The 142,496-nt window shown below is 45.8% G+C and overlaps 4 protein-coding genes and 2 pseudogenes across 10 annotated transcripts in view; 3 read left to right on the top strand and 3 right to left on the bottom strand.

The window, feature by feature from the left end:
* RAB11FIP1 (RAB11 family interacting protein 1) overlaps positions 1 to 11,978 on the bottom strand; it is a 32,996-nt gene extending 21,018 nt beyond the window's left edge. Inside the window, exon 1 of one of the 3 annotated variants that reach the window (XM_025921900.2) lies at positions 11,522 to 11,978. In XM_025921900.2, coding sequence (XP_025777685.1) covers positions 11,522 to 11,898 — 377 coding nt within the window. In that variant the 5' untranslated portion in view covers positions 11,899 to 11,978. Of the gene's footprint in view, positions 1 to 1,424; positions 2,588 to 11,521 lie in introns of those variants that run through there. The other 2 variants (XM_025921901.2, XM_086703716.1) reach the window with 2 other exon arrangements.
* A 38,418-nt stretch (positions 11,979 to 50,396) lies between these two features.
* Positions 50,397 to 56,867, bottom strand: GOT1L1 (glutamic-oxaloacetic transaminase 1 like 1). 3 transcript variants are annotated; one of them, XM_086703713.1, is made up of 9 exons: positions 56,754 to 56,867; positions 53,915 to 54,096; positions 53,070 to 53,181; positions 52,713 to 52,822; positions 52,405 to 52,497; positions 52,161 to 52,311; positions 51,488 to 51,653; positions 50,845 to 50,987; positions 50,397 to 50,597 (listed from the first exon to the last, which is right to left on the bottom strand). In XM_086703713.1, exons 2-9 carry the CDS (start codon positions 54,089 to 54,091, stop codon positions 50,449 to 50,451), a joined length of 1,101 nt encoding a protein of 366 aa, XP_086559839.1. In that variant the 5' UTR covers positions 54,092 to 54,096; positions 56,754 to 56,867; the 3' UTR covers positions 50,397 to 50,448. The 3 variants fall into 3 exon arrangements, with proteins under 3 accessions (XP_086559839.1, XP_025777858.1, XP_086559838.1); XM_025922073.2 differs by lacking the exon at positions 56,754 to 56,867 and adding an exon at positions 54,858 to 55,091; XM_086703712.1 differs by lacking the exon at positions 56,754 to 56,867 and adding an exon at positions 54,858 to 55,091 and having other exon boundaries at positions 52,405 to 52,494.
* ADRB3 (adrenoceptor beta 3) lies at positions 56,770 to 77,890 on the bottom strand. Of its 3 annotated transcripts, none has more exons than XM_086703714.1 (3): positions 76,589 to 77,888; positions 75,734 to 75,873; positions 56,774 to 56,877 (listed from the first exon to the last, which is right to left on the bottom strand). In XM_086703714.1, the coding sequence occupies exons 1-2, from the start codon at positions 77,760 to 77,762 to the stop codon at positions 75,851 to 75,853; spliced, it is 1,197 nt and encodes a 398-aa protein (XP_086559840.1). In that variant the 5' UTR covers positions 77,763 to 77,888; the 3' UTR covers positions 56,774 to 56,877; positions 75,734 to 75,850. The 3 variants fall into 3 exon arrangements, with proteins under 3 accessions (XP_086559841.1, XP_086559840.1, XP_025777725.1); XM_025921940.2 differs by lacking the exon at positions 56,774 to 56,877 and adding an exon at positions 75,152 to 75,635; XM_086703715.1 differs by lacking the exon at positions 75,734 to 75,873 and having other exon boundaries at positions 56,770 to 56,877; positions 76,589 to 77,890.
* Positions 77,891 to 102,253: 24,363 nt separating this feature from the next.
* Positions 102,254 to 102,687, top strand: LOC147581610 (large ribosomal subunit protein eL43 pseudogene; annotated as a pseudogene).
* A 14,737-nt stretch (positions 102,688 to 117,424) lies between these two features.
* On the top strand, positions 117,425 to 141,436 carry EIF4EBP1 (eukaryotic translation initiation factor 4E binding protein 1). The gene is made up of 3 exons (XM_086703711.1): positions 117,425 to 117,629; positions 137,913 to 138,092; positions 140,982 to 141,436. The coding sequence occupies exons 1-3, from the start codon at positions 117,485 to 117,487 to the stop codon at positions 141,011 to 141,013; spliced, it is 357 nt and encodes a 118-aa protein (XP_086559837.1). The 5' UTR covers positions 117,425 to 117,484; the 3' UTR covers positions 141,014 to 141,436.
* LOC147581609 (small ribosomal subunit protein uS5 pseudogene) lies at positions 133,623 to 136,173 on the top strand (annotated as a pseudogene).
* Positions 141,437 to 142,496: the final 1,060 nt, after the last annotated feature.

Raw genomic sequence — 142,496 nt, 5'->3', positions numbered from 1 at the left:
TGAAAGCCATGATTCATAAATGTCTCTCACCCTAAGAAATCCCAAACCAGATACGTTTGTGGGTTTCCGCATTCAAGCATCAATTTTATTTTAAGTGCCTTTTTATGCATTTGTTTTTTAGCTCACTTAATTCCAGCACCTCACGGAAGCAATTCTTGAATAACAAAGTCCCAGCAAAGCCACCCAGTGTAGGTAAGGTGGCAGCGTGGGTGTGTTCCAGCATTACCTTTCAGGTAGGCCCAGAAAGCTTGAATTATCTCAAAAATCAGGGCTGGGTTGATTTTCCTAGTCCAAAGGGCAGGGTACAGAAAGAAAGCCATAATCCCAAGGTAGTTTGTTTTTAAGCCCGTATTTCTGAAAAATTCCTGCAACCTATCAAGAAAATCAAATGATCCCTTCTGTAATCAAGTAATTATTTTAACTTATAATTAAAAATTCAATTCTTTGGAAATTAAAAGGATGTCTGAATATATAAAAAGTGATAGGAAACATAAAAAAAAACTATATTCAAAAGTAATAACAGGCATAGGGTAAAAATTCAAATCATACAAAATGGTACAAAATGAAAACTTCAATCTTCCCACCCTCCATGCCCCTCAGTCAAGGGATGATGGTCCTGGGCACACAAAAACAAAAATGCCCATTATCCAAACAGGCTACCCTGCTATTTTAGAGTTTTGGGGGGTTTGGGGTTTTAGGTGTTTTTAATCGAACACAAGACAAGGCGAGAGCTAAAAATACAGAAAAATTCATTTATGTCTTCTATTGCCTGGGCCCGCATCGTCAAATCTTCTGGGCCTTTCAATAGTCATTTTGAGAAGAGCTAGAATTATCCAACCATGCCCAATTCTCAGGGCCAGTCTGCTTTCAGAATGCACCGTGTCTCACTCCGCGGCTCAAATACGTGGAAAGCTGATCACAGGGGGCCTTCCATCGGAATGCGGCAGGGTGAGGGGAGTATGGTTCCTACTCTTGGGAAATGAGAAGTCTCACAGCAATGCAGGCTTTCGGGATTATCCTTGTAAAGGACTGGCCGGTATGTCTCAAAAATAACCTTTCTGCAGCTGAAACAAACATGTTTTTCCTTTGAAACATTCCGCAGGGCAGACACGTACAGAGAAATGATGACTTCAAAGATTCGCTTCCAATTTTTTTTTTACATAGCAGCCACTGGAAATACAAAATGAAAAGGCCAGATTCTGCCCTAAAAGGCATACCCTCCAGTGGGACAGAGAGAGAGCTGGCTCACCAAACATCACAAAGTGCTCCTTTAGAACCACTGTTGCCTTTTCTTTCTGACTTTGAAGCATGAGAAAATAATTAGACACGGAAAGAAATGCCTGCTAACGCATACAATTTCATCCCAAATAAGGGCTCTCACACACAAATAAGGTCCTCAGCAAAATTAAATACGAACCACCTACCTAGGGGCTCCAGCAAAACGAATTAATACTGCATACTTGTATTAGACACAGGAGGCTCCAGGGAAGGCAGGGAAAGAAAGACCACTATGGCTCTATGAGTCACTTCAACATTTTCATGTGTGTTAATTTCCAGGGCTCTCTGTCTGTGGGTCTGGTCTGGACTCAGGGTCAGTGGTAGACTGGCCCCCGCCCCAACCTGTTCCCTGCAAAATCTCAACCGTGACTTATAGCATGAGTCATCTCCATGGTAACCAAGCATCATGACACAGGGGATTATGGCCTCAGGTGAGGGAAGAAGCAGGAAGAACAGAAAGGCACCTGATGTAGTGTTTGACACAGAGGACACTCTCAATCTTTCACGGATGAAGAATTTTTAAAAAGCAACTCATTCGTTGTCTTCCCCAGGGAATAAAAAGAAGGCTGAACATGTGGGGTTAGCAGTTGAGAACATCTGAATGGGGTTCTGAAAAGGAGGGATTCCATATGGGTGAAATGTCCAGACTCTTCTCCCGGTAGCCTAGAAGCAATGGAGAGCAAACAGGGACAGAAATGTTTATGGCCTATAAAACGTCTGTGGTGTTCCCTACACGGGCGAGGCAGTTTCACATGTTTTGTTACTGCCCTTTGTACCTGGTCTTGATTACCTTACTCTGACTACAGAATGACCAATCGGCCAGCCTTGCCTCCCTCGGTGACGCTTCCTCTCTGCCCGTTGTTAACAACTTAGAAGAATTCCTGAGAGCGGCAAATGGCTCATTTTTTACCCCAACCCCTAAAACAGCCATTCTAGCGGCACTGAAAGGCCACCTGTAGCCACCAAACTCCATCCTGAAAACTGGTAAGTGGTGTGCTAAAGGAGGCAGAACAGAAAAAGCAGGTTGAAAATGCCCTGGGTCCCTTCCCTATTATTTGCTCTACAGAAATTCTCTTAGAAAGTGAGCACAACACGTTACAGAGAATTTTTTGTTAATTTTTTTAATGGACTTACTTTCATGCTAATGTGACCATTATTCCTTTTTACATATCTTCTTGAAGTGTTTTTCCTGTACGTTTTAACAACCACTAGCTGAGACACTTCAGGCAAGTTACTTAACCTCTCTGTGGCTCAGGTTCCTCTGAAACAGGGCTGAAAGCACCTAATTCATAAGGATGCTAATGAAGATTAAGGGACTTAATATATGTAGTGTCTGGCACTTAATAAGCATTCAATAAGTATTAGCTATAATCCTTACTTGGTTGTAACCAGAGTTTACATGTGATTTTACTTTTATAGCGTGTGGTGCGTTCTTGCCCTACAGTCTTCATACCCACCATTTCTAGTGGCTGTATGATATCCCGCCAAATGCTTCTATACCGTGGTTTACCCCCGCAGAGAGTTCTCAGAAGGGAATTTAAGATCTCAACATTTCTGACTGGCCCTGCCCCTAGATAACCAAACCTATCCAACAAACACAAACAATAAAGATCTGCATTTGAAGGGAGGAGGAAATGGCTCAGTTACAAAGTAAGTCTGTATTCCGCAATCTCCAAAATTAAAAAGTATACGAGTCTTTTAAAACACCACAGTCAGTGTGTATTTTCTGTAACTTACTGAGAGATGTGACGATCCTCAGATCAAACCCTTCAGGGTTTCTACACAGCAGACAAGACACAGGGCTTCCAAACTACTGCAGGGATATGCCGAGATGGCGTGACTGAAGTATAAGGATCAAGACATGTTTTCTAAGTTGAAATCACTCAATGCTAGACTCCTTATAGGTGAAGACTATAAGAAATAGCAAGTATCGGTATTTTAAGATTCTCTACAAATTAGAAAAACATCAACTTTTTTTTTTTTTTTTCAACTTTTTGTTTGTTTGTTTGTTTGTTTTTATTTTTTTGGGGGGGGACAGAGAGAGACAGAGCATGAACGGGGGAGGGGCAGAGAGAGAGGGAGACACAGAATCGGAAACAGGCTCCAGGCTCCGAGCCATCAGCCCAGAGCCTGACGCGGGGCTCGAACTCACGGACCGCGAGATCGTGACCCGGCTGAAGTCGGACGCTTAACCGACTGCGCCACCCAGGCGCCCCTGGAAAAACATCAACTCGTTTTTAAACATGGAAGTGCACCCCTCCTGTATTCATTTACTTGCCTTTTTGTTTTTTTACTTGATCATATCTCAAAAAGCCACAAATGTTAATATTCTACCATCAGATCAGGTATCTCGCCTCTTGCCCAATTGGTCCGTCAAAGAACAATGTCTCGGCAACCACAGGGTCCTTTATTATTCATGCAAAGAGACGGGACAAACATGCAATGGCTTTTGTTCACCTTCTCAGGACCAGGACAAAAGGAAACAAATACACTCTAGCATAAGGGATCCAACAGTCCACTCCCCGCCCCACAAACAGGTTCACACTCTTTCTATGAGAGTTCCTGGCAAGAAAGCAGAGTGTCTATGATTTATCGTGTAATCAGCTAAGTCCCAAGAAAGAGGAGGAGGGGAACCCACATTTTAAAATCCTGTTTTAACAACAAATGACTAGCAAAAATGCAAAGTTCCATTAGCATAAAAGGAAAACCCCAGTTTTGGTGCTAGAAGAGGCAACACACTTGAAGAAATATCCCGGGACCCAGCGTGCTGCCTGGTGCCCTCCACACAGGACATCCATTCTTCATGATCACAAGAGGCCTTTTCAGACCAGGCTTTCTGGAAGCCTGAATTGTTCCACCTAGGTTAGCCAAGTCCCTTCTCATAAAAGAGTGTTTAAAAGGTGAAGCGTACAGCAGCCACACCTCTAGAAACATTTTTCTGGGATTTCTTATAAATGCCTCCCCTCTACTCCATTCAAAGCCCAGCATTCAGGAAAGGACACTTAATTAGCGCTGCCTTTTTTCTCTCCGCAGGCACATTCCTAAATGTGTCCCTCAGGGACACCCTGGAGACTAAAATCCTTGCTTTTTCTCTAACAGAAGATCTACAGCCTTCTCTCTGCAGGAAAGGAATTTCTCATCTCATTAGTGGCTAACTGCAGCTCCCTCGCCAAAGGCATCATTAGCAGAAGGGAACCTGCTTCCTTGGTGTTAAGAAAAGGCAACTGACAAGCCCCAGCCCAAACTAAGAAACTGAAAGAGCAGAGCTTTGACTTCATACCTCCAGCACCCCTGGTCTTTGATCCACTGGGCTAATTCTAAGATTAAACAGTTTTCCATGTCCACACAGGCAAACGACCACCCGCTCTGTGCCTACAGGGACCTCAACCATTCACTCACTCACACAGATGTTACGAGCTCCTGCGTTGAGTCACACAACAAAGAACAAGACCAAAGTGGTCCGGGGCCAAGGGAAAGGCAGGCAGAGTCAGACTTGGTCTCCTAAGCCACAGCTCGGGCGCAAGATCGGACCCAGGACACCTTAAGAGGAGAAGCTCTCACTGCCAAGTCTTTTCCCAAACAAATATCTTGGCAGTGGACCGATTTTCTTCAAAAGCCAATACAAGGGTCCCGGTGTTGATTTTGTTGGAATTCAAAGGCCCAGAGATTTAGAGATCTGCACAAGACCCAGAACCAAAGGTCACACAAGGAACTGCTCTGAGATGAAAATAAAGCCCAAAACGACCTCCTATCACTTTCTCCATTAGCCTAGGGCTTCATCCTTCGCGTCTCCAAAGTGTAGAGTGAGGAGCACAGTTTTCTAGGATGTATGGCAACTAAAATTGTACTATTTTTAATAGATACCTAAGATTACTGTTAAGGGCGAAAAGGGTAAGGTCAGCAAGCCTATGTCAGAGTGGGTGACATTTTAATAAGCACATGTATTGCTTTCCATGTAATTATAACATTTTTTGGTTAATCGCTACAATTAAAATGACATATCAAATACTATTTATAAAAACCTCCCTCCGATGGTAGTTACAGAACTACAATAGAAGTCTTTGTAACCAAAAGGAAGTTTAAGCACAACAAAAAAGGCACAAGACTCTCCTGAACGATCACCTTCCCTAATGTGAAAAACATGTAAATGGTTAACTTATTAGAGTTTTATTTTTCACTTACAGGTTTCTTTTTCCTAATGTTATGTATTATTTTCCCTTTTCTTAGTCCTATATTCCTTGAAGCAGTGACCTCATCAGCTGTGTTAGAGCGCACCGGTGAGATTTTACTAGCTACGTACACTATTACAAAACAAAGACTCGGCCTGTTTTAAAACTGTAAATACTTGGAGACACACATATACACACCCTGGTTTCCACCCTGGTTTCAATGGTGTTTCCTACTAATTCCTTCCAACAGAAGACTCTACTCACAGGTGTCACTGCCCAAAGCTGTCTTTGTAATGGTGACCTCACTCTGCTGGGGAAAGAAGGCACCATCACTTCCTGGTTCATTTTCAACAGCAAGCTCTCTTTATTTTATTAGTTCATTCTTATCACTTCCTCTTCTCTCCCCCCACCCACATCCAATCTATCACAAATCAGGCCAACTAAACTTCCAAAATATCTCTGAAATCCACCACCTCTGTCTACCTCCATGGCCATCACCCAAGTGCAAGCCACCACCACTGGTGGCCTAGATTACTGTAACAGCCTCCCATTTTGTCTATCTGATTCCAGGGGAGGCCTGCTTTGAATCCATTCTCCACCCAACAGCCACAGTGGTTTTTGACAACGTGGATCACAACACCCTTTGCTTTTAATACTCGGTGACTTCTCACTGCTCTTAAATAAAACCCTGCCTTCCTCTTCAGCCTCAATCTATACAATCCCCCCAGCGTCCCAGGTGTTCCAGCCTCAGGGCCTTTGTGCAGGCTGTTCCCTCTGCCTCAGGCCCTTTTCCTCTACTTGTCACCAGAAAAGTCTCTTTGTACTTCAGGTTTCTGCCTCAGAGAAGCATCCCCTTCTTTAAGCCATGTCCTTCCTGTTCTTTCCTCTTATGATACCCTGTTCTCTTCCTCCACAGTACTTATCATAATCCATGATTATTTATTCATGTGTTCATTTGCCTAACGTCTGTCTCCCCCACAAGGCTCTGAACTTCCTGAAAGCAAGGATCGTGTCTGTTTTGGTCACTATTGTTTACACCCCAGTGCTTGGCACCTAGAAGGTATTAAAATACATTTACTAAAAATACAAGCATGAGATCTTGCCATCTGCCACAACATGGGTGGACCTAGAGGGTATTATGCTAAGTAAGTCAGACTGAGAAAGACAAATACATATGGGTTCACTTCTATGTGGAATCTAAAAACCGGAACAAATGGCAGAAACAGGCCCATAAATACAGTGAGAACAAAGTGGTGGCTGCTAGAAGGGAGGGGGTGGCAATGGGCAAAAGGGGTAAAGGGGAGTGGGAGACACAGGCTTCCAGGTGTGAAAGGCATCGGTCACAGCCATGAACGTGCAGCATAGGGAACAGTCGGTGGTACTGTAACAACACTGCATTGACGGATGGCGGTGAGTATAGCACAGCATATAGCACTGTCGAATGACTATGGTATACACCTGAAACTAACGTAGTATTGTGGGTCAACTATACTTCAGTAAAAAAAAAAAAAAAAAGTACTAAAAATATGGACTTTAAAGACCAAAAAAAGGGGGGGGGGGTGGTTGGAACTTTCCCCAAGCTAACTAAATATCTTATAAATGAAATCGTAACCAAACAATACCATGAGCTCCCAGGTGGCTCAGTCAAGTAAGGGTCCGGCTCCTGGTTTCGGCTCAGGTCATGATCTCGCAGTTCTTGAGTTCGAGCCCTGAGTCTGGCTCTGCACTGACAGCCCAGAGCCTGGTTGGGATTTCTCTCTCCCTCTCTCTCTGCCCTTCCCGGGCTTTCTCTCTCTTTCTCTCTCTCTCTCTCTCTCTCTCTCTCCCTCCCCCCTTCTCCCTCTCTCTCTCTCCCCTGCCCTTCAAAAAATAATAATAAACAAATAATACCATGAAGAACATGAGGGAGCATCTTGCCCATCACCGGAACAATGACTCTCCCCTTCTTAGTCATTTCATTCCATGGCTACAACCAGGTTGGGGTTACTTGTCCCAGAGCTGACAGAGAACTCTGTCTCAAGCACTGAGCTGTCAGTTTCCTACACTGGAGTAGGAGGGGACTGTGAGAGGCAGGAGGGTTTCCAGAAAGGCCCAATGTTACCTTTAAGGGGAATCCCAAGAAAGGAAAAATTTAATCAGTAACACTGCTCCAATTTTCCAATCGGTTACAAAAAAAACCTAACTGCACTTAGGAAACTTAACAGTATAAGCACAAACACTGACTGCTTTTTTTTTCTTAACGTTTATTTATTTACAAGAGAGAGTAGCAGAGGGGCAGAGAGAGAGGGAGACAGAGGATCTGAAGCAGGCTCTGTGCTGATAGTTCGGGGCTTGAACCCATGAACCGTGAGAGCGTGACCTGAGCCAAAGTCGGACGTTTAACCAACTGAGCCAACCAGGTACCCCTGACAGCTTATTATTTATCTCTCTGGTCAATTAAATCATTTCTCCACATCCAACTCTGCCAGGAAAACAACCATTGAGCCTTTATTTCTTTTTAATAACCCGGATTTCCTCTGGCAACTTATTATAGCAGCTTACTACACTTATAGTTCTTCAAAATCTCAAATCTTTCATGTGCAACCAAACTCCCTCTTGCATCTTCAAGAGACATAAGAAAATGACTCTCCATCACTCACTCTCCCTTCACAGCTGGAAGACTATTACAGTATTAAGTGTCATGATATTTAGTTACACAATGGCCTTTCAGTCACTAGCCTGAATGGATGTTTATTTTAATCTGTTTTGAACAGATTATTTCCCCCAAATTTTGTTGCTCTTAGTATCCTAAAAAGGTTCCCCCCACCCTTCTGGCCTCTCAGCTTCAGGTCTGTTTTATGAGCGTGAGACTTAACTGGTTCCCATTTCACCAAGGCCCAACTGTGACCCCAGGTCTTTAATAAAGTGCAAAATAAACACATTTCAATTTCTTCTTTTTTTAAATATTTTTTAATGTTTATTCATTTTTGAGAGAGAGAGAGAGCATGAGTGGGGTAGGAGCAGAGAGAGAGGGAGACACAGAATCCGAAGCAGGCTCCAGGCTCTGAGCTGTCAGCACAGAACCTGACGCGGGGCTCAAACCCACAAAACGTGAGATCATGACCTGAGCCAAAGTCAGATGCCCAACTGACTGAGCCACCCAGGTGCCCCCATTTCAGTTTCTTCTTAACAAAAGGGGCCACACACTATTCCCTATTAGAAGTATCCTACCTCTATGTCAGTCTCCACTTGGTATTTTAAAGATGTGTGTCATCACACTAAATTTGAGGTCCCCCAAATTTGAGTCATGAAAAGCATATTTTCTGAACTCCAAACATATGATGGATGAGGGCTTATCAAGAGAACAAAGGGAAGTATGAGCACAGTTAACTCTTAACGTCTTGAGTTTCTGGACCCGTGACAAAAGTCATACTCTAAATAACAGCAACTCTTCTTTGCTAGAGGTTAACACACATGCATGCACGCGCGTGCGCACGCGCGCGCACACACACACACACACACACACACACCTGGAAACCAAAATTGAACTTATGTTTTGTTTCTGGTTTTTATTTTATTTTTTTTTAAATTCTGTTTTAATGTATATTTATTTTTGAGAGCGAGACAGAGACAGAGCATGAGCAGGCGAGGGGCAGAGAGAAAGGGAGACACAGAACCGAAACAGGCTCTAGGCTCTGAGCTGTCAGCCCAGAGCTCGACGCAGGGCTTGAACTCACGCACCGTGACATCATGACCCAGCCGAAGTCGGACGCTTAACAAACCGAGCCACCCAGGCGCCCCTGTTTTTGGTTTTTAATGTCTAAGGTGGAGTCAAACCATTAATAACTAGTTCAAATGATTTTCCTAGCCCAACCAGTTTCCTTCTGGTAAACTTCCACCTCTCTCGGTATGCATCACTCTCCACATGTCAGCCATCTTGAGCACCCAAGTGATGTACCAAGGCATCAGAGAAGCTCGGTTTCACTAGGTTCCCTAGCGCCCTGGAAAGTCCCAGGAAGTGGCAGATGGAAAGCTTGCAATTTCACCTACTGCTGATGGGGCAAAGAAGACTTCCTTTGCAGTTACGAAAAAAAAAAAAAAAACACATCAACTAAGCATCATTTTCCTACAAAGTTGATACTGCGACTAAGTGGTAATCAGCTCCTACAATAGACAGGAGGAACCATCTAGGTTTAGGATTACACTGGAGAGAATGACAGAAAGGAAGATGTAGACCTCTGAACCCTTTCTGAAATAGGGAATTTAAGGAGGTTTTCATTCCTCACAAAGCAGTTAACAGAACCTTCCGAGCCTATACACAGGACCCATTAATCCAGGAACCTGGAAACATCTTATAAACATCAATTAAGCTGGTAACAAGCTCCACATATAAATAGGGAAACTTGGGTGTTTAGAGATCGAGTCGCTTGAAGCCTAACAATGAGTCAGGACCAGAGTGGGCACCCGACCCAGGAATCTGGAACCCTCATCTCTGGCAGGGACATGTGATCTATCCTTCAAGGGAATAAGATGTTCCAACAGAAACAGACGGCAGAAACAGATGATAATATCCACACATCTTGGGATGGGACAAGACAAAGGACAGCCAATGACGCCCAGCTGAAGCCGGAAAGGAAGCCAGCCCAAGGCCCCAAATGTCATTTAATCAAATGGAAAATTAGCATTGCTTCAGCACCTCCTTAGCAAAGACACTGCTCACCTTCTGGCTTGTAAGTTGATGCCAAGAGATATCCTATCCATCCTCACCTCAAGGCTCTCTATTTTTATCTGATTTGAATTCAGAAAATGCCTATTCATCTTTGGCCAGATAAGTGAATCAGGTAATACGTTCACAAGCATGCAAGCTGAAATTGGACCCACCCTGCAGAAAAGGGAATCTGGTAACTTCAAACCCTCTGGCTTTTACTGTCCTGTTCACAAGGGAAAGTGAAAATGCCGTGTAGATCTAAAACACCCAATGTGAATCAGTATGCTTCACCAACTGGAGGACCTGTGGTAATATGACTGACGTGCCTATTTACCGTCCAGCACAAAGCAACCGATTAAGCTAAGGAGCCCAGCTTTTGGTATAGGATATGAGCATAATCAAATGCTCCATGGCAAACACCTGTGAAAGAGAACAAACAAATGGGTGACACCTTGAAGTGAACTGGGTGTTGTCCAGCTTTCCCTGTGGGAGCGAGATACCCGAGCACAGAACTCCACACCTAGAAGCCACCGAGAAGCCACAGGCGAGCAGTCATCCATTCTGAGTAGGACCAGAGAGAACCTGACAAACTCCAAAGAGAAACAGTGCCTACCACCCACTTTAGCTTGGCCAAGGGCAGACCCTGGCTCCAACCAGCACACCTTACTAATTTGGGGCCCAGGACAAACAGGGTTAATAATTTTCAGTCTGAAAAGTTAAATTGTTTTAGCATGCTTTGGGGAGGCAGGGGAGGAGGGGGTTGAAAAGGGGAGGAGAGAGAGGCAAATTCTCTGCACCAACCCCTTAAGCGGCGCGGCCACACTGCAATGCCTCTGCTCTGCCCCTCGGTGAGCCTCTGGGGCCCGAGAGTGTCAGTGGGTTTCACTCCTCCACTTAATCCTCCCTGCGTTCTGGCCCCGCCATTCCCAGCTCAGTGGCTAGGACAGTGAAATACCCAGGAGGCTTTCCACAGAAGCTAATGTGTGTATCACACATACACACTACCCACAGTAATAAGAAGAATTCGTCAGCCCACATGTATTTTCAATTCATCAAAAATTCATTAAGCGCTTACTAAGTTCCGGGCGCTGAGCGTCTCCCTGCAGATTCAAAACTACCCCAGGTACTCCCCGCCCCCACCCCGCACGCCCGCCGCAAAGAGCCCACAAGCTGGGAGAGCTGGGGCGGGACAGCCGAAGGAGAAGTTGAAGTTAGGTGAGAATACGGTGACCGGCCGGGGAGATCCCTCTCGAAAGGCCTCTCTCCGTCCGTCCCTTTGGGACGCAGCGGCGCGGTGTCTGCCGCGCGCTAAGTGGATCTCAGCGCCAAGCCACACGTTCGCCCCGCACCTCCCCGCTCCGCGTCCCCTCCCCCGGCCCGCACTCACTGGGTCTTCCTGCGGCCCTGGTCCCGGTGCAGCTCCCGCAGGTCCACCTCGGCCCGGCCCAGGAACTTGTCGAGGCCGAGGAGCGCGCGGTGCAGCACGGTGAGCTGCAGGGTGGCGGCGGCCGCGGGCGCGGCCCCGGCGGACAGCAGCGGCGGCAGCTCGAAGGTGGCCTCCTCCCGCCACACCGGCGCGCCCAAGCTGCGCTCCGACACCGAGGTGGCGTACTTCTCTTTGCCCACCTGGATCACCGCGTACGCATCGCTCGTGCCCCCGGGGCCCTTGGCCCGCAGGCCCCGCGCCTGCAGCACCGTCACCTGCACGTGCGTTGGGGACCACACGGCCCCCGGGCCCCGGCCAGCCGAGGCCGCCAGGGACATGGTGACCGCGCCGCGGCCGGCTCTGAAGCGAAGAGAAGATCACCGGGATGTGCGGCCCCTGCGGCCCATCCCGTCGCCCCAGCCGCTTTAAGGCTTCCGGCCACGCCCCCCCTAGGGCCCGCCTCCCCCGCCCGGGCCGCCCCGCCCGCCCCGCCAGCCCCACCTGCCGCGCCGGGTCGGGCCTCCGCCGCACTGGCTGGAGAATACCGGGGTGCGGGAGGCCGGCGCGGCCGGGCGGGGGCGGGGACTTGGAGAATTCCGGCGTGAGAGGTGTGGTTAGTTAAGGGACGAGGTCCCCAACTGCCAAAGGTCGCAAGGCCCAACCGGAACTGGTCGGGGCACTGCCTTGGGAGTCAGACCTCTTTTCCAATCTGGCACCGCCAACTGGCAGGTGTGTGAGCTGGCACAGGTTACTTAACATCTTTTGGTCTCAGTTTCTTCATCCATAAAATGAGATAACAATCACCTCAAACAAGTGCTGTAAAAAATAATAATAATAATAACGTAGCCTGGCACGCGGTGAGTTCTCAATCAAGAGTAGCTATGAGGGTGATAATGAACGCGATTTCAAATTCACCGCTTTTTCTGTTTGGGACAGTCGGCGGCTTACTCTGGAGAACGGTGGGTTCTGGGATGGCGCCAGGTGGGCGGGGGAGGAGGAGGATCGTTCGAGGGCCAGAAAAGGGGAAGGTAAGGCGGGGGAGACGACCTGGAGGTGGTGTGGGAGTGTCTTATTTTGCCCTGCCTTCACCAAAAAAGGTGAGGCTAAGAGGCTAAATTAGGGAAGGAGAATGAAAGAGGAACTGAAATTAGGATTGCTAAACCAGACCTCAGGAACAGAGTGCCATTCCCCCGCCCCCCCCTCCCCCCCAGTTCCCCAATTCTCCCTGGCTGGATCCTTTTCAGTCTCTCCCTTCTTTTTATCTCTCGGCTCCCAATCATTTACTTCCTTGTTCCAGATATCCATTGGATTGGCAGATTCCCTTCGTTCCCAGTATGCTACCTCAAAGGCTCAACCATGGGTGGGTCATCAGATTGGAAAGAGCATTTTGAACGTTTTAGGTTATACAGCTAAGGAAAGGCCCAGAGGAGAGAAGTAACTCGTTCAGGGTCCCACAACAGAGCCAGGACTAGAACCTAGGTGTCCTGACTCCTGTCCAATGTTTTTGCTACAGAACTCCAATCTTGAATTGCTGCTAGTTTCTCACCTGATCACTAGGCTATCCTCCCTTCAATTCACACTACACATTGCTTCACTGACCTGCATAAACCTGCGATTTTGCCTCACCACCAACTGCATATACTTCAGACTTCAGATTTCAAGGCACTCCTATTTTGTCCCCACCCTAACTCATCCTCTATCTCCCAAACAAACCTCCAGGCCTGTACTCACTTGGTTGTCCTGTAGCTGCCCTGCCAACCCCTCTGCCTACCCTCATCCTGCGAGACTTCGCTCAGATTTCCCCCACGGTTTAGCTTCCAGTAGTCCCTGTCAGAGCGGGGACCAGGTGGTGACTTACTTGTGTCTTCCATAGCCCCTGGCAGAAACCTGGGTGCACAGTAGGTACTCACAAAGTGCCTTGGAATTGAAGAGTTTGCCGGTTGTTCCAGCCTATGTCAGTACATAGCATTTCCTGTTACCATGGAGGAGATTAGAAGATACATTATGCCTCAGGTTTGCAACGGAGGGTAGCTACCCTGTGGGTAAGACCTATTCAGTGCATTGTAAATATTTAATGGTGATAGAAAGGGAAAAGGAAGGAGGCACCAGACAGGTAAGTGATGGGAAAGCCTAACAGAACTCTGTTGTTTTGGTGCCATTCCCCCCCCCTTTTTTTTTTTAAGTTTATTTATTTTGAGAGAGAGAGAGAGACAGCCTGTGGGAGGGGCAGAGAGAGGGAGAGAGAGAGAATCCCAAGCAGGCTCCACACTGTCAGCGTGGAGCTCCATGCCAGGTTCAAACTCACAAATGGTGAGATCGTGACCTGAACCAAAATCAAGAATCAGACACTTGGGGCACCTGGGTGGCTCAGTTGTTTAAGCCCCAGGCTTTGGCTCAGGTCACGATCTTGCGGTTCGTGGGTTCGAGCCCCGCATTGGGCTCTGTGGTGACAGCTCAAAGCCTGGAACCTGCTTTGGATTCTATGTCTCCCTCTCTATCTGCCCCTCCCCTGCTCGTGCTCTGGCTTTCTCTTTCTCAAAAGTAGATAAACATTAAAAAAAAATTAAAAAAAGTAAAAAAGAATCAGACACTTAACCTACTGAGCCACCCAGACACCCCAACCATTTCCCTTTCTTGACAATATATTAGTGTCATTCAACCTCATGACTCCATTCACTATCATAAAGATTTATTGAGAGCTTACTTGGTTCCCGGCATGTGCTAGGAACTACGGAGGGCACAAAGCCTTCTGAACAAGATCCAGTTCCAAGGCACACACTGACAACTGCTGTAAAGGAAGTTCTGTACTAATAAAATGCTTTGGGGGTTTTGAGGTTGGAGTGATTTTTCTTGGCGGGTGGATTTTTATGAAGGAAGTGCGGTTGAGCTGAGCCCTAAGGCATATACCGCATTTGACAGGCAGAGAGGGGGGCACGGGTGAAGAATATTTCAGAAAGAACAGAACAGCCTATGCAAAGGTATGAGGGCCAGAGAGTTCATGGCATGTGCAGGGGTTATGAACACCCCATTGGGGCTGGAATGTGGGATATTTTAGGAGGACACTGGGGGTGGGTCGTAGAGATACCTTGGTAAGACAGCTGAGGTAGGTGAGCCCAGATCATGTAGATCATGAACACCAGGCTAAGGAGTTTATACCACCGTGTTAGGCCAGGGTGAGCCACCTTCAGGGGATTTTGAGCACTGGCATGATGAGGCTGTGCTTCAAGTTGTAAGGCAGGTATGAGCTGAAGTAGCCTGGCAGCCAATATCATGGCAGGTCACAGCCAGATGGCTTCATTTTCACCTGGGGACTGCCGCCTCTGGTGCCATTCCACCCTGCCACTTACTAATCCTCGGGGTCTATTTCAAGTTGGTACCGTATTAAATAAGGCATATGCTTCCCTCCCGGTTTTCCTACCTGTGCACTGCTCAACTACATCCCAGCTGAACAAAGTCAGAGATTTGGGGTCAAAACTGACCCTGGGAGGGGCACCTGGGTGGCTCAGTCGGTTGAGCGTTTGACTTCAGCTCAGGTCATGATCTCACCGCTCCGTGAGTTCGAGCCCCACGTGGGGTTCTGAGCTGACTGCTCAGAGCCTGGAGCCTGCTTCGGATTCTGTGTATGTGTGTCCCTCTCTCTCTCTGCCCTCCCCTGCTCGCGCTCTGTCTCTGTCTCTCAAAAATAAACATTAAAAAAAATTTTTAATCAAAAAAAAAAAAGCTGACCCTGGGAATAAAGTTTTTCAGCTCTCATCTCCTATTCTCCCCCACACTCACATTGTTAGTGCAGCCCCACAATAAAGATAGCAAGGAATTAAACCTAGCTGGAGAGCTTCATTGGCTGAGCATGACACAAAGCATCCCTTCCATTCATGGAAAGGATTAGAAGACAAAGTGGGGGGGGGGGAAGGAGGGAGGAAAAATTACGAGCACCTTGCGACGTCATGTGTTTGGGTTTCTGTCAGACACATGGGCTCTGTGGTTAGAGCGGAGGTGGTAGGTAGACTGGGGAGGACATGGCTGCCCCACCACCTCAAGAAATCAAGATGAAGATCCTTCCAGACACAGGACACCGGCAGGGGCTCACTCAGAGGAGTGTGGGCACACCAGAGCCAGGCACTGGAGATTTGTCGGAGAAGAGAGAAGCCAGGAGCCAGAGCACATTGTCCCTCAAGACTCACTTGCTGACCACCCGGGGGTGAGCCTGTCTTCTCCCAATATTACAGCCCCCCAGTCCAGACCGGGGGGTGTGCAGGTGCAATGACAAGGACCAGGAGCCCTGTTCCCCACTTGCACTCGGAGGAATCCACCTGGGCGTCCCTCCCACCCTCTCCAGCAGCCTGGGCGGTCCTGGGGCGGCTGACCCCTCGCAGGTTCACTGCATTCCGGGAGTGTTTATAAACACCTCCCACGGCCGGGGTGGGGCAAGATGACTTCTCCTTCCTCTGGCCGGCTGGCCTCTAGCCCTGATGGAAAGAGGAAAAGAGTTTCTGTGAGCCCTGAGCACGTGGACAAGGTGCCTGGCAGGTTGGACTGGACAGGTTAGCCCTCCTGCCCTCCTCCCACAGAGGAGCACACCAGGACTTCAGACACCAGCTGTGCGGTTGGGTGACCAGGGGGGCATTTGATTTTAGGAGGAGCCGGGAACAATCCCCCAGGATGAGGTCTCCGGTAGAGCCATGCTGGGGGTGGGAAGAGCGAGCAGAGGGAGAGCCGTTCACTACTCTGCCACTGCCAACCAATCGCTCCTGCCCACAGCTCCTCAGTCCACCCCCAACTGCAAGAGATCCAACTCAAAACCCACCTCTGGAGGCGCTGAACGAGCTAATGTGCTAGCCAGCCCCAGGGAGGAGCAGAGAGAGGCCGGTAATGGCTGCTTGTCTTTCTCCTTTGCCTCGGACTCTGGGGTGTGGTGACAGATGTCCACACATGACTCATTCACTGCCGTGCTTGGTAAACAGCCTTCTGGCTTCAAGTCCAGCTGCCCGACTAACCAAGGAGACGATCAAGGTGCGTAGGCTCTGTGAGCAAGGGGCTTCCCTCTCAGGGGTCACCGAGCCAGGGAAACAAGTCCCCAACATCAGGCTCTCTTTCCACTGTCCCAGTGGGTGTGGCAATGCGGAGGTTAAAACTGTGGCCACACTGGACAGAGGATGGTCCCAAGAGGCAAATGGCTAACATTTCCCCCTGCGGTCTTGCTGGCAATGTTACTTTGTTTAACAAAGCTTGTGTCATGAAAGACACAAAGGCATTCTCTTTCTAATTTGCCAAGTCTCTTCAGAGAAGGCCCTGGAATCTTCCAAGTCTAGAGAATGTGGACCCCTTACCTTTCCCTGCACCTCTCCCTTTGAGAAATTACTTCTGGTTTCCTAGCTTATTTCTTGTGCTCTGATTGGGCACTTGTTTCGTTCACCTGTAAGCGTCTGGAAGCAGGAAATGTGGGCTTCACCATTTCCAGATCTCCCGATGCCCTGCTAGCAGAAGGCAGGTCAGGTTAGGCAGGAGAGGCATAGAGGACTTGGAAGCCTCCAGCATTTGTCCAGTCAAGGCCACTGGTAGCACAACCCAATAGAACCGTCTTTTGAAAACATAGGTTGATTCTTTCTGATTATAAAAGAAATATGTGTTCATTGTAGATACAAGCCATGCTTCGTCTTTCCATAATCAGTGTCACGGCATAGGGAGAAGGAAGGCAGAAGTTCCGAGCATTTACCCCTCCGCAAACTGTCCCATTGGAAGCTACCCCTCAGGGCCTTGTTCTCCTGGCCTGGTCCATGACCCTCTGCTTTCTCAACCTCTGGGCCCCTGGACACAGACCTGCGGAGGCAGAGCCGGCCAAGACGTGGTGTAAGCAGCCCACCGTCCCTTCACTTCGCTTCCCCTTCAACGCCACAGCACACGGCACAGCGCTGATGGGCATGTCGACTGTTGACCCTAAGGAACTATAACGCAGGCCGGGAAGCCTCAAGGCAAGCCCAGCATTTGACAGTTCACTAAGTCCAAGGTTGGGGGTGGGGAGCACAGCCAGAATGAAGCTCCTTACCTAGGGGTTCCCTCTAGGAGGCAACCTTTTGAACCAGGTTCAAACCAGGTCCTATCTTTAAGTATCCTCTTCTTACCTGCCTTTATAGTCCCTCTGATGAAATCTCTGCCCACCTTGGGGAAATGAGAAAGAAAATATTGTCAATAATCAGAATACGTGGGTGGCTCGGTTGGTTAAGCATCTGACTTTGGCTCAGGTCATGATCTCACAGTTCAGTTCGTGGGTTTGAGCCCCTCATTGGGCTCTGTGCTGACAGCTCAGAGCCTGGAGCCTGCTTCGGATTCTGTGTCTCCTTCTCTCTTTGCCCTTTCTTCTCTCTCTCTCAAAAATAAATGTTAAAAAAATTCTTTTAATATATATATATATATATTTTTTTTTTTTTTTTTTAAGTAGGCTTCATGCCCAGCTGCAGCCCAACACCGGGCTTGAACTCACAACTCTGAGATCAAGACCTGAGCTGAGATCAAGACTGAGAGATTTAACCAACTGAGCCACCCAGGTGCCTCCATTCATAATTTTTCATAAACACAGGTATTGGAATCTAATATATTCAGAAAATAGAAGAAAATGTATAACATAGAAACAGATTTTTTTTTTAAACCACAGCCATAGTAAAGGAAAGAAGGTGAAAAGGAAAATGTACTATAAACATTATCAGCAGAAAAGTGCAGAAAAGCGTTCAGCTTGGTGAGTCTTCAGCACCCAGATCAGGAAACAGGACAGTATCCACACCTGCAGAAAACATGCTAGAGTCCGTCTCAGTCCCTGGGTCCCCTCCTTTCCATAAGGTACCTACCACCATCCCAGGTTCTGTCTTCTACATTAGTCTTGCTATTTTTGAACATTGTATAAATGAATCATACATTAGGTATTTATTTGGAGTCAGGCTCCTTTCACTCAGTATTACGAGAGTCACCAGTGGTGTTCGTGTATAGTAATTTGTTCACCTTTATTGTTTTATAGCAATATATCACAATTTATTTTTCATTCTACAGTTGGTAGACATGGCTTGTAGTGGGTTGAATGACGCTCTCCCCCCCCACCAAAAAAAAACCAAAAAAAACAAATGTATGCACGTCCTAATCCCTGGAACCTGTGAATGCTACTTGTTTAGAAAATGTGTTTCTGCAGATATAATTAAGGATTTGAGATGAGGAGATCATCCTGGATTGTCCAAGTGGGCCCTAGATCCAATGACAGACGTTCTTAAAGGAATGAGTCACAGAGGTTATACAGAAGGGGCCAAGGCCATGAGAAGAGGCAAAGGCATCCACAAGCCAACGAATGCCCATAGCCACTACTGGCGGCTGGAAGAGGCAAGGAACAGAATCACCTCTACAGCCTCGGGAAGGAGTGTAGCCCTGACATCTTGACTTCAGACTTCTGAGCTCCAGAGACAACAGAGAGAGATTTAATTACTGTTTTAAGCCACTGAGTTTGTGGTAGTTCATTATGGCAGCCACGGGAAACCAACAAAGAGCTATTAAGAATAAATTGCTGTACATTCTCATGTGTCTTTTTGTACATGTACATAAACATACACACACACCCCTAAGAATGGAATTGCCAGGTCGTAGGGTTGGGTATATGTTTAGCACTTGGAGATATTGCCAAATAATATTTTAAAGCAGTTACACCAATTTATACTCCCACCAGTGCTGTTCGAGAGATCCAGTTTCTCCACATTTTTGTCAACCTTGGCATCGTCAATCTTTTGTATGTGGCCCTTCTGGGAGATGCACGGTGGTTTTAGTTTGTATTTCCCTGATGACTCGTGAGGTTGAGCACTTGTTTATTAGCCATTTGGATATGGTCTTTTGTGATGTGCTATTCAGGTCTTTTGTCCATTTTTCTTTTCTGTTATCTATTTTATTGATTTGTAATAAATATTTGTATTGTTACATAATATATATAACATATATTTCTATCATATCATACATATAATATATAATACTTTATATATGTAATACATAAAAATGCTTTGCAAATATCTTCTCCCACTCTGTGGCTTGCCTTTTCACTCTCAGTGGTGTTCCTGGGTAAAAAGTACTTAGTTTTAATGAAATTTGAGTTATTCATCTTTTCTTTTATGGTTAGTGCTTTTGTGTCCTGTTTACGAAATCTTTGCTGCCCCCAAAGTCATGAATATATTCTCTTTTATAATCTTCTAGAAGATTTATTGCTTTACCTTTCACATTTAGGTTCGTTAGCCATCTGGGATTAATCTGCATGTATTGTTAAAAGATAATTTTTTTTTTTTTTAAGATAAAATCATGGGGCACCTGGTGGCTCAGTTAGTTAAGACTCTAATTCTTGATTCCAGTTCAGGTCATGATCTCAACATTCACTGGATCAAGCCTTGCATCGGGCTTCTTGTTGTCAGTGGATCTCTGCTTGGGATTCTCTCTTCCTCTCTCTCTGCCCCTCCCTCACATGTGAGCACACACACACTGTCTCTCTCTCTCAAATAAATAAACTTAAAAAAATTTTTTAAAACACAAAATCATGACACTCATACACATACGAAAATAAACACATGTAGGGGCGCCTGGGTGGCTCAGTCGGTTGAGCGTCTGTCTTTGGTTCAGGTCATGATCTCATTGTTCGTGAGTATGAGCCCCGTGTCGGGCTCTGTGCTGACAGCTCAGAGCCTGGAGCCTGTTTCGGATTCTGTGTCTCCCTCTCTCTGTCCCTCCGCTGCTCACACTCTGACTCTCCCTCTCAAAAATAAATAAGCATTAAAAAATTTATGCATTTAAAATAAGCATTAAAAAGAAAATAAACATGTTAAAATTTTATTTAATTCATAAAGAAGCAAAACTGGCAAGGTGTTTCAACCTGTTCAAAGGTGAGTCCAAAGAACAGACACATTGCTAGATCAGGAATATTGAAATGAATATGCAAATTGAGGCAAAATAAATTTTTCTCTGGGGGAGATGGTATCCCTCCATGAGACAGAATTTATTTTCATAAATTTTGCTTTGCTATCAGTTATCTACAAGTTACAGAGTTATAAAATAGTTGCCATAAAATCACAATCAGATAACCCAGAGGGTATGCTACAAAAATGCAGTTTTCCACGGAAGCATAAATTTTTCCTACCATATAGTATCAGATAAGAATCAAGATTCTTTTTTAGTTTTTTCACAAATATATCCCATAGACCCAGCCCCATTTATTGAAAAACCTAGCTCTTCACTGTCACAGTTATGTCAGATTTGTTTCTGACCTCTATTCTGGTCCATTGGTCTATTCGTCTATTCTTGAGCCAATACCACACTGTCTTAATTATTATAGCTTTCTAATAGTTCTTGATATCTACTAATGTAAAGCCTTCAGCTTTGTCATTCCTCCTTCTAGATTTCTTGACTATTCTTGGCCCATTGCATTTTCATGTTCATTTTAGAATCAACTTGTTCATTTCTAAAACAAAACAAGACCAAACAAAACAACAACAACAAAAACTTGCTCAAATTTCAATTGAGATTGCATTGAATTTATAGATCAATGTGGGGAAATTTAATATCCTTATAATATTGAATCTTCTAAACAATGTGCAAGATATACCCTTTTCAAATTTAATTTCCCTCAATGTTTATAGTTTTCTGTGTAGGTCTTGTTCATCTTTTGTTAGGTTTATTCCTAGGTATTTGATGTTCTTGATTCTATTGTAAACAGTATCACTTTACATTTTCATTTTTAATAGCCATTCATAATTTGTAAAGTCTCTCTGATCCTGGGGCACGTGGCTTGCTCAGTGGGTAGAGCACATGGCTTTTGATCTCAGGGTTGTAAGATCAAGCCCCACATTGGGATTACTTAAAAATAAAATCTTAAAAGGGGTGCCTGGATGGCTCAGTTGGTTAAGTGTCCAACTTTGGCTCAGGTCATGATGTCACGGTTCGCGGGTTCAAGCCCCACATCAGGCTCTGTGCTGACAGCTCAGAGCCTGGAGCCTGCTTCAGATTCTGTGTCTCCCTCTCTCTCTGCCCCTTCCCCACGGTGCTCTGTCTCATGTTAAAAAAAAAAAAATTTTTTTTAATCTTAAAAACACAAAGCAATGTTTGGTCTTCCTCCTCTCTTTTTTTCAATTTTTTTTACTTTTTATTTGAGAGAAAGAGCACGGGGGCAGGGGGAGAGTGGGGAGAGAAGGTGGTGGGGTGGGAAGAGATAAATGGGGGACGGGGGGAGGGAGAGAGAGGGACGGTAGGAGGAGAGAGGGAGATGGTGGGGGGAAAGAGGGGCATGGGGAGAACAGAGGGATGGGGCAGGGAGCATGGTGGGGGAGAGGGATGGGTAGGGAAAGAGAGAGTGAAGGAGAATCTTAAGCAGGCTCACACTCAGTGCAGAGCCCTACGCAGGGCTCAGTCCCACGACCCTAGGATCATGACCTGAGCTGAAATCAAGAGTTGGTTGCTCAACCGACTGAGCCACCAAGGCGCCCCTCATTTTCCTTGTCTTCTTCTCTGAACTATGCACCACCCAGTGAGGTCCTTGACGCCTATCAGGAAAAAGTGAGAGGCTCCCTTGAGAATGCAGAGATGACCATTTGAAAATGGACTTTTAGTTCTTCACCTAAAGCCCTCATTTACTTCGGTTTCTGTCTTTGTTTAATATCAAGCTTTATTTATTTATTTGAGATATAATTCACATAACTAAAATTAGCCATTTTCAAATGTGCAGTGCAGTGGTTTTTTAGTATCTTCGCTGTGTTGTGTAACCATCGCCACTGATGCCAGAACATTTCCATCACCCAAAAAAGAAACCCCATGCCTATGAGCAATCAGTCCAATTCCTCTTTCCCGGCCCCTGGCAAACGCTAATCTGCTTTCTGTCTCTGTAGATTTGCGTTTCATGTACGTGGAATCGTACAATATGTGGCCTTTTGTGTCTGGCTTCTTACACGTAGCCTCGTGTCTTCGAGATTCGTCCAGATCATAGCCTGTGTCAGTACTTGATTCGTTTTTATGGCATGGCCTCTGTTTTCCCACAGGAAGGGAGTGAGGATTGGTTCGTAGGAAATCTTGAAAACAAAGAGAAACAAGTAAAAATAAAAATTCACTTATATTCTACCTTGGAAAAATAATGACTTGTTTTGTTCCTGTTTCAGTGTATTTCTTCCCGGTGTTTCTCTCTGCTCATTTGTCTTTTATGTAGTTGAGAGTATATGGTGCACACACTTTTGTATCCCATTTTGCCCACATTTTCTCATTTTACTGGAAAATTTCATATACTTAATTTCCAATGGTGGTTTAATTTCATTATGTGAATGTCCCCTCGTTTTTTAGCGATCTCCCTCTTATCACACATAATACTATACGTAATACTTCCATTAAAATCTTTGTGCATAAAACACTGCTTATATTTAGACTTACTTCCTTAACACATTTCCTAATGATACATTCTGGGAAATGGATCAAAAGTTGTGAACATTTTTAATATTCGTTATACATAATGATGAATGTCACTTCCCCACAGCAATGTATTGGATGAAAAGCTATTTCATCCATCCTTCTCCAATACTGAGTATAATACACTTTTTATTTCTGTTAATTTGATAGGTTAAAATGGTAATTTTTGCATTTATGCGACTGCAAAATAGGCAGTTTGCATTTCTTTGATTTCTAGCAAGTTTGGGGTTTTTTTTAATTGTTTTTTTAATGTTTACTTATTTTTGACAGAGAGAGAGAGAGACAGAGTATGAGCAGGGGAGGGGCAGAGAGAGAGGGAGACACAGAATCATCTGAAGCAGGCTCCAGGCTCCAAGCTGTCAGCACAGAGCCGGATGCGGGGCTTGAACTCACAGACTGCGAGATCATGACCTGGGCCGAAGTCAGACGCCCAACCGACTGAGCCACCTAGGCGCCCCTGATTTCTAGCAAGTTTGAATATTTTCTTGCGCGTCAAATCAATTATTTTATCTTACACGCGAAGTGTCTGTTCGTATCCTTTGCCCAATTTCTTTACTGGGGTCTTAGCACTTGGTTACTGATTTATAAATGTCCTTATGTAATACAGACATTGACCCTTTGCACAGTTTCTGATAGCCTATTTTTTCCCCCATTTTGTTGTTTACCTTTTTTTTTTTTTTTTTGATGTTTATTTGTTTTTGAGACAGACAGAGTGTGAGCAGAGGTAGGGGCAGACATAAGAGGGAGACACAGTATCCGAAGCAGGTTCCAGACTCTGAGCTGTCAGCACAGAGCCTGACGCGGGGCTCAAATTCATGAACCATGAGATCATGACCGGAGCCGAAGTCAGACAACCAACTGAGCCACCCAGAGTCCCCTTGTTGTTTACCTTTTAACTTCGTCATTAATTTTTCATTTTCATGTAGTCAAACATTTTCTCTTGGGGGGATGAAAGTCATGTTTTCCATTGCTCTCAAGCTTAGAATGTCTTCCTCTGGATGTGCGATTCACTTAGGTTTTCATACAGCCTTTTTTGGCCTAAGTTTTTACCATTTTACATGTTAATCTTTCAGGAACTTATATTAGTATATGATGTGGTTTAAAGATAAATTTTACTTTTTCCCACAAAGTGCTACTTAAATATTCAAACGGAATTTGTTGAATAACCTGACTCTTCCCTAATTGGATTTATAATCCTTCCTTATCATATAATTCTTATATTTACAGGTTCTGTTTGAAACACCTAGTCTGCCTGAGTGATTCTAATCATCTTAATAATATATAAGATTCCGTCAACTTACCCATTTTGGGAACTTTCAAGAAAAGAGAAGATATACAGTGGAGAAGATAACTTGGTTGAGCCCTCTTTGCTTGATTTTATTGAATCCTGATATCACAGGCAAAAGCTCTATCTTCTAAATGTCCATAGCCTGTCTCCAGGATGAACGACACTTAAACAATCCCATAGCATTCATGAACTAAGGAGGAACTCACTGAGAGAAAAGCTTCCTGGGATATTTTAATCAAACATTAGTAATCTTCTGAAGATGTATATCCAATAGAAAAAAAGAATACAGGTAAATATATTTAATGGTACTTTCCAAAAATACATGAAGAAAAAGAAAGGTTGGCTTATGTTTTAATGGTCCTCAACTAGATCCTTGTCTTCATATACAGGAAGACAGACAAAAACGTAGTTTCATGCAGAAAGTAATTATGCAGACAAATGTAAAAATGAAACCATGACAAGTGCTATGGAGCTATCTCTTGTCAGCAGTTTTTTATTTTTCAAGCTATTTTGACTACGATTTTTCTGTCAAATACATTTGACATCAGGACACACAGGAACTAGTACTTTAAGCTCTGACAGTGACATCAGGAGGATGAGTAGAAATTAAGTGGGTAAAGAGAAGAAGAATGTTCCAAGCAGAGAAAGCAATACGTGCAAAGGCCCTGTGGCAGGACAGAGCAAGCAATGATAAGCAGTGTAAAAAAGGCTACTTGGCTGGATCTCAAAAGCAAGGGTGATCGTGATATGAGACAAGGCTAGAAGAGTCATAGGATGCATACCATGTATGACCTCAGAGGCCACGGCAAGAACGCTTGCCTTAGATTCAGATTTGTTTTGAAACGATCCCTGGCTAGAGTGGAAGATATATAGAAATATTAGTCAGGAGGCTCTTGCAGCAGTGCCGGCGAGAAGTTACGGCAGCCTGGACTGAATGGTTATGGTGGGGATGGAGGAAAATGAGCGCAGGCAGTTATCCCACAGAACTCAGTCAATACCCGCTCTGTGCCATGCTCTGTTCTAGGTCATGAAGACACAGCAGAAAACAAGCCAGGCCAGGTCCCTGCCCTTAGGAAGATTATATTCTGGCTCCCGGCCTCTGGCTTGCCTAACTGTGCACACGATGATGCCATTGACTGAGACAGGGAATCCTGGAAGCAGGATCAGGTGCTATTTTCATGTTGAGCTTTGGGTGCTTTTGAAACACCCAAGAGGATGGTAAATGGATATACGAGTCTGCAACTCAGAGGAGAGGTCTGGCCTGGAAATGTATTTTCTTCATCAGACCTAGAACCGAACCAAGGGATAAGAGACATACCAGGAAGTATCTTTGTGTGCATAAAGCGGGGCTGGAAGTTGTACAAGAATTCATCCCAAATTTACCGCACACTTGCAATACACTGAAAACTAACATGTTTGTGGGCAGCTACTACATATCTGTACGCATGGATTATGCACACCTACGACATACCTGCACACAGGCAATTTGCTGGTACTTGCTGATAAGTTTCGTTGTTTGTTACAGTTACTATTTTTTTCACATACTGTGACGCTAAACTCCTCATTAAATTGTGAGAGTATTGATCCAAGTCGGCTTTATATTAGAATTATTGAAGCATATGTCTACCCTGCAAGAACTTCTAGAGGGTAGGACCCTGCCTAAATTTCATTGTTTGCCCTAGAGTTCTGCATTCAGTGCACAAAATTAATTTTTTTTTCTCCCTCAGTCTCATTCATTCATTTCATTTATTAGGGGTCCACATTTGTCCTTAAGACACTCAGGACAAACAGTTAAAATTGTGCACATAGCACAAATAATCATTCCTCTATTACTTGCATTCCTAATTCCATTACCTTGCCTGTGTATATATGCATATGTGTTTGCATCGACATATATCATCTTCTTCTGTAAGAAAGTCCCAGTCACGATCACACTTCTGTTTAGATGTGCAAGAGGCCAATCTCCATGAGAAACAGAGTGGTCTGGGTAGCAATAGGACCGAGTGGTCTGGGTAACAATAGGCATAAATCTTAGTTTAGACTCTTTAGCTCTGGGACCTTCAGCACGTCGTTTAATCATTCCCAGCCTGAGTACTCTGTATGAATGGCTATAAATGGTCTCTTACATCTCCAAGATGTTTTGGAATCCGATTTGATAGTAAAAATGGCTTTTCAACACTTAGATGCCTCTGACCACACACCTTTGACTGAAACACGTCAGAGAAGGCAGGGAGATACTTCTAAGTATTTGGTAGAGCTACATTGCGGTGGGGGGAGGGACCATTGGGGGGTGGAGGTGGAGGCGTGAGTTAAAACTGAAAGGCAAGATTGGTGCTGGAAGTTACGAAGCATCATCTGGCTTGAAAGTTGCTCTAGGCAGGGGTGCTAGAAGGACCACCCTTTTGAGGAAGGGGAACAGAGGGTCCTGCAGTTTGAGAATTACTTAGGTTTGTAACTGGCATGAAAATATGACCACTGTCCTGATCGGCCTTCGTCTGAATGTTGAGGTCACCATGTGGTGCGTGATGGAAAATAAAATAAAAAATCATGAACTATCGCTCGGATGACTTAGTTTCATGTTATTTTCTGCTTACGTTTTGCTCATCTAATAGACTTTTTTAGGTCATTTCAAATGTTCCGGTCTTATGAGTTTAGAGCTTCAGGGGCTCTGCAGGGAGTATTAGGGAAAGGTCATGAGTCCACAGTGGCAAATGGTTAATGTCACAGCAATCCCCAGCCTTCACCCCACCCCAAAGCCTAGTGGTAACAGTAGCAACCCTGGAAAGATGCTGAGGGGAGAGGCATCGGGAATGCCAGGAGTCAAAAGTTAAGCCTGTGCGGTCCTGTCACCTCTTTCCATGAGGAGATCCTCTCTCTTCCGTGAGTCGTGGAAGATTCTGGATGTTATGGTCAGTAAGGAGTGCAGTCATTTTCTTCTATTAGCCAAGGTTTAGCCAATATCAAAACATCTGACCTTTCAGAGTCGTGTTTTTCTTTCTATTTATTTGTACCCTGCCCCGTCTCATAAAGGACTTAAGACCATTTACAAAATCCCGTAAGTGAAGTTCAACAGCATCAAATGAGAACACCACGGTAAGGTGTGGCAGAGGAAAAACAAGGGTAGGGACATAAAAGCCTATCAAGAGCGAGACTGGCAATGTGGAGTCCCAAAGGCACACGGGGCTTTGGTGTGTTGGGCTTTTTAAAACTTGCTGAAGCTGTCAAACCAGTGTTGTGTTTGCATTCCCCAGAATCCTACCATTGTTGGGGACAAAGCCCAGTGAAACAATCAAGTCCAGATTCACTGGATAGAAGGAGACCTCCTACCTAACCCAATGCCCCAGCTCAGCAGAAAGCACCCAGTTCACTAACTAGTCCCCATGGATGCTTTCTGGAACCTGAGCTCACTGGATAGAAGCCTGAAATTTAAAGCTACAATTGAAGAGATGTTTCCCAAGTGTCTGGTCTGTTTTACTGTGGAGTCCCAGACCCCTAAGAGCACTCTGAGCTTTCTCGGAGATGGGAATCCCAAGAGCGAGAGGAGCGGGCAAAGCCATCGAAGCTACCCTCAGCTGGGGACAGGGTGAGTCAGCAAGGCTGACGGAGGGGTGTGTAAGAAAGCCTCTGAATTTCTTTACCCCTCCCAGACAAACTACCGGTGGCCACCACCCAGGATTTTACCTGAGCCACATTCCAAAGACATTTGGAATACCAGCGCACGTGGGAAACACACAAGAGAACAGATCTCAGCCCTCCCTCCTCCCTGGGCCAGCTGAGGAGCTCTAAAGAAGCTCAAGGAGGAAGATGCTTCCCATCGCCCACACCCTCCTCTGCTGTGGCCGCTGGAAGGGAGAGAGTCACCAGGGTAGAGACGCCTTCTCACGTGAAAAGTTCAGGTTTCCCCTCCTCGCCTCCCAAGTTTACTAAACAGCACCACCTGCTGTCTCCAAAGTCAGGAAACCGGAGAGAGCCGCCGTGTGTGAGCCTCCGCAGACTCCTGCTTGGGGTGGAACAGGTGTCCCCCTCACTGGGAGAGGCTCAGAAAAGACAGAAAGGGGGCAGGATCCCACCCCCCACACCGCAGGCCAGGTTTACACCCTCTCCTCCACCACCCCTGCCTCCTCCACGCCACCCCTCCCCTGTCAAAACCCACCAATTTCCCAGAGCTTTACCCTAACTCCCTCACCAGCACCACCTCAACCATCCCCCCAACACCCACCTACCATCCATAAAGGGGGTCCTAGACCCGAGTTCTGTCACTGACTTTTGCACTTCCTGGTAGGAAGAGGTGGTCAACTGCCTCGAGTCCGGTAGGGTGGTAGACCCCTAAAAGTTCTCATAAGGGACATGTTGCCTAGTGTCTTAAAAAAAATTTTTTTTTAATTTATTTTGAGAGACAGTGCAAGCAGGGGCGGGGGGGGGGGGCGGAGAGAGAGGGAGAGAGAGAGAGAGAGAGAGAGAGAGAGAGAGAGAGAGAATCCCAAGCAGACTCCTCACTGTCGGCACAGAGCCTGATACAGGGCTCAATCCAGCGAACCATGAGATCACAGCCTGAGCCAAAATCAAGAGTCAGAGGCTTAACCGACTGAGCCACCCAGGCGCCCCCCAGTAATTTTTTAAAAAATTGTGGCAAAACACATATAACATAAAATTTACATTTTCAAGTGTACAGTTTAGTAGGGGTAAGTAATTCACAGTGTCCAGAACTGTTTTCATCTTAACCCTGGTAACATTTTTGACATCAGCCTTCCCCCCCTTCCAACCTTCCCGTCCCCTCTCATATCTCAAGTTTTTCTGCATTGTCATACATTTTTTGTTTGTTTGTTTTAAGGTTTATTTTTTTTTTAATTTTTTTTTTAACGTTTATTTATTTTTGAGACAGAGAGAGACAGAGCATGAACGGGGGAGAGTCAGAGAGAGAGGGAGACACAATCTGAAGCAGGCTCCAGGCTCTGAGCCATCAGCCCAGAGCCCGACGCGGGGCTCGAACCCACGGACCGTGAAACCGTGACCCGAGCTGAAATCGGACACTTAACCGACTGAGCCACCCAGGCGCCCCTTAAGGTTTATTTTTAAAAGAGAGAGAGCACAAGTAGGGGAGGGGCAGAGAGAAATGGACAGAGGATCCGAATTAGGCTCCTGCTGACAGCAGCGAGCCTGATGGGGGGCTTGAACTCAACCGTGAGATCATGACCTGAGCCAAAGTCAGACACTCAACTAACTGAGCCACCCAGGTGCCCCGTGTCATACTTTTTTTTCTTTTCCCTAATTGACATCATGAATCTTCATGGAGCTCACAAAATCTACTCCATCAGCTTAGCCATCTCTCAATTTCCCACAGGCTATGTTTCAACGCTGGTTTATTTCACTTTTGTTTCTCTCTTCCTTAAGGCAGTTTTAGTTCCTTCTGACAAAGAGAAGGCAGGAAAAGAGAAAAGAGTTGAGGTTTGCCCATTTTTCTGCTGCTACAGCTCCGTGAAGAGTCTGCCCAGGAAGGAGTTAAAGAGTGGGCATCTGGGCTGCCTGGGTCCCGGGGATCCCTCCGGGGCACTGGACAGGGTTCCCTGAGTCCAAGAACTCCTGGAATTGTATGCAAATTGTATGTGCTTGTGGGAGTGCATGTGGGTGTGTGTGTGTGTGTGTGGAGGGACAGAGAGACATTCTCTACCTTTCCTCAGATTCTCAAAGGGGTCCCTAGCCCAGAAAAGCCTAAAAGCCACCAACCACCGACACCCACCCTTGGAGATTTCATTTATCCAGCTCCTTCCTTGAACAGCCTATGGCTGTGAACTACATGTTGCCCAACAGTATCCTTGCCTTGTTTTGACCACAGTGTGGATTGAGTGAGGGAAAACATCAAAGAGTGGCAAGGACATCACAGAAGGAAAACTGGAGCAAAGAGCTAGGAAAAAAGATTGAAGTGGAATCATGAGGGGAGGGTTAGAATCTGCCAATATTCCTGGGAAGCCAGAGAGATAAGGAGGCTACACAGAGGCCTTTTTTTACCCCCCAGTGTGGCCTTGGGTGGCTCTTTGAGTTCTCACCTAGTGACTTTAGTCACCATAGAACCTTCTGGAAGATTCCTGCTAATAATAACTCTTATTGAGCACTTATTATGCTCTTTTCAGACATGACCTTATTCATCCTCAGCACAACTCATCAAAGTGGGTATTTTAATCCTCATTTTGCAAAGGAGAAAACAGAGCCTTAGGAATAATGGGTAATTTTCCCAAGGTCAGAACACAGATTTGAACCCAGGTCTGCCTCACTTCAGAGCACATCCTCCTGACCAGTAGGCTATCCCTTGTTGTTTTAATTGTAATAAAATGAAGAAAAGCTCACTTCAAAAAAAAAGATTATTTATTTTTAAATGTTTATTTATTTTGAGGGAGAGAGCATGAGCACACAAGCAGGGGAGGGACAGAGAGAGAGGGAGGGAGAGAATCCCAAGCAGGCTCCGCACTGTCAGCACAGAGCCTGCTGCGGGGCTCCATTTCATCAACTGTGAGAAAATGACCTGAGCTGAAACCAAGAATCAGACGCTTAACCAACTGAGCCACTCAGGCGCCTGTACTTTCCTTAAGTACAGAACATACCCTACGTCCTCCCAGCCCCCTCCAGGGAAATCCATTTTCACTGGGGAAATACGAAATAACCTGCTCAGGTGTGTGTAGAGGGAGATGATACCCCCAGGGGGTGCGCTCCAGTAACAAGAGGTGCACTCTGAGCCGCCTTCTAATGACTGGACTCTGTGGAGCGGAGAGTATAAGCTTGGGGTCTGAACTAAGCTGCTCAAGATCATTAAGAAATTTGCGAGGCATAAATAGGAGAGAGGAAGGGGAGGAAAATGAGCTGGTAATCAGCCAGGGACTTTGAGGGAACAGGGAGGTCTAATAGGGAATTCACTAAGTTTGCCATGTGGGATACCAAAAGCAGATGAATATACCACGAAGAAAGATAACTACAGGCCAATATTTCTGACGGACATAGATGCAAAAATCCTCAACAAAATACTAGCAAACGGGATTCAACAATACATTAGAAAAAAATCACACACCACGATCAAGTGGGATGTATTCCTGGGTTGCAGAGGTGATTCACAATCAACACTGTGCATCACATGAATAAGAGAAAGGATAAAAACAATATGATCATTTCAATAGATGCAGAAAAAAGATTTGACAAAGCACAACATCCATTCGTGATTAAAAAATAAAGTAGGTCTAGAGAGAACATGCCTCAACATAATAAATGCCATATATGAAAAACCCACAGTGAACATCCTACTCAATGAGAAAAACTGAGAACTTTCCCCCTACAATCAGGAACAAGACAAAGAAGTCCACTCTCACCACTTTTATTCAGCATAGTACTAGAAGTCCTAGCCATGGCATTCAGACAACATAAGGGGGAGAAAAGGCATCCAAATTGGTAAGGAAGAAGTAAAAGTCTCACTATTTGCAGACGATGTGATATTATATATAGAAAACCCTAAAGACTCCACCAGAAAACTGCCACAACTGATAAATTAATTCAGTAAAGCTACAGGGTACAAAACCAATGTTCAAAAATCTGTCTCACTCCTATACACTAATAATGAAGCAGCAGAAAGACAAATTAAGAAAATAATCCCATTTACAATTGCACCAAAAATATAAAATATCGAGGAATAAACTTAACCCAAGAGGTGAAAGACCTATACTCTGAAAACTATAAAACATTGATAAAAGAAATTGAGGAAGACACAAAGAAATGGAAAGACATTCCATGCTCATGGATTGGGAGAACAGATATTGTTAAAATGTCCATACTACCCAAAGCAACCTACAGATTTAATCCAATCTCTATCAAAATACCAACAGCATTTTTTCACAGAACTAGAACAAACAACCCTAAAGTTTTTATGGAACCACAAAAGACAGCCAACACAACGCTGAAAAAGGAAAACAAAACTGGACTTATCACAATTCCAGACTCAAATTACAATACAAAGTGGTAGTTATCAAAACAGTATGGTACTGTCACAAAAAGAGACCTATAGGGGCGCCTGGGTGGTGCAGTCGGTTAAGCGTACGACTTCAGCCAGGTCACGATCTCGTGGTCCGTGAGTTCGAGCCCCGCGTCAGGCTCTGGGCTGATGGCTCGGAGCCTGGAGCCTGTTTCCGATTCTGTGTCTCCCTCTCTCTCTGCCCCTCGCCCGTTCATGCTCTGTCTCTCTCTGTCCCAAAAATAAATAAACGTTAAAAAAAAAAAAAGAGAGACATATAGATCAAGGGCACAGAACAGAAACTCAGAAATAAACCCACAATTATATGGCCAATTAATCTTTGATAAAGGAGTAATGAATATACAATGGGAAAAAGACAGTGTCTTCAACAAATGGTGTTGGGAAAACTGGACAGCAACATACAGAAGAATGAATCTGGACCGCTTTCTTACACTATCCACAAAAATAAACTCAAGATGGATTAAAGATCTAAATGTGAGACATGAAACCATAAAAATCCTAGAGGACAGCACAAGCAGTCATTTCTCTGACATCAGCTGTAGCAACATTTTTCTAGATATGTCTCCTGGGGCAAGGAAAATAAAAGCAAAAATAAACTAGTAGGACTATACCAAAATAAAAAGCTTCTGCCCAGTTAAGAAAACAATCAACAAAACTAAAAAGCAACCTACGGAATGGGAGAAAATATTTGCAAATGACATATCTGATAAAGAGTTCGTATCCAAAATATATAAAGACTTACACAACTCAACACCCCCAAAACACAAATAATCTAATTAAAAATAGGCAGAAACATAAACAAACATTTCTCCAAAGAAGGCATCCAGATGGCCAACAGACACATGAAAAAATGCTCAACATCATTCATCATCAGGCAAATACAGATCAAAGCTACAAGGAGATATCACCTCACACCTGTCAGAACGACTAAACTAAAAAACACAAGAAACAAAAAGGATTGGCAAGGATGTGGAGAAAAAGGAACCCTCGTGCACTGTTGGTGGGAATCCAAACTGGTGCAGCCACTCTGGAAAACAGTATGGAGATTCCTCAAAAATTTTTAAATAAGGGGCATCTGTGTGGCTCAGTCGGTTGAGCATCTGACTTCGGCTCAGGTCATGATCTCAAGGTTTGTGAGTTTGAGTCCCGCATCAGGCTCTATGCTGACGGGTCAGAGCCTGGAACCTGCTTCAGATTTTGTGTCTCCTTCTCTCTCTGCCCCTCCTCTGCTCATGTTCTGTCTCTCTCTCTCTCCTTCGCTCTCTCTCTCTCTCTCAAAAATAAATAAACACTTAAAAAAAAGAATTAAAAAATTTAAATAAAATCACCCTATGATCTAGTAATTGCACTACTGGGTATTTATCTCAAAAAATACAAAAACACGAATTCAAAGGGATACATACACCCCTATGTTTATTGCAGCATTATTTACAATAGCCAAATCATGGAAGCAGCCCAAGTGTCCATCGACTGATGAACGGACAAAGAAGATGTGGTATATATACACAGTGGGATATTATTCAGCCATAAAAAATAATAAAATCTTGCCATTTGCAACATGGATGGAGCTGAGTATAATGCTAAGTGAAATAAGTCAGAAAAAGAAAAACACCATATGATTTCACTCAAATGTGGAATCTAAGAAACAAAACAAATGAGCAAAGGGAAGAAAAAAGAGAGAGAGAAATCAAGAAACAGACTCTTAACTATAGAGAACAAACTGATGGTTGCAGAGGGGAGGTGGGTGGGGTGATGGGTGAAATAAGTGATGGGGATTAAAGAGTACACTTATCATGATGAGCACTGAGTAATGTATAAAATTGTTGAATCACGATATTGAACACCTGAAACGAATATAACACTGTACGTTAACTATACTGGAATTAAAGTTTTAAATTTAATTTAAAAAGATACACATGTTTGTAAACTTAAAAAGGATTTTAGGTAGATCAATGATCTTTTGCATTCTAAGAAAATGCTACTCAGTTATATCCTGGCATTTCAAGGCCAAAAAAAAAGAAAGTTTTCCATAGGGGGTAAATTCAATGTCTGTCCCCATGACAGTTTCAGCTTCGTGGTGTGAGATCAGTTTTAGAAAAGTGTGATGTGCTGAATTTGCTTCAAAGGGAGAATGGTGAAGAACCAAGGCAGAGGTGGGGGGAGGCCCACCCCCACTCAGTGTCCCATATTTATTGAGTTCCTAGGAGTGCCAGACCCTGTATGAGAGCCTAGGAATACTGCCCTACAGAGGTAACTGACTTAGGTCTCTTAAGGGAAAATTCAGGGAATAAAGACTACACCTAGGCACCCACCTTACACACTGACAACTTGGAGCTTCTGCAAAAGTGCTGGTTTCTACAGAACTGGGTAGAGTGCCCTATCCCAGGAGGCATTTTCTGGCTCTGTCTATGGAGCCAGGAGTCAACTAATTAATAAAAGTGCTATCACAAACATTTGACAGCTTGTTATATGCCAGTCACAGGTCACAGGGCAAATACGTTTCCTGTTTCATGTTACATCAAATTGTCAAAGTCAGAGAATAAAATAAAATAAACACAAAGTGCACACAAGGAGGTATAAAGGAAACAAGAAAGAGGAAATAAATATGTTTGTGGGGAGCAGAGACCCTACTTTGCAGGAGAGTGCGATAAAAGCTTTTGTGAGGAGGAGGCATTTAAGCTGAGAAGTGAGACCCACACGATGAGAAAGGGGCTGACCTTGCAAAAAGCAGAAAGTGTTCCTGGCATGAGAGTGTGCAAAGGCCCTGAGACAGCGAGACCTATTTATGTTCCAAGAACTGAAAGAAAACCGGTGTGGCTGCAGGGTGGTGAACAAGCCAGAGAATGAGGCCTAAATCTTATATCACAGAGTAGGGTTAAGGTCCCCCCCTTACCGGTTTATGGGAGAGGAGTGAGTGGGCGAGTACACATATTTGGCTGCCATGGAAGGCCTAGAGGAAACAGGGAGCAAAGGCGAAGACCCGCTGGGGGCGCTCAAGAGCAGTTCCGAGTCCTTTCTCACTCCCACCCCCACCCCCACCCCAGTCCAACCGGGCTCAGCTGTGGGGCTTCCTCCGCCCTCCAGTCCTTGGGCGGAGACAGGAGCCCCAGCCCGGGCTAGCCCAGGGCCCCAGGCACATGCCTAGGTAGAGAACGCCTCCCTCCCACCCCTGGGCTCCACCTGTGGGTCAGGCTGCTCATTGGCTCCAGCGCCCAAGATGGGATCCCAAAGCCAGGCCGTGAGTCACTCCTCCAGTCCCCGCGGTCCACGTGGCCCTGGAGGCCACACACTTGCTCTGTCACAGAATCCTCGGTTTTTCTTAACGTCCTCGCTCTGGGGTTTCCTTCCAGGTACCCCCCCCCCCCCACCCCGATTCAGGGCCGAGCCTGGGGCCGCCTCTGCCTGCGGAGAACAGGGCCCTGGCCTGGAAGAAGCGCCCCGGTGCCTGGGTTTCCTTCAGCGACGTCCTCAGCCATCTGTTTACCAGAGAAGGCCGACCTGCCCCTACCTCCTTTTCTTTTACTGCGAAGTCTTGCCGGGACCCAAGCTGATGGAAAAGGGGAGAAGGCAGCCCAAGAAGTGCTAGGTAAAGCTCAGCACACACCCCCACAAACTGCTGGCCAAACACTCCCGCGCACGTCCTCGGGATGCAACAGAACCCTCTGGAATCTCAGCGTGCTCCTACGAGAGAACCTCGGAGTTGCCAGACACCTTCACAGGCGGACTCACTTTAAGATCAAGCTCCCCGACGGCAGATCGCGGTGAATCAATGACTGCACTTTGGAATCCTCCCTCCCGAGCACACACACACCCACACCAGATACTTGAAGAAGCCAGGGCTAGCCAGGTCCTAGCCGCCAGCCAGCAATGCCGGGGAGGAACTCGACTGCCACCAGAAAAGGTGGAGCCGTGGTCTGTGCAGAAACCGCCACGAGCGTCGGCTGCAAAACCTGGCTTTTCTGCAGCCACGCCCGCTCCTGAGCAGCTGGTGGCCCACAGGTACTCTCACCTGGCTTTCCCAGTCCTAAGAAAGGCTGTGCCCCAGTCTGTCCCTCCTACCCGTTCCTTTATCTCCCTGGCCCTTCCAGCCTCTCTGCGCCAAGCTTTCCTGGCGCGCAGTGTCTGCTCCAAGGGGACGCAGCTGTGCGCTCTTCCTTCTCCGCAAGACGCAGAGCTCTACAGTTGGCGCCCGGCACGCGCGGACCCTGGAGGCTCCTCTCCATGGAAGCAGGCTTCTTCTGGGCCCTGTTCTGCGTGCTTATTACCTCCTCAGGGTTAGAGGCTAGAGCCCTCAGGGGGAGAGAATGAAGGAGTGACGGCAGCAGCCTGACTGGGGGCCAGCGGCACCTTTAGGAAGGGTTAAGGCCCTGCGCACATGGACCCCTGCACCCTTACTAGCTGGGTGACCCGGATTGGGCAGGTTACCGATGCTCACCAAGACAGGAGATGTTGGACGTAAAGTGCTTAGAAGGGTACAGCTCCAGATGAGCATTCGGCATCCATTAGCTAGGATGGTAATGGTCATGACTACAGTCTGGACTCATTGGAAGAACCAGATGTGTTTACAAACCATTTACTCAACCTAAGTCCCAATGTTTCCAGTGTCCTGGGCTGGATTACAAGGAAAACAGTCCCCTAAGAACAAAAGGTGAAAATGTATTCCCTCCCATGTTAACTCCACCGGAAAGTGCACCATTATCGAAGTACTGATTTTATTTTTTTTAATATTTATTTATTTGAGAGAGAGAGCACAAGCTGGGGAGAGGCAGAGAGAGAGAGAGATGGAGACACCGAATCTGAAGCAGGTTCCAGGCTCCAGGCTTCCAGCTGTCAGCCCAGAGCCCATTGCAGGGCTACCACCGAGAACAGCGAGATCCCGAAGAGTGAGAGCATGACGTGAGCCGAAGTCTGTCGCTCGACCAGCTGAGCCACCCAGGAAACCCTCTAAATACTGATTTTAGACTTCCACCCACAGACCATCAGTTTCTACATTTCTCTGCTTCCAAGATTTCTTTTTTTTTTTTTTTTTTTAATTTTTTTTTTCAACGTTTATTTATTTTTGGGACAGAGAGAGACAGAGCATGAACGGGGGAGGGGCAGAGAGAGAGGGAGACACAGAATCAGAAACAGGCTCCAGGCTCTGAGCCATCAGCCCAGAGCCCGACGCGGGGCTCGAACTCACGGACCGCGAGATCGTGACCTGGCTGAAGTCGGACGCTTAACCGACTGCGCCACCCAGGCGCCCCATGCTTCCAAGATTTCTAATGGACTGGCCCCCATGACCTCTCCACTTTGTATCACTCCTATCTTTTTTTTTTTAATTGACATCATCAATTGCACATATTTAAAGTGTACAATTTGTGGGATGCCTGGATGGCTCAGTTAAGCCACCAACTCTTGATTTTGGCTCACGTCATGATCTCAGGTTGGTGAGATCGAGCCCTGCTTTAGGATTCTCTCTTTCTCTATCTCTGACCCTCTCTCCCTCTCTCAAAATAAATAAACATTTTTTAAAAGTATACATTTGAGGGGCGCCTGGGTGGCGCAGTCGGTTAAGCGTCCGACTTCAGCCAGGTCACGATCTCGCGGTCCGTGAGTTCGAGCCCCGCGTCAGGCTCTGGGCTGACGGCTCAGAGCCTGGAGCCTGTTTCCGATTCTGTGTCTCCCTCGCTCTCTGCCCCTCCCCCGTTCATGCTCTGTCTCTCTCTGTCCCAAAAATAAAAAATAAAAAAACGTTGAAAAAAATTAAAATTTAAAAAAAGTATACATTTGATACGCTGTGACATATGCACACACCTGTGAAATCATCACTATGACCAGGGTAGTGAACATATCTACCACCTCCAAGAGTTTTCTTGTGTCCATTGGTAACCCCTCCCCCTCAGGCCACCACTGATCTTTTCGTTACTATGGCTTAGATTGCATTTTCTAGAATATTATACCCATGGAATCATACAGTATGCACTTTTTTGTCTAGCTTCTTTTACCCAGCATAACTATTTGGTGATTCAGTCATGTTGTGTATATCGATAGTTGATTTATTTTCATTGCTAAGCAGTGTTCCATCTTATAGACATACTGCAATTTGTAAATCTGTCTAAATCCATTCACCTGTTCATGAGCATTTATTCCAGTTGTTTCTGGTTATTGGCTATTCCAAATAAAACCACCATGAACATTCATGTACGAGATTCTGTATGGACATGTTTTTCTTTTTCGCTTGGGTAAATACCTAATAGAGCAATAGTTGTATCATATGGTAAGTAGTGTTTAACTCCTTACAAAACTGCCAAAGCGTTTTCCAAAGTGATAGTATCGTCTTACATTCCCAGGAGCACTCTATGAGAATTTCAGTTTTTCCACATCCTCACCGACACCTAGTATGGTCAGTCATTTAATTTGTATTTCCTTAGTGACTCCTTATTGACTACTGACACTGGGCATCTTTTCATATGCTTTATTTGCCACGTGTATATCTATTTTTTCCTTGGCAATGTATCTGTTCAAATCTTTTGCCCACTTAAAAAATTGTGTTGTTTTCTTATTATGAAGTTTTTAGAGTTGTTTATATATTCTAGATACAAGTCCTTTATCAGATGGGCGATTTGCAAATATTTTGTCTCAGTCTGTGATTGTCTTTTCATTCTGTCAACAATTTCAAATAGCAGAAATGCTTCATTTTGGTAAATTCAAATGTGTCTATTCTTTCTTTTATGGATCATTCTTTGATATTGTATCTCAGAAATCTGTGTAACCCAAGGTCGCAAATTTTCTCCTGTGCGTTCTACAAGTTTCTATTTTTAGGTTTTACATTTTCCATTGAGGCCTATGACCCATGTTGAGTTCAATTTTATATATGGTACAAGATACGGATTGAAGTTATTTTCTTTTTTTTCTTCTTTCTTTCTTTTTCTTTTCTTTTTGTTTTTCCATAGGATATCCGACATGACAGCCCCTTCCGTTGCATTACTTTTTCCTCTTCATTAAAAATCAGTTGTCCATGTGTATGTGCATGATCATTTCTGAAGCTCTCTTCTGGTCTACCTTTACACCAATACCAACCCATCTTGATTAGTATAGCTTTATAAAACTTCAAATCAAGTAGTGTTAGTCCTCAAACTTGGTTGTTTTTCAAAATTGGCTATTCTAGGTCCTTTGCATTTCCACATGAAGTTTGTTTGTTTATTGGTTTTATATTCCCCTTCCCTCTGACCCACCTCCCCTCTGGCAACCATCAGTTTGTTCTCTTAAGAGTCTGCTTTGTGGGGCGCCTGGGTGGCTCAGTTGGTTAAGCGTCCAACTTTGGCTCAGGTCATGATCTCACGGTTCGTGGGTTTGAGGCCCGCCTTGGGAACCCGGACCCTTCTCCAGATTCTGTGTCTCCCTCTGTCTTTGCCCCACCCCTGCTCACACTCTGTCTCTCTTTCTCTCAAAAAGAAATAAAACATTAAAAAAAAAAAAAAGAGTCTGTTTTGTTTTTTTAGATTCCACACATGAATGAAATCAGATGGTTTTTGTCTTTCTTGGTCTGACTCACTGTTGGTTTTTAAGACTATGCAGAGCTAGAGAGAGGGGATGCAAACACATTAGCTTAAAACCCCACAAAGCTCACTGCTCTAATCAAGAGTGAGGGGTTTCCAGGGAGGCTCAGTCAATTAAGCTTCGGACTCTTGATTTCAGCTCAGGTCATGATCTCTCAGTTTGTGACTTCGAGCCCCACATTGGGCTCCAGGCTGGCAGTGCAGAACCTGTTTGGGTTTCTGTCACTCCCTCTCTCTCTGCTTCTCCCCCACCTGCTCCCTCTCTATCAAAATAAATAAATGAACTAAAAAAAAAAAAAAAAAAAAGAATCAGCTGGGGTTTTTTTTAAATAAACAGTCCCTGGATGGCTGCAAACCTTTGACTAATTTCCAGAATTATGAAAAAGTTGTTTCTGTTCAATGTTGCCGGTTTCTCATTGTTTTTACAGAGGAGAGAATTTTCAGAGGTCCTTACTGCACAATTTTCACCAACGTCACTTCCTCCCCTCTTGTCTTAACTTTCCTTCACAGCCAGCCCTGGTGCCAGGGTCCAGACAACAGTGGCTGCCTATAAAATCTCATGACCCTCTTGCCTTTTTCTCCTCTGCCCTACTCTTTACTGCAGGATTCCTGGCCTGATCACACTGGGTTACCCTCCTTCTCTGAGTCTGCATATAAGTAGCTGAATTTTGGGGCACCTGCGTAGCTCAGACGTTTGAGCCTCTGACTCTTGATTTCAGCTCAGGCCGTGATCCTAGGGTTATGAGATCAAGCCCTACATCAGGCTCTACACTGACAGCATGGAATCTGCTTGGGAATTTCTCTCTCCTTCTGCCCCTCTCCCCTGCTCATGTACTGTGTGTGTGTGTGTGTGTGTGTGTGTGTGTGTGTGTGTTGTAAAATAAAAAATAAAAAATTTTTAAATTAGGGGCGCCTGGGTGGCTTGGTTGGTTGGGCATCCGACTTCGGCTCAGGTCTTGAACAGTCTGTGGGTTCAAGCCCCACGTTGGGCTCTGTGCTGACAGTTCAGAGCCTGGAGCCTGATTCGGATTCTGTGTCTCCCTCTCTCTCTGTGCCTCCTCTGTTCATGCTCTGTCTCTCTCTGTCTCAAAAAATAAATAAAAACATTTAAAAAAATTTTTAATTAAAAAAAATTGCTGAATTTTGCTGGAGAAAACCATATAACTGACCTCAAATGGGCACTCAGCACAGGCAGACAGTCTTATTACAATTAATTAATACTCTTTCCCAGTCTTAAAGAGAAGCAGAGAAATGCGTATTGATTCCTGATTTTTCAGTTCCTATGCATTATCACAGACTATCTCATTTCCTGCCTTTGAATGCTGATGAGATTAACTGTTCATCCTTCCTGTCTGCTGAATCTTTCTCCACACTCTTGCCAGTTATTTTAGTAATTCATGGTGAACAACAATTTTTTCAGGTTGAAAATTTCCTTTTTAGTACATTTCTTGCTTATATCCTAAGTCCTTTAATAAATTGCTTGTTTATGTCCATTTTTCCATCAAAGTATTTTTTTCAAGATTTTGTTTTTAAGTAATCTCTACACTCAATATGGGGCTTGAACTTACAACCCCAAGATCAAAAGTCGCATGCTCTACCAACTGAGCCAGCCAAGCACCCCAAGGTATTCTTTTTCTTGATGTCATATATGTTGCATATCAATAAGTGTGTGTGTGTGTGTGTGTGTGTGTGTGTGTGTGTGTGTGTGTGTTTTACTTTGGAGCTAATAGCAAATGCTATTGGTCAGAACTGGTGTTTCTTAATGACATTTAAACAGCTCAACTCATAATGTCCTATACCTTTTTGTATCCCCCTGAGCTAAAAATGTTCCTCATACAAAACATAAAGGAGGCTCAAAATTTACTGTGGATGATGACTGAAATGATACAGGACTATCTTAGAGCAAAAGTTTCCTAATTCCCAAAGGCTGCTTTCTAGAGAAGCCACCTTGGCAAGTGCTTGACATAGTCTTATAGAATTTAAGAGCCAGAAGAAAGTTTAGGTGATCCTCTGTTTCATTCTGGACAATGTAAGAAAACTTAAGGTAATTTAAGAAATTAAATTTAAAAATTTAAGAAGTCTGGGAAGGGGTGCCTGGGTGGCTCAGGGGGTTGAGCGGCCAACTCTTCATTTCAGCTCAGGTTGTGATCTTACAGTTCCTGAGTTCTAGCCCCACATCGGGCTCTTCCCTGACAGTGTGAAACCTGCTTGGGATTCTCTCTCCCTCTCTCTCTGTCCCTCCCCTGCTTGTGCTCTCTCTCCCAAAATAATATATATATATTATCAATAAATATAATAAAATAATATATAAATAATAAATAAATAATAAATAAATAAATAATGTATAAATGTAAATATAAATAATATATAAAATAAATAAATAATATATAAATAATAAATAAATAAAATAATATATATTATATATCAATGTTTGTTTAATATATATATCAATGTCATATATATATATTTAAGGAAGTCTGGGGAATAATAAAGTTTTCAGATAAGAAAAGATCTTGAGAAAATCTTATTCCAACCTATCATTTATTTTTTTTCCAACCTATCATTTATCAAATGAGCTCCCAAAGAAGGAAATGACTCATCAAAGATACACATCTCATTAGAATCTCACTGGTTATTCATGTCATGAATGGACTTCAAACTACAAAGTTAGACTCTAGTCTGGAGAGATAAAAGCCAGATGCATACAGAATGTGGAAAGGGTAAATGTTCATACTTCTTGAAGCTGAACCATTCCAATTTGAGATTAACCAGTGAGATATTATTTATGTTTAGTAGTCCACTGTTTAAGAAAAGTTAGGAATACTTACCCACATGCACTTAGACATTTGATTACATTTTAAACAAAATAGAAGAATAAACCATAAAACATTTACAAAAGTTATCTATGAAAGACAAGGAAGTAGCATGGAAGGTACAGTAAAAAAATAAAATTAAAAATTAAAAAAAAAAAAACAAAAAAACTTGGGCACCTGGGTGGCTCAGTCGGTTAAGCATCTGACTTTGACTCAGGTCACAATCTTGCAGTTTGTGAGTTCAAGCCCCTCATCAGGCTCTGTGCTGACAGCTGGGAGCCTGGAGCCTGCTTCGGATTCTGTGTCTTCCTCTATCTTTTCCCCTCCCCCCCCCCGCCCCCACCCCCCCGCCTTTCGTGCGTGAGCGTTCTCTTTCTCTCCCAAAGATAAATATTAAAAAAATCTTTAACTCTTAAACACAGAAAACAAACTGAGGGTTGCTGGATGGGTTTAGGGTAGGGGGATGGGCCAAATGGGCAAGGGGCATTAAGGAGGAACACCTGTTGGGATAAGCACTGAGTGTTATATCTAAGGGATGAATCACGCTCTACTCCCAAAATCATTATTGCACTATATGTTGACTAACTTGAATGTAAATTTAAAATAAATAAATAAATATTTTAAAAATCTTTAAAAAACAAAACAGGGGCGCCTGAGTGGCTCAGTTAAGCGCCCGACTTCAGCTCAGGTCATGATCTTGCAGTTTGTGGCTCCCAGCCCCACGTCAGACTCTGTGCTGACAGCTAGGAGCCAACAGCTCAGAGCCTGGATCCTGCTTCAGATTCTATGTCTCCGTCTCTCTCTCTGCCCCTCCCCATTCACGCTCTGTCTCTCTCTCTCTCAAAAATAAATAAACATTTAAAAATTTAATAAAATAAATTTAAAAACATAAAAAACAAAACAAGCACTAATCTTAAAAAAATTATTTTAAGAAGTCCAAGTGTAGGACAATCAGGAATGAAGATAAATGATATTACATATGTGGACGTGTGATATATTGGATGTATGTTGATAGGAAGTAATTGTTGGTTTGGAGGTGTGTGATGTTGGTATTATGGCTACTTTAAAAAGAGAAGCCCTTGTCTTTTAGGAGTACATACTAAATACTTACAGATTAAAGTATGTAACAGTTTGTTTCAAAATAATTTGGAGGTATGCCTGGAGAGATAGAAGAAACAGATTGGCCGTGATTTGGTCATTGAAGGTGGATATGGCTGCAAGGGGGGGTTCATTATATAATTCTTCCTACTGTGTTTGAAAATATTCATAATAAAAAGTTTAAACTCATTAATACTTTAAACAAAGAGTAGTGGGGCGCCTAGGTAACTCAGTTGAGTGTCCAACTTCGGTTCAGTTCCTGATCTCTCGGTTGGTGGGTTCAAACCCCACATCGGGCTCTGTGCTGACAGCTCAGAACCTGGAACCTGCTTCAGATTCTGCGCCTCTCTCTTGCTCTGCCCCTCCCCTGATCACACTCTGTCTCTCTTTCTCAAAAATAAATAAAAATTGGGGTCTATCCACCAAGAAGACCTAACAGTTATAAACATTTATGTGCCAGATGTGGAAGCACCCTAATGTATAAATCAATTAATCACAAACATAAAGAAACTCATTGATAGTAATACCATAATAGTAGGAGACTTCAACACCCCACTCACAGCAATGGACAGATTAATCAAAAAACCAACAAGTAAACAATGGCTTTGAATGACACACTGGACCAGATGAACTTAACAGATATATTCAGAACATTTCATCCTAAAGGAGTGGAATTACATTCTTCTCCACTGCGTATGGAATGTTCTCCAGAAGAGACCACATACTGGGACAAAAATCAGCCCTCAGCAAGTACAAAAAGATTGAGATCATATCATGCATACTTTCAGACCACAACACTATGAAACTCGAAATCAACCACAAGAAAAAATTTGGGAAGGTAACAAATACTTGGAGACTAAAGAACATCCTACTAAAGAATGAATGGGCTAACCACGAAGTTAAAGAGGAAATTAAAAAGTATATGGAAGCCAATGAAAATGATAACACCACAACCCAAAAACCTCTGGGACGCAGCATAGGCAGTGATAAGAGGAAAGTATATTGCAATCCAGGCCGTCCTGAAGAAGGAAGAAAGATCTCAGATACACAACCTAACCTTATGCCTTAAAGAGCTGGAAAAAGAACAGCAAATAAAACCCAAAACCAGCAGAAGACAGGAAATAACAAAGATTAGAGCAGAAATAAATGCTATCAAAACCAAAAAAAACCAAACCAAAACAAAACAAAACAAAAAACCAGTAGAACAGATCAATGAAACCAGAAGCTGGTTCTTTGAAAGAATTAACAAAATTGAGAAACCACTAGCCAGCTTGATCAAAAAGAAAAAGGAAAGGACCCAAATAAATAAAATCAAGAATGAAAGAGGAGAGATCACAACCAACACAGCAGAAATAAAAACAGTAATAAGAGAATATTATGAGCAATTATATGCCAATAAAATGGGCAATCTGGGGGCGCCTGGGTGGCTCAGTAGGTTGAGCATCTGACTTCAGCTCAGGTCAGGATCTCACAGTCTGTGAGTTCGAGCCCCACATCAGGCTCTGTGCTGACAGCTCAGAGACTGGAGCCTGCTTTGGATTCTGTGTCTCCCTCTCTCTCTGTCCCTCCCCCACTCATGCTCTGTCTCTCTCTCAAAAATAAACAAACATTTTTAAAAAATGGGCAATCTGGAAGAAATGGACAAATTTCTAGAAACATATATGCTACCAAAACTGAAACAGGAAGAAATAGAAAATTTGAACAGATCCATAACCAGTAAAGAAATTGAATTAGTGATCAAAAATCTCCCAAAAAACAAGAGTTCAGGGCCAGATGGCTTTCCAGGGGAATTCTACCAAGCATTTAAGGAAGAGTTAACACCTATTCTCTTGAAGCTGTTCCAAAAAATAGAAATGGAAGGAAAACTTCCAAACTTTCTATGAGGCCAGCATTACCTTGATTCCAAAACAGACAGAGACCCTACTAAAAAGGAGAACTATAGACCAATTTCCCTGATGAACATGGATGCAAAAATCCTCAACAAGATATTAGCCAACCAGATCCAACAATACATTAAAAAAATTATTCACCACAACCAAGTGGGATTTATACCTGGGATGCAGGGCTGGTTCAATATCCACAAAACAATTAACATGATTCATCACATAAATAAAAGAAAGGACAAGAACCATATTATCCTCTCAATAGATGCAGAAAAAGCATTTGACAAAATACAGCATCCTTTCTTGATAAACACCCTCAAGAAAGTAGGGATAGAAGGATCATACCTCGAGATCATAAAAGCCATATATGAATGACCCAACGCTAATATCATCCTCAGTGGGGAAAAACTGAGAGCTTTCCCCCTAAGGTCAGGAACAAGACAGGGATGTCCACTCTCACCACTGTTATTCAACATAGTATTGGAAGTTTTAGCCTCTGCAATCAGACAACACAAAGAAATAAAATAGGACAGGAGGAGGTCAAACTTTCACTCTTTGCAGATGACATGATACTCTATATGGAAAACCCAAAAGATTCCACCAAAAAACTCCTAGAACTAATTCATGAATTCAGCAAAGTTGCAGGATATAAAATCAATGCACAGAAATCGGTGAATAGGTGAATTCCTATTCACCAACAACGAAGCAACAGAAAAAGAAATCAAGGAATCAATCCCATTTACAGTTGCACAAAAAACCATAAAATAGCTAGGAATAAATCTAACCAAAGTGGTGAAAAATCTATACACTGAAAACTTCAGAAAGCTTATGAAAGAAATTGAAGAAGACACAAAAAAATGGGAAAAGATTCCATGCTCCTGGATAGGAAGAATAAATAGTGTTAAAATGTCAATACTACCCAAAACAATCTACATATTCAATGCAATCCCTATCAAAATAACACGAGCATTCTTCACAGAGCTAAAACAAATAATCCTAAAATTTGTATGGAACCAGAAAAGGCCCTGAATAGCCAAAGCAATCTTGAAAAAGAAAACCAAAGCAGGAGCCATCACAATCCCAGACTTCAAGCTACACTACAAAGCTGTAATCATCAAGACAGTATGGTACTGACACAAAAACAGACACTCAGATCAATGGAACAGAATAGAGAACCCAGAAATGGACCCACAAACGTATGGCCAACTAATCTCTGACAAAGCAGGAAAGAATATCCAATGGAATAAAGACAGTCTCTTCAAGTGGTGCTGGGAAAACTGGACAGCGACGTGCAGAAGAATGAACCTGGACCACTTTCTTACACCATACACAAAAATAAACTCAAAATGGATGAAAGACTTCAATGTAAGACAGGAAGCCATCAAAATCCTCGAGGAGAAAGCAGGAAAAAACCTCTTTGATCTTGGCCTCAGCAAATTCTTACTCAACACGTCTCTGGAAGCAGGGGAAACAAAAGCAAAAATGAACTACTGGGACCTCATCAAAATAAAAAGCTTCTGCACAGTGAAGGAAACAATCAGCAAAACTAAAAGGCAACCAACAGAATGGGAGAAGATATTTGCAAACGACATATCAGATAAAGGGTTAGTATCCAAAATCTATAAAGAACTTATCAAACTCAACACCCAAAAAACAAATAATCCAGTGAAGAAATGGGCAAAAGACATGAATAGACACTTCTCCAAAGAAGACATCCAGATGGCCAACCGACACATGAAAAAATGATCAACATCACTCATCATCAGGGAAATACAAATCAAAACCACACTGAGATATCACCTCACACCTGTCAGAATGGCTAACATTAACAACTCAAGCAACAGCAGATGTTGGCTAGGATTCAGAGAAAGAGGATCTCTTTTGCGTTGTTGGTGGGAATGCAAGCTGATGCAGCCACTCTGGAAAACAGTATGGAGGTTCCTCAAAAAATTAAAAATAGAGCTACCCTACGACCCAGCAACTGCACGACTAGGTATTTATCTAAGGGATACAGGTGTGCTGTTTCGAAGGGACACATGCACCCTCATGTTTACAGCAACACTATCAACAATAGCCAAAGTATGGAAAGAGCCCATATGTCCATTGATGGATGAATGGATAAAGAAGATGTGGTATATATATACAATGGAGTATTACTCGGCAATCTAAAAGAATGAAATCTTGCCATTTGCAACTACGTGGATGGAACTGGAGGGTATTATGCTAAGCGAAATTAGTCAATCAGAGAAAAAAAATATCATATGACTTCACCCATATGAGGACTTTAAGAGACAAAACAGATGAACATAAGGGAAGGGAAACAAAAATAATATAAAAACAGGGAGGGGGACAAAACATAAGAGACTCTTAAATATGGAGAACAAACAGACGGTTACGTGAGGGTTTGTGAGAGGGGGGATGGGCTAAATGGGTAAGGGGCATTAAGGAATCTACTCCTGAAATCATTGTTGCACTATATGCTAACTAATTTGGATGTAAATTAAAAAAAAATAATAATAAAATTAAAAAATAAATAAAAATTTTAAAAAGGGGTGCCTGGGTGGCTTAGTCGGTTAAGTGGCTGACTTTGGCTCAGGTCATGATCTCACAGTTCACGAGTTCAAGCCCCTCATCAGGCACTGTGCTGACAACTCAGAGCCTGGAGCCCGCTTCAGATCTTGTGTCTCCCTCTCTCTCTGTCCCTCCCCTGCTCACACTCTGTCTCTCTGCCTCTCAAAAAAATGAATAAACGTTAAAAAATTTTTTTTAAATAAATAAAAATAAAAAATAAAATAAATTTTTGAGGAAAAAATAAATAAAAATTAAAAATTAAAAAAAAAAGAGTAATGATCAGGCATCTGATACTAAATAAGAGGTGATCAAGACAGAAACTGGTTTCAAGGAAGGCTTAAATGAACATTCAGTAAGAAATTTTTAAATGGGGTCCTGAAGTCAACTAGAAACAAAGTGTGGGAGGACAACTATTCCTCCCTCAAATGCTGCCAGAATCCTGGGCTGGGGGCATTAGAACCCCTTGTATCTCATGTAAGCCACTAGTAGAAAAGGTCACAGGCAGTGGTTTTGCTCTGCTAGTTCAATGCTTTCTAACCTATATAATCTAAAAGTCACTAGTATTATTTTCTTAGGCTCAGAATGTTGGGGAGAACCTGGTGGAATAAATTCTATCCTCATGCTAAAACACCTTTGAGAATGGTTAAAACATGCCACCCATATGCACCGAGGGTTCGTTCCTCTAGAGTTCTTCTGACATTGAGGCTAGAAGCCCTTAGAAGCTAAGGACCAAAGGAATCTTGAGAAGAACCTGCAGGGATGCCTGGGTGGGTCAGTTGATTAAGCGACCAATTTTTTTTTATTAACTTGTTTTATTATTATTTTTTTAATTTACATCCAAATTAGTTAGCATATAGTGCAAAAATGATTTCAGGAGTAGATTCCTTAGTGCCCCTTACCCATTTAGCCCATCCCCCCTCCCATAAACCCGCATGTAACCCTCTGTCTGTTCTCCATATTTAAGTCTCTTATGTTTTGTCCCCCTCCCTGTTTTTATATTATTTTTGTTTCCCTTCCCTTATGTTCATCTGTTTTGTCTCTTAAAGTCCTCATATGGGTGAAGTCATATGATATTTGTCTTTCTCTGACTGACTAATTTCGCTTAGCATAATACCCTCCAGTTCCATCCACGTAGTTGCAAATGGCAAGATTTCATTCTTTTTGATTGCCAAGTAACACTCCATTGTGTGTGTGTGTGTGTGTGTGTGTGTGTGTGTGTGTGTGTGTGTGTGTATACCACATCTTCTTTATCCATTCATCCATCGATGGACATTTGGGCTCCTTCCATACTTTGGCTATTGTTGATGGTGCTGCTATAAACATTGGGGTGCATGTGTCCCTTCTAAACAGCATACCTGTATCCCGTGGATAAATGCTTAGTAGTGCAGTTGCTGGGTCGTAGGGTAGTTCTATTTTTATTTTTTTGAGGAACCTCCATACTGTTTTCCAGAGTGGCTGCACCAGCTTGCATTACCAAAGCGACCAATTCTTGATTTCAGCTCAGGTCATGATCCCAGGGTCATGGGATTTAACCCAACAATGGGCTCCACACTGAGCTTGGAAACTGCTTAAGATTCTCACTCTCCCTTTGCTTGTGCTCTCTCTCTCTCTCTCTCAAAAAAAAAAAAAAAAAAAAAAGGCACCTGTGTGGTTCTGGAGAAAAAGGACTGGATTGTACCTGGGTTTTTTTGCCTTCTCTTTATTTTCCCTTTGTTGCCCAGATACTATTATCTGAATGTTCATGACACCTTAAAATTCACACGTTGAAACCTAATCTTCAATGTGGTGGTGTTTGGATGTCGTTGGATCATAGAGGCAGAGCCCTCACAAATGGGATTAGTATCCTTATAAAAGAAGCCCTAGGGAGATCCCCTGCTTCTTCCACAATGTGATATTACAGCTAGAAGATGCTGTTTATGAACCAGGAGGTGGGCCTTCACCAGACACCAAATTTGTTGGTATTTTGGTATAACAACCCAAACAAAGACACCACCAAATCAGGGCCTTAATATAGTATGTGTTCAATAAACATGAGATGATCAATGAAGATAGACATTCCCTTTCTCTCTGGGCCTTTTTTCCTTGCTGATTCCAGACCAATGCTTCATAAATAGACAGAAAGAGAGAGTGCTTTGCAGAGAAATGAATTGCAGCAATGAATAATCAGCACAGAATTTTTGCAAAGACTAAAGCTTTTTATTCTGGCCAGAAGACATTGACTGTCTGAAGACATTACTGTGAGCCCTTGATGGAAAGGACAGCCTCATTGATGCTCTGAGTGATGTAATCTATATTGCAGGCATTGATGCAGGTGAAGTTGATCTGACCATCCTTGGGGATGTAGATATGCTTTTCCTTGACCAGGTACTCCACCTGTTCAGCTGGTGATAATCACAGGGTCTGAGATACAAAGGTGGCCACCTCTAACTCTCCTCTAGCCCAGGGTGGATTACAGAGAATAGGGAGTGTCAGCATTTCTGGGGATCCAGAAGGGTCTTTAAAGCAGCTCTACTTCCCTCAGGAAAGAATCAGACTCTGAGGTGAAGCTAGGGACAGGTCAGTGAAGTTTAATGCTCAATTATAAGCCCAAGGCCAGAAAGGGTGAGCTACCCCCTCTTAGATACTTACAGTTGAGTCCAAGGTAGCTATGGGGCCCACTCTGGTCCGTGATGTGATCCCAGGAACCAGGGGTTCCCAGGAGCCGGAGCTTCTCCTTCACCTTTTCCTTGGTCAGCATGATGTCCTCTACAAGTCCTTTCAGGCTCTGCTTCCTGAGAAAGGAAAGACAGCAAGGAATTAAAGTATGAGGTTCCACCCTCCCCCTGCTCTCAACCTCCTCATTACCATTCCATTCTTCTTCCCTTCATAAGCCCCAACCAGAGTGCCTGAGGGCACACTAGGAGAGCCAGGGATCTGGAATGATTATAAATAGGAGAGTTTCAGCCCATATAAACTAAAGCAAGCCAAGCAGGCTTGTAGGCAGATTTTGCCAGAGTAGCAAACCCTTGATGCTGCCTAACCTCCTCCTGCAATCTGAAAGAGTTCAAGTAATTCACTGGACTGTGTCCAAAAAGAATGTCCTCTTACCCCCTCCCCCAAGGTAAGGCAACTTTTGGCATGGCCCCTACAATTAGTACACAGTGGGTACTCAGCAAATGTTGACGAATGAATGGAGTCAAAGCAGCAAGGAAGAATCCTGTGAATTGGCAGATCTACAGGTATGTCTAGAGGCTCTGCCATCCCCCTTCCTGCCCCCACCCTCTGCTCTTACCATTCTCCCTGAAGAGCAGGGTTACAAAGGATGGAGGTGATAATGCGAGCACCCCTACTGGGAGAGTTTAGCCACAGGGCCCGGGTGAGTGTCATCAGCTGGGAGAGGACACATAGCAGGAGCTGGTTGTTGAGTGCCACCACGACCAGGATCCCCACTCCTTCATCTGCAGCATTGAAACAGATAGCCCCTCAGTCTCCTCCTCCATTACCAGAGCCTTCCTTTATGACCCTACCTCCAACCTTGTAGAAGAGAGGGTTGGACTACAGGGCCCTCCTACTTGTAGCCTAGCCAAGCAGCTATCCAGGCCCCAGGAAGTTGCCAGAGGCTCTTCTTCCAGAAAAAGTAGCCATAAGTAAGTGTCTCAAGATGGGAGGCACTTGAAGGATCACTAAGTCCTACCCCTTCATCTTATAGCTGAGGAAACAGAGGCCCAAAGGGGCAAAATGATTTCACTGGAGTCAGTTTTAGTGGCTAGTTTTAGTAGCTGAATGGAGACAATATCACAGAACCTGACTTGTAGCTCGGTGTTCTTCCCATCTGCCTCCATGGTGCTCTCCCTGGAGGCCTTGGCTCTCTCCAGATGGTAGAGATGTCAAATACATCATTAGTGCCATAGCTGTGGCACCATTTGAGCACTAGGCCTTCCCTTGCCCTTCTCCCCATACTGTACCATAGATGCCAAAAGTCTTGGACAGAGACTGGCTGCAGAAGAATTCAAAACCTTGAGACACAAAGTATTGTAAGAAATTAGTATCTTCTTCCAGGTCCCCGGTGGATAAGCCTTGATAGGGAATGTCAAAAAATGGGAATATCTGCTTTCTCTGTAGGAGAAAGGAGAACAGGAAAAGGACAAGATTGGTGGAGGAGATGGTGGATGGTGAGAGGGAGGAAAGTCAGGTAGATACTAGCCTCACCTTCATGCTGGCCATCAACCTTGCCCACTGACTTTGTGTCAACTTGCAGTCACCAGTGTTCCCGATCACAAAGATACAGCCATGTGGGGCCTGCTGCAGGTAGACATTGTCTCATCAGGCATTTCCCCTACCAAGTGGGAGTGGTACCAGGGCCCATGGAGGAGAAGGGATCCTCCATGTTGGTTCCTACTAAACAGGCAAATCCAAGCCTAGGAAAGGTCTTTCATGATGACAGGGGTGGAGGGGAGGAAAGGAAAATAAAACTGTAATCAGGTGTGGGGAGAAGATTCTGAGCAGGGCCCCTCTACCTCCACCACATTGAGAAGCACGTTGGGGTCCACGCGCAGCTTCTTGGGGTCCCAGAAGGAGTATTCGGAAACTTTAAAGCCCATGTCCTGGAAGACGAGTCCATGTGGCTCTGTGGGAACACAGCCCCCCTCCAGTTGGTACAGAAAAAATGGTGGCAGACATGCCAGAGAATGGGCCTCAAGGTCAATGGCTGAAGGTGGGACAATAACAGGAAAAGGACAAACATACTTGGCTCATCCACACCATTTTGTTCATGACAGAGAGTGAGAAGGACAACAGTGAAGATTGCAAATGGGGCAGGAATCAGGAACAGGGAAGAAGAATCTTCTGTCACCCTCACTTTGCATGATACTCACCTTTTCTAGAAGAAATAATGTAAACTACTTGAGAATCTTGATGCCAAATTTTGAGGAATTGGGCCCCAAGTTGGAAGGCACCATTGTCACCAACAGTGTGCACACCCCCTACCTGCCAGCAGAAAATAAAACGAAATAACTCTTGAGGGGAGCCTGAGTGGCTTAGTCGGTTTAGTGTCTGACTCTTGATGTTGATTTAGGTCATGATCTCACAGTTTGTGGGTTTGAGCCCCAAGTTGGACTCCATGCAGAAAGCATGGAGCCTGCTTGGGATTCTCTCTCTCCCTCTCTCTCTACTCCTCCCCTCATTCTCTCTCTCTCTCTCAAAATAAATACACTTTAAAAAAAGAATGAACTCTTCAAAAAAGAGTAATAGTGATATTAGTGTTGCCTCAAATCCAGACTATTTCTTTTTTTTAGTGTTTATTTATTTATTTTGAGAGAGAGAGAGCATGTGAGTGTGCAGGGGAGGGGCAGAAAGGGAGAGAGAGAATCCCAAGCAGGCTCCACACTGTCAGCTCAGAACTCCACATGGGGCTCTATCCCATGAACCGTGAGATCATGACCAGAGCCAAAATCAAGAGTCAGACGTTTAGCCGACTGAGCCACCCAAGCGCCCCCTGACTATTCCTTTCTCGAAAGAGCTTGTACATCAGCAGTGTGGTTCTTCAGGTTCTGATCCTGGCTCTGCCCTTCACGGACTAAGTCTCTGGACTCTGAGTCTCAGGGGTGTCCTCTGTCAATGCCAGGGAGCCCTCCAAGGCCCCTTCTGAGTTTAAGACTGTGCAACCCCAGAGCCCCACTCCCTGTATCTGGGTGAATAAACAAAGGGCCCTTCATCTCACCCTGTTCTCCACAATGACTTGGTTGTGCCTTCCAAAGAGGAGTTTCAAGGAGGCCTGGATGAATGATTTCATGCCCATCACCGGCATGTACTCGTAGTTCAGAGAGGGATCCTGTGCAATCTGCAGTCGGGTCTTGCGCACCACGGAAGAAACCCAGGGCTGGCCTTTGTTACTCATACAGACTGTGAGGGAAAACCACAGAGGGAGCTCTGGATGCCCTGCCTCGGGGCCTCCAGGTCTGGGCTCTGCAGATAGCCCACAAACAATTCATCTGTCTTGGCTTTCTTGGGGCTTTGCAAAGTTGCCTAGGAAAAGACAACTTTTTTCTTCCCTCCCCTTTATAAAAACAACATGCTGTCAGTGAATGTGTATAATTTTTGTCTTTTTAAAGACAACTGAACCCTATGCCATTTTTTTTAAACCTATGTCACTTTCTTTAAAGTTTTTTGTTTTTGTTTTTGTTTTTGTTTTTTTGAGAGACACAGAGAGAGGGAGGGGCAGAGAGGGAATCCCAAACATGCTCCACACTGTCAGGGGTCGAACTCACAAACTGTGAGATCATGACCTGAGCTGAAATCAAGAGCTGGAGGCTTATCTGACCAAGCCACCCAGGTGCCCCTAAATCTATGCCATTTTAAAGGGCAAAAATGATACACCACACGTGCCGTATATATACAAGGCTGAACAAAGGTAACCCTGACTTTCACAGTGGCAAGGGTTGGCTGCATTTCACAAGAGTCCATTTTGGGAGCCATTCTTAGTTCAGGAACAGAAAAGGGGAGAGGATCAGGGAAAAAGTATAGTGCCCAAGCAGACCCTGAAGCATAGAGCCAGGGTAGAGGACATAGGTCTTACCCCATCCCTGGAAGTCCTAGTGAAAGGCAAAGGGCACAGAATGATCCAGGACATTTTCTGCTTTTTTCCAAAACCATGAGACATCTACCTTTATAGGCCAGGAACATCTTGTTAGGACAATCGTCTTGCTTGTAGGTCTTTAATAAGCTGCCCTCTAGCTTCTGGGCTAGGGGCACATCCAAGAACACTGAAAGGGTGGGCATCACTGAGATACAAGTATGGCCAAGCCTCTGCTGTCCCCTGCTCCTGCCCCAAAGCCTTCCCCCAAGCCTGGCCCAACCAGGGCTGCCTCTTTCCAGAACTGCAGCAGGTCCAATGCAGAGGCTCCAGATTGCTGGTTACCAGAGCAACAGAACCCTACAAATCCTGGTCTCTGAGGGGGTGATTCCCGAAGGCTATGGGAATATTCCATGGCAGTTGAGGATGATCCCCTGAGAGAGTGGGCAGAGAGCAGGGGGTGGGAGGACCTGGAATTACTAGGCACCTCTCTCTACTTCACTGCCTTCTCTTCCCCCAGTTGCCCAATCCAAAATAACAAGGCAGCCCCTTGGAAGAAAGGGCAAGGCAACGAGGCCCCTGGGCCAAGGGAGAGCTTCTCCTGCAGAAGTGAGAACCTCACACCCAGCCATGACGCAAGTTGAGGGATACATTTCAAAAGTTTCTGCTTTCATTTTGCTAAGGGCCCCAGATTTTAAAAGGAGCGGAAAGAGAGCACTGTTTTTTTCCACAGTTATTTTAAATAAGACTACTATGTTTAGAAACAGTATAATACGGGGTACCTGTGTGGCTCAGTTGGTTAAGCATCCAACTCTCGATCTTGGCTCAGGCCATGATCACACTTTGTGATTTCAAGCCCCCCATCAGCCTTGGTGCTGACAGTGCAGAGCCTGCTTGGGATTCTCTCTCTACAACTCCCTCAAGCACATGCTTACTTGCGCTCTCACTCTCTCTCAAAATCAATACATAAACTTCATTTTAAAATTTTAATTTAATTAAAAAAAAAGAAACAGTATCATAGGCAGCTCAGTAAGCCAATCCTATTTTCTCTCAGTTCTAGAGCCAGGACTTCTACATGTGTTAACTGGTTCAGCGGTAGACCAAGCAGCAAGTGTAGATGGCAGATATCAAGGGCAGAAAGAGCCAGTCTCTGTAGGATCAGTCTTGCATTTTGCTTTCTTCTTTTATTTATTTTATCTTATCTTATTTTATTTTTTGGTTTATTTATTTTGAGAGAGAGAGAGAGCAAGCAAGAGAGGGTCAGAGAGAGAGAGGGAGGGCTCGAACAGTGAGATTATGACCCAAGCCGAAACTAAGAGTCAGACACTTAGCCAACTGAGCCACCCACACGTCCCTCTTCTTTTATTTTTCAAAATAACTTTGTAAGCCTGGAGACTGCTTCGGATTCTGTGTCTCCCTCTCTCTCTGCCCTTCCCCTGCTTGTATTCTCTCTCTCTCTCTCTCAAAAATAAACATTAAAAAAATTTTTTTTTAAAGGGATGCATGGGTGGCTCAGTCAGTTAAGTATCCGACTTCGGGTCAGATCATGATCTCACAGTTTGTGGGTTCGAGCCCCACATCTGGCTCTGTGCTGACAGCTCAGAGCCTGGAGCCTGCTTCAAATTCTGCCTTGTGACAAATGATTATGAAAATTATCCCTATTATGATAGAAAACCTTAAAACCCCAAAAAACTTTAATGAAGAGCACGGATTTCCTACAGTCAATTTATAACCACTATTAACATTTTGGTGTATCCCCTTCTGGTTTCTTTTCTATGATGTTTATGTCTTAAGGTAATTGATATCAAAATTTACATGTAATTTACATGAATTCCCACTTCACATTTCAGTTGTGAGAATTTTAACATGTGTGCCAATCAGAACTGTTTATGTTGCAAGTAATTAAAAAAAAAAAAAAAAGCCCAGCCCAAAATAGCTTGAGCAGAGAGATCATTTATTGGCTCTAAAACTGATCAGCCCAGGATACCTCTGTTTTCAGTTGCTGTTCGGTCCAGAGTGTCAACGTGCCATCAGGGTTCCGGCTTCATTCTCTGTGATTTCCTTGGCTCTGCTCTTCTAGATGCATCTTCAGCTTTGTTCGCCAGCTGACTCTGAGCGTGGGAGCAAAAGCAAATGTAGTACAGGTACAGAACTGATGAGGGAGCATAAGGCGAGCTGAAGGCAAAGCACAAGCTAGCACACACATACCCCCCCTCCCCAGGTGGGATATATGTGATAGTCCTCAGGCACTCCTGGCTGCCTAAGAAAAGAAAAGGACAATCTTATCAATAGCCTAATCTCCAGAAACCTATAGACTCAGTTTATTGGAGCCTCAAAATCACCCTCTTCTTCATAGTGATGTGGAGAACAAAGGCAGAAGGAAATGGCAGATAAAACTAAATTTCCGTATAACCTGCAACCCATTGGCAAATATTTGAGGAAGGCAGAAAAAACATTTCTCCAGGAACTCCCTAGTCACTTAATGTAAATGCTTTGCTACAGGGAAAAACAATCTTAGCTTGACAATAGTTAGGCCTCCAGTATCCTGAGTCTTCTTTAGCATATGAAAATGTCTTTGGAAACTTCCCCTTGACTTGACCTCCCCCAACTCCCAGGTATATAACCAGTCTCTCTTCAAGGTCCTGGGGCAGCTCTTTCTGTCCCCAGGTCCTGTCCCTGTGCTTCAGTAAAGTCACCTTTTTGCACCAAAGACGTCTTCAAGAATTCTTTTTTGGCTGTTGGCTCTGAACCCCATGAACCCCACCATCACCCCACAACCTCATCATATGATTCCCAACGTGTGGTTATGAGTCTTTTCATCTGGACTCTGAGCTTTGGTGCATACTTGGTGAGTACTTTTTCTTTTCCTTTACTCCATCTCAGGGGCTTTTTGAGAAATATAGTCTTATTGGTACACTTTCATGTCAATTGCTCAGGCTGCAATCCTTTAGCCCGTGGCTACTCTATGGGGAGGAGAAAGCCTGCCTTTTGGCTGGAAGTTAATACCCTAGTTGAAATGGTAATACTGATGAAGGAGAATGAGGCAGGCTGAGCACAAGGTAGCACCCACCATCTGCCCCTCCCACCCCCCCACCCCCACCAGGTGGAATATGTATGATATTCCTCAGACACTCCTGGCTACCCAAGAACAAAGGAAAGGGGTTTAAGTGTTTGCCATGGTAATGTGGGAAACTAAGGTAAATGAAAAATTAAATTCCCTTACTGCCTACTGCTGATTGCCAAGTCCTTGAACTGGCAGAGTGACCTCCCTCTAGGAGCTCAGCTGCCTCAATGATGACATTTTGCTAAGGGCAAAAGAGAACCTTAGCTTAACATTAACCCAACCTCGAGGATCCTGTAAGTCTACTTCCTTTATCTCAACTCCCCCAAGATATATGCTGGCAATCATGCTCCAAGCTTATGGCCCACCAATATACATCTGAAGGGTCTCATGACTGAGATTTTATTAAGCAGTGATAAATGTGTTTCTCTAGCAACAACTAGCCCCTCAGTGTCCTGGAGACCTTGCTTCCAAAATTCCTTAGAGACTTACTCTATCCCTGACCCCCTCCCAACCTGAGGATATATAATGGGTTACCTGTCAGGACCCCAGTGCAGCTCTTCCTGCCCATGAGTCCTGTCCCCATGCTTTAATAAAATCAACCTTTTGCACCAAAGACATCTTCAAGAATTCTTTCTTGGCCATTGGCTATGGACCCCATGAACCCCCCCCCCCCCAATCACTTCAAAACTTCATCATTTGGTGCCCAACATAGGACTGTGAGTCTTTTCATCTGGACTCTAAGCCTTCGTGCAAATTTGGTGAGTATACCTTTCTCTTTTCCTCTTTTACTCTCATTTCAGGGTTGTTTGTGTTGTTGTTGTTGTTTTTGAGAAGTATGGTCTTAATGGAACACTTTCAGGTCGATTGCTCAGGCTGCAATCCTCTTGCCTGTGGCTACTCTATGGAGAGGAGAAAGTCTGCCTTTTGGCTGGAAATTAGTACCCTGGCCACACAGTAATAAGATTCAGAAACTTGATGCCCTGTCTTTATTCCTGTCCTTATACAAGTTGTCTGTCTTGGGCATGGGACAGCCACCTAAGTGACTAGCATGGCTGCCAATCTTAAGACTCCCGTGTGAGGTTTCCTCCTGTTTGGTCTAACGTGATCCTCTCCACATCTCTGGTGTAGCTGCTTCTGACCATGGGAACGCCACTGGGAGCCAGCTGAAACCAGTACCCAATTGAATTAAAACCCAGCTGGGGACTATTTCTTAAGAAGCCAGCTGTAAGGACTACATGTGTTGAAATGTCACTTAGATCATGATGGATTTCTAACTACTGTTTTCCATCCTTGTCCTCAACTACAGAATTGGGTAATTTTGTAAAACTTTTCCAGTGTTTTCTGTGGGTTAAAAATGGTGGGTTCTGGGGTACCTGGGTGGCTCAGTTGATTAAAGCATCCAACTTTGGCTCAGGTCATGATCTCGAAGTCTGTGGGTTCAAGCCCTGCATCAGGCTCTGTGCTGACAGCTCAGAGCCTGGAGCTTGCTTTGGATTCTCTGTCTCCCCCTCTTTCTTCACCTCCCCTGCTCGCACCCTGTCTCTGTCTCTGTCTCAAAAATAAGCATTAAAAAAATTAAAAAAAAAATACCAGCGGGTTCTTCATGGCCTTCTCAGCACAGCAATATGCCATTCATATGCCAGCACCCATTTGTAGTCTAATGTTAATGCTAATCCTTTGCTAGAGGGGAAAACAACCTTAGCTTGACAATAGCTAGGCCTCCAGTATCCTGTGAGTCTTCTTTAGCATATGAAAATCCCTTTGGAAACTTCTCCTTGACTCTGCCTCCCCCCAACTCTAGAATGCAATGGGGAAGTGGGGGGAGAGCCAGCCTCTCTTCTACAGGGGCCCTTAGTGGCCAGTTGGTGATCACAGTGATTTTGTTCCAGGGACACCTTGGGTTGATTTGACACCTCAGGAACCTCTGACATATCCTGCGTGCGGGACACCACCGGCAAGTCAGAGGGAATTTTTCTAGTAATGGACCTTCTCTCTCTAGGAGGAGCATGGGAGATTCTCTTTGGTCCCCAGGGGCTCTCCTTGGGATGCCTCTTTAACCCACTGGAAAGCATTGGAATTGCAAAACTTGGGAAAGTACTGATCTTCTTTAACACTGCATGGTCTTCATTGGATCCAGCAGTTAGATCTCTCCTGCAGGAAACAAGGCAAATGAACAGATACCCTATCTAGGTCCAGCCCTTCATGGCTCTAAATCAGGACCTAGACTTAAGGGCCTCTTGGAGAATGTGTTTGCCTGAATATGTTTAACTAGTAAACTCCCTCCTGACATATTGGATGTCTAAACAGGCCTCCACCTGATAGAACTCAATCCCTGGAGGAAGCAGAGGCCATCCCTGATGAAGGGGATGCTGACTCTCTCTCTGTTCCTCTTCCTAATAGAGGGGGGCTTCTCCCTATTCTTATCCCGGGTAATGGCTCTAATTGCAGCCAACTGTGGTTAGTATCCCTGGACTTTAAGGAATATTCTCAAGCAGAGCAGCTGCCGAAACTCCCTTTGTTTCAGGGAAATTCCCTGTCTTCTCTGGCCTGACATGGACTGCATATTTCCACTTTGGAGGAAAACAAACATGGTGCCTGTTCCTCTGTCCACACTGACCACATGTAGAACCAGGAACCCTTTCCCTACCTGCTGGCAGCATCTTGCCTCTTCTGCCTCCTCCTGTTTCTGCACCACCTAGAGTGCGGCCTGCCTAACTGATTCTATACCATCCTCGGGCCCTGCAGCACCATTGGCTCCTCCTCCCACCCTCAGTGTCAAGGAACAAAGAGCACCCACTTGGACTGCCCACTTTAGCTTTCCCCACTAGTGTTCCAGGTAAAAATTGACAATGGGGAACAAATTGTCTTACATGGACACAGGTGGAACATATTTGATGTTTAAGCTACTTTAAGTTTGCTGGTTTGAGATAGACCTGTCTATCAGCATTAAATATGAAACTTTTATTCTACTAAGGTTTATTAAAAGTCAAATAAGCTTCTGTTATCTCTATTGCAATTTGTTAGCAAAAACATGACTTAAAATGATGGTTAATTCTGTCTCAAAGTTTTTATGGGTAATTGTTAAGATAGCTTTCAAAATCTTTGGTAACCTGAAACTTTACAGTTTTTTTTAATATTTTTTAAATGTTTATTTATTTTTGAGAGAGAGAGACAGAGTATGAACAGGGGAGGGTCAGAGAGAGGGAGGCATAGAATCCAAAGCAGGCTCCAGGCTCTAAGCTGTCAGCACAGAGCCCGACGCGGGGCTCGAACCCACAGACTGTGAGATCATGACCTGAGCCGAAGTCGGATGCCCAACCAACTGAGCCACCCAGGTGCCCCGAAACTTTACAGTTTTGCTTCAGGTAAACACACACCCTGCTTCAGGTAAAACACCAGCCCTGGGTGAGCCCCGCTTCTCTCTCTCTCTCTCTGTCTCTCTCTCTCTCTCCCTCTCTCTGCCCCCCATGTAATTCTCTCTCTCAAAAAAATATATATATACATATAAGAGAAAGAAAGAAAGAAAGAAAGAAAGAAAGAAAGAAAGAAAGAAAGAGAAAGATTGATTTAAAAAAACAATTCTTAAAGGGAGGTTCGAAGAGAAAGGCACCCTTATTAGCTGATCCAAAGAGCCAATTCCATTGCTAGAAATGTGGATCAAAAAAATGTTTGCACCTAATGTCTATGTCTACATAAACATGGTATGAGGTCTGGACCAGTGGTCACTGTGTGTTGCTCTCCTTTCACTTTTCTAGATGGACTTTATAGCACTTTCCTGCCCAGCATTGAACATTGAATGTACTGGGAATGGTTAAGTTCATTTTTAGTCCATAAGCTGCAGTATTATGGGTAACCACTTTCAGATGAAGAAAATGCATCTCACTCAGAGATCTAACTCCGAGCTGGTTGTTGAATGTGAGTATGGGTTGTTCTCTCTGGGGAGGAGACAGTTTTTATTTGCATGTGGAAAAATTTATTGTTAGCTTTAACCATTATTAAAATTACATGTTTGGGGAAAACAAGTATGGGCTGATGAGGAAGAAGGTAGAAGATGGTGATTTCAAAGGTGGAAGGTGGTGATTTTTTGCTGAGTCCACCCAGAAACCCTTTTCCTGCTCTTTCTGGTAGCAGGCCCCACCCCACTCCCCAGCTTTGGTTCCTGAATCCTGAGTCACAGTGCTTGCTCAGACAAGAGGCATGTGGCTCAAGCCTGCTCTGCTGGAGTCTTGTTGGAGCTGGAAGAGAAGAGATTTTCATTACTCTCTAGTCATAGAGCTATAAGGAAATGATCCTGAAGCTTTCAGAAACTACTGCCCTGTCGTATAGGAAACCCCCCAAAATGATGTCAACTGCTTGTGAAGAGAAGTTGGAAGAAAGAACATTTGTTAGATGACTCAAGTCTCTGATTCTTGTATCAGTTTAGATTTGTGGTTGCAAGCAACAGAAATGGACTCTAGCCGATTTAAGTCTCAGAGGGATTTACTGGAAACATACGGTAGCTGACAGAATTGATAGGGAAGTTGGCGATTTGGAAGCAGGAGCATGGCCACCGTCAAACCACAAAAGGAAGCAGGTGGGGGATTCTACTGCTGAACAGCAGATGATGCTGTGATTTGCCCCACCCTCATAGTCCTCTGCTCGGCCTCGGGAAGGCTGGCTGCCACTACAGGCCCCAGATATGGGACTTTGTTGCCACAGATTCTGCGTGGGTCAGGACCCTTGCCATACTTCCTTCTCAACCTGGAGGCCCTGAAGGCCCATGGACCTGAAGTCCGTACCTGATTGGCTGACCCCATTCATGTGTTCCTCAGCCTCCCCTCCCCCCTCCTCCTCCCGTCCCCCCCCCCCCCCCAGCTAAGGGGGTGGAGCAGTTAGCCTGGTCGTTACGCTTCAAATGTGGGAGGCCAGTTCTGCCTTTAGGAGACTTAGAAAATGGAGAGTTTGCAAGAGGTACACAGTCTGGGCAGCAAAAAACGACAAATTTTCACAATTATATCACCCCTTTCCCTCTCAACTCCAATACCCCACACTTCCTCCCAGTAATCTCAACTATTTCACAGAGTCTCAACTTATTTCACAGAGCCAGAAAAGCTCTGGAAAGAGAGTTTCACATACTCCCATTACAGCTGCCAATCTATTCGCCTAAGTACCCACCTGCTCCCTCTTTTAGTGCAGTGCTAGGGCCCACCTCTTCTGTGCCCCATCCTGGTCCACCCTTCGCCTTTGTACCCCAGGTCCCGGCTACACTGTCCTGCAGCTGTCCTTCCTCTCCTCTATAACCAGCCCCCTCCACTAGAACACTCTCTCGAACATACAAACAGTCATCAAAACTCCCACCTTAAAAATCAGGAGCACTCGGGGCGCCTGGGTGGCGCAGTCAGTTAAGCGTCTGACTTCAGCCAGGTCACGATCTCGCGGTCCGTGAGTTCGAGCCCCGCGTCAGGCTCTGGGCTGATGGCTCAGAGCCTGGAGCCTGTTTCTGATTCTGTGTCTCCCTCTCTCTCTGCCCCTCCCCCGTTCATGCTCTGTCTCTCTCTGTCCCAAAAATAAATAAACTTTAAAAAAAAAAAAAAAAAATCAGGAGCACTCCATTGAACTCCCCTTCCTTCTCCAGCTGTTACCCCATGTGTCAGAGCTCACCTAAAGCAGAACTACGGTGAGTGGTGTGGGTATTGTAGGAATTAGAGCTCACACAATTGGAAGAGGACCCAGGGAAAGAAAGGGCCATGGAAGGGAGTTGGAGAATTAAAGAAAAATCAGTAATCAAGCTGTCTGATGCACCTGCAGGGGGGCAAATCAGAGTGTAGAGGGAAATCCAGAAGCCAGGCACCTCCAGCTATAGAATTGGGACTAAGAAGGGAAAATGCGTGGAGAGGTCTATGGGAACATACGGCTTCTGTGCAGCTCCCTACATCTCTGAGTCTGCAGCCAACAGTTGTCAGAGTCAACAGGCTGGAAGCAGAGCTGGACATGGCATGGAGGAGAGTCTGAAGGCAAACCAGGACCCACCAGCACCTCTGCTTTCTGCAGCTCACTCTGAAGTCCTTCAGGTATTAATGGGTGCTACTTCACTTCTGCCTCTCATATCTTGGCAAATTTTTCCTCTTTGGACAACTCTACCCCCAGAATCTAATATGAATTCTGGGAAACAGAATGCCACTTGCTTTTGTCTCTCCTTTAACCCTCCTGCTGCAGCTTCTCAGTTGGCATTGCTGGTTCCTTCTATTTCTTTTTTTTTTTTTTTTAAAGCCTGTTTCTTTTTTTTAATTTTTTTAACGTTTATTTATTTTTGAGACAGAGAGACACAGAGCATGAATGGGGAGGGTCAGAGAGAGGGAGACACAGAATCTGAAACAGGCTCCAGGATTCTGAGCTGTCAGCACAGAGCCTGACCCAGGGCTTGAACTCATGGGCCGAGAGATCATGACCTGAGCCGAAGTTGGCCGCTTAACCGACTGAACCACACAGGCACCCCTGGTTCCTTCTATTTCTGACCTCTATACGTTAGAATGCTCCAGGGCTCGGTCCTCTGAGTTCCTTTTTTTTTTTTTTTAATGCCTGAAGTTGTTTTTATTTTTTTTCCAGCTTTACCGAGATGTAACTGACATATGACATCAGGTAAGTTTAAAGTGTCCCCTGTGTTGATTTGATGCACTCTGAATTCTTCTCTTCTCTGTCTACAGTCACCATGCAGGTAAGCTTATCCACTCCTGTAAGCTTAAATACCCAGCTGTCAAATTTATGTATCTAGTTACTTTTCTCCTAACCTACAGACTTGGAAATCCAAATGCCTATTGATATTCCAATAATTAATAGACTTTTCAAATTTACTGTGTCCAAAAACTTACACATAGCTTCATATCGCACCTCCCTTGCCCCCCACTGTGGTACGTGGCAAGTCATTGTGCCAGGTGGTCAAGCCAAAAATCTTGGTCTCGTCCCTGACTTCTCTTTTTCTCTTATACCCTACATTCAAGCCCTTGGCAAATTGTGTGAGTTTTATTTTGTAACATACCTAAAGCCTGTTCACTCAATAAGAATTCACGGCTGAGATGCACGAGTTGATGAACACAGTGAACAATCTGTGTTTAAATGGATGACAGAGTGTACAGTCTGTGTGAAGATACAAAGACAAAGAAGAACATGAGTTCTTTAGTAAATGTAAGTGTGGTTGGAATAAAAGTGTATGGGGGAGGAGAGTGGTGGGAAATCAGATTAGGAAGATAGGCCACATCTCTCTGTTGAGGGTTCTGAAACTTACCCCCAAATGCTTCAGAAAGTCATTGAATGGGGGCACCCGGGTAGCTCAGTCAGTTGAGCGTCCAACTCTTGATTTGGGCGTCCAACTCTTGATTTGGGCTCAGGTCATGATCTCACAGTTTGAGATCAAGCCCCATGTCAGGCTCTGCACCGACAGTGTGGAGACTGCTTGGGATTCTCTCTCTCCCCGCCTCTCTCCCTTCCCCTTTCCCACTTGCGTGTGTGAGCTCTCTCTCTCAAAATAAATAAAGAAATATTTTTTTAAAAGCCATTGAATGGGATGGAACTGGAGAGTGTTGTGCTAAGAGAAATAAGTCATACAGAGAAAGACAGATACCATATGTTTTCACTCTTATGTGGATCTTGAGAAACTTAACAGAAGACCATGGGGGAGGGGAAAGGGAAAAAAGTTAGAGAGGGAGGGGGGCAAACCATAAGAGACTCTTAAAAACTGAGAATAAACTGAGGGTTGATAGGGGGTGGGAGAGAGGAGAAAGTGGGTGATGGGCATTGAGGAAGGCACCTGTTGGGATGAGCACTGGGTGTTGTATGGAAACCAATTTGACAATAAATTTCATATTAAAAAATAAAAAATAAAAAAATAAAAGCCATTGAATGATTTTAAGAAATGGAATGACATTGTCAGATTTATATTTTATAAAAATCTCTCTGGGGGCTTGTGGAGGATGAATTGGAGGGTATCCAGAACTCAGCAGGCCAAGTGGAGACTATTTTAGTTAATTTGGTTAAGAAGTGATGAGGGCCTCAGCTATGGCATTCGCTAATGGGTAGACTTGTCAGATGTCCTACACAAAAATACCAGGCACCAAACCAAGCAAGAGGGAGATGTTGGTGAGCAGGGGCAGTTCTGAAAAATACTTGCTTAACATAAACAATATCTTATGTGTCACTAATAATTTCCATTTGTTTTGGTACAACTTCTCTACCTCCTTACTGCTTTTTAATTTTTTTTAATGTTTATTTATTTTTGAGACAGAGACAGAGACAGAGACAGAGCATGAGTGGGGTGGGGGCAGAGAGAAAGGGAGACACAGAATCTGATGCAGGCTCCAGGCTCTGAGCTGTCAGCTCAGAGCCCTACGTGGGGCTTGAACTCATGAATGGTGAGATCATGACCTGAGTCAAGGTCAGACTCTTAACTGACTGAGCCACCCAGGCACCCCTCTGCCTCCTTATTGTTTTTTAAAGAAACATATTTTTCATTACAACTTGCAAGAAATGTTAAAGGACAGCAAAGGCAAAGTTTACATTTTTTTTCATTCCGTGAAGTCAGAAGTCCAATACCAGACCACCCAGGTTAATCACAGCTCGCCAGCAACCTTACCAAGGTACCTACCAACCAGACCAAGGTGATGTGGGTAGGGATAAAAACAGTTTGTTCTTAAGACCAGTTCTACCCTCAGAAAATGGGAGGAAGCCATCACTTAGCTAGGCTCTGGAACTTGAGGTTGCTGGAGCAGTAAAGTTCGCCATCAGCCCCATATGTTTCTCCTTCCCCAAAAATGGTAGGAATTTCTCCATTGGAACAGCAGCTGCCTATGCTTCCCTTAGTTCCCCAGTCTCTCTCCCTGTGGTCCTGGGAGAATGTTCCAACATCAATTAGGCTTAGACTTGGGCCCAGGGGGAAGCCTGGGAGGAAGGGCTCACTCACATGATCCAGTGACTAGAGAGAAACCAGAGACACTGTGGGTGGCTCTGAGCTGATGCAAAGCTCTCCTGTCCTCATTTCTCTCTTCCCTGGGAAGAAGTGACCCATCCCTTGTCCCTTCTGGGAATACTAACAGCGGAAGCAACAATAGTTCATCTTGTGTTTTGTTAAAGAGATTTTGGGAACTGTGTTTGCTGTGTGTTCGTGGTATAAAGGGGTCTCCTCACTAGCATCTCAGAAATAAAACCTGTACTTAAATGGCTTTTGGAACTTTAGCTCCTAATTTTCTTAAAAAGTGTGTGGGGGCCAAGGAATCAGAGACTGACTGGTCATTCTCTCAGGTCTTCGTGAAAAACAAAGACTGAAAGACCCCATTCCTCGGACACCCAAGCAAGAGTCTCCGATGGTCCTTTGGAAGAATAGTAAACCATGGCAGATCATGGGATCTTCCTGAGCTCGTGGTCCATTGTCTTTGGTTTCTGATGGGAAACCTTTAAAAACACCACCAGTGGGGCGCCTGGGTGGCGCAGTCGGTTAAGCGTCCGACTTCAGCCAGGTCACGATCTCGCGGTCCGTGAGTTCGAGCCCCGCGTCAGGCTCTGGGCTGATGGCTCGGAGCCTGGAGCCTGTTTCCGATTCTGTGTCTCCCTCTCTCTCTGCCCCTCTCCCGTTCATGCTCTGTCTCTCTCTGTCCCAAAAATAAATAAACATTGAAAAAAAAAATTTTAAAAACACCACCAGAGAGGGGCACCTGGGTGGCTCAGTCAGTGGAACATATGACTCTTGATCTCAGGGCTGTGAGTTTGAGCCCCATGTTGGGTGTAGAGACAGCTTAAGAAACATAAACTTAAAAACAAAACAAAACAAACAAACAAAAATAACAAAAACAGAAAACCACCACCAGAGAAGTACAGTTAAAAAGAGCAGCCTTGGGCAGAATTGTGCAGTGAATCTACATTTGTTTTCTGTTGTTGTGTAGCAAATGACTACAAACATCACAGCTTAGAACAACACACATTTATTAACTCACAATTTCCATGTGTCAGGAGTCTGGCCATGAGGGAGCCGGGTCTTCTGCTCAGGGTCTCACCGGGCTGCAGTGACAACATCAGCCAGGGCTACAGTCTCATCTGGGGCTCAGGGTCCTCTTCCAACTCACATGATTGTTGGCAGGATCCACTTCACTTCCTCGCAGTTGTGGAACTCATAGTGGCTAGCATCCTTGAGGCCAGCAAGAGTATCTTTCTGACTTCTTCCAGCTCTGACCCTTGACTTTCTTTTAAAGGTCTCTCACCCGGTTAGGTCAGGCCCACCCAAGATAATCTACCTTTTTATTAACTTAAATCAATTGAGTAGAGACCTTAATCTCATCTTTGAAATCCTTTCACCTCTGCTACATAATATAACATAATCACAGGAGTGATATCCCATCACCTTTGCCATATTCTATTCATTAGGAGCAAATTACAGGGGTGCCTGTGTGACTCGATTGGTTAAGTGTCCAACTTCGGCTCACGTCATGATCTTGTGGTTCGTGAGTTTGAGTCCCACGTCGGGCTCTGTGATGACAGCTCAGAGCTTGGAACCTGCTTCCAATTCTGTGTCTTCCCCTCTCTCTGCCCTTCCCTGCTCATACTGTCTCTCTCTGTCTCAGAAATAAACATTTTTTAATTTTTTTTAAAAAAGAAGCAAATTACAGGTCCCACCCACATTCAAGGGGAGGGAATTATACAAGGACATGGGTCCTTGGGGTTTCTCAGAATTCTGCCTACCAGAGTCCAAGAGCTTCTGGAGAGAACAGCCCTTTCCTGAAGGGTAAATGGAGTGGATTATAATCTTTGAGACCGGAACTCTGAGTTAAAAGATTTATGTGTCTCTCACTGTAGTGGGCTGAATAGTAGTCCCCAAATATACGTCAACTTGGAATCTCTGAATATGACCTCATTTGGACTAAGCGTCTTTACAGATATAATTAAGGTAAGGATCTTGACATGAGATTATCCTGGATTAGGATAGGCTCCAAATCCAATGACATGTGTTCCTATAGGACACAGAAAAGAGACCCTTACAGACACAGGGAGAAAGTGAGAACAGAGGTAGAGATCAGAGTGATTTTTGTCTACAAACCAAGGAATGCTAAAAATTGCCAGGGCCACCAGAAGCTGGGAAAGAGGCATGGGATGGATTCCTCCTCAGAACCACCAGATGGAGCCAGTCCTACTGACACCTTACTTTCAGACTTCTGACCTCCAGAATTATGAGACAATAAATTTCTGTTGTTTTAAGCCATCGAGGTCATCAAGGTCAACTTGTTGCAGCAGACTTGGAAAACGAATACACTCACTGATCATTGTCCCCATGCGAATCAACGTCAAAAAATGGAGTTGATGGTCTCAGGTGCAACATGAACTCAGACTCGATAGAGATGTCAATTCCCAGAGATCAGAGGTGCCCTAAGAGGTAGCAAAGCAGGGCAGCTCTACAACCCCAGCTACATTCATCACGGAATGTCAGCAGATGCCCATTCGTTTCTACCCTCTTTTGTTATCCCTTCATTGATGAATTTGTTTGATTCAGCTACTGTTTAAAATGTGGGGAGGCTAAAATAACTGTGGCTTAAACAAGATCGGAGTTTATTTCTCCTTCACTTAAGGGTCTTAAACATAGGCAGTCCATGGTGGAAATGGTGACTCCACATTATTGAACACCCACATTCTTCTGGCATTTGCAACACATAGTTGCCATCTCATGACCTATGGTGGCTGCTTCAGTTCCTACCGTCACACCTGCATTCCAGCCAGTGGAAAAGGTAGAAGTTGGATGTGAAGGATGTGTCCTTTTCCTTTAATGGCAGACCTGGAAGCTGCACACCTAAACCGGCTAGACCTTAGTCACATAGTCAGACCTAGCTACTAGCTGCAAGCGAGGCTCCAGGGTATCTTCAGCAAGACCCGGTGCCCAGCTAAGGGTTCTACCACTTAAGCTAAGACTCCAGTTTCTTCCTAAAACCTAAGGAATAAAGGAAACCAGAGAGGGGAGAGCAACTTCTGTCCACAGGAGACAACACAAGGTCTGACTTGTCCAGTGGCCTCCCAAATCTGGGGCCAGTGGAGAAGGGAGGAAAGTCCCCGAAATGGAAATCTGTAAGTAGATCAAATGCCTACCACCCTTCAAACTGATAACAGGATGAAGAAGAACCTTGAAAATGTGGGTTTAAAACTGCAGGGATAATGGGGCTCCTGGGTGGCTCAGTCAGTTAAGCGTCCTACTCTTGATTTCAGCTCAGGTCATGATCTCAGGGCTCATCTGTGCTGACAGTGTGGAACCTGTTTGGGCTTCTCTCTCTCTCTCTCTCTGCCCCTCCCTCACTCTCTCTTTTTCTCTCTCTGTCTCTCAAAGTAAACAAACTAAGAAAACAGTAAGAATGGGGTGCCTGGGTGGCTCAGTAAGTTAAGTGTCTGACTTCGGCTAAGGTCCCACATCGGGCTCTGTGCTGATGGTGTGGAGCCTCCTTGGGATTCTTTCTCTTCTTTTCTCTCTGCCCCTCCCCTGTTTGTTCTTTCTGTCTAAAAAATAAATAAGGGGCGCCTGGGTGGCGCAGTCGGTTAAGCGTCCGACTTCAGCCAGGTCACGATCTCGCGGTCCGTGGGTTCGAGCCCCGCGTCAGGCTCTGGGCTGATGGCTCAGAGCCTGGAGCCTGTTTCCGATTCTGTGTCTCCCTCTCTCTCTGCCCCTCCCCCGTTCATGCTCTGTCTCTCTCTGTCCCAAAAATAAATAAACGTTGAAAAAAAAAATTTTTTTTTAAATAAAAAATAAATAAATATACTTTAAAAAATGAAAAAAAAAAAACCAGCAGGAATAAGATGAGTACAAAAAAGCTAGGAGTATAGTATTCCTCCTTCCCATACCCTCTGTTGTGGGTTGAACTGTGTCCCCCTTAAAGAATCGCTGAAGTCCTATCCCCCGGAACCTGTGAGCGTGACCCTATTTAGAAATAGGGTCTTTGCAGATGTAATCAAGTTAAAATGAGTTCATACTGAATTAAGTTGGGCCCTAATGCAATGACTGGTGTTGTTATAAGTGTGGACACAGACACACAGGCAGAGGCCATGTGAAGACAAGCAGAGCTTTTGGGTTTTTTTTTAATATTTATTTTTGAAAGAGAGAGAGAGACAGAGCACGAGCGGGGGAAGGGCAGAGAGAGGGAGACACAGAATCGGAAGCAAGCTCCAGGCTCCGAGCTGTCAGCGCAGAGCCTGACGTGGAGCTCGAACTCATGAACCATGAGATTGTGACCTGAGCTGAAGTCAGACGCTTAACCAACTGAGCCACCCAGGTGCCCCGAGAGTTGTAATCACACAGCTACGAGCCATGTGATGTCAAAGATTGCCAGCAACCAGGAGAACGTGTAAAAGGCAACGAAGGATTCCTCTCCTAGAGCTTTCAGAGAGAGCATGATCCTGCCAATACCTTGATTTTTTCCTTCTAGCCTCCAGAACTATGAGGTAAGTAATTTGTTATGCCAGCCCTAGCAAACGAATTGACTGTCTCCCTTTCTGGTTTCTCGTGGCCTTGTTCTAATGAACCTTTGCTATAATGTACCATAAAGCCCTGACATCCAGAAGTGCTCTGTGTCCTAAACTTCTGTCCCTCCTTAAAATTTAGCTCATCGCTGGGGTGCCTGGGTGACTCCATCAGTTGAACATCCAGCCTTTGATTTTGGCTCAGGTCATGATCTCAGGGTCGTGGCATCAAGCCCCTCATTGGGCTCCGTGCTGAGTGTGAGCCTGCTCAAGATCCTCTCTCTCTCTCTCTCTCTCTCTCTCTCCATCTGCCCCTCTCCTCCCTCCTCTCTTTCTAAAATTAAAGAAAAAAAATTAGCTCATTATAAATGCTGTGTGGGAAATGGAAGGGTGAGCCAAACTAGGACCGAAACGTCAGACACAGGCCAGATGAGAGTCTAAGTGTGAAAAAGGAGTCAGAGGGGGAGATGTGAATGTGACATGGATATGAAACCAGGGGCATCAATCCGAGGCACGGATGAACCTGCAGAAGAAAGATGAGGTGGGACGTGCCCACCCTGGCCAAAGACAAGTCCAAGATCTAAGCTGTCTACGGAGGCAGGACCATCCGCAAATCAAAACCCCAGAGGCCTGGGACTAGTCCTCGCTGCCTACTCCAATGACTCCGCTTACACTGGAGGAGTCCTTCAGTTTCCAAAGGTTTTCCTTCGGTTTCCTGCTTTATATGTCACCTCTTAGTTGGTCTTCAAAACCAGTCTGCATGGGCTGAGTAGAACAATAATAGAATTCCATTCGACTCACAGGCAAACAAAATGTCAGAGATGCAAGTAACCTGCTCGGTGTCACATAACTGATTATCAGTGTGTGTGGAGGGGAGGAAAATGAAATTTAGAGTCTCGTAGGCTTGGTTAGAAGCTATCTGATTTCGGGGCGCCTGGGTGACTCAGTCGGTTAGGCATCCAACTCTTGATTTCAGTGCAGGTCATGATCTCATGGTCCGTGAGTTCGAGCCCCATGCCAGGCTCTGTGCTGACAGTGCGGAGTCTGCTTGGGATTCTCTCCCTCTCTCTCAGTCCCCACACCCTCTCCACACACACACTTCAAAATAAATAAATAACTTTAAAAGAAGAAGAAGAAGAAAAGAAGATATTTGGTTTCTATGAGGTTCTACTGTTTGTTTGGTATCACTTCACCTGCCATTTGTAGATCGCCTCTTACAGCGTTGGCTTATTGACTGATGCTCACTCAGTAAATGACCATTTCCTTCCTCCTCCCTTTCTTGCTTCTCCAGCTCCAAGTGTGGTGCTCATTACACGACCAGTGTTGCCTTTCTCTGACTAAAGTGCTCTTGGCTACTCACAGTTCACCTCTCTAGAAGTCAGTTTCTTCACCCGCTTTATCAAAGGATTGGACTAAATCATTCGCAAGGTCTCTTCCAGCCCTGATAGTCTGTGGCCTGAACACTGCCTTCCTGCCGCAGGTCCCAACGGACCCACCCTGCGAAGCCCACACCTGTTGGACCTGCCATCGCCATCAGGTGGCGCCCGGCACCCTTACGCCTTGGGTGGAGGAACGTCTGAAGCTGCGATGCTTGACCTCAGCCAGCACAGAGCTTTAGGAGAGCTAGCCCTAGAGAGGAGAGAAAGTAAACCTTTCTCCATTTACTTTATAGATGAAGAAACGGAGGAAAGCGTTTTGCTTTTCCTTCGTACCATAATAGGACGAGCTAGGAAAGATTAGATGGCCTCCTGGAGTTCCTGCTAATTTAACTGAGTTGCCTCAACCCATTGTCCCATAGTGGACCACATCCAGGGCTTTTTTGCACAGCGTCGAGGAGGGCATTAGCTGTGCTCCCCATTGCAGGTTCCCGCTCCTCTGGAGAGACATGCAAACACGAATATATGCACGCAGCCAGGAAGCATGAGAGGGAGCCCAGATGATTGGGTTTTAGGATCAAAACACAAAGGAGCGTGATTTCCATGGCCTTCACCTATGCCCCCAGAATGAAAGGAGCAAGGCTGCTCCCAGTTTGTAAGAGCTTGAGGAATGGAGCTGGTGGGGATTGATGGCCCCGTGACTGCCTGTGACAACCACAGCCGGCGCTGACCACTGTTCCCCGGAAGAATCTACCACTGGGAGCGTCCCAGGAAAGCCTGCTCTCCGCCTCCTCCTTACCCTGATTCTGCCTGCTCCTTCGAGGCTCCACCTGAAGCAGAAGGTCAAGGCACCTCTGGACTAGCCAGTCACTCCTCATCCGCTCTCTGCCAAGTTCCGCCCCCTTCGCGCTGTCATCTCTGTGCATGCCCAGCTCCTGCTAACAGGTTCTAGGAAGGCCAGGGGTCCACAGGCTCGCTCAGTCTCATCGGTCTGTAAGTCTTCACCTCTCTAGCTTCAGAGGATGGTTGTTTGCTCAGGCCCCGTTAGCAAAAGCAGCCTGCTCAGCATCCAGGATGTAAATCTCCCCCAGCCTGACACCTGGCCACAAGTTGCCAGAGAGACGACCAGAATGGCTGACTCTCCATCTGTCAGATGCACTGGTGACAGTTTGCAGATGGAGTCCACAACCCAGTGCAAGTCTAAACACTCTAAAGGAGCCTGACAGCTGGCACATGGGTGTGTGTCGAGCAAGACTCACGCAGTATGAGCTCTTGGAAAACGTTCAAGGACATTTCTCCAAGCCAGAGCCCCACTCTCTGCCCCCCTCCCAAAAATCATCCTTCTTCCCTGCCCGGGAATGACTGGACAGCTTTCCTCAGTGATGTTGCAAAAATATCCAGAGATGGAGAGAGGAGGCCCTCTTACTTATCCCAGGCCAAAGCAAGACTTCTTTCTCCACTAAGCATTCAAAAGTTGAGTTCTTGCCAAGAAACCTCCCACACACCTCGGACCCCAGAGATCTCACACTGCTCTGGATTCAAAAGGAGAAAGTCATCTTTGGTATGCAAACATCCTGAGAAATAAAACATGGGCTCCTGGAGGAAAGGGAGCCGCATAGCCCAGGTCAAATTCACAGGGAACACCCATATGTGGAAATCCACTGGGCTTATCCTCAGGACAGATCAAAATTTCATAACTCCAGAGCCCCCAAACCCACCTAGTGGACCGCACACCGCTGTCGCACAGCACATTAAATATTTGATGATTTCCTGGTCATCCTGTACCTCAGCCTGGGCAATGGTCTCTGCTTACAGAGTTTAAGTAAGAACTCGCAAAATGATTCAGTGGTTGCCACAGAAATTTCCTTTCCATAGGAAACTGCTGATAAGGTTCATAAGAATTGGAATAAGGAAACAACTTTATCAACTGGCTCAAACTTGGGACTCCAGTTTTACTTCAAGAGGATAACATTGATTTCTGCAGCCCAGGAAAGGTAGAGGTTATGGAAAGGAAGCATCAGAATACATTTGTAACCAAAGACATTTGCCCAACACAGACAACACTCTGGGCCTCCAGACACACATACACGTACAACACTAGACAAAACTGGTTCCCAAGGGCAGTGGGATCTTAGGAATTCACTGCTGGCTTATAGCATGGGAGCTGACATATGCCCATAGGCCCTGATCCTGAGCACAGCAAACTCTGTCCTCCTATGAGCACTACACTCAAGTCTTTGGGTAGCATGGCTTTGCTACCCACTTGCAACTGGGTTCCATGAATTTTGGAAAGGTGGAGATACAGGAGTGTCAAAGGCTTAAACTCACTCCCCTTTACCCAAACAGACTTCTCATTTTTTGTTTCATGAGGATTAGGAAGAAAGGGGCAAGGACTAGTCCTAATTTACCGCATCTGTCAAAAGCCAGGTCTAAGAAGGGTGTAAGTGGATTATGGGGGTGGTGCGGGATGGAGAAAAGAAGGCAATGGAGGAATCGCATTCAGTAATATTTATTCATTTGATGCTAAAAGGAAAAGAAGGGATCTGTTCTAATGGTTCGGCCTCCTATGAATCCCGGAGCCACTCCCCCACCCCCCTCCAAAAAAAAACCCTGAAGAAATCCTTCTGGCACTGCTGTGAGGTAGATCAGAGCTGTCCTGTGTCCAAAGTGGGGGAGGCCGGTGCTTAGAGATCCGTAGCGATGTGTCAGGGACAAAGCCCCAAAGCTGCACCTTTGCTAGCTTCCTGCTCCCAGCCTAGGCCACAGAGCAAGCAGCAAGCGATCGTGGGGAGCACTGAGTGGTCCGTCAGGTCTAGGCAGCAGGAGGGATGGAAGGAGGAGGGCTGTCTCTGCCCTAAGCACACAGCACAGAAGTGAGCAAGGTGACAGGTGTCCCACCAAAGCTAGTCCGGCTGCTCCAGGCTGCTGGATACTTCAGCTGCTGAGGTAGTGGTGAAGCTCAGGGCTTAGAAAAGTTCTCTCAGAAAGAGAGAGGCAGAGAGGATAGTGAAAACCCACCTGCTGAAGATTTTCCCTCCCCAGTCGGCCCCCCTCCCCACCCCAAGGCCAAGTCACCAGTTTCTGGAGGTCAGAGATTTCCAGCTGGGAAACTCCACAGGGCTCATTCTAAACAGAGGCCAGAGGCTTTCCAAAAGTTCTGGATGAACAGAGTTGTTTCTTGTCGTTCAGGACCTAAGAAATTCCCCCAGGAAGCCCTGAAAAATGGAGATAATATATCTTGGGGTGAGGGGCACAGGGTGGGAACAGAAGTCCTAAAGAGCAGGGGTGAAAGTCAGGGACCCTGGGAAGAATATGTATGTAATCACACAAAAGCATCCGGGCTCCACCCAGCCACAAAATACCCACCCCCAACTCCAGCCCTGTTCCTGCCAGGGAGAAGAACTGGGGCTCCCAGGTTCCCCTACTCCTGTTTACCCTTCATAGCCGAAGCAGAGTCTCACCTCCACAGCTATCAAACCTTTCAAAGAAACCACAGCTGAGGCTAAGGGCCGGGGCGGGGGCGGGGTGGGGGGGGGGGGGTGCTCTATGCTTCTCCGCAAGTCAAAGCCAGCCAAGTGGTGGCAAGAAATATGGGAGGCCAAAGAACTGGGCTAGAAAATCTAGAGCTGACCAGGCAGGCCCACGGTAAAGCCGCACTCCCTGGCCACACTTCCCGCACTGGGTCCTGGGGTGAAGAACAATCCTCCGCCTTTCTTTGCTTCAACCCTGGGGCAGGTGGGTGGGATGCCGGAGGAAAAAAGTGTCCTGGGTTCCCTTTTGGTTCCGTCCTCCTTGTCCCCCTTCTTTCGCTGCAGAGACCTCCCCAACCCCACCTTCTCCTCCCGAACCCCAAACTCTGAGAAATGGCCACATGAGACACCGAATGCTTCCAGATCCTGAGCCGCCAACCCCTTCGCTTCGGTTACCTACCCGACTCTGCGGGCCTGCTCAGCGCCGCAGGGGCATCCGAGGTTTCTCCAGCCCCGGAGGCTGCTGCGTGGCGCTCCTCCCGCCGGCAGCGGCACAGCAAGCGGCGAAAGGCGCTGCGAAAGTCGGGGCTGCGGCAGTAGATGAGCGGGTTAAAGGCGGAGTTGGCATAGCCTAGCCAGTTAAGGGCCAGGAAAGCCGGGCTGGGAACCAGAGAGGGGCCCCCGAGGGCTCGCACCACGTTGGCCACAAAGAAGGGCAACCAGCAGAGAGAGAAGGTCCCCATGATGAGACCCAAGGTGCGCAGGGCCCGGTGTTCCCGGAGAGGCAGAAGGCGCGCGGGCCGCCGCCCGTAGGAGGGCACCCCTGCGGGAGAAGCGCACGGCCCCGCCGGGGCGGGGGACAGAGAGCGAGACGCGGCCGGCGGAGACTCCCCTGGCGGGAAGCGGCCCAGCTCTCCGCGCAGCAGGCGCAGCTGGCGCGTAGCCACGACGAAAACGCGCGCGTAGACGAAGAGCATCACAAGGAGCGGAAGGTAGAAGGAGACGGAGGAGGAGAGCAGCGCGTAGGGTATGTTGGAGGCGAAGGCGCAGCAGTGCGGATTGGAGTGGCAGCGCTGCGCCTCGGCGTCGGCTCCCACGCGCCACCATTTGCTCATGATGGGCGCAAACGACACCGCCGCTGACACGACCCACACCAGTACCACGGCTGCCCGGGCGCGCCGTTTGGTGACCAGGGCGCCGTAGCGCAGCGGGTTAGTCACTGCCAGGTAGCGGTCCACGGCCAGGGCGCACAGGGTTTCAATGCTGGCCGTCACACACAGCACGTCCACTGAGGTCCACAGCTCGCAACCAGTGGCGCCCAGGGGCCAGTGGCCGGTCAGCGCCAGGGTGGCCCCCGGCGGCACTACCAGGAGTCCCACCACCAGGTCTGCTGTGGCCAGCGAGGTCACGAACACGTTGGTCATGGTCTGGAGTCTCGGCGTCCGAGCGATGGCCACGATGACCAGCAGGTTGCCTCCCACGGTGGCCAGCACGGCCAGCGCCAACAGCGCCCCCGCCAATGCCACCGCCCACGGCACCCCCGGCAGCCCACTCGTGTTGGCAGTATTGGGCGTCAGGGTGGGGGCATCCGGCCACGAAGCCAGAGAGCCGTTCCCGTGAGGCCACGGAGCCATTCCCGCCGCGTGCGTGGGGCGGGAGGGAAAGAGAGAAGGGGTCTCCCAGCTCACCCGGCTCGGGGGCGGGGACAGCGGGGCGTGGGAGCGATTTCCCGGGCCTGGGCCATTTTCCCTAGTTGACCGGGGCGAGAAAGCTCAACCTACCCCCCCCCCCCCCACTACCCGCCCCGGTGCCACTGCTTGGGGTGGGGAGGAGTGGAGGCCCTTAAAGGGGCAGCGGCCAACAGTCTCTATGCTGGGCGCCAGGAAGGGAATTGGAGGGAGGGGAGGGAAATGAGATGGATGTCTGAGTTTTCCTGTAACCTTATCTGGAGTGCCGACACCCGGACTTCTCTGCCACCATGTGCCCACTCCTGCGGTGACCACCGCAGGCACTCAGCGCAACACTCCGTCGGCACTGATTGCCTGGAACGCCGCACCAATTTACCAATTTCCCTGGAAGGTCCTGCAGCGACGCTAGCAGAAAGGTCATGAAGACATCACCACCACCGCCTTACCTTGTCAGAGGAAAAGGGAACCCTCCCAGGGCCAGCAAAATGATCCCCACTAGCACCGCACCTACTTGAGGGTCCTTCTTTAAAATATTGTAAGTCAAAGTATCTTCTCTCTTTTCCCGAGACTTCGCGCCAATGAGACTTGGCCCCTTTCCCTTCTATTTCATTTACCTGCCCTGCCCCTCCAGTTCTCCCTTGTCTTGTTGCTGTTCTTTTCAGTTAGCAGGGAAATTTGATGTTTTCCTGGAGTCTTTATACTTGCCTGCTCATTTGAATTTTGATTAGGCTTCACATAGCCTAAGATGCTGAAAGTTTCCATTTCTCCATCTTCCCCATTGCCCCTTGCCCCTTCCACACACCTTTCCACCTAGAGACTTTCTAGATGGGTCCCTGCTTTTAAAATTTCTTTAAAATTGGGGGCACCCAGGTGGCTCAGTCGGGTAAGCATGGGACTTGGGCTCAGGTCACGATCTCAAGGTTGGTGAGTTTGAGCCCTGCCTTGGGCTCTGTGCAGACAGCTCAGAGCCTGGAGCCCTGCTTTGGATTCTATGTCTCCCTCTCTCTCTGGCCCTCCCCTGCTCTCTCTCTCTCTCTCTCTCTCTCAAAAATAAACATTAAAAAAATAAATTAAAAATTACCTTTATTTTTTTATGTTTATTTATTTATTTGGGGAGAGCGAGTGAATCCCAAGCCCGCTCCGTACTGTCAGGCACCCCGACATAACACCTTTATTAAATCCTATCACAACCTGATCCTGGAGATGTCTTGCTTCCACCCGGGGTAACAACGGGACAAAAGGGGAAAAAATGATCATGGAAAATGCCTCCGGGGCCATACCCTCACATGTCTCTTTTGAACAGCTCTATATTTCAAAAGAACGCTGTATGGTCTAAGCAATCCCTCTGGGAGGCTGAGCCCGGGGTTGGGAGTAAGAAAGACTGGAGGGGACGTGAGGGCCTAAAATTATCCTTGAGGAGAAAGAACCAGTTTTGTCTCCCAGGGACCCAGCAGCTCACCCACAAGCAGGGTTTGTCAGTGGCTCCCAAGCAAATGCCTTCCACGCCCATGCAGTACCCCAAGCCGACCTTTGGATCCAAGGAAATGCCCACTAGGTGGAGGTGGAAAGCCTATTCTCTGCCCTCAACCCCCAGTCCTGCCCAAGTGGGGCAGGCCCCACTTGGCCGTGAGTCTTGGCTGTGCCCTCTTGCTGATCATCAGGATGCCACTTCCCAGTTGGGTTTTGCAACACCCCAGAGTGTTGCCAGTTATCTCAAAGGGGTGTCATAAGATTCTCAAAGAGTAATCTCTAAAACAAATACATATCATTCAGCAATTTTTTTCCAGGACATCAGTTGGGGGCCAGGGTGGGGGAAGGGGGCTAGGAAGTCAAGCAACTTCAAAAGCTGTCATTGCTTTAGGGGGTGACTTCATTATTCCGAACAAGTGCGTAATAATGTTTACATTTTCCAAAAAGACAAGCTTTCCGAAGCCACGCGAGTGTGCTTGAGTTTGGGGACTGATTAGGGCAATAACCAAAGGAGAGTGTGAGCAGAGAGATTCCAGGCCCTGTTAGTGAAGGCTTTTATGAGTAAGCAGGGCACTGCCGAAGCACCTGGCATGCTTCCCTCTACTCTGGCCCTTCCTGCTCTCATTCCTAGTCTGGCCTCCCCCTGCCCAAGAGGCCGACAGCCAGAAGGGCTCCTTCTTTTGCCACTTTGGTCTGTGGGCTTATTCTGTTTTTCTTGCCTTTGTGCTTTTCAACTTAATCTTTTTTGTGTTTATTTGTTTTTGAGAAGAGAGAGGGAGGGAGGGCAAGGGACAGAGAGAGACGGAGACAGAGGATCCAAAGCAGGCTCCACGATGACAGCAGAGAGCCCCTCGCGGGGCTCAGACTCTGGATCCACGAGTTCATGACCTGAGCCAAAGTCAGAGCTTAACCGACTGAGCCACTCAGGTGCCCCGGGTATGCATTCAACTTTATTCAACCATCAAAATATTCAAAATTCATGTAATAGAAAGTTCCCTTTATCCTGGTTTTCAGCACCCTCACAAGTACCCACCATTAGTCTCTTTTTATCCATCTAGTGATATGTTATATGTAAACAAATCAATACAAGTACATGTGCTTTTGTCCTTTCTTTTCTACACAAATGGTAGTAGAATATCCCCACTATTCAGCACCCTGCTTTTTTTTTTTAAGTTTTATTTATTTATTTACAGAGAGACAGAGACAGCATGAGCAGGGGAGGGGCAGAGAGAGAGAGAATCCCAGACTGGCTCTGCACGATCAGCGCAGAGCCTGATGTGGGGCTCGAACCCATGAAACCATGAGATCGTGACCTGAGCTGAAACCGAGAGTCTGATGCTTAACCGACTGAGCCACCCAGGTGCCCTGCACCTTGCTTATTTTAACTTAACAATGTATATCTGTAATCCTTCCATACCAATACATAATAGCTTCCCATTTTTAATATTCCATAATATAGCTATACCGTAATCTATGAAAACAATTGGCTACTGATGGACATCTAATTTACTTCCAATCTTTACTAAAAGATGATAGTGCAGTGAATAACTTGAAACATGTCATTTCACATATGTGTAAGTATATTTATAGAATAAATTCCTGCAGGGGTGCCTGGGTGGCTCAGTTGGTTAAGCATCCAACTTTGGCTCAGGTCGTGATCTCGCGGTTCACGAGTTCGAGCCCTGCGACAGGCTCTGTGCTGACAGCTCAGAGCCTGGCCTGCTTCAGATTCTCTCTCTCTCTCTCTCTCTGCCCCTCCCCTGCTCGCACTCTGTCTCTCTCTTAAAAGTTAATTAATTAATTAAGAAAAGAATAAATTCCTGCAGATAGAATTCCTGTATCATAATTTATAAATTTACATTTGCAATTTAGAATTTACTGCCAAATTACCCTCCCCAGGCAATGTGCCCATGTATATACTCTTGCCATCATTTTTTTTTCTTGCCATCATTTTTGCCAGCCAGCTGGAGGTTGGAGGCAAGTGACCTGCTCCTCCGGGAAGTCGTCCTAATGACTGGCCCCAGGAGAATTAGTGCTGCCTGGTCTGTAAAGGTCATCCAAGTCTGGGCAGAAGCATACATTGCCCAGGGAGAGCCCTGGGCCCCCAAATGACCTTTGTTCTGTGCCCTTGGAAGCAGACAGTGAATGTGGGCTTCTTAATCTGCTGAATTCAGGCCCCCCCACCCCGGGCTGCTGTTTATGTGTTGGGGGCTCCAAGGGTGCAAGTTATCCTGTTGTGTAAGAGGGCAGTTGTGTGATGGTCTGTGATTTAGAATATGCGGTCAGTAGAACCGGAAGAGGCAGAGACTGCCTGGTGGGTAAAGGTTCTAATAGTGGGAGAGGGAGTCTGTCCCTCCCTTGCTCTAGTAGCTTGTGGTCGGTCTTATGTGCATCACAACTCTGTGTGTGTGTGTGTGTGTGTGTGTGTGTGTGTGTGTGTGAGAGAGAGAGAGAGAGAGAGAGAGAGAGAGAGAGAGAGAGAAGAAAGAAGCCTAGGGGAGTTTAGGTGACTGAGAGCCTCATACCTCATCCAATGTGTTAGAGGTGTTATAGGCTATGATTTAGAATCTCTCCATCTTGCTTTAAAGTTCTTGGAAGGGACCACAAACTAGGCAGAAGTTTCTTCCCTCTCTTTACCCTGCCTATCTTCTCCAATTAGTCCAGGGGGATAAGATGGTGGTGACATAGAATCGGAGCTAAGGGGTCTTAAAGGTCAAATCTGACACCAACATTTTACAGAATTAAAAGGCCGAGGCCCAGAGGGGAAACTGAGTCTTGGCCACGATCATACAGTAAAGGTTCATTCTTGTCAGAGGCACAGGCATCCAAGGAGCCGGATCGTTTTCCAGAGCACCTCCCCTCACTCCCACCAGGCCCCAGAACGGACCACTGCCCTGCCTCTGGAACTGAAAAGAAGTCCCCAACCTAAGACTTTCCTTATGTTCTACAATATGGCGTGGCCAACTCTACACCCTGACGTTTACCAAGGCAAGGAGCTTGAAGGGAGGCAGAGAAGGGGCCTCCATTCTTTGGAAACAAAAGGTCCTCTGGTGCCTAAGCGCTAGCCTGGGACAGACCTTATATAGGCAGAGAAAGGATAGACATTCAGGGTTTTCTAACAGTGCCTTTTCTCTTTCTTCCTGGCCATCAACAGAAGAAGGGACCAGGACATATTTCTTTCCCTCCTGAAGTAGAAAAAGAAATATTTGTTTTAGTCTCCTTAAATAATCATGAAGGTCCTTGACTCTTGGTAAAGCTGTCCCCCAGGGGCTGGGAAAGGTCACACACCCCACCTGCAGCGCAGACAAGACTTTCTTCGAGGATCAGTGAGGCACCACCACCCAGGGAGATGGGGTGAGATCAATCCATTGTGGGAGAGAGAGAGCAGGAGAGGCTGCCCACCAGCCTACAGATACATTTCTCTCCTGGCCTTCCAAGGTACCCCTGGATACCGCTTTGCCTGATTTCCTTGCACTTCCTTTCTCTGATCAGGAGAAGGATTCAGCTTGGAAGAGGTCATATCTGCCATGCTTCTTGGATCTGTGGTCTCTCTCCTTACTCCTCCCTGGGAAGGAAAACTCAAACAAGGCTGGAGCATGTCTGGCTTAAGAGGCTAGTACTCAAGCTGAACATGCTCTAGACCCTTCTCTCACATCGACCCCCACTTTCCCCAAGGAAGCAGGTCCCGAGGAAAGGGTGGCTGGTGCCTGGAAGGAAAAGAAGCAACACAAGCAGGATAGTTTCTCCTCCAACAAAGAAACTAATGCCTCACATGATTCGACCCCTCCAACTGAGCCGGGAACGAGGAGCTATCCTGGCTGGAAAGAGGAAGGAAGCCAAATCCCACAAATCCTTTTAGATTGCCAAAAGCCCATCACGGAAGAATCAAGTCTGGGGGTAGCCAAGATCCAGATGCCAGTGGAGAGGCTGTGGCAGGGGAGAAAGGCAAGTGTTTCTTGTTTTTGAAGAAGGCATGGATGGAGAAAACGGCGCTTTTTTTTTTTTTTAATCCCAAGCGGAGGCAAGACATTTTGTTTCTAGTCGGGAGGAGACTGTCTTTCCCTCTCATGATAAATGGGCAACAGGAGGAGAGGAGACATTCTCAGGCTTGCCATGCAGCTTGAGTCTTTGCAGGAGGACCTCGGTGGTGGAGGTGTGGCAGCCTGGTCTTCCAGCCTCTCAGTCACCGTTCGGCACACTTTCTCTTGTGCCAGTCCCCAGTGATAGACCGGTGACGAGGACCCATCCCCTGCCTGCGAGCTCCCAGCCCCAAAGAGGGAGCTGGGTTTCACTTTGTTCCCCCGAAGCCATCCTGCCAGTGGTAGGCAGCTTTGGGCATAGACATTGGATAGGGTGGCTTTATCCCATGACAGAGAAAAGAAAGAAAGCAAGGAGGGCATCTCTTGGGGACATCAAGGTGACATCTTAGAAGAGGGACCGCTGTACCTTCTACCCAGCCCCCCATGAGCAGACAGGTATTTTCCCACTGCTAGTAAGGTAGTTACACTTTAATCCTCTGCCTTCAATCCTGGGTCACACATGCTACCTCTCACATGCCTAAGCTTGACCCCAGCAGTCCTGGGCTTCTGTGAAAATATTGCCTCGTGGATGTTCCACAAGATATTAGCAGCGGGAGGAGGCTGGGATGATCACGTATATTTTCTAAATTGTGCTATTCAGATGAAGCAAGGAGATTGTTGAGGGTCACAAAGGAAACGGCACGGTGAGGCCAGGAAGAGAAGCCAGGTGTCCTGATCTCCAGCCTCTGGCTTTGGCTGGCAGCTTGTCCTACCTTCTCTGCTGGAAAGGGGTTTGGGGTGTAAGGTAGGGGAGTGGAGGTGCAGGGAGGGCTGGAGACTGGAAGCAAGTCATTAACATCGACCTTCTCTGCTTCCTGGATTTTGAATTCCACCCTGATGCCCTGAAGGAGACGAAGGGGTTAATGCAGTGGTGAAGGAGGGTGGCCAAGGAGAGTGGATAAAGGAAAGGCAGGATTCTGAGCTGTGGCAAGTCAGGGTGGAGCTGGGCTCCTCCAGAGCAGGAAGGAGGGCTTTGTTTATAGGGGCACAGTTTATCGGTGAACCCCAAGTGAGGAGGTCCTGGAAGGGGTGGGGAACAGACAGGCAAGGAGGAAAAGAATGTAAACAGTGCTAAGAATGTCAGCTCTCTCCTGGGAGGTGGGGGCAGTGGAAGACAGCCCTGGATTTCTAAAAAGGTCTTCCCTTTGTGGCATCTGGACCCCATTAAAATATTCTGAATGATGCCAAATGATTCCCAATGATGCTTCTGTGGGTCCCAGGGCCTATCAGAACCACAGAGTACTGAGAAGAAATGGCATTATGAAGGAAAAGAGTCCTTGTTAGGAGCACGAGGAGGGGAGCTCCTCCATTCCTTCATTCCCCTCTCAGGAAGGAGAAGGAGGAGCCAATGGGCCAATTGGAATCCATTTCATGTGGCGCCATGATTAGGATCCGGGGACAAAAAGGAGCCATTGTTCTTGAAAACTAGTTGGAGAGCTTTGGGTGGACACACATCCTGGAAGCTGAGACACGCTGATGTGCCTACCCAGAAAGGCAGAAACTGAAATGGGAGAGCTCTCCCAGATAGGCACACGCACAGATAGACACAAGTGTAACATGCACACAACACACACACGTGCAGATAAGTACACCCCATCTTCAGAGTCACACACACTCGGAGGTACGTGCACACAACCTACAGAGACTGAGAGACTGAGATGTCCCCCAAAGAGAGTCATCACATCCATATGCATACTCATGTGCGACCAGCCGAAGTCCACCCACTTGTAGATGCAAACCACACCCCCACCCCGAAGCCCAGACTTTGTACACCACACGGGCACGCTCCATCTGTTGAGCTGGGAAGGAAACCGCAAACCGCATTGCTACAAAAAGCTCCAAGCCCAGCGCAAAAGCAGAACCAGGTCAGAGGCCGGCACACTTGGCTGCGTCTCTCACCACCCATCTCTCAGTGGTGGTGCTAATGGCATAGAACCGCAGGTCCCGAGTCTGTCGTGGGAAAGTCCTTTTAAAGCATGAAAGGCGGAGTAGCCTAAATTAAACCCAGCACCGGCCCTGCTTGCTCAGAGGGAACAAGTCACTGGCTAGCCAGCTGTCCATGTTTCATTGTCATTTGTCCCAGGGAATTTCCTCAGGAGAGTCCTTTTTTTGCAAGAAGATGGCTGAGAAAGAATGCCTACCCCATTGTGTCAATGATCCATTGATCAGTCAGCACTACTGCGCACAACCGTGTGCTGGGCACCAGGACAGGTGCGGGAGATGCCAGGAGGGATCGGACATGAGAGCACCCTTCCGACACAACTAGAGACTAACAGCCACGTGACAAGGGCAGAAGGAGGGCAGTGAGAATCAGTGAGAGCCAGGTTCCGAGCAGGAAAAAACTTCACGAAGATTGGAATTGGAGCTGAGAGTTAGCAAATAATTAGGATGGAGAAAGGCATAGAAAAAGGAAAATGGGCAGCCCAGATGGTAGGGCTGGCATAAGCAAAAGTGTGGAGGTTCCGGACTGGAGTGGCTTCTTTAAGCTGCCTTGCCTGCCTTGGTTAATACTCCAGGCACCTTGGGAAAGGGCCCACTGACATTGACTCGCCATTCTCAGCCTCAATCCTGGATGTCTTACCTTCATCCATTCATTCCTAGTTACATTCAAACTTACAGACACGATACTCATTCGATTGTGGTTCTCCCTTCTGATTTTGAATTTGACAAAAGGTAATGCCTTCCTACTGAAAAGGTTCCTCATTCCCAGGGCTGGATATCCCACCCCAGTTTTCCTAGGACGCTCTTTCCCTGATTGACCTGACCGTAGGACGCTCACCCACTATCACCTCCTCCAAGGGTAGCTTCTCACCTGATTCACCAGCCTAAGAGGATGGTGAGGAACTCCAACTGGAGATATTCCCAAGGAGGGGGTCTTTCCTGGGTACAGCTTCCAGATGCTGTAGCACACCAGGAAGAACAATGGATCAAGAAATGTTGTTTGGGGAACTTGAGGGGCTCAGTTAAGCATCTGATTCTTTTTTTTTTTTTTTTTTTTTTTTTTTTAATGTTTATTTCTGAGACAGAGCATGAGCGGGGGAGGGACAGAAAGAGAGGGAGACACAGAATCCGAAGCAGGCTCCAGGCTCCGAGCTGTCAGCACAGAGCCCAACTCGGGGCTCGAACTCACGAACCATGAGATCATGACCTGAGCTGGAGTCTGTTGCTCAACCGACTGAGCCACCCAGGCGCCCCAAGCATCTGATTCTTGATTTCAGCTCAGGTCAAGATCTCATGATCTGTGACATGGATCCCCGAGTTGGGCTCTGCACTGACAGCACAGAGCCTGCTTGCTCTCTCTCTCTCCCTCGCGCTCTCTCTCTCATAATAAATAAATAAACATTAAAAATTTTTTAAAGAAAAAAAAATGTTGTTAGATGGGCACCTGGGCACCTGGCTGACTCAGTTGGAAGACTATGTGGCTCTTGATGTTAGGGTCATGAGTTCAAGCCCCATGCTGGGTGTAGAGATTACTTAAATAAATAAACTTAAAAATTGTTTGTTTCATTAAAAAAAAAAAGAAATGTTGTTAGGACCATTGTCAGGTCTGCTGCTTTAAGGACAATAAAGCATGTGATTTCAGGGAGATAGAAGTTGCCTTCCTCCACGGAAAAAAAATTCTTCTTAAAATTTCATCATTATAAATGCATATATATATATATATATATATATATATATATATATATATATTTTACTGAAGTTTGTATCTCTTATTAAAATGAAAAGGCCTCTGAAAGGGAAAGTCTCTTGGTCAGTTATACCTTAGGGTGACTGACTTGTAAGATCCTTTCCTGACAAGTTTGCCCAAGGGATAAAATATGTGAAGATACTTGACGTTCTTGGGGAGGCTGGGAGAAATTTCTCTCCACACAGCCCAAGTATGGGCCAAGTTTGGGGGGCTGAGCACTTTGATAAAAGGAAAGGATGGTCTCTCTGAGCAGCTTGTCTGGAGTGATGTCTCATGTGATAAGCATAACCACTGAAGTGCAATAGATTGAACCACAATCTTAAGTGAATCTTTGAAACTAGAAACATTCTTGGAGGGATGCCTGGCTGGCTCATCTGGTAGAGCCTGTGATTCTTGTTCTTAGGGTGGTGAGTTCAAGCCCCACATTGGGCCTGAAGGCTACAGAGAGGAACTAAGGGCTCGGTGTCCCAAAAGCTAGGCTAATCAGTCATAACTGCCATTACATGTTAAAGAAAAAGAATAGACTTCTGGAGAGTCAAAGTTGTGAAGTGCTTTCACAGGTCATCATGTTCAGTGTCCTGCTTTTGCAGATTGAAGCTTAAAGAGGCCAAATGACTTATCTAAGATCTTACAGCATGTGGCTGATCCCCAGGTTCTTCACTCTTGGATGTGTTTCCTTTCCACCACACTTAGCTTCAGAACTGCAAAGCTGGACATTGAAAATGCACCTTTTATCCTGTCTTGGCATATTTGAGTTCATTAAAATGTATTCTCTTTAAAATTTCAGCATTCTCTTGTGAAATAATGGATAGGCAATTATTGTCAAAAGCTGACAAAACAATCTGATGAAAGCTGAAGGAGAGTTTTATAATGAGCCAATCAGGGGGTGCCTGAGTGGCTCAGTTGGTTAAGTATGTGACTTTGGCTCAGGTCATGATCTCACAGTTCACAAGTTCAAGCCCCACATTCGGCTATGTGCTGACAGTTCAGAGCCTGGAGCCTGCTTCAGATTCTGTGTCTCCCTTGCTCTCTGCCCCTCCCCTGCTTGCACCCTGTCTCTCTCAAAAATAAATAAACATTTAAAAAACAAATAAATAAATATTATGAGCCAATCAGTCTCACAATACCCAAACCCAATTAATTAATTTTAATCACCAAATGAGAGATGGTCAGATTTTATGTGTCTCTGAATATAACACAATAAACGTGCATGGCACCTTGACTAAGAAAAAAAGAAGAGAAGACTCAAGTTACTAAAATCAGAAATAAAAGAAGGGACATTACTACCAACTTTACAAAAATAAAAAGGGCTATAAAGGAATAACATGAACGACTGTATGCCAACAGAATGGATAATCTAGATGAAATGGGAAAATTCTTAGAAACAAAAATCTCTACCAGAACTGACTCAAGAAGAAATAGAAAATTTAAGTAGATCTATAACAAGGATATTGAATCAGTAATCAAAACCTCCCAATAGAGTGGAGGGATGGGCTAAAAAGGTGATGGGGATTAAAGAGAGGGCACTTGTGATGATCACCAGGTGTTGTATGGCAGTGATGAATCACTAAATTCGACACCTGAAGCTAATATTACACTGTATATTAACTAACTTGAATATAGGGGCACCTGGGTGGTTCAGTCGGTTAAGCGCCCAACTTCAGCTGAGGTCATGATCTTGCAGTTTGGGGGTTTGAGCCCCACATCGGGGTCTGTGCTGACAGCTCAGAGCCTATAGTCTGCTTCAGATTCTGTGTCACCCTCTCTCTGCCTGTCACCCACTCATTGTCACTCTCTCTCTCAAAGATAAACATTAAAAAAATTTTTTTAACTAACTTGAATTTAAATAAAAACCTAATAAAAGAAAAAAAAAACTCCCCAACAAAGAAAAGAAAACAAAACAAAACAAAAACACATGGCTTCACTAGTGAATTCTACCAAACATTTAAAGCAGAATTTATCCTAATACTTCTCAAACTCTTCAAAAGAACACTTCCTAACTCATCCTATGAGGTCAGCATCACCCTGATACCAAAGCCAGACAAAGATACTACAAAAAAAGAAAACTATAGAATTATGTCCTTTGTGAATATAGACAGAAAAAATCCTCAACAAAATACTAGCAAACCAAATTTAGCAGCATATTAAAAAGATAATATACCATAACCAAGTAAGATTTGTCCCAGAAATGTAACATATGAAATCAATGTTATATGTGACATTAATAGAATGAATGAGAAACACACATGGTCTTCTCAATTGATGCAGAAAAAGTTTGATGTTAACAAAATCCCACACCTGTTAGTAATAAAAACAGTAAACTAAAAATATAAGGGAATGTTCCTCAACATGATAAAACTGTTATATGAAAAACATTACACACAATAATAAAAGATTGAAAGCTTTTCTCCTAAGATCACGAACAAGATAAGGATGCCCACTTTGCCATTTCTATTCAGTATATTACTTGAAGCCCTAGCCAGAGCAAGTAGGCAAGAATAAGAAATAAAAGGCATCCAAAGTGAAAAGATAAACTATCTCTCTTTACAAATGGCATGATCCTATATGTAGAAAACACTAACGAATCCACACCAAAAAAAAAATTGTCAGTGTTATCTAATAAATGAATTCAGCAAAGTCGTAGAATACAAAAATCAACACCCAAAAATTAGTTGTATTTCTATACACTACCACCAAACAATCCCAAAATTGAGAAAATAATTCCAGTTACAATAGCATCAAAAAAAATTAAAGTTTTAGAAATAAATGTAATCAAGAAGGTAAAAGACGTGTACACTGAAAACTACAAAACATTGCTGAAAGAAATTAAGAAAACCTTACATAAATGGAAAAGATCCCAAGTTCCTGGATTGAAAGTCCCAGTATCGTTAAGACAGCAATACTATCCAAAGCCATCTACGGATTCAATGCAATTCATATCAGAACCACAATGGAGGGGCACCTGGCTGGCTCAGTTGGAAGAGCACGTGATTCTTGATCTCAGGGTCATGAGTTTGAGCCTCACATTGGGTGTAAAAAAAATAATAAAACTTAAAAAACTAAAAAAATAATAAACTTTAAAAATCTCAATGGAAAAAATCCCAATGATGCTTTTTTTTCAGAGATAAAAAAGTCCATCTTAAAATTCATATGAAATCTCAAGAAACCACCAATAGCCAAAACAAACTTGAAAAAAAAAAAGAGTAAAGTGGAGGATTCATACTTCTTGATTTTAAAACTTACTATGAAGCAACAGTAATCAAAACAGTGTGGTACTGGCATAAGGATAAACATGCAGACCAATGGAATAGAATTGAGAGCCCAGAAATGAACATTCAATGGTCAATTGATTGTCATTGATTGACCCAACCATTCAGTAAAGAAAGAACAGGCTGGGGGCGCCTGGGTGACTTAGTCAGGTAAGTGTCCTACTTAGGCTTAGGTCATGATCTCACAGTTCTTGAGTTCAAGCCCCACATCGGGCTCTGTGCTGACAGCTCAGAGCCTGGAGCCCGCTTTGGATTCTGTGTCTCCCTCTCTCTTCCCCTCCCCGGCTTTTGCTCTCTATCCCCCTCTCTCTCACTCTCTCTCAAAAATAAATAAACATTTTTTAAAAAGTAAAAAAAAAAAAAAAAGAAAAAAAGAAAGAAAGAACAGTATCAATAAATGATGCTGGGAAAACTAGATATCCACGTACAAAAGCATGAAGTGGGACTTTTATATTACAACTTAAAAAAAATTTTTTTTTAATGTTTTTATTTATTTTTGAGAAAGTGAGTGAGCAAGCAGGGGAGGGGCAGAAAGAGAGGGAGACACAGAATCCAAAGCAGGCTCCAGGCTCTGAGCTGTCAGCAACAGAGCCCGATGCAGGGCTTGAACCCATGAACCGTGAGATCATGACCTGAACTGAAGTCAGATGCTAAACCAACTGAGCCACCTATGTTACAACTTTTAAATTCAAGCACAGAGACCAGACTTGAAAATTCCCTGAACAGACAAAACCAATTTAATCATACAAGCAAACCTTCATTTAGCTTATTTTTCAAGACAAGTAAGACTAACTTGACCTGGGTCATTTCTTGCTTATGCCTCTGAAAATCATAAGCAACACTTCCCCAAGGTTTATATGAGGGAACCACTAACCTGTTCCCTAATTTAAAAACTTTCTAACACTATAACCAGTCACTGCAAAGAATAAACAGTCACTGCCTCCTCACTACACAAGCTGCTTTATAACAATATACCTCTGAGCCTCACTGCATATTTGGTTTGAGTATTCCCAGTTCATGAACTCTCCTTTTTGTGTGTGCACAATAAACTTCTACTAATTACTACTCTGGTGATTCACTGGTTTTACTTCTGCTGTTGCTGGACTTTTGACGCACCACATACAAAAATTAACCAAAAATGGATCAAAGGCCTGAATTTAAGAAGTAAAACTATAAAACTCTTTATTTAAAACTTTTTATGTTTATTTATTTTTGAGAGAAAGAGACAGAGCATTAGCAGGGGAAGGGAAGAGAGAGAGAGGGAGACACAGAATCCAAAGCAGGCTCCAGGCTCTGAGATGACAGCACAAAGCCTGACGTGGGACTCAAACTCATGAACCTTAAGATCATGACCTGAGCCAAAATCTGACGCTTAACCAACTGAGCCACCCAGGCACCCCAAAACTATAAAACTCTTACAAGAACACTTAGGGGCAAATCTTCATGACCTTAGATTTGGCAACAGTTTCTTAAATATAACACCAAGAACACAGGCATCAAAAGGAAAAATAGAGGGGCACCTGGGTGGCTCAGTCGGTTAAGCATCTGACGTTGGCTCAGGTCATGATCTCACGGCACATGGGCTCCAGCACCGCATTGAGTGAGCTTGAGCCCTGCTTTGGGTGAGCCCTGCTTCTCTCTCTGTCTCCCTCTCCCTCTCTCTCTCTCTCTCTCTCTCTCTCTCTGCCTTTTGTGGGATTGTCTCTCTCTCCCTTTCTCTCTCTGCCCCTTCTCTCTATCCCTCAGTCACTTGCACCTTCTCTCAAAAAAAAAAAAAAAGGAAAAATAGATAAATTAGACTTTGTTAGAATTAAAAACTTGTGCATTAAAGAATGCTATCAAGAGAGTGAAATGGCAATCTTCAGTATAGGAGAAAATATTTGTAAATATCTAGTAAAGGTTTCATATACAGAATATATAAAGAACTACTGCAACTCAACAACAAGAAGGCAAGCAGTCCAATTTAAAGATGGGAAAGGACTTGAATAGATATTTCTTCAAAGAAGACCGACAGTCAATAAGCATGTGAAAAGATGCTCAACATCACAAGTCATTACAAAATGCATACCAAAACCGTAATGAGACACAACTTCATATTCATAATTTTTGAAAATGGAAGACAAGTGTTGGCGAGGATGTGGAAGAACTGGAACCCTTCTGCATTGCTGGTGGGAATGTAAAATGGTGCAGCCACTGTGAAAACCAGTGACACCATTCCTCAAAAAGTTAAACACAGAATTATCACATGACACAGCAATTCTTCTCCTAGCTGTGCACCCAAAAGGACTGAAAACAGGGACTCAAACAGATACTCGTAGACCCATGTTCATAGCAGCGTTAGTCACGATAGCCAAAAGGTGTAAGCAACCCAAATGTCCATCAACAGACGAATGGATAACAAAATGCAGTGGAATATAATTCAGCCTTGAGAAGGGATAATGTTCTGACACATGCTAAAACAGGGATGAAACCTGAAAATATTGTGCTAAGCAAAATAAGCCAGACACAAAAGGGCAAATATGCTATGGTTGTACTTACATGAAATATCTAGGATAGAGTCTGAAAGTGGATTAGAAATTACCAGGGGCTGAGGGGACAGGGAAGGAAGAGTTACTGTGTAATGGGTACAGAATTTCTGTTTTGGGTGATGAAAACATTTAAAGATAGTGGTAACGATCACACAACATTGTAATCAATGCCACTGAGTTGTACATCTAAAGTGGTTAAAATGGCAAAATTTTTTAATGTTTATTTGTTTTTGAGAGAGAGAGACAGAGACAGATTGTGAGTGGGGGAGGGGCAGAGAGAGAGAGGGAGACACAGAATCTGAAGCAGGCTCCAGGCTCTGAGCTGTCAGCACAGAGCCCGATGTGGGGCTCGAACCCATGAACTGTGAGACCATGACCTGAGCCGAAGTCAGACACAACTGACTGAGCCCCCCAGGTGCACCTAAAATGGAAAATTTTAAATTTTTTTTTTTCAAAGTTTATTTATTTTTGGGACAGAGAGAGACAGAGCATGAACGGGGGAGGGGCAGAGAGAGAGGGAGACACAGAATCGGAAACAGGCTCCAGGCTCTGAGCCATCAGCCCAGAGCCTGACGCGGGGCTCGAACTCACGGACCGCGAGATCGTGACCTGGCTGAAGTCGGACGCTTAACTGACTGCGCCACCCAGGCGCCCCTAAAATGGAAAATTTTAGATTAAATATACTTTACCCCAATTTTAAAGTAATTTTTTTTTCAACGTTTATTTTTATTTTTGGGACAGAGAGAGACAGAGCATGAACGGGCGAGGGGCAGAGAGAGAGGGAGACACAGAATCGGAAACAGGCTCCAGGCTCTGAGCCATCAGCCCAGAGCCCGACGCGGGGCTCGAACTCACGGACCGCGAGATCGTGACCTGGCTGAAGTCGGACACTTAACCGACTGCGCCACCCAGGCGCCCCATACCCCAATTTTAAAGATAAGAAAAATTGAATAAAAATATGAGACTCCAAGAAATTTGAACGCTGAAAGGGTATTTGGTGGTATTAAGAGTTGTTGATTTTTTTTAGATGTGATGATGTTACTGTGGTTATGTTCCTTTAATAAAAAGCCCTTCTTCTATAAAGAGCTCACCAAACTCCACACCCGAAAAGCAAATAACCCAGTGAAGAAATGGGCAGAAAACATGAATAGACACTTCTCTAAAGAAGACATCCGGATGGCCAACAGGCACATGAAAAGATGTTCAGCGTCGCTCCTTATCAGGGAAATACAAATCAAAACCACACTCAGATATCACCTCACGCCAGTCAGAGTGGCCAAAATGAACAAATCAGGAGACTATAGATGCTGGAGAGGATGTGGAGAAACGGGAACCCTCTTGCACTGTTGGTGGGAATGCAAATTGGTGCAGCCGCTCTGGAAAGCAGTGTGGAGGTTCCTCAGAAAATTAAAAATAGACCTACCCTATGACCCAGCAATAGCACTGCTAGGAATTTATCCAAGGGACACAGGAGTACTGATGCATAGGGGCACTTGTACCCCGATGTTCATAGCAGCACTCTCAACAATAGCCAAATTATGGAAAGAGCCTAAATGTCCATCAACTGATGAATGGATAAAGAAATTGTGGTTTATATACACAATGGAGTACTACGTGGCAATGAGAAAAAATGAAATATGGCCTTTTGTAGCAACGTGGATGGAACTGGAGAGTGTGATGCTAAGTGAAATAAGCCATACAGAGAAAGACAGATACCATATGGTTTCACTCTTATGTGGATCCTGAGAAACTTAAGAAAAACCCATGGGGGAGGGGAACAAAAAAAAAAAAAAAAGAGGTTAGAGTGGGAGAGAGCCAAAGCATAAGAGACTGTTGAGAACTGAGAACAAACTAAGGGTCGATGGGGGGTGGGAGGGAGGAGAGGGTGGGTGATGGGTACTGAGGAGGGCACCTTTTGGGATGAGCACTGGGTGTTGTATGGAAACCAATTTGACAATAAATTTCATATATAAATAAAAAAAAAAAAAAAAAGCCCTTCTCTTTTAGCAATAGATTGTATAATTATAGATGAAGTGATAGGATCACTGGGGTTCACTTCAAAATGATCCAGGCAGTATAGAGATGAAACAAGTCTTGCCGTGTTTTGACTGTTCTGGAAGCTGGGTGATGTGCATATGGGAGGGGAAATACTAGCCTCTCTACTTTTGTGTGTATTCAAAATATTCCACAATAAAAAATGATAACAAACCCCCTAATCATACTGTGGTTACAACTGAGCTAAAAGGAAAAGATTTTTATTTACAGCCCCCAAATCTTTATATAAGAACATCAAGATGTGAGTGGTGCAGGAGCGTAGCCTGGCTCATTCAGGCTGGGCAGAGAGAGAACAGAATCCCTGGAGAAACAGAAAAACGGGACCCTGAGCCCAGATGGAAATGCCAACTTCATGCCAAGGCTCCTGAACACCCACCTAGCTCCCCTCCCTCTCCCCACACGGCAAGGACCCCTTTGACTCTTGTTCACTTCTAAAGCTGTCCTCTGTTTATTGTGACCTACATTCATCTTCCATAAAAACTTTCCAGATGGCCTTACCCACCATGGAAAGCTCAGGTAACTTTCAGCTTAGTGTGCTTTCAACATGGCAGACATGTGCTGTATGCTCAAGAAGTAAAAGATAGTTCAGATGTGCTTTCTGCCTCTCTAAGACCTCACGGTACGGAACATCAAAAACGTGGTTGTTTTTTTTTTTAAGATTTTACTTTTAAGTGATCTCTACACCCAATGTGGGGCTCAAACTCACAACCCTGAGATCAAGAGTCACATGCTCTACTGACTGAGCCAGCCAGGCACCCTCAAAAACATTTGTCCCTCAGTGGAAACAAACAAACAAAATAATAATTGTATATGGACTCTCTATATTGGCGTATGTGCATAAAAAATAAATTTTACGGGGCGCCTGGGTGGCTCAGTTGGTTAAATATCTGACTCCAGCTCAGGTCATGATCTCACAGCTTGTGAGTTGGAGCCCCACATGGGGCTTTCTGCTGTCAGCGCAGATTCCCTTTAGATGAGTTTGAATCACTTTGGATGACTTTGGATTGCTTTGGATCCTCTGTCTCCCTCTCTCTTTGCCCCTCCTCCACTAGTGCTCTCTCTCTCTCTTTCAAAGACACACAAACATTAAAAAAAAAAAATAAATTTCACGTGTATACCTTTTAAGACAGCTAATTTTTTGGACAGTTAACATTTATTGACTGCTTATGATATGCTGTGCACTGTTCTAAGTGCTCTACATATATTACTGCATTATAAGAAAGGCACAAAAATTGAGATCCTATAAGAATAATACAAATATAGGGGCACTTGGGTGACTCAGTCTGTGAAGTGTCCGACTCTTGATTTCAGCGCAGGTTATGATCTCAAGAGTTTGTGGGATCGAGCCCTGCATCAAGCTCTTCTCTGACCATGCAAAGCCTGCATGGGATTCTCTGTCTCGCTCTCTCTCTGCCCCTCCCCAGCTTGCACTCTATCTCTCTCTCAAAATAAATGAATAAACTTTTTAAAAATAACGAAATAAAAATAAACAATATTTAAAGATTTATTTATCAGGGGTGCCTAGGTGTCACAGTCAGGAGAACGTCCAACTTGGGCTTAGGTCATGATCTTGCAGTTCGTGAGTTCCACCCCTGCGTTGGACTCTGTGCTGACAGCTCAGAGCCTGGAGCCTGCCTCAGATTCTGTGTCTCCCTCTCTCTCTGCCCCTCCCCACTCACACTCTGTTTCTCTCTCTCTCAAAAATAAACATTAGGGGTGCCTGGGTGGCTCCGTCGGTTGGGCGACTGACTTCGGCTCAGGTCATGATCTCACAGTCCGTGAGTTCGAGCCCCGCATCGGGCTCTGTGCTGACAGCTTGGAGCCTGTTTCAGATTCTGTGTCTCCCTCTCTCTCTGACCCTCCCCCGTTCATGCTCTGTCTCTCTATGTCTCAAAAATAAATAAACGTCAAATTAAAAAAATAAAAAAAAAATAAACATTAAAAAATTAAAGATTTTATTTATCTATCAATAATTCAAAAGTTATTTTTGTACCTGCTAACAAGATGTTATAACTAAACTGTTCCGGAAGTGAGTGTTTCAAATGTCAGACTAACCACAGTGGCCTCAAACTATTTGTAGTTACTCTTTTAAGTTCAGCTCTACATCTACGGAGAAGTTCATCATGAAGTTTAGAGGTTGTGAAACCTATTTCAAGTGCTCCTCTTAATTATGGTTGCTTTTTTTGTCCAGCTTCAAGTGAGACTGTGGTGGGGTTTTTAACCTTGTAATGTGGCTGATGAAGGGCTGTGTTAGGGCATTGGAGACGTGCAAATTCAGATATGTTGAGGAAACAGAGAGGGAGGGCATTTAGCTCTGAGGCAGGGGTAAGGGGAGGCTTTCTTTGTGGAGTGATGCTGTTAGCCAGATGAAAAGAAGTAGGGCATTCTAGACAGAGGGAGAAATCTGCAACAGCATGAGCTGAGATCCCGAGGCATGGAGCAGTGGATTCAGAGAACTATTTGTTCAGTGTTGCTGAGTTTAGAGATGGTGCGGATAGCCTTACGAGTTTGGGTTTTTTTTTTAGTTTTTCGTTTGTGTGGTTTTTTGTTTTTTTGTTTTTGTTTTTTTTTTTTTTTGGTCGGTTGGTTGGTTTTGGTTTGGCGTGTGGGTGACTCTGTTAGAGTTGTTCTGGGCTTGTCTAGAAAACCCTCAGGGAAACAAACAAATTGAACTGAGATGCAAAGTTCCTCCCCACAAGAACACCAGCTCCTCAACATGGAAGAACATCCGAGAGGGTTGCAGGGAGCTTTAGCCCCTGACACTTATGGACTTAATCCCACTCTACTACCAGCTAGGATTCTCTGCATGGGTCCATCAATAATTCTCAGTGTCCAGGGAAAAGCTGGACATTCAAGTAACTGAGTGGCCACTGACCAGCCAACCATTTCTAAGGAGGTCTCTACTAATATCCCTGATGTGGAGCTGAACCCAAGAACACAAATCCTCTCAAGGCACTGGTCTGTTTTGAGGATTCTGGCCCTCTAAAACCAGTGCGAAATGAGGAGCCATCAGATCACGGTAGGGAGATTGCCATTTCAAATCTGCTCTGATAGCCACACATGGACTGATCTGCGTGAAATGAAAAGAAAGGAATCCAGGAGCTGAAATCAGGAAACGCGTGTACCAAAAAGGAGCTCAAGGCTCATGGTGCCATTTTGGGAACCACCGGTGCCTGCATGGGGCAAATGTGATGGGACTGAGTATACAAGACCATTCCTCCCATTCTGGCAAAGGTATGTAGATCAAGATGCAGGTTCTCTTTCTGGATGAGGACCCATCTGCCTGCCTCAGTGAGCACCGTGACAGACTGAGACACCGCATTGTGCAAAGTAGGAGGACCCCAACTTTATCCGTGAACAGCTTCAAGGCTGTTGGTTCCATGTCCGTTGTTTTGCTGCTACACTTACACTGTTTTCTTAAACCAAACAAAAGTGAAACCTCATTAACTCTTTTTATGTGAAACCAAAAAAAAAAAAAAATGAGGTTTACTGATAGCGAAAGAAGTAACAGAAATGATTAGGGATTCTTCTTTAGGGGCCCTCAGGTTCATAGATTTTGCTGTCTTGGCTTTTTGGTAACTAATGCTGAAACAGAATCTTCAAAGTTGGCTGCTCTTGTCCACATTTTCTAGACAAGAGGCTGGCAAACTACAGCCCATGAGCCAATTCTGTCTGGCCCACTATCCATTTTTGTATGACCTGAGAGCTAAGGTAGCTGTTAAACTGTTTAAGAGTTGAAAACAATCAAAAGACCTGGAGTCAATAACAATGTATTGTGCACTTAAAAGTTGTTGGGGCGCCTGGGTGGCGCAGTCGGTTAAGCGTCCGACTTCAGCCAGGTCACGATCTCGCGGTCCGTGAGTTCGAGCCCCGCGTCGGGCTCTGGGCTGATGGCTCAGAGCCTGGAGACTGTTTCCGATTCTGTGTCTCCCTCTCTCTCTGCCCCTCCCCCGTTCATGCTCTGTCTCTCTCTGTCCCAAAAATAAATAAACGTTGAAAAAAAAAATTTTTTAAAAAAAAGTTGTTAAGAGGATACATTGAGGTGAGTGTTCTTACCACAATAAAAAAAGTCAAAAGTGTATTTTACGACACATGAAAATTATATGAAATCCAAATTTAAGTGTCCCTACATAAAGTCTGATTGAAACACAGCCACACTCATGCTTGTGAAACACAGCCACACTTCATGCCACACCAATGGAGGCCAAGGGAAAGCTTGCTGCCAACAGTCTTGTAAAGCTTGGAGGTTCCCAAGATTGATCCGAATCTACCAGACTAAACTTCTAATTCAGGGTTGTTTACAGAATATTAAACCTTTCACAGCTACGTTGGTGTTTATAAGTCAAACTCATTGTAGACTAGTGGAGGAGTTGTTTAGAGTTGACCAGTGCTCGCGGGAAATTTAAGTCAAGTGGGGCATCTTGAGGAGTTTCTGGGCTTGTGTAATGAGACAAGTTTGCCCAGTTCCTTAGGGCCACTGCAACCAGGATGTCTGGGAGGCCCAGGTCTGAACACTCCATCTGCAATCTTTGAGGCAGCCAGCAATGCTCCACATCTATCACATCTATCATTTGCTGCTGGGAGTAGACTAGAATGAGTCCAGCCTCAGGAATGCAGCAAGTCAATGGATAGTTGCTGTTTTTCAGCTTCTTTCCAAACCCCCTCCTTCCTCTCTGCTCCCTCCTCCTACATTTTCCCCAGTGACCTAAGTACATTTAAAAAGAAGGAGGAGAAGGAGAAAGAAGAGGAGGAGGAGGAGAAGGAGGAGGAGGACAGGGAGAGGGAGGGGGAGTGGAGAGGGAAGGGGTGGAGAAGGAGGAAGAGAAGGAGAAGAAGGAAGAGAAGGAGAAGGAGGAGGTGGAGGAGAAGGAGAGTTAGAAGAAGACAAGAACCAGAAGCTTCCCTCCTGAGAGCCCTACTGCCTGTCCCCACTGCCCTCCAAATTTCATGCTGGCAGACAACTGTGTCCAACCTCTGCCCTACTGGGGAGGTCTTCTCCAGGGACCATCCTTCCTCAGTCCCCTCAGTTTCCCTGAAGGGTGAAGGAGGAGTCCTCAGAGTGGAAAGGGAATGGCAACTTGGGATGTGAGCCAGCCCCGGCCTCTTCTGGAGCCTTCTGTGAGGGCTGGGAGAAAGCTGGCTGGTTAAAGGGGAGGGACACAACTTCCAATGCCAGCTACTCTTCAGGACATTGGGGAGCCTTCTCTGGGGGAAACAAGGAGTGGGTGTCATGAAAAACACAGGTCAAGGGAAATCACATGATGAGGTGGCACACTCAGCCCCGTGTTGCACTGGGCCATGGCAGCAACCATGACTGCTCAGATCTTGCTTGACCAATTAAGCGTCATTTAGTGCTCATTTCTTACTTCTTTGCTTCGTTTGGTTTACCTTACTTTCGACTCACATCCCTGAGCTCACATCTGCCCCAGATTAGAAAATGACCCCAGTGTTGCGATGCCTTTTGGGACCAAAGGCAGCAGCCCCGGGAGGGAAAAAGACATTCCAGGACAGTGTGGTGGGAATAAGGAGTTCTTAGGCTTGCAGGGAGCAGGAAGAACACTCAGACGCCATCTGTAATCACCGGGGAAACACAGTGGGTCCCATGGGCTAGGGAATTGTCTTTTTAGACACTTCTAGTATCTGGGATCCTCTCTGTAGGCTGCAGAGAGGAAATCCCTCCGGTGCAATCCTGCCACGACCTCTTCCACCTTCCCGATATGAAAATGAAATGCTGCCTCTCCACAAACACCTCCAGCATGGAGACCCAAGGGTCACTGGCAACTGCCTTTCATTCCAGCCACTGTTTCCATTTCTCCTGGCTTCCACTCAAGCCCCCCCCCCCCACCCCTTAATGAGTACCAGAAGAGGAAATTCCAGCAGGATGGGGGCAGGGGGGCTGGTCACCTCACTGGCCCCAAAGCAGAGCTTGGTGGGGGAAGGAAGGAGCATATCAGTGTTATTCAAGAGGCTCTTCCTGCCCAGCTCTGGGTTATGGGCTCAGCAGCTGGCACAGGGAGGCGATGAAGCTTCTGAAGTCTCAAGCTGGAGCCTTGGGTTGCTGATGCCCTCTGGAGACAAGATGCCTGGTAGGGACCAAGAGGCTGTGAGAAGAGTAGGTTGAGAATGTTCATCTCAGGCTGTTCTGTCTGCAAAATAATACCCACTGGGTACAGAACACCTTCCTGGGCCTGGTGAGATGCAAATAAGTAGAAGATGCAACAGTGCCCTCACCAAGTCCCATGTTATTGTAGATTATTGAATACACACTGAAAAATGGGAATACTCACTAATCCTTGTGGTAACAAAGGCAAAACCATTTGATGCAATTCAAGTAGGGTACAACAGGGGCAAGTTAAGTATAGGAGCTAATCCAGGAAGATTTTAGGACCGTAGGTGAGTTTTGAATTTTAAATGGAGTCCTGATGGATGAGGGGGCAAGGGTGTATAAATGAAGTTTATGATTGAGAAATAATAGGGGCACCTTTATAGGGTGACTCTTGATTTCTGCTCGGGCCATGGTCTCGCAGGTTCATGGGTTCAAGCCCTGCAGTGACAGTGCAGAGCCTGCTTGGGGTTCTCTCTCTCTCTCTCTCTCTCTCTCTCTCTCTCTCTCTCTGCCCCTCCCCTGCTGGCTCTCTCTCTTTCTTAAAAATAAGTAAACATCTGGGGTGCCTAGGTGGTTAAGCGTTTAGCCCAGGTCATGATGTCGCGGTTTTGTGAGTTGGAGCCCCGTGTCAGGCTCTGTGCTGGCAGTGGGGAGCCCGCTTAAAAATTCTCTCTCTCTTTCCCTCTCTCTGCCCCTCCCCACTCATGCTGCCTCTGTCGCTCTCAAAATAAAAAATAAATAAACACTAGAAATTTCTTTTAAAAAAGAATAAGTTGCATTCCTGAAGAGAGAAAGAATCTTACCTAGAGAAGGAAGAACACAAGTGAAAAATCTTAAAACCAAAGATATCCTTTTGCAGCAAGAAATGTCAAGGTTTACAGGTACCTGGGTGGCTCTGACTTCAGCTCAGGTCGTGATCTCCCAGCTTGTGAGTTCGAGCCCCACATTGGGCTCTGCGCTGACAGAGCCCGGAGCCTGCTTCAAGATTCTGTCTCCCCCTCTCTCTGCCCCTCCCCCATTCACTGTCTCTCTCTCTCTCTCTCTCTCTCTCTCTCTCTCTCTCTCTGTCTCTCTCAAAAAAAAAAAAAAAAAGTCAAGTTTGAGGTGATGGAAGACTGACCACAAGGAATCAGCATGTTGGTGTGATAGAATGTCCTAGTGATTCAAAATTCTTTTTTTGTAACAATGCATGTTTAAAAATTCTTTCTTACTCCAGTGGGCTCAGACCTAGTTTGTGTCGACATGGCTAAACAAGAAGTCAGAATTGTCGGGAAATACGGGCCCTGTTATATGGTGCCTCCCTCGGAAAAATGGTGAAGAAGACTGAAATAAGTCAGCACGCCAAGTGCACTTGCTCCTTCTGTGGCCAAACCACTATGAAAAGACGAGCTGCGGGGATCCTGCACTGCGGTTCCTGCATGACAAACGCCGTGGGTGGTGCCTGGACCTACAACACCACTCCAAGGTGACAGTAAAGTTGGCCGTCAGGGGACTGAAGAAGTTGAAACACCAGTAGAAGCTCCACCATTTGAAACATGGCTAGCCTACGATAAATGGGTTAATTTATATAACAAAATTCCTTTGGCTTGCTAAATTTATTAATTAGATGTTCTGATTTACATTGCATTAATTTTGCTTTCTCAAAAGACTTGGAAATTAAAAATCCTTCTAATTTTTATTGGAAAAAAATTCCTTCTTACTCCAGTAAGTGTAAGATGGTGCTTACTATGAATCCTGAGGGGTGGTTGGGTGGGGAGCTGGGGGGAGGGGGGGGTCTGGGGGGAGGGGGGAGGGAGAGGGGGAGGGGCTAAAAGGGCGAAGGGCATTAAGGAGGACACTTGGGATGAGCACTAGGTGTTATACATAGGGGATGAATCACTGAAATCTACTCCTAAAATCATTATTGCACTATACGCTAACTAACTTGGATGAAAATTTAAAAATAAATACATAAATGAATAAACTTTTTAAAAAAATTAAAAAAAAAAAAAAAAAAGAATCCTGGGGCTCCTGGGTGGATCAGTTAGTTCAGCATCCGACTTCGGCTCAGGTCAGGGTCTCATGGTTCGTGGGTTGGAGCCTCGTGTTGGACTCTGTGCTGACAGCTCAAAGTCTGTGTGTGTGTGTCTCTCTCTCTGAGCCTCCCCATCTTGCACTCTGTATCTCTCTCTCTCTCAAAAAATAAATAAACATTAAAAATAAATCTTGAGGGGCGCCTGGGTGGCTCAGTTGGTTAAGCGTCCAACTTCGGTTCAGGTCATGATCTCCCAGTCCGTGGGTTCAAGCCCCGCATCAGCCCCGCTCTGTGCTGACTGCTCGGACCCTGGAGCCTGCTTCAGATTCTGTTTCTCCCTCTCTCTCTCTCTCTCTCTGCCCCTCCCCAACTTGTGCCCTCTCTCTCTCTCTCTCTCTCTCTCAAAAATAAACAAACATTGAAAAAATTAAAAAAAGAATCCTGGGATGAGGGGTGCCTGGGTGGTTCAATCAGTTGAACATCTGACTCTTGATTTTGGCTCAGGCCATGATCCCAGGTTCATGGAATCGAACCCCACCATCAGGCTCCACTCTGAGCATGGAATCTGCTCAAGATTCTCTCTCTCTCCCTCTGCCTCTCTCCCCCAAGTATGCTCTCTCAAAACAAAACAAAACAAAACAAAACAAAAATCCTGGGATGATTTTATATTTATACCAAGACATATTGTTGATAGCCTGGAAATTATTTTGTTAAATAAATTTCTCAGAAGAGGGGAGTTTCCTAAAACATGTAGAACTGGGTTAATGGACCCTACGAATACATAAACTATATAAATGTGCTGGGGGCGCCTGGGTGGCTCAGTTGGTTAAGACTTGGATTTTGGCTCAGGTCATAATCTCACAGTTCATGGGTTCAAGCCCGAATCAAGCTCTCTGCTGTCAGCACAAAGCCCGCTTCAAATATATATATATATATTTATAAAAGGAAATTCCCATGTTCCAGAACTCACAGCTAGAGAGAGCTGTCACATGAGCCTGATGTGGCAGTTGAGGGAGTGGGGCCTGGGCGTGGACGCAGGCTGGAAATGAGACCCAGTATAAAGCTTCCCAAATGTGGGGGGCACCTGGGTGGCTCAGTCGGTTAAGCATCCGGCTTCAGCTCAGGTCACGATCTGACAGTTTGTGAGTCTGATCCCCGCGTCAGGCTCTGTGCTGACAGCTCGGAGCCTGGAACCTGCTTCGGACTCTGTGTCTCCTTCTCTCTCTGCCCCTCCCCCAATAGTGCTCTGTCTCTATCAAAAATAAATAAATGTAAAAAAAAATAATATTTAAAGCTTCCCAAATGGGACTTGAAAAATTCTTCCCGCCAGTCCAAAGAAGCAGAGAGCAAGATAGTTGTGTCTCAGAGCTCAAGATAGAGTGGGAGAAAAACACTTGTATAAGAAATTACCAACCCAAGTCTACGTTGTGTGGATCTAAATTTGTACTACCTGCCCCATGATATGAGAATTCTAGGGGAAGAAATTTAAAGTTCAGTGAGGCTCTGTTTCACTCCAGGGCCCCAGCAAAGGGAAATACGAAACAGTTCTACTTCTAGAACGTTCTTACTGAAACAGCCCTGGCTGAAGATGAATACATAATGAACACTTAGAAACCACAAGAAGTGAACCACCTGAAGAAGATTAAATAGATACAGGTAATAAGAGAATCAGTGTCCCAAGAACTAGAAATAATAGAATAATCTGCAACAAAACAAGCAAGTTTAAAGTTACTAAAGAGATTAACAGAATACAGCGTATAATGAAGAAAATAGACCATTTTTAGAAAGAACAGACAGATTTGGAAAAGAATCAAATAGAATATCTAGAAATTAACAATCACTGAAATTCCCGATTTTACCTTTGTGTGTGACTTGTTCTAGATAGCCCCAATTTCAATCCTGCCTCTTGACCTAACTTTGAAATAGACTCTACACCTCTCCTTTCACATATTTTTTAAAAAATTTTTTAGAGAGTGGGAGAGAGGGGCAGAGGGAGAGAGACTGAGAATCTCAAGCAGGCTCCACGCTGAGCACAGAGCCCCACATGGGGCTCAATCCTTCCACCCTGGGATCATAACCTGAGATGAAATCAAGAGTCAGAGGTTCCACTGACTGAGCCACCCAGGTGCCCATCTTTTCTCCTGTTAAAATGAAAGTTCACAGAAGACAAAAAGCAAATGATATATTCAGAATCGTGTCTAGCACACAACCTATTAACCAGGAATGAGAACATACCAGTCTGCCTTCGAATTTTGGGGGCCCCTGGGGAAAAGAAGTAGAACATATGACTCCCCCATGAGACACCCTCAAGAAAACAGCAGCATTGCACATTCTCCCTCCCAAGCACTATGGAGTACCTAAATCCCTGCTATTCTTTTTTTTTTTTTTTTTAATGTTTGTATTTGAGAGAGAAAGAGAGCAAGTGGGGGAGGGGCGGAGTGAGAGGGGGACTGAGAATTCGAAGCAGTCTCAGGGCTGACCGCAGCGAGCCCTATGCGGGGCTTGAACTCACCAACCATGAGATGAGGACCTGAGCCAAAGTCAAACGCTCAAAGGACTGAGACACTCAAGACCCCCAGTCCCTGCCATTCATGAAAGAGCTCAAAGAGGATAGGGTACTTTCTCTGGGAAATAGGGCTTTCTGTGTCCCCTGGGGCCTCCTAGGGCCCCTGTGATCACTGATTCCTGAGCCTCGGAGGTTCCATCTCTGCTCTTTCAGGGAAGGGCTGGCCAGGTTTTGATCCTCCTTTCCTTTCATCCTGAGCTTCTACCGTATCTGTTTTATCTTATTTGGGGTAGAGAAATTCTTCCCAGTTTTTTCCTTTTTTGTTTTGTTTTGTTTCCAAAATTATTTTAGTTATTCTCAGGTCTGTGCTTTACTGTCTAAATGTTAGGATAAGCTTATCTATGTCTACAAAATACTTGGTTAGAATTTTTTAATTCCAGTGTAATTAACATACAATATTATATTAATTTCAGGTGAACAATATAGTGACTCAATTCTATACATTACTCATGGCTCATCATGATAAGTGTATTCTTAATCCCCTTCACCTATTTCACCCATCCCCCCACCCACCTCCCATCTGATAACCATCAGTTTGTTCTCTATAGTTAAGAGTCTGGGTTTGGGATTTTGTGTGGGTGTGTGTGTGGGGGGGTTGTTGTTGTTTTGTTTTGTTTCGTTTCATTTTGTTTCTTTTTCTTTCATCTTTTGTTTTACATCTTAAATTCCACATATGAATGAAATCATATGGTATTTGTCTTCCTCTGACTGGCCTATTTCACTTCCTTATTAGGATTTTGAGAGAAATTACATTAAACCTACAGATGAATTTGGAGAGAATTGACATCTTTACTATGTCAAGCCTTCCAATCTATGACCACAGTGTATCTCTCCATTTATTTAGGTCTTTTATTTATTTCATCAGCATTTTGTAGTTTTCAGCATACAGATCCTGTGCATGTTTTGTTAAGTTTAAACCTAAGTATTTTGTTTTCTTTGGAACAATTATAAATGGTATAGCATCTTAAATTACAGTTTCTACATGTTTGTTGATTTTTGTGTTGATCTTGTATGTTGCAACTTTGCAGAACTCATATAGCAGTTAGAGGATTTTTTTTTTTTTTTTTGGTAGATTCTTTAGGATTCTCTATAGACAATCATGTCATTTGCAAATAGGGACAGTTTTGTTTCTTCCTTTCCACTCTGTATGACTTTTATTCTTTTTCTTGCCTTATTACAGTGGCTAGAAATTCCAGTACTAAGTTGAATAAAAGTGATGAGAATAGAAATCCTTGCCTTGTTCTCAGTCTTAGGGGGAAGGCATTCAGTGACTCATCATCAACTATGATGTTAGCTATAGGCTTTTTATAGATGTTCTTTATCAAGTTGAGGTAGTTCCCTTTTATTCCTAACTTGTTGAGAATATTTATTATAAACGATTATTGGATTTTGTCAAATGCTTTTCCTGCACCAATTGATAAGATTATATGATTTCTCTTCTTTAGCCTGTTGATATGGTAGACGTTTTTGTTAATCCAGCTTTATTGATTACTTGATATGATGGACTTTTAAAATTTGAATCAGACTATATATCTGGAATAAATTGTAATTGGTCATGGTATGTAAGTTTTTGTATTTATAATTATTTTATAATGATGGATTCAATTTGCTAATGTTTTTTTGAGGATTTTGAAGGAGATAATTAGTATAAGTTCATAAGATATTGGTTTATAGCTTTTTTTTCTAAGTTCATGACAGATACTGGCTTATAGTTTTCTTTTTTTTAGTACTGTCTTTGTCTGGTCTCATAAAATGAATTGGGAAGTGTTCTCTCCTTCTCTGTTTTCTGGAAGAAGTTGCAGAAAATTGGTATTTATTCTTCTTCAGGAGTTTGAAAGAATTCTCCAGCGAAACCATCTGAGCCTGGGGATTTCTCTTTGGGAAGGAAATCTGTTTTATCTGGATCATGACATCTTTGTCCACTGAAGTCACAAAGGTTTTGGCCAAGTTTTAGGATATCGAATTGCAGAAAACCCTGGAAATCATCACCCACATCCCTCACCACATATGAAGAAAGTGATTTGCCTAAAGTCACAGAGCTAGTTAGTAGTAGAAATGAGAAGAGCCTGTGTTTCAGGATACTCAGTCCAGCTTTCTTTGCTGCTAAGTAAATGAAAGTGGCTCAAGAGTGAAGACTCAATTTTCAAACACCCTCCCATTCATTGCCCACTCACTGTCTCATAGGAGGAGATCAAATGCTTCCCTGTGTATAAGCCCTCAATAAGAAGATTCCCCAAGCCCCTTCCACCCTAAAGTTAGAACCAGGAAGGGCAGGAGTCAAGAGCAGAGCTGGCAACCCATGGCCAAGGGGGCAGAGAGGCAAAACTTTGGCAAACAAATCCCCCAAGGAAGAAGCAACCATAGGGCTGATCAGCCTGGGAATCAGCCCCCTCTGTTGGTTTGATAGACACTTGGATGAGAGGCTGAGCCAAAGAGGAACAGAGACCATGGGCACCTCTCCCAACAGGGTCAGCAAACAGTAGAAAGTTAGGGTTTCCTGATCACACGCCCTGTTTTCCTTAGGGTATGAGCCAGAGACCACTCTCCAAACTGTAGATAAGAAGGCAGAAGATAGGGCGCCTGGGTGGCTTAGTCACTTCAGTGCCTGACTCTTGATTTCAGCTCAGGTCATGATCTCACAGTTGTCGGATGGAGCCCTACATTGGGCTCTGTGTTGACAGCTCAGAGCATGCTTGGAATTCTCTATTTCCTCTCTCTCTCCCCCTCCCCTGCTTGTGCATGTGCCCTCTCTCTTAAATTAAATGAACATTAAAATTTTTTTTTAAAAATGGCAGAAGAAAGGAGTGGATAGATTATACCTGCACAATAACATAACACGACATTCCCACAGCTGGATCCCCATCACTGCTTAGGATGTCATCCAGTAGAACCTTCTGCAATAGGAATATTATATACCTGCACTGTCCAATGAGATGGCCACTAGTCCTATGTGGGTATGAAACACTGGAAATGTGAATAGTGCAACTAAAAATACCAAATTTTTTATCGTAATTAATTTAAACTTAACTAGTCATATGTGACTAGTGGCTACTGTATTGGACAGCCCAGAACCAGAAAAACCCCTGTAAATGCACTCATGAACAAACCTGAAAAGCATATGAAAACCAGAAGCATAATCTATAATAAGGGAAGTACTAAGATGCGATGGCAACTCACTTAAAATTGAGACAAAACCTCACACCTCAAATTTGCACCAATATTACACGATGCTCTGGTTTCACTTTATTTTAGCTCTATGCATGCTAGTTTGGGGGGAAAAGATCACTTTTGGCAATATAAGGGAAGGAGCATATCATAGGCTTCAGGGATCCACTTGGAAGTTACTAAGCCTATATCGAGTTAGAGAAAGAATATTATGGAGATTTGGCTTGTTTTGTTCACCGTTATATCCCCAGTGCCTAGACTATCCCCTGGCAAGAAACATTCTGGGTAAAAGTTTGTTGAGTGAATGAAAGGAGAGGCAGACTGCCAGAGGAACTCGTCTTAAGAAAAAGAACAATTTACGAAGCAAAACCTCTAGGCTCAGCCGAATGGCCACTAGAGGGCGTTCCAGCCCAGCCGCTAACTGGTGACCCGCCGCAGGTAAATCGTTCTCCCCCTTGGGAGAATTCCCAGGTTTTCCCTAGCACTTCCCACGCTCCAGGGTGGCTGTAAAAGAGTAAATCCCAGCCACCACCCCTCCCTTCTTATCACACTTCCATGTCTTTCTTTCTTTTTTATTTGTCTTTATGTTTTCTCATGTATACCAGACAACCCTCTTAGATGTTAGGATCAGATCTATGTATCTATGTATGGGCAATGCAAGGCCCCCAGCACGCTAGGACGCTTAATAAATGTCATATTTTGCGCTTCAAATAAAGGAAATGGAGAGTCATAGGCAGCAGCCCACGCCTGGGAGTCAGGAGGTGGGTTTCTAGACAACTCTGTTCAATGTAAGTCCAATATGGTCCCAAACACTGTGCTGTAAGATTCCCATAGGTAGTATTATCTCCATTTTACAGATGAGAAAATTGAATTTCAGAGTGATTGGCAAAGGTCACATAGACTATAAGTGGATTTTGAACCCAGGATGATTTGCCTACAAAACCCTTGGCATTAACTCTGTAGCATTGGTTTCGAGTTCAAATTCGGCAATGCTGAGAGCATGGCTTTCTAGGAGATCCAGTGAGGCTAGAAGACTGAAATTGGGGGTTGCACTGGAGTCAGGAAAGGGAAAGAAAAGGCAGTTACATTGGAGTCCTTGGGGGGGGGGGGGGGGTTGGGCAAGGGCACTGTTACCACCCAGAAGAGCAGGGTGGACCTATCACAGGCCAAAGTCTTCAAGATTTCTGTTTAAGGACTGCCTGTTGGGGTGCCTGGGTGGTTCAGTTAAGTGTCCAACTTTGGCTCAGGTCATGATCTCACAGTTAGTGAGTTTAAGCCCTGTGTCGGGTGTTGGGGTCTGTGCTGACAGCTCAGAGCCTGGAGCTGAATCTGTCTCCCTCTCTCTCTGCCCCTCTGTCCCTCTCTCAAAAATAAATAAATAATCATTAAAATTTAAAAAAATTAAAGGACCGTTTGTGTTGACCCCCAAATCCACAAGTAAGCCCCAAAGAGATGGCATTTGGAGGTGGGGCCGTTGGGAGGTAATTAGGTTTAGATGAGGTTATGAGGGTGGGGCTCCCTTGATGAGGCTGGTGTCCTTTAAAAGAGGAGAGACCGGGGCCCTCTCCCTCCGCTGCGTTGAGGATACAGCAAGAAGGTGGCCCTCCCAAACGCAGGACTAGTGCCCTCACCAGAACCAAATCTGCCAGCACCTTGACCTTGGACTTCCCAGCCTTCAGAACTGTGAGAAATCAATGTCTGTCATTTAAGCAGCCCAGCCTATGACATTTTGCTATAACAGCCCAAGCAGACTAAGACACCATCCTTGCCTCCGCTGTACCCTTTCCTTTTCTTTGGGATAGTTGTCTCTTCTCCTCGAATTAGAACTTTCTCTCAGGTAAAAAAAAAAAAAAAAAAAAGAACTTGCTCTCAGGTGAAGATCCCACCTACTTCCCAAGCGCTGCAGCTAATCTCATGCACTCCAAAATTTGGAAATCCCTGCGGTGGTGGTTAAGTGCATGGGCTTTGGATTAAGCAGGTTATAAAAATAATTAAATATGAGGCTTTGCGCAAAGGCCGGCTAATCCCCCACACCCACGACTCATTTTCCTCATGTATATGCAGCGTGGATAATACTTGCCTTATGAGGTTGTGGTGTGATTTATTGATTTTGTCAATGCCAAACCTCTTGCATTGGGTCTGTAGGCACAGAGCAGGAACTCAGGAAGTGTTCGTTTCCTTTTTTCCTTACTTGTGGTGTCACGAATGCCAAGGACAGTTTACATTTAGCAGAACCTTTAGCTCAAAGGAAAAAGCTAAAATGGAAGAATTTCAAGCATCAACCTGTGAGTGGAGAAGATATCCGGGGGTAGGGAGGAACATTTGAGGACCAAGGACCTTGACTTCTCACCTTGTACACAAGCGGATTGTGCACACAGGTCCCTGCCCTCACCTCAAAACAAGAAGAGTGCCTTGTGAGGCTCAACAGGCTTCCAGCACATACATTTGCTCAGGACCAAGATTTTCTCTGGACTGCTCCACAAGTTACTCCCCTCCTGATTTTTTCTCTACTCCACTGTGTTGGACTCCTCTGTTGTCCCTGTAGATCCAACCTCCCTCCACTCTCTTCTGTCCCACTCAGTGCCCCAGGAGGTTGGGCTATCAGGCTTGTCCTTTGTTTTCCAGCTAGATTAGGCTGTCAGGGAGTCAGGCAGGCGAGTTGAGGGCTGGAGGCCAGAGAGTTGAGAGTTTCTGTTTCCTAGCTCCCTCCCTGTGCTTGGCCAGGACTGAAGGCCACAGCTCCAGGGTGGCCTCTCCACACAGTTGTTACTGCAAATACTCGGCGCCCAGGAAGAGACAAGCCACACGCACTCAGGAAATCAGGAAAAGATTGTTTATTGCACACTGGTTCCAGCCCAGCAGAGTCACCTCCAAAGGCTGAGCCTGGAAACTTGGCATCATCTTCCTTTTATGGCTGGCATGGTAGGGGGTTGAGAGACAAAAGAAAAGGGGGAGGGGGCAGTTATCAGTGGTGCTGTCTGGGCAGTTGGTAGACACAGGAGGCAAGCAAGATTACAGAAGCCAAAGTAGTATGCAAGGGGAGCGTCCAGCCTCGGACATCTGGCTGGCCCCTTTTCTCTTGTTTTTACTAGCTTTGCTTCTCACAGTGAGTGTGTGCTTTCCCTAACAAGAACACACTCTCCCTCTTTTTGGATTTCAGTCCCCACACCTTCCCCTTGCTCCTTCAGGCCCAATTCCAGTGCCAGATACCACAGTGTATCTTCTGGTTTCCCTACCTCCTGCCCACACCTTTGTAGATCATCCTTTTGTCAAATTCTCTCCAAATTACCCAATTTGAGTGACCCTAATTGATATAACGCTGATGATGAGGATGCAAAAGGTAAGCTGAGGGCAAAGGAGCTAGCTTTACCCCTCTCCCCAGGTGGGATATGTATGATATTCCTCAGGCACCCCTGCTTGCCCAAGAACAAAGGAAAGAAAACAAGTAGTTAACTGATAGAGATCACAGCTATGCAGGACACGAGTCTCCATCAGTTTACAAATGTCTTAGTAAATTACAAGAAAAAGGCAATCTTATCAGTAGCCTAATCTCCAGAAAGCTGTGGACTCAGTTTCCTGGAGCCCTAATATTGCCCTCCCCTCCATAATGATGTGGGGAACAAAGGCAAGAAGGAAATGGCAGGTGAACTTAAATTTCCTTATAACCTGCAGCCCATTAACAAATACTTGAGGCAAATACAGAGTATGATGTCTCTCCAGGAAACCCCTACTGTCATCATGTTAATGCCTTACTAGAGGGAAAACAACCTTAGCTTGATAATAGCAAGGCCTCAGGTATTTTAGAAGTCCTCTTTGGCATAGCAAAGTCCTTCTGGAGGCCTCCATTTGTCTTCACCTCCCCCATCTCCACAGTATATAACCAGTTACTCTGCACAACCCCAGTGCAGCTCTTTCTGCCCACAGGTCCTGTCCCTGTGCTTTAATAAAATCACCTTTTTGCACCAAAGATGTCTCAAGAATTTTTTCTTGGCCATTGGCTCCAGACCTCCACTACTCCCAAACCATATCACCGAGGGCTGGTTAGGCCCAAGTAGTTGGTCTCCCACTGATCCATGGAGACCACGGGGCCACTGTTCTTCAGTTGCCACCAAAGGCTCTCTGCTGTTTTGCTCTCCTGGTCAGGACACAAAACCTTCTCAGGTGGACACACCCAGAGCCACCTGTAGGAGGGCAACCCCAAGCAAATCCCAGGTGGCGACTCCGGGCACTTGCCAGCACCAGAGTATTGTTCCCACGTGATTTATTTTGAGGGAGAGAGAGAGAGAGAGAGAGAGAGAGAGAGAATCCCAAGCAGGCTCCACACTGTCAGCAGGGAGACTGATGTGGGGCTCAAACTCACAAACTGTGAGATCATGAACCGAGCCAAAATCAAGAGTGGGATGCCCAACCAACTGAGACATCCAGATGCCTGGGAAGAAGATGATTTTAAACCTGAGAATCTGCTCTTGAGGTCCTTTTATTTATTTTTTTAATTAATTTATTTTTTTCTTGAGGTCCTTTTAAAGATTGCATACCCTGCTCTGAGCCACTAAAATTTTTTGGAATCTCTTGAGCCTAGAAATGGTACTAAAATGTTAAATCCACCATTGGGAATTGTTGAAAGAGAAACAAGAAGTCCAAAATGGAGTCATTGGTCCCCAACCACAGCAAACCAAGACCTAATTGTAGTTTGAACCTCTCTCAGGAATGTGACCTTTTAAGTTAATCTGAAATTTCCTGATCAGCTCTGGTAAAGTAATCGCGTGATAAAAACCCTGCCATCCCTTCCTCCTCAAAAAAAGATGTAACAGGGGTGCCTGGGTGGCAGTTGGCTGAGTGACCGACTCTTGGTTTCAGCTCAGGTCATAATCTCATGGTTCATGAGTTCGAGCCCCACATCAGACTCCACCCTGACAGTGCAATTCCTGCTTGGGATTCTTTCCCTCTTTCTCTGTTTCTACTTTGTTTGTGCTACCCTCACCCACCCCACCCCATCCCCCCACAAAAAAAATAAACTCTTAGAAAAAAGATGTAACAATCCTTTTCTTTGCTGATAATGTCCTTGCCCCATTCTCCTTCCTATAAAAATCTTCTATTTTGTACAAATCCTTGGAGCATCCCTGTACTTGCTAGGTGGGATGCTGCCCACTGATTGAAAATCAATTAATAAATCACAAATCGATTAAGCAATTAGCAAATCGCTTAATAAAGCCAATTAGGTCTTCAAATTCACTCAGTAGAACTCTTAACAGACTCCTTTATGTTAGCTCATGTGACCTCCACAACGTGTCTTCGGGCTCCCCAGCATTCAGCCCCTTCATGGTCATTGGCCATGACACCATGACTCTCACTTCTGCTTTGCCTCGGATGATAACGAATGACCAAGCTATTTCTCACTGTAGATGTTTATTTTCAACGATAATCTGTTTATCCTCTAGTCAGTGGAGAATGTGCCTGTTTTTTTTAACGTGTCCTTCTTTCTTTTTTTTTTTTTTGGTACCTTTTGACCCCCTTCGAGAGAGAATTCCTCCCCACCCTCGCTCTGCCTCTGACAACCACCAATCTGTTCTCTGTATCTATGAGCTTTTTTTTTTTTTCGTTTTGTTTTTCTTTTGAACATGTCTTTTTTTTTTTCAATGGCTGAATCTCGATCAGGGGCAGTAAGTATAGGAAGCCCTAATTGTACAAGAAAACACAATAGCCTCCAGAAGCCACTGGGGCCATGGCGACAGGATGCATTAGCTAATTCAAAGGACTCCCAGTGGTGAATAGGGAACATTTTCAGCACCAAATATGTTAGGAATGGATTCCCTAACCTGAGGGGCTTCCTAAACAGCGTCTATTAGAGTGTGATTCAGAGACTCTGAAAGCATTTGTCACTCTTGTGGCTCCTGCTACTTTCCTCCCAGGCAGCCACTCCTGGGGGACCCTCTCTTGGCACTGCTAACCCCACACTGGTCCAGCTCAGCAGAGATGTGTTGAGACAAAAACTGGGAAGGGCCAGTGCCTGCTTAAGGATTACACCTCTGTGCCTGGTTGGCTACCCAGAGAAATTACACTTACTTAAAGTGATAAAATCGGTCCCTTGTCCCTCCCTGCCTACGGATCAAGTAGAGCAAGATGGGATGGAAACTTCCCCAACCTGTGTGCACAGATCATTACAAGTGTTCAGCTAAGCAGCTGCTTTCCCTGGAAGTTCAGCTCTAACCAAATATGCACATTCAATAAGGCAACTGAGCCAGCCTTCTTTCAAAACAGTTCTTCCCAAGGCAAGACCATGGGCCACTTTGTTTTCTAGTGTGGTGACAAAAGGACAGGCCTGGAAGGGAGGGGACACTGGGCCATCTAGTTTTGCCTCAAGTCTTTCATCGCTGTGTGATCTCCGGCAAACCCCTGCTCTTCTCTGACACTCTGGGTTTTGTTTTTTGAATAAGAATGTGGTGAATTCAAAGAAAAAAAAAAAGGTGTGGAGAGCTCTCAACACTAGAACCATAAGATTTTGCCACAGAATGTTAGCATATTTTAGCTCAATTTGTAGAAACCTCAACTGGAGAAAATATGTATGTAGGATCATTTGACATACATATTCCATTTACTCTTTCAGAGAATTTTCGTTTTTAATCTTTGGCCAGGACAGATTTAAAAAAAAAAAAAAAAAAAAAAACCACCTGAGCTTAAAATTATACAAATTATGGAATTATTGTGGGATTTCTTTTTGACCTAAATGCCAATGAATGCTTTCACTTTCCTTAATTATTAGCTTTTTCCTCATGAACAGTGTAAATTATGGCCTGAATGATTGAAGAAAGATTAAATAAATAAATAAGCAAATAAATAAATAAGATGGTGGTGAATGTTGTCCTGGATGACTTATAACGTACCTGGCCAGAGCTAAAATTTGGTGATTGCATAGTTTCCCAGGAGGAAATTTCCTGGAAGAACTTTAGGATTGCTTTTATCATTCTGGAGCAGCACTATGCAATAGAAATATATACACACATATTACATACATGTAATTTCTTATAGTTCGACCAAAACAAGTAAAAAGAAACAGGTAAATTAATTTTAATGTTTTACTTAATCCAATACAGTCAAAATATTTCAACATGTAATCAACATAAATTATTGAGATATCTTAAGTGTTTTTCATGCTAACTCCTTGAAATCTATTTAGTTTACACTTGTAAATATGGACTAGCCATATCTCAATTGCTCCCTAGGCACAGAAGGCCAATGTCCCCCACAGTAGGCAGTGGAGGCCTAGAGTTAGCTCAGGAGTGCCCAAACCCAGCCAGTCCTCCTACCTGGGGCCTGATCCCTCCTGTGGTCCCTTCACAAACTCCATAGCTGGCCAGTCATCTTTCTGAAACAAACAGACCCAACCCTAATCCTGTCACTCCCCAGTTTAAAAGGTCTCTGATATCTCCTACCTTTGTGGGACAAAGTCTGAACACCTTGGCATGATTTAAAAAAAAAAAAAAAAACATCACAATTCAGCCCCAATTTCTCTCTTTAAAAAAAAAATTTTGTTTTAAGTTTATTTTTGAGACAGAGAACTAGTGGGGGAGGGGCAGAGAGAGAGAGAAGGAGAGAGAGGAGGGAGAGAAGGAGAGACACAGAAGCTGAAGCAAGCTCCAGGCTCTGAGCTGTCAGCACAGAGCCTGAGGCAGGACTCGAAGTCACGAGCCTGAGATCATGACCTGAGCCAAGGTTGGACACTTAACAACGGAGCCACCCAGGCGCCCCTGACCCCAATTTCTCTTTCAGAGTGTTTGCCTGTCTTCTCTCCCCTTGCATGACGTGGCCACAACGATAGAAGCTGTTCTCTCACACAACAGGCTTTTCTGTTCCTCCTAGCATTTTTCTGTCCCCACTCGGAGAGGTCCTTGAAGACTCATTCATTCGTTCGTTCATCCATTCTTTCAAGGAGTGACTACTAAATGTCAGGTAGCGTGTGGGCCCTTGTACCCAACTCAAAGGGCTACAAGGAGCCTCTTTGGCGAACTCTTACCCTCTCCACACCCCCCCCCCCCCGCCCCCCAGCCACCACTGACGTCAACCCCTCTCAGCTCCACCTGGGCTCTAGTTTTAGTTTTGATCACCCATCTGTGTGACTTGTTCACCCGTCCTCCCACACCTTCCCCCAAGCCGTGGAACGCCCATTCTTGGTTATTTCTTCACACCGTGAAGGCTCAAAACATCGAAGAGGGGTGAATGACCAATCAACCCCCACCTCCTCATCGGAGGAACTAAAGCACGGAACGGGGAGGGGACCATCCGGCCCAAAGTCCTCAGGCAGAAACCAGGCCTTCGCCAACCACGAGGACTGCTAGGATCTCCCACAGCTCTGCGACACGCCCCAGACCCGGTGTGGGGTTAACTAACCTACACCAGCCCCCGGCCCCCGGCCCCATCCCATCGCTGCCAGCGTGGAGGAGAGGGTCCCGGGAGCGAAAGGGGCAGGCCGTAGTGGGGCGGCGCCCGCACCCGCGCCGGAGGCCATGGGGAGGAGGCCTCAAACTTAGGCTGCGGAGGATCGCACGTACGGGCGGCCAAGCCGAGGCGGGTGCGGCCGCTGCTGCTGCTGCGCGGCGGGAACTACAAATCCCAGGTGGCGCCGAGACGCAGAGGCGGAAGGGGTGGGCGTGGGCGTGGGCGTGGCGAGGAGGGACGGGCCAGAGCGGCCGGAGGGCCACGCTCTGGCTGCAGGCACTGCGAGCGGGAGACCATGTCCGGGAGCAGCAGCTGCAGCCAGACCCCAAGCCGAGCCATCCCGGCCACTCGCCGGGTGGACCTCGGCGACGGCGTGCAGCTGCCGCCCGGGGACTACAGCACCACTCCCGGCGGCACCCTCTTCAGCACAACCCCGGGAGGTAGGCGCGGGCTTCGGGTGCTCGCGGCGCGGGAGGACTGACTGGGCAGAGCGGGAGGGGTCGGGAGTGGCCAGTTGGACGGGGCGACCGGGCAGAGGGGCCCGATGACTGGAAAAAAGGGCACCACGGACACAGCGAGGGTCACAAGCGGATGGCCTCTTTCCATTGCCTGCCCTCTGAGTGCGTCCTCCGAAGCCCCGGCTGCAAACTACCCCAATTCGTTTCCTCCTGGGAGAGACAGCCGAGTACCCCTACCCAGACGGATACGCACACTTCCAGAACAACCACATGCTGAGGTGTGCTGCCTCTTGTGGGTGTGGGGCGTACTGAGGGAAAATAGCGCCGGCTCAGGGTGGCCTGGGAGCAAGGAGAGGCCTGGCCTGGGGTTTTTAGGGGATGGGATGGGCGTTCTTTTTGGGGGTAAACGACTCTTGCAGAATCCCTTTTTCCTTCCCGAGGCGCCCCCAGTTTTGCGTTGGGCCTCCGCCTCTGACGGAGGATTTGGGCCGACGGCTCTGTCCTCCAGCAGCGCCTCACCTGCACCTGTGGCAGGTTGCCCACTTACGCATGTGGGATCTACGCAGAGGGACCTGGGGCCGCGGGCAGGACTGTGCAGAAAAACACGTTCTTCTGTCCAGGGGGAGGGGGAGCCTTGTGACCTCCCTGAGTGTATAAGGAAGAGGAAGCTGAACTGGCACGGGTTGGGGCCAGCCTTAGGCTGCCCCCGGGAGCCAGGCATTCCTCCCAGCCCGGGAGCCCCGGCGCACAGGCGCTGATGAAACCTACCCGCGCGTTTGCATGATGAAATCGTCGTGGCTCACCACTTCCCTGCCATCCCCGCGCTGCCCTCAGCCCGCTTTGCTCTTCTCCCCTCCCCTAAGCCCTCATCCACCGCTCCTGCCCAAACTACCCAAACTACTCGAAAACTACTCGCAGACAGTGGCGCTCCGTTGAGAGGCACGGGTGCAGGTGGAGCCAGGGGAGCAGCAGCGTCGCGGGCCACATCACATGCTTATTTTCTCAGGCTGCGGTCCCGCCATCAGCAAGCACAGCCAGATCCGAGGTCTCGGGCCGTTTGATCCAAAACATACAACGTTAGAACTGTTAGGAATCACAGATGTACTTGTTTCATGAGGCCCCAAACTGGAAAACACATGTCCCTTGTCCGATGTCACACCGTTTTCTCAGATTGAACGAGAAATACTATCCAAGTGTAGAGGGGAAAATGCTCTCTCTTCTATTAAAAATGATCCAAGGAAAAGTTCTCAGTAAGCCTTCTGTCCACCCTTGACTCAAATTCTCTTTCCATGCTATAGTTCTTTTGTAGTCCATTTGGTCTGCTTTCTCTGTGTCATACTGTGTCTGCCAGGATCCTTCCTGACAGTTTTGGGGTTCTTCAAGTGAGGGTGCACATCTCTGATCTTTTCAGAGTGGGCACTGAGGCAGCCCTGAAGGCTCAGAGGTGCCCTTTTCTGCACTCTTTATTGCTGGATGGGGACAAGTCAGATTGGAAGGCACAGCCAAGGGCACTGTTTACAGGGAACTCTGATCTACTTCTCACCTTGGACTGGGAAATGGGTTTTTTGTTTGTTTTTGGTAAACCTCAGCATATCTCCCTGCCTTTGAAGGTCTCTAGTTGGGAGAGAGGGAAAGGGGCTCTGAGATCAGAGTGTAACTCTGTTTCTGAGGCCAACTGGAGGGAAGCTAGCAGTGCCAGGAGCCTAAAGCCAGCTTTCTTGTCCTGGAGTGTCCAGCAGGACAGGCATAACGCACAGGCTGTAACCTGGAAAAACACACCTTGTTTTTGCCAAAGTCAGCCAGTCTGGTCTGCCTCAGTTAGCCAAGGCTTGGAGTCTTCCTCCAAAGTCTGCTTCACCCTGCTTCTTTGCCAGGGCAAAGAAGCTTAACCCAAGGAAAGGTCATTTCTGGCACCCTTTTGCTGTAGCCTTGAGTGCTCTTTCTCATTCCTCAATATACATGTGAATTACCTGGAGACCTCATTTTAATGTTTCTTTTTGAGAGAGAGACATAGCGTGAGAGGCAGAGAGGAGTCACAGAATCCGAAGCAGGCTCCAGGCTCTGAGCTGTCAGCACAGAGCCCGACGTGGGGCTCTAACCCACGGACTGTGAGATCATGACCTGAGCTGAAGTCAGACGCCTAACCGACTGAGCCACCCAGGCACTCCACCCGGAGACCTCATTTTAAGTGCAGACTCTTGATTCTGTAGATTCTGCCATTGGGCCTGGGATTCTACACTTCTAACCAGTGCCCAGTGATTGATCTAAGTACTACACTGAGTACTCAGGAATGAGTGGAATGTGACTTCCCTCACCTTTGCAGACCTCAGGGTCTGGCAAAATGCTGCTGCTCTCCAAGTAAACTTCTTTTGAGGTTGGGTTTGGCATCAGCCCTCAAACCAGGCTCTGGAGAGAGTCTGCACAGGTGCCCATGCTAGTTTCTTTGCAGGTGTCAGGAGCTCTTGGAGTGTCCACAGGTCACTCTTCTGGGAATGGCTCTGCAGTGTTTGTCCCCAGAGGAACAGGAGCTGTGGTTGATTTGAACCATTTCATTCCTCAGGCTCCGATTTACTTTCCATGGTCATTAACCTTTCACAGGCTAAACCACTGATCTGGTTAGAAGTCTGGAAAACTTCAGAGAAATTTGTTGAAAGGAGTGTTGCATATGAATGTTTGAGGCTTAACAATCACCAGTGACACCATAGCCCCGCAGAACCTTTGAATGGTCAGAAACCTTCTTCCACCCCTCTCCCATCAACCTCCACATTCCCCATTTCATGTTGGATTGTTTGACCCCAAAGCCACTAGGGTTGCTTGGCTGGTAATCATACCTAAACCCTGTAACTGGGTAAGGTTAATCAGAGGTAGGCAGGTGGGGCTGCAGGTGTTAATGGCACCCTGATATAGACAAACAAAGTCTATGCCCAGAAAGCTTACCTTGGAGCAGCTCCCAGGTCTTTGGCTATAGGACAGACAGTGCTGGGAAGAGGAGGAGGTGGCCTGGGCACTGAAGCTAAAGTATAGCCAGTGTCCGGAGGCCTCGGTCACACAGTGGGAGATTATGTCTCCTAATTACCCAGGGTCGACAGTAACTCTGATGAGACTAGGGTCTCATTATTCTGGATGGGTTAAAAGAACTTGGACATTAAGGCAGTGAGGGAAATGTAATGGGCCCTCTTCTCCCATTGAGCTGAGCTTCCTATTAAGACATTTAGAACATTCCACACTATGTCCCTCATTAAAGACTTTGACTGGGAGCCCTGGTGTAGAGCACCCCAGACTCCCTCTGATGCCCACCAGACTCAATGTGTTTAAGGCATTGACCACATCCAGAACCTGGAAAACTATCTGACCTCAAGGGCTTGGCTTGCTACTTAGGAAGATGAAGACACACCTGAAATAGAATTAGGAGCATCAAAGTTGTAGCCGTAGAATGAGGCAATTAGGCAGATACCCCCACCCTTCATAACCAGTAGAACTTGTATGATTCTCATTGTGAGAATTGCCTGCTCCAGGTCGGCAGCCTGCTAAGCCTTACATTCTAGCAATGCACACACAGCTGTGAGATTTTAATTGCCTTCACATTTTGTTGTTGCTTTTGTTTCCAGTATCCTCAAAGGATGGCAGGGCCTTATTTGAAAGGAGAGTTTGATCTTTTACATATTGATTTTTTTTTTTTTTTGAAAGAGCAAAAAAGTCCTCCATTACCAAATTTAGTAAAAGGACAGGCAGGGTGGTACCTTGTCTACTGTTGTCATCAAGCAGTGAGGCCTTTTCTGGTGTGGGTCTTTAAAGTTTTATTTATTTTTGAGAGAGAGCGCAAGCGGGGGAGGGGCAGAAAAATCCAGAGCACAGAGCCCTATGCAGAGCTTGAACCCATGAACTGTGAGGTCATGACCTGAGTCCAAGTCTGACGCTTAACCCACAGCCACCCAGGTGCCCCTCTTGTGTGGGTCTTTATTTGATATCCTTGCAAAAGAGCGGGGAAGGGGCAGCGGGACCGAAAAAAGGATTGCTTCCCAGGGCGCAAGTTTTGAACGAGGAGTGTTCATTTTCACGCCTACGTTTTACGTGTTCACACAAACAAAAAAACCTGTTGCTTTCTGGGCTTAGAGCCATGCCAGTGTTCTTCCTCCATTATGATTCATGACAAATGAATCACATGTGCTTGTTTACATGTTTGTTCCCTGGGTAGATGGGAAGTTCTTTCCGAGCAGTCTTACTCATCTTTGTATTGCAGTGACTGAGTGCTGAGTCTGGTGTTTAGCAGGTGAAGAGTTGAAAAGAATCCTGGAACGACCGTATTCTCAGGGTAACCTAGTTCCTTTGCCACTGGGCCTGGGTCTGAGCTGGCTTAATGAAGACATCTAAATTTTTCTTTTCTGCTCTTTCAGTTGCAGGGCATAATTGCTTACCTTGGAATGTCCCAGGGGCAAGACTAACTTTCCCTGAACTTTGTCACTTATCCCAGTATTGCTAATACTACTTTTTCCAACTATTGCACAGAAAGTAGAAGGAGGTAGCCTTTATACTGAACGTGTCACTACTGGGGCCAGGGTCTCAGACACTGGGATTGATGCTCCTTATTTACTTGTTTGCACCCAACCTCACTGCTAGGCAGGGGTAAGTCACATCTGCCCAGGTCATTTGGATGCTCCAGGACATGGGCAACACAAGGTGTCTTGCAATCCAGTGCCCATGCCCCTGAAAGTTTGAGAGAGTTCAGATACTAGGCCCCGAGTATCACAACACTTAGTAACTTCAACAACAGCAACAGTAAATTCTTTAGGCTGGTTGGGCATTTTCTGATGATCTCCCTGAACTCACTCATCTGGCTGCATACAGTTAGCAGCTAGATTGTCTGGGGCTAGAAGGTCCAAGATGGCCGTACCCACATATCTGGGGACACCTGGAAGGCTGGGAGTTCTCTCTTTCCTCTGTATTCTATTACTCAAAGCAAGCCACAGGGCTACTCCAGATTCCAGGAGAGGGGAGATACCAGCCTTGGAATGAGAGGAGCCTCCTATAGGCACAGGGATGGGAAGAGTCACGGGGCCACGTTTTCAGGCAGTCTTCCACAAGGGCCAAGCCTCAAAGAGTGGTCCTTCGAGGGAACTTAACTGCCCATCCTGCTGTGTGGCTGCGCAGGGCCAAGGCCAGGAATTAGAAGCAGACCAGAACTGCAAGCCTGTGAATTGACTCTTGGTTTAAGAACTGAAGACACCTTCCTGAAAACACAGAGTTCTCGATCCGATGCCCCGTTTTCAAGGCCTTATGTTCAGCTCCACAGAGCAAACTATGCGGGTGGCCATGATGCCAGGCCACTGGGCCATACCTTCCACTGTGTGTCATGCCCCTCCTTGCTAACTGCTACCTAGCCTGCCTCCTCTTTCCTCCTCAAAGCAGCTAGGCTTTGGGAACTCCCTTCAGAGGAGCCCACGCTTGCCCACCCTGCCCAGCACTTCCATCTGAACATCCTTGATTTTCTGGAGTGCTGGCAGTAGGATGGAGTCAGGTTCTGAGGCCAGCGGTCCAAAAATGCGTAGGAGTGAGAATCCCAGGAGGTGCAGGTGCAGGTGGGTTCAGAACTCCCCTTGGTTTCCTGGTGACACATACAATGCGGAGGTTAACCAGGTCTGTTGCCTTAGAGAGAGTGCGTGTGTGTAAATCAATTTCTCTCTTCTGGTCTTTGGAATAAAAGGGGAAGGCAGGCCTATCTTAATTTGCTCAAGCGGCCATAACAAAATACCACAGACTGGGTGGCTTAAACAACAGAAATTTATTTTCTCACAATTCTGGTGGCTGGAAGTCCAAGTCAGAGTGCCAGAAGGGTTGGTTTCTCCTGAAGCCCTTCTTGATGGTTGCAGATGACTGTCCTCTTTGCTGCCACTCTATGTGGTGTGTGTGGTATCTCCCTCTCTCTCTTATAAGGACACCAGTATATTGGATCAAGGCCCTACCCTAACAGCCTCATTTTAACTTAATGACCTCTTTAAAAACTTTATCTCCAAATTCAGCTACATTGAGGCTGGGAGTTGGGACTTCAGCATATGAATTTGGATGCGAGGGGTTGGGGGGCAATTCACACAAAAAACAGAGCCCCTCCTCTTTCCAACCACAGCTTTTGTTGCTGTGTAAAGGGAGGCATTTCAGATGGAGGCTTAACCTGCTTGGCCTGGGTGCATTTTGAAATGTTTGGTTGGGGTGGGTGTGAGGGGGTTGAGGGAAGGGGAAGGAGCTTGGCCAGCTCTTAGAATAATTATTCCAGCTATTTTGTTCTGCACAGTTCTGTAAAAACTTTGTCCCTCCCACTTAATTTTCAAAAACAAAATTTTTATTTTGATGTTTATTTTTGAGAGAGAGACAGACTGCAAGCAGGGGAGGGGCAGAGAGAGAGGGAGACACAGAATCCAAAGCAGGCTCCAGGCTCTGAGCTGTCAGCAACAGAGACCGATGCGGGGCTTGAACTTACAAACCACAAGAGCATGACCTGAGCTGAAGTCAGACGCTCAACCAACTGAACTACCCAGGCACCTCTCTCCTGCTTAATTTTCAAATAAAGCGGACTCTTCCTCACATGTCAGGGCCTCGAAGGGAGGGACTAGTGAGAGGGCCCTTTGTTACTCACTGATTGCCCTCATTTGGTATTTGAGGATCTTCATGAGATTCCCGGCCCCTAAGAAACTTCCAGACTTTGGTTCTCTTTGCAGAGCTGGTAGGGCCAGAGATGAAGAAAAATCGCAGACCAAGCACACCCTGATTGTCTCCCCAAGATTTTCTCCTTGACAAGGTGGCTCTGCTTGCTAAACAGACTGCCCAGCAAGGAAAGCCACCCAGACGCATCGAGCTCCTGCCTGGTGTGTGGCGGGCGGTTGGGAGCCCCCCCCCCCCCCCCCCCCCCGGTAGACCCTGCGTGTTGGCCTCCAGGTTGACACAGAGCTGCTGGCAAGAGCTGAATGTAAAATTATCCGGAGTATTTTGTTCACAGGCTGCTGGCTTGCATCCGAACGAACGTAGGCATTTGAGCCTCCCCCAAGCATGTTGTGAAACACTCTCCCTTTCCCTGGAATGGGAACAGCAGTTCTAGGAATTCTGTTCTTGCACTCTGGCTCGGCCTCACGTCCCCCCCCCTCCGCCCAGGGGAAGAATGTTTCCATCAGGAGAGGCACAGGGGAAAGTGAGGAACAAGCAAGGCTCAATTTACAGAAATCCCTGCCAGCCCCATTTTGAAGCTGAGTGTGGCTACTGTGGGAAAATGGAGAAGAGATCAAGGCCAGCCTCTCTCTCAGGGAACATCCTGTTCTGGCCAAACACTCAGAAGAATAGGTAGCAGTCTGGAGACCCCTGGAATGTTCCCAGTTGCCCGTGCTGGCTAAGGCACGGTAGCCTGGTCTGCCTTGCTAGTTTTAAACAGAAGTTGGGGGGCGCCTGGGTGGCGCAGTCGGTTAAGCGTCCGACTTCAGCCAGGTCACGATCTCGCGGTCCGTGAGTTCGAGCCCCGCGTCGGGCTCTGGGCTGATGGCTCAGAGCCTGGAGCCTGTTTCCGATTCTGTGTCTCCCTCTCTCTCTGCCCCTCGCCCGTTCATGCTCTGTCTCTCTCTGTCCCAAAAATAAAAATAAACGTTGAAAAAAAAAAAAATTTAAACAGAAGTTGGTGTTTAGGACTGGAGGCAATACAGGTTAGGTCTGCCCCCTGGATGGCCATGGAGGGGACAGCCTTTCTGAGCCTCAGCTTCCTGTCTGCCAGTTGAGGATACTGTATCTCCCTTGTGGGGAGTGGGGGATGGGGCACTAAGACCTGGCCTGTCAGGCTATGGGCAGTGATTTAATCTCCACACTAGTCCTGTGAGGTGTGGATTTTGTTAGTACCGTCCTCTTAGAGCTGAGGAATTCAGCGGCCCTTGAGAGTTGAGGGGCTGTTACACGGCACACCCAGGTTTGAGCCCAGAACTTGTGCCTCCAAGCCCCGTGCTGTTTGCACCGCACTGAGCACCTGCCAACCAGGAGCTCCTAAAAATAAATGGTAGTGTATCAGACCTGGAACAGACCCTAAAGATTACCTACAAAGCCTGGCACATGGTTGGTACTTTAAAAATAGTTTGAATGAGCCTAGTACACTGCCCTTGTTTACAAGTGAGGAAAACAGACCCAAGGGGAATGTCTGCATTGCTTTGTACATTCAAAGAAACTGCTGTCACCACAAAGCATGTCTTGAGAAAAAATACCATTCTTGTATTTGGCGCATATCTGAAGTTTTCAAAGTCCCAAATGACACTGGTTACCAAACGTGCCGAAGCGCATGTTGGTTCTTGAAGCGTGTTTCCATGGGCCAAAAATAGGAGGGAGGGTGCCCTTACCCTACTCCTTTCACCCCCAGTCTCTTTTTCCAGGGTTGCTTACCTCCCCTCTGATTCGTCCCAGCTCTGACCATACAATTGGTCCCTAAATCGTGTCATCTGAAGCTGTGCCAGTCATAATAGCTAGGATTTGTTTGCATAGGGCTGACCTCATGTCAGCCTCTGTTGTATTCCACACCATAACCCTATGATGTAGGCACCATCATCATTGTCCCCAGTCTACAGAAGAAGAAATAGAGGCACAGAGAGATTGAGTAATAACTTGCCCAGGGTCAGTAGAGTTAGCAAATGGGAGAGCTGGGTTTCTAACCACTAGACTGTATGGGGAGAGGAGCTCGTATTCATCCTGGCGTGTTGTACCCACACCCTCTCTCTACAGGGCAGGTAACTCTTGCAGCCCGCTGGACTTAACGTCTTCCCCACATGTGTTTATGTGGTGACGTGTTTAAAAGGCTTTCACTTCGGGGCGCCTGGGTGGCTCAGTTGGTTAAGCGTACGACTTCGGCTCAGGTCATGAGCTCAAGGTCCGTGGGTTCAAGCCTGCTTCAGATGCTGTGTCTCCTTTTCTCTCTGCCCTTCTTCTCTCTCTCAAAAATAAACAAACATTAAAAATAAATGAATAAAAAGGCTTTCACTTAGAAAATGGACTCAGTTCTTCTCTACAAGTAGTTCAGAACCAAACCTGACTGCTACCCCTGCACCCAGCAGGATCCCAGCTACACAAATGGTTTGAAGCATGGGGGGCGGGGGTCTGCCGTTGTTCTTTTCCTACCCTGCTGGGAGGCAAGTTCTGGATACCCCTGCTCTGTACCTCCAGTTTTTCCAGTCTAGACCACCGTCAGTCCATAGACCCATTCCACTTTGGGAGAGTGCAGAATTGGGGTGACACTGATTTCTCTGGATGCCTCTGACTTTTGGAGGGCTTGATGTCTCTGTCCACACTGGCACACACAGGGTAGATCTCTCCCCTGTCTCTGATCCCCACATATGCCTCTGCTCTCAGGCTTTACCCACTTGACTATAGTTGTTTGTTTGCAGATCTTTCCAACTAAATTCCGAGTGAGATCAGAAATTGTTCTTTACATGCCTAGCACTTGGCATGGTGCTGGTACAAAGGGGTTCAAATACATGAGACCAATACACCTGTTTGGGGATGCAGGATCAAGCAAAGATTGATAAATGTGTAGGTGAGGGTAAACACTTGTCCATGGAGGTTAACACTTGTCCCTGGATTGGTCCCTATCCTTGGATACATGTCCTGGGAGTTACAGTCTAGCATGGACAGGGCCTAGCACACAGCCCAGAGAGGTGCTGGAGGGACGGGCTCACCACTCCACTTACCCTGCCCAGCAGAGAGCCCCTAGGCTTTTTGTGGGGAGTGAGGGGAGTCTACCTAGTTCCAGTCAAGGCCATTTTCACTTGACTTACTAGAAAAGACATTCTGACCCTGTATCCTTATTTATTTGTTTGCTTAATGCCCTATGTGTTAGAGTTTTGTATTAAAAAACAAAATATACTCAGCGTAAAAGATGTTCGTCTTGCCTTGATCCTTATCTCACCCCCAGAGGTGACCAGACACAAAATACATACAGTTCTGTGACTCTTCCACACAATATGTTGCAGACAACGTGCACTTGTTCCAAATAGTAACCACACAGCACCGAATTATAGGTCTGATCCATAATTTAACCTGTCCTTTAATTTAAAAAATAAATCAAAGTTTTATATACATATATATGTGTGTGTATAATTATATAATTCTATCTTCTTTTGTATGTACTTGATTTTTTTCTGTAATACAAGTATGTGAACATTATTTGTAAATTGTTTATGTAGGTAAGTAGTTAAATCTCAAAATTACTGAAAGCCTCCCAACAAAACAGTAACCCCGTACCTCTCTCCACCCCCATCTCTTTAAAAAAAAAATTTTTTTTTACATTTATTTATTTTTGAGAAACAGAGTGAGACAAAGCGTGAGTGGGGGATGGACAGAGAGAGAAGGAGACACAGAATCCGAAGCAGGCTCTAGGCTCTAAGCTGTCAGCACAGAGCCCGATGCAGGGCTCAAACCCACCGTGATATCGTGACCTGAGCCGAAGTCGGACGCTCAACCAACTGAGCCACCCAGGCGCCCCCCCCCCCACCCCCATCTCACTCTTTAGATGCAGCTAACATTTTTCAGCCCTTTCTCTGGGGACTTACTTCCATATTTCTGACTTTTTCTTGACTTTTATTGATAGTTGAGGACTTATTGTCTGTACACCCTCATCTCTTCCTTTTTTTTTTAATGTTTAGTTTTGAGAGAGAGAGAGGGAGAGTGCGACCTGGGGGAGGGGCAGAGAGAGCGGGAGACACAGAATCCGAAGCAGGTTCCAGGCTCTGAACTGTCAGCTCAGAGCCCGACATGGGGCTTGAACTCACAAGCCGTAAGATTGTGACCTGAGTCGAAGTCGGAGGCTTAACCGATTGAGCCACCCAGGTACCCCTCTCATCTCTTCCCATTCCCTAATTTAATTATATCACAAATTAAAAAAAAAATACACATTATTTTTATTACTATGGCCCTTGATGAGCCAGGTAGTTAATTATTGTACAACTTAGAAAAATAGAGTTAATAATTGCTTCATTTTAAAATGTAATTCGTTTTCAGGGGCCTGGCTGGCTCTGTTTGTAGAGCATAGGACTTTTGATCTCGGGTGTGAGTTTGAGCTCCACGTTGGGTGTAGAGATTACGTTTAAAAAATGTGCTTACACTCACTTTAAGGACCCCAGGTTCAAAAGTAACAGTGTTGGCCCTACTTTGGGGTCTAAGAATAGGCGTGATGGGTGAAGGACCTGGACTGTGGCAAGTAACCTGTTACAGACTTACGAGGTGGCTATTTGAGGCTTCTGGTGAAATCTGCACATCTGTGCTTCATATCTGTTTCCTACCCTCTAACCCACACCTGTGCACTTGTTCTGTGGTTCTGGTGTCTTGTAATATTACTGGGTAGCCAGAAACAGGTGCAAATGCGTTGAGGTTTTTGCTGTGTTTAGCATGATCAGCAAATTGTGAAAATGTAGAAACACACAGAAAAGGTCCAGTGGCATAAAATAAATGCAGAGCTGGAAGTGGACTCCCTGGGGCTGCTAGACTTGGTATGCAGGACTGTGAGCCTGTGATGAGCTTCTCGTCCCTGTATAGATGCAGTGTTCTTAGCCTTAGTGGAAAACCTTGGTTTGGTGGTTTTAGCCTAGGGGGGCAAATAGATTGTAAAGGACAAAGCAGTATCTCGGTAGCATAGACCAGTGCTAGCCCTGTCTGTCTATTGAAATAGAGAAATGGACTTAGCTTAGCCACAGAGGTTTAAACTATCTGGTTGTCCCATACATGAACACAACCCGGGGCTCGGATACACAGTTGTATTTAGTGTTTTGTGGTCTGCTAGCCTTTCCAGCCCAGGAGCTTTTGGACAAACCTTTGTCCTTGTGTGAGGTTCGTTGTTGGGATTTTGCGTTTGTTTTTGTGAATATTCCATCCCTGAGCTTTGCAGGTAGACAGATGTGATTCAAAACTCACATTCTGAGGTGTTTCTTGCAGCAGAGTAATTGGTTTGCAGGAATAAGTCACGCTTTTCCGCTCAAGGTGGGGGAGGGGTGGTAATCCATGGGATAAGCTAAAGTTAAGTTGTTAGGAGAATTTGATTGGAAATTTTATCTTTGAGCTTTGTTGCTCTAGTTCCTGAAGTAACTTGGAGATGCTCCTCAATTGTCCATCCACTGCTGTGATTCCTTGGGTCCCACCCATTCTTTCACTTTAAGAGAAAACAAGTAATTGTTGCAGGAGTGTCTGTATTTTGCAATTGCCCTTTATAAGAAGCACTTTTTCCAAATAAAACAATTTTTTAAAAATGTGCTTAGTTAAAGGATGCCGGGTGGTTCAGTCAGTGGAGCATTTGACTCTTGATTTCGGCTCTGGTCATGCTCTCACAGTTCATGGGTTCGAGTCCCACGTCGGGCTCTGCGCTGACAGTGTAGAGCCCACTTGGGATTGTCTCCCTCTCTCTCTGCCCCTCCCCCACTCACTCTCTGTCTTTCAAAATAAATAAACTTTTTTTTAAAATTTTTTTTTAATTTTGTTAACGTTCTATTTATTTTTGAGACAGTGAGAGACAGAGCATGAACAGGGGAGAGTCAGAGAGAGGGAGACACAGAATCTGAAACAGGCTCCAGGCTCTGAGCTGTCAGCACAGAGCCCGACGTGGGGCTCGAACTCACGGACCGAGAGATCATGACCTGAGCCGAAGTCGGCCGCTTAACCGACTGAGCCACCCAGGCGCCCCAATAAACATTTTTTTTAAATGTGCTTGGTTTTCATTCAGGTAAGTCTCCCACACCCTCCAGTACCTCTAAAATACTAAACAAAATACAGTTTTACACACAAATTCGACTTGTGGATTTATCAGTACATTCTTTCCTTCTGTCCTGAACTGACAGGGTTTGGTGGCTCTAGAACGGCTCTAGTAGCTGCTGACATGAGATCTCCTGAAGCCCTTCATCTTATTATAATTTTGTTACAATATTCATCCTGTAGCTTTCTGAAAATGTTTCTATTATACTTTTACTTGGTTGGTATTTGGCTGGGTATAAAATGAGGCCAAAATGAATTCTCCCTGGAGATTGTGAAGGCATTGACCCACCATCTTCAGGTTTCCAGCCTTGCCATTGAAAACATTTATGCCATTTTTATTCCCAATCCTTGTGTGTACCTGCTGTTTTCTCACCCTTTCTGGAAGATTTTAGGATCTTTTTATCCTCAGTGTTGTGAAATTCTGCAGTGAATGTTAAGTTGGTGTTTTTAATTCATTACACAGGATACTCAAGGGGCATTTCAAGACTGATCTCTTTCAATTCGGGAAATTTTTCTTCCCTTTTTGTCTTTTTAGGTAAATTCCTCTTAGCAGTTTGTCTTTTCTCTCTTTCTTAACTTCTTGTTATCTGATGCTGGATTTCTAATTTGGTCTCTTTTTGCCTGTTACTTTTGTCTTTCTGTTCTTTAAAGTCTTTAAAAAGTTAGGGTGCCTGGGTGGCTATGTCGGCTAAGTGTCTGGGCTCAGGTCGTGACCTATCAGTTCAAGGATTCGAGCCCCGCATCGGGCTCTTTGCTGACAGCTCAGGGCTTGGAGCCTGCTTCAGATTCTGCCTCTCCCTCTCTCTGCCCCTTCCTCGCTTGCACTCTCTGTCTCTGTCTCTCTCTCAAAAGTAAATAAATGTTAAAAAAAAAAATTCTCTCTCTCCCTCTATCCCTATCTCCCACTCACTCTCTCTGTATCTGTCTCTGTCTCAAATAAATTAAAAATATATATATTCTTTCAAAAAAAGTCTTTAAAAAGTTGAAAAGTTTAAAAAACAGTAAAGTCTGGGGCGCCTGGGTGGCTCAGTTGGTTAAGCGCCTGACTTTGGGTCACATCATGATCTTACATGAATTGTAGCCCCACATCAGCCTCTGCTAATAGTGCGGAACCTGCTTCAGAACCTGTCCCTCGCTCTCTGCCCCTCCCCCACGTTTGCTCTCTCTTTTTCTCTCTTAAACTTAAACAAACAAACAAACAAACAAACAAACAGTAAAGTACCTTAACTGTTTCCTTCTGTTGGTTTGTTTGGATCTCTCCTTAGATGTAAGCTTTTCTCAGAAATGTATGGAGACATCTGGCTGGTTATATTTAAGAGTTAGGCACTCCAGAGCTGACTGGAAGCCCTTTGTGAGGTCTGGAGGCTGGTGGGTTCAATCTGGTGGCTAGCTGGTATTTTTCATTGGGAATCCCCTTCCCAAAATCAACTTCTTTTTTTTTTTTTTTAATATTCTGCATTTTTTTACGTTTATTTTTATCTATTTTGAGAGAGAGAGCGCCCACAAGAGCAAGCAGGGGAGGGGCAGAGAGAGAGGGAGACAGAATCCCAAGCAGGCTCCTCACTCTCAGCACAGAGCCCGACATGGGCTTGAACTCTGTGAACCAGAGATCATGATCTAAGCTGAAGTCAAGAGTCAGACGCTTAACTGACTGAACCACCCAGACACCCCCCAAAATCAACTTCTATTGGTCTTTATTTTTGCTGTTTATTCTAAAGCAGAGCAGGGAGGGGGGTGTGAGGCTCACCATTCAAGAGGTCAACCTAAACTTAATTTCTCTGTCTCCCCTCCCTCCTGGGGTGAGGGACATAGGGGACCTCTCCCCATTCCCATTTTCCATGTTGACTCTAATTCCTGAACCTTCCTGGGGTTCTTCAGAACCCCGCTTCCTGGTGTAATGTCCACCCCTACCTCCCTGCATTAAAAAAAATTTTTTAACATTTATTCACGTTTGAGAGACAGAGAGAGAGAGAGCATGAGCAGGGGAGGGGGAGAGAGAGTGAGATACAGAATCGGAAGCAGGCTCCAGGCTCCGAGCTGTTTGTTAGCACAGAGCCTGGTGCGGGGCTCAAACCCACGAACCTCCCTGCATTTAGATGCCACCCTCATCCTCTCTGTTAGAACTATTCCTCCATTCACTTTCTGTCTTCATGTATTGTGATTTGGGGTAACAGTTTGAGCCCCACTTGCTTCCAACTTGAGTATGGGCTTCTGTTTCTTGTTTTCTCGGTGTTTACGAGACTTTTGAGAGAAGCATCAGGGAAAAAAGTGTCTTGGCTTTGCCATCTTAGAGCCACCTGGATCCTCAAAAGCTCTTCATGATCTTGTTTGTAGAAGCCTAATGGAGTTGGATCATGTTCCCTAATATAGAGAGAAAAGGTAGGCCCTCGGCTGAAAAGGATTATGTGGATACCACGGGTGTGATACCCACATACCCCAGAAGACCACACCTGACCGACACCCAAGGAGCTGCCTGCTGCTCAGCGCTTTGTAGGGACCTTGGCATCCCCCCCCACCCCCCCACCCCCGGTTTCCATTTCCTGTTCCTGTTTGCAGGCCAAGTCCCCAGCTCCTGGAGACTGCGTTTCAGCCAAGGGTACCTATTTTTGACGATATGAGACTATGTGTTTTGCTGTTTGCCTCATCTGTGGGAGACGTAGGGAATTTCCAGAAGATCACTGTTGCCATGTATTGGTGGATCCCATGAAGGGACAGGGGGAAAAAAGGGTTAAAAAGCTAAAACTGCTTCCACAGGAAACATTTCCACTACATTGATCTCCAGCTCACATTCCTCAGTGACCCCAGATGAGTCAGTGCGGGTTAGTGGTCCCCTCCTAGGCTTGACACCTTGCCAGCTGACTTTCTGAACACCACTGTTCCTGCCCCCCGCGTGGCCTCCCTCCCCAGCTGAAATACTCCCACAGTGGGCATCTTGGGAACCACCTCTGCTGGCATTTGGTTTCTGGATTTTATTAGCGCAAATGAGGATTCCTATTTTTTTTTTTTAATTTTTTTTTTCAACATTTATTTATTTTTGGGACAGAGAGAGACAGAGCATGAACGGGGGAGGGGCAGAGAGAGAGGGAGACACAGAATTTGAAACAGGCTCCAGGCTCTGAGCCATCAGCCCAGAGCCTGACGCGGGGCTCAAACTCACGGACCGCGAGATCGTGACCTGGCTGAAGTCGGCCGCTTAACCGACTGCGCCACCCAGGCGCCCCTAGGATTCCTATTTTTAAACAAGTGCCCTACCTAGGTGGAGGGCAAGGGGCACAGAAGTTCTTTCTTTTTCTCCTTTAAGTATAATTAATGACTTAAAAATCGCCCGGTATAGACCCCCAAAGAACTGAAAGCAGGCTCTCGAAGAGATAGTTACACACCCAGGTTTACAGCAGTATTTTTCACACTAACCAAAAGATGGAGGGTGAATAAACAAAATGTGGCATATCCACACAATGGAATATCATTCAGCCTTAAAAAGGAAGGAAATTCTGAGACATGGCCAACAATGTAGATGAACCTAGAGGACATCATGCGAAATGAAATAAGCCAGTCACAGAAAGACAAATACTGTATAATTCCACTTATACGAGGTACCTGGAGCAGCCCAATTCATAGATACAGAAAATAAAGCGGTGCTTTCCAAGGCTTAGCGGGGAGGGAAATGGGAGTTGCTATTTCATGGGTGTAGAGTTTCAGTTTCGCAAGATCAAAAGCATCTTGGAGATTGGTTGCAGAACACCGTGAAGGTACTGAACACTGCTGAACTGTATACTTAGGAATGTTTAAGATGGTGAATTGTATGTTATTTGTATTTTCCCACAATTACAGAAAAATTTCTGGGGGCTAGTGGCCTTTAAAGAGCTTCTCCAGGAGTGCTGACCCCCCTCTTTTGTTTTTTGAGACCCTTGAATCTCCAGCTCTTAGGTTGCACACAGATGGGGTCAGTTCCCTATTCTGTGGTGAACAAACCAACAAAGAAGCAAAGCTGGAGGGAGGCCAGGACAGGGGAGACTCTTGCCGAGCCTTGAAGATTAAGAAACAGAGAAGAGTGGTCCCTCTCTGAAGCCAAGGCATTTACCCTCAAGGAGAAGGCACTGTTGTTCTCCATTTGTAGCCCACTGGGCTCACAGCCCTTCATGTTACAGATGAGGAAACTGAGGTTCAAACGGGGGAGGAACAGAGGTCTGTGTGCACAGGGTCACACTACTGGCCAGTGGCCGAGCCTAAAATGCAGCCTGGGTTCTGTGTTCTTTGCTTTACACTGTCAGCACGGAGCCTGCTTGGAATTCATTCTCTCTCTCTCTCTCTCTCTCTCTCTCTCTCTCTCTCTCTCTGCCCCTCCCTTGCTTGTGCTCCCTCTCTCATTCTCTCTCTCTCTCTCAAAATAAACTTAAAAAAAAAAAAAAAAGAAATGTGAACTGTGAACTTTAGCCCACATAGTGATGATGAACAAGACTCAACTTCAGCATCATTGCCTCTCAGCCAAGGAGAGCAAGGCTCTGGGTAACTTAGGGCCAGAGTCAGACTAGGACATCCTGCATGAGTAGGCCAAGTGCACGTTTTGGTGTCTCTGACCATTTTTCTGCTCTTTAGCATCCTAGCTCTCAGCAGAAGGACCCCGACCCCACGCAAGCCTACTCAGAGCCCAGAGATGCGAATGAATTCCTCTCTAGGATGCCACTCACAGAGAGCCAGTGCTCAACATCTGAGACAGGAGTCCCTGCTGTTGGGACAGCACACTGTCATAGCCTTTAAGTGAGGGAAATACTTGAGGGCTATTGATAAGGAGGGGCATTCCTGAAGTCTAAACCATAGCTTCTAGCTACTTCTCCAGGAAAATACCAAATGGCGGATGACCTTGGTGCTGCGGAAATGGGAGGCCAAGAAGGCTTCCACAGAGTCTTGGGCAGTGGCATCTGTGGCCAGGGTGGGGCCGAGGAGCTCCAGGAGGCAAGGCCAAGGACAAGGAGTGGGTCTGCATCACCAAGCTGGGCCGCCTAGTCAAGGACACGAAGATCAAGTTCCTGGAGATCTGTCTCTTCTCCCTGCTCATCAAGGAATCTGAAATCATTGACTTTTCTTGGGGGCATCCCCCAAAGATGAGGTTTTGAAGATTATGCCGTGTAAAAGCAGACCCGTGCTGCCAGTGGACCAGGTTCGAGGCATTTGTTGCCATCAGAGATTACAATTGACACGCTGGTGTGGATGTTAAGTGCTCCAAGGAGGTAGCCACTGCCGTCCAAGGGGCCATCATCCTTGCCAAGCTTTCCATCATCCCGGTGCAGCAAGGCTGCTGAGGGGGGGTGGGGAGACAAGATCAGCAAGCCTTATATTGTCCCATGCAAGGTGACCGGCTGCTGTGGCTGTGCTGGTGCGCCTCATCCCTGCCCCCATGGGCTGCACTGCCACCCTAGGCAACTTCACCATGGCTACTTTTGATGCCATTTCCAAGATCTACAGCTGTCTCACCCCTGGCCTCTGGAAAAAGATGGTGTTCACCAAGTCTCCCTATCAGGAATTTACTGGCCATCTTATAAAGACCCACACCAGAGTGTCTGTGCAGAAGACCCAGGCTCCAGCTATGGTCACCACATGGTTTTATACAAGAAAATTAAAAGGAATTAAAGCTTGTTAAAAAAAAAAATCAGGAACACCTGGGTGGCTCAGTCAGCGAAGCATCCAACTCCCGACCTCGGCTCAGGTCATGATCTCACGCTTCATGAATTCGAGCCCCACATTGAGTCCTGCGCTGACAGAGCCGAGCCTGCTTGGGATTCTCGCTCTCCTTCTCTCCCTGCCCCTCCCCTGCTTGCAGTCTCTCTCACCCAGAATAAATAAATAAATATTTAAAACAATATTTTAAAAGATCATAGCTTCTAAACTCCGGGCACTTATTCCCTCTGCAGTTTGCATTACAGTTGCAGCTTGCATTCTATATTAAGTATTTCTCCTTATATCTCGTACTTTTTAACTTAGTTTTTGTTACTTTATTTAATTATGTGCATTATTTATAACATACATACTATTATATTAAATTATATCCTGTTATGTATTGAAAGGAAACTTGATATCACGACCATATATGGAAAACCTGATCCACTTACCATAAATAGAAGGTAACTATAAAAAGAAATATGACACCAAGAGAGTTTTAAATTCTATCTGGATTCCACTGCCTGCTGAAGGCTTTGAGCCTGAGACCTGCTCTTTGTTGAAAAGGAAGAATCAGGAGTGTGAGCGAGGTGTTTAAGATAAGTTACTAGTACCACACTGGTGCTTTAGAGGTAATCCTGATTAAATAAGAACCCAACATGAATCACCTCTCATTAGTCACTGTTCTTTGATGAAATCAGCTGATTCTCCCACCAGAATCCCGGGTCCTGGACTTTAGAAAATTCTCCTTTTAAAGGTATCACTCAGGCAGCCGTCCTCACAGGATGGCGGGATGGGATGGGTCCAGGGTGTGGGTGAAGGACCAACTCCCTCAGAGTTGGTCCATGCCCTGGGGTGATGCTTGGGAAAGGAGAGAGAAGAGGGAGTGGGTAGAACACAGACCATGTGCGAGCCCTGAGGTGCAATGACATGTCAGAGCAGGTGTCACAAGGGGACACACGTAGCAGGAGAGCCTTTGGTGGGAAAGGTGGAGCCCATGTGGCACTCCTGTCCACAAAGCCCAGGAAGGGAAGTGTCCTCATTTTTACTAGTCTGGGAGAGTCACTTAATTTTCTGTTGGCTCATCTGTAAAATGGAGTTAAAGGTTCTGGATATCCCTGGGGCACCTGGGTGGCTCAGTCGGTTGGGCATCCGACTTTGGCCCCGGTCATGATCTCATGATCATGGGTTCGAGCCCCCTAATAACACTAAGCACTGGTTAGGTATTCGAGCCCCACGTGGGCTTTAAGGAGAGAGCCCTGGATGTGCTGATCCGAGGGGAAGAAGCATGGCATGGTGGCCTTGCCAGGCCCCTCTTCCATCAGTGTGCCCCACATGATGGCGTTGGTGGTTCTGAGGCAGCAGAGTAGGGCTGCAGCCAGACACCTGAATCTGCATCACTCTTTTCCTTTTTTCTTTCCAAATGTTTATTTTTGAGAGAGAGTGCTAGCGGGGAAGGGGCAGAGAGAGAGGGAGACAGAGGATCTGAAGAGGGCTCTGTGCTGACGGCAGAAAGCCTGACACAGGACTCGAACTCAAGAACCATGAGATCATGACCTGAGCCAAAGTCGGACACTCGACTGACTGAGCCACCCAGGTGCCTTCCCTTTTTGTTTCTTTTCTTTTCTTTTTTTTTTTTTAAAGTAAACTCTACCCCAAAGGTGGGGCTCAAACTCATGACCCTAAGATCAAGAGTCTCATGCTCTACCAACTGACCCAACCAGGTGCCCCAGTCTCACTCCTCCTTGATCTGGCTTTTGCAGAAAAACTTGCTGCCTCTGCTGCAGCCATGCCTCAAAGATGTGGGAAATGCACAGGGAGGAGGTTTGAGATGGCTTTTCCAATGTCCCTGCCTCCTCCCAGGTACCAGGATCATCTATGACCGGAAGTTCCTGATGGAATGTCGGAACTCACCTGTGACCAAAACACCTCCACGAGACCTGCCCACCATTCCCGGGGTCACCAGCCCTACCAGTGATGAGCCCCCCACAGACACCAGACAGAACCACCTGCGCAACAGCCCAGAAGAGAAGCCGGCAGGTGGTGAGTGGCCGGGCTTGGCCAGGCTCTCCCTTGGGAAGGGAACATATGCAACCCGTGGATCCCCTTCAGAGAGGAAATTTCGGGGGGGGGGGGGGGGGATTGATGGTGGCTGCCCCACCCTCTGTGGAGCAGCTTAGAGTGCAGAGGTGGCGTTGGGGGACAGTATTGCCACCAATGCCAACTTTCCACGTGCAAGGGGCCCAAGAACTCCAGGAGAGGTGACTTGGCACCATCAGGTAGTCTAATTAGTGGAGAGCTTGTTTGAAATGAGGGGGACTCCACACAGCAGCTTTCATAAATAAGTATAACCCTTTGTATCATTGTATTAAAGCATTTCTGCTTGTCTGCCTCATGTGGGCCACACCCACAATGTGCATGTGCAGGAGAGGACTTCTCAAAGATACGGTATACTTGCCCTCTAGGAAATCACATGTCTGCAGGATCAGAAAGGCACCCAGGATGGCTTCTGTCAGGGTATTGGTCCACTAGTGGATTCTTGATGAAGACAGGTAGAAACCGTGCAAGTGGTTATTTCTGCAGGTTTGACACTGGGCAGCTAGGTCCTTCCTGGTATCTCTCCCCACCTGCCCCCTAAGTAATCAGAGCAGCCACCATGGTAGAGGGCCGTGTGAATGCACTCTTTGTGGTATCATGACTAGCTAGCCAGAGCGTCTGAGTGCTCCCATTGTGGGAAAACATAGTGTAAGCACTTGCAGATGACCTGAGTCAGATTGGAACCCTCTGACCCTTCCCCCGGAAGGCAGTGCACCAAGCCCAGACAGGAAGCAGCTGGGACCTCAGGCTGGGCTGGCCCTGCTGACAGCAGCAGAGCCCATGTACCCAGGGCCTGCAGGATGTGATTCATAGTTACCCAGCGAACCCCACAGCCATGACAGGCAACCCTTGCCTTGTCTTTCCTTTCAGACTTGGACAAGAGTGGGAGGGAGGCAGAGTTGGGCACACACAGAGCCAAATGAAAGACGGCACCAGGCAGTGTGGCTCCCTGCCTTTCATTAGAGGATGCAGAGAAAGATGGATAGATTCATGTGGTCAGTAAGATGGTGCTTCCCAGCCACCCACTTTTGCCTCAAACCAAAAACCGGAAGTTGAGGATGAAGGTGGTCACACCTGACATTGCTGAGCCAGCACTGCCTGAAGGCTATCCCTAACCCCTCCCAGTTTCTGGAGCAGTGATCCCCATAGCAAATGCAGTGGTGGCCCAGAGGTGCCCCAGGCTGACAACCCTTAACCCACAATAATGGCCTAAGAGTTCCATTGTGATGGGGTGGTAGGGATGGACATAGTTTTTCATTTTGCTGAACGGGCTATTAGCCAAAGCTCCTAGCCTTGGACCATATATTTGTGTAAATATAACCAGAAGAAGTGGCCAGTTTCCCCGTGGGGGCCAGAGCCGGCATCTCAGTATATAGAACCAGAGAGCAGCCTTACCCAGGAGATCATGAATGAGGCAGCTCCATTTCAGAAAACAACTTCCTGCAGCATGAGTTACTTGGAGATTTTTGTGGAAAGAGTTAGGGTGAGGGCAGTGAGTAGCTGAACTACCAAAATAACTCCTTTACTGCAGAGTCAGGCTATTCTGCGGGCAATTGGACATATGCCTAGTAGGTTGTATTACCATTTTCTAAACCACAGCTGACACAGTTGCTCAAAAAGTTTTATGTTTAAGGAATATGTTTCTGTGAGGTTGTGTTTTTGTTTTAATTTTTTTTAAGTTTATTTGTATATTTTGAGAGAGAGAGAGAGAGAGAGCGAGCACGACTGGAGAAAGGGCAGAGAGAGGAGAGAGAATTCCAAGCAGTCTCTGCACTGTCCGTGCAGAGCCTGACACAGGGCTCGAACTCATGAACTGTGAGATCGTGACCTGAGCTGAGATCAAGAGTGAGACGCTTAACCAACTGAGCCACCCAGGTGCCTGTGAGGTTGTATTTATGTCAAATCCAAGTAACCATTCACTTTTATTAAAAACAATAAAAATTGGCTCAATTGGTTAAGTGTCTGACTTCGGCTTGGGTGATGATCTCATGGGTTTGTGGGTTTGAGCCCTGTATCGGGCTCTCTGTTCTCAGTGTAGAGCCCACTTTGGATCCTCTGACTCCCTCTTTTTCTGCCCCTCCCCTGTTCATGCTTTCTCTCTCAAAAACAAATAATACATTTTAAAAAATAAAAATCAGTGGTGGCTGGGTGGCTCAGTTGGGTTAAGCGTCCAACTCTTGATTTTGGCTCAAGTAATGATCTCACGGTTGTGAGATCAAGCCCCAAGTCAGGTTCTGCACTGGGCCTGGGGGCCTGCCTAAGATTCTCTCTCCCCCTTGCCCTTTGCCCCTCCCCCGTTTGCACATGCATGCTGTCTCCAAAAAATACAATTTTTACTTTATGTTTTTTAAATATTTTTGAGAGAGAGAACGTGAGTGCGTGAGTCGGGGAAGGGCAGAAAGAGAGAGGGACAGAGGATCTAAAGCGGGCTCTGCACTGACAATGGAGAGTCCTATGTGGAACTCGAATTTGCGAACCATGAGATCATGACCTGAGCCACAGTCGGACGCTCAACTGACTGAGCCATCCAGGTGCCCCCAAAATAAAATATTTTTAAAAAGCAATAAAAATTGTATGAAATTCGGGACTGCCGCTTCTTCTGTGGGGATACCTGGTCTCCCTTCTTCCTTTGGGACTAGGGAAGAGAGCACAGCTGGACAGGGAAACTTCAGGCCTGTTTCTAGGAATTCCTAGTGGAGTTCTGCCCTCCCTCCATTCTCCTAGTCTTGTAGGAACAACAAAACGAAAAATAATAAACCATCTCACTGGCTTCTAAAATGTGAGCCCTACCATTCACCCATTGCTTACCTGGCCATCTGTCCCTTCTCTCCCCAGGTGAAGAGTCACAGTTTGAGATGGACATTTAAAGGACCGGCCATTGGATTGAGTGATGCCTCTGGGCCCCTCTGGCCCTTCTTGGGAAGAGTAACACCAGCCAGATCTTTTGCAAGTTCTAATCCTGGGCAGGCGTTGAGCTTGGGGCCGGCCATCCCGGCCCTCTGCTCCCTTACTCAGGGCACCTGCTCCCCCTTCCTCTTCGTGAACACCAGCAGATACCTCCATGTGCCTCCATTCATGCACCCTAAGGGGAGTGACTCTCAGGAGCACACCCTGCAGCCCAGGGCCAGGAACTGGACATGGAGGAGCCCTTCTGAATGATTGTCCGGCTCTTCCAGCCCCATCCTCTGGGGGCGCACCCACCCCTTCCTTAGGTCAGTGTTGTGGGAAAACTGCCCTGCCCTCCTTCCCTAAGAGAGGAAATAAAAGCCACCTTCGCCCTAGGGCCAAGAGTTGGCCCCTGTCTGAGCTCTTTTCAACTCCATGTGGATAACTAACCCCAACTACAGTTTGCATGGTGCCTCTAAGCACTTTCCTATACTTCTCCCATTGCTTCTCACACTGAACCTGTAAGGTAAGTAGGCTAAGTGTTCTCCTCATTGTACAGCTCAGAGAAGTTAAAATCACATACCAGTAAATGACGGATGGCACTGGCTTTGAGCTGTGCTGCTCTCCATCTCTTGTTGTTCAGTGCTGGGTGTGATTTCTTTTCTGGGCTTTGTCCCCCAAGCCTGTCAAGTGACCCGGTCACCTTCATTCTGTCGCCCGTTCCCTGCAAGAGTCAAAGGGAAGAACCTGAGCCTTGGCTGATACAGGCATGCACCCCTCATATTTGTCCAGTGATCCCTTCATGTGAGCTGTCATGGGAGGGCACACACATGAGACAGGTGCTCTGTCTTGAGGATTTCACTGACACACAAAATTCGTCCCTAGGGAAAGGGAGTATAAAAGAGACTGTATAGGATTGGTTATCAGGGAGTGGTCTGTGCAAGTAAATGCTTCATGGAGGTGATGCTACAGCTGGGTCCTGAGAAGGAGTGGGCTGGGGAAAGGCAGGGGCCCAGAATTGCCAGGGTCAAGTGATCTTGGGGAACCAGGACATACAAGGACGTGACATCAAGTTGCCCGCTTTAGCCAGAGCAGGTAATTTGTGTGGGTGGGGACGGCTTGTATAAATGGCCATAAAAGGGCCAGATTTCTCAGGGCCTTAAATGCCAGGCGGAGGTCTTGTGGAGAAGCAGCAGGTGTTTCTCATTATAGGATATGCTGGGCATGGGTGGCCTTTGGCAAGAGGCAGTGGTTGACTTGGACCTTACAGTTCTGGACTCATAACACTTGTCAGTCTACCATTTGGGAGCAGCAGGCCTTAGTGGTCAAGTCCTTTGCCTGGCCTTTTCTACAGCCAAGTTGGAGTCCCCTCCCCCCACAAGGACTGTGAAGGCAGCTGGAATCGGTGTGCCTGGTGAGGGTGTGTGGAAGGGCCCAGCTGTAGCGGCATGTTGGCTCCAGGCA

Source organism: Puma concolor, chromosome B1 (genome assembly GCF_028749965.1).
Source record: "Puma concolor isolate L17-30 chromosome B1, mPumCon1.1.hap2, whole genome shotgun sequence".
Lineage (NCBI taxonomy): Eukaryota > Metazoa > Chordata > Mammalia > Carnivora > Felidae > Puma > Puma concolor.
Note: the sequence above shows the minus strand (reverse complement) of the source record. Positions and strands in the feature narration are given on the sequence as shown.

Excerpts from the sequence above, each read along its gene's own strand:
- EIF4EBP1 (XM_086703711.1), top strand. The coding sequence starts at position 117,485 with ATGTCCGGGAGCAGCAGCTGCAGCCAGACCCCAAGCCGAGCCATCCCG. Across the intron at positions 117,630-137,912 it reads CTTCAGCACAACCCCGGGAG|GTACCAGGATCATCTATGAC; the intron begins GTAGGCGCGGGC and ends GCCTCCTCCCAG. Across the intron at positions 138,093-140,981 it reads AGAAGAGAAGCCGGCAGGTG|GTGAAGAGTCACAGTTTGAG; the intron begins GTGAGTGGCCGG and ends TTCTCTCCCCAG.
- ADRB3 (XM_086703715.1), bottom strand. The coding sequence starts at position 77,762 with ATGGCTCCGTGGCCTCACGGGAACGGCTCTCTGGCTTCGTGGCCGGAT. Across the intron at positions 56,878-76,588 it reads GAGCAGGCCCGCAGAGTCGG|AGTCAGCTGGCGAACAAAGC; the intron begins GTAGGTAACCGA and ends TCCCACGCTCAG.
- GOT1L1 (XM_025922073.2), bottom strand. The coding sequence starts at position 54,972 with ATGCCCACCCTTTCAGTGTTCTTGGATGTGCCCCTAGCCCAGAAGCTA. Across the intron at positions 54,097-54,857 it reads GATGTTCCTGGCCTATAAAG|TCTGTATGAGTAACAAAGGC; the intron begins GTAGATGTCTCA and ends TTTCCCTCACAG. Across the intron at positions 52,823-53,069 it reads CATTATTTCTTCTAGAAAAG|AGCCACATGGACTCGTCTTC; the intron begins GTGAGTATCATG and ends GTGTTCCCACAG.